Here is a 144,179-nt window from a genome sequence, read left to right as displayed (position 1 = left end):
TCACTTTCTCTTTCCCTCAGCCGCAGGAAGCAGGCAGTGGCAAACTACTTCTAAAAAACATTGCCCAGGAAATCGATAATTGAATGGAAGGGAAAGAAAATTTTATGCCTCAAAGGTATGGCAGGGCAGTATTGATTTAGGAGGGGCAGGGGACTGTTTTTATTCTGATACTGTGAAAAGACGGGAGGCACTTTGGGACCAAGATGAAACATGGGGATTGCCTAGGCATTGTTGCCATTTTATCTACAAGTGGGGAAATACTGTAGTGAAGGGGGAAAAAGGTAATGCTTTGGAAAATTCAGCTTAAATCTGAATTCTTGCTCAGTTGGTTCACGTTATTAGCATAAATTATCATATCTAGCTAATATTTTAATTTTTTTAAACATTTCAGGTTATTAGCATAGATTATCACATCTACCTAACATTTTAAAAATGTTTTCTTTGATATGAAGATAATCTTTAGTGTTGTGCTTCGTTATCGTACCTGTGCTATTTCCTAGCTGAACCATTGCTACTCCTGTTGTTTCCCACATTATTACTAAGAGTGAGGTAAGCACATAAAGTAAACAGCACAATGGGGTCTCTTCAGTGCTCTAAAAAGGTATGCACAATTTCCTGAATCTAAAATTTAAGGACACATTGAAAATAGGAAATCAGAGGTCATGTTCCCTAGGATTTGAATCTTAGAGAAAGTGGGCCAAGTCACTGATTGCAAGCATAGAATTTATGGCTTGGGAATCTTTCTCTCTTAATTACATTGTGGCACTTGGATTAAGCGGACATTTTGTGCTGATAAAATCATTACAGAAGCATGGCTATTATTTCTGCCATATTTGTTTGTTTTTTAGTCATTTATTCATTTATTCATGTGAAAAAAAGAACAAAACCCAGATGCATTGTAGATTCTTCTCAGCTGGCACCCACTCACTTTCCACTACACCTCTTCTAAATAAATTGTTCTGTGAATGTGTAACAAGAAAACATTTGTGAATATGAAGCTGTACAGCATATTGATGACTTCCAAACAAGACAGAAAGAGATGGCACAATAAGCTTAGTTTAACTTTAAAAAAAAGCTTGTTGAAATACACAGATTTTACAGACTTTGGCTTCTTTCCTTTTTTTTTTAAAGCTTCTGTTTCCCAGGGTGTTGTCAATTTTTCAGTGGAAAGTTTAATTTTCTGTAGTGTGTCCCTAAAAGCATCTAAACTAAATAGAGTGGTTGCCTATGTCCCCTCCATGAGCCAAATAATATGCACACGTCCCTCTGCTCAAAATTGCATTTGTGCCAGTAGCGAAATTCAATTTTTTTAACTAAAGGTTCTGTGGACGTGGCTTGGTTGGGCGTGGCAGGGGAAGGATACTGCAAAATCTCCATTCCCTCCCCACTCTGGGGCCAGCTAGAGGTGGTATTTGCCAGTTCTCTGAACTACCCAAAATTTCCGCTACCGGTTCTCCGTTATCTATCAGAACCTGCTGAATTTCACCCGATTTGTGCCATATGTTCTTGGAGAGAATGGAAACAAAGACATTATTCCCCAAGTCTTCAAAGTTTTCATTGTTCCAGCCATGACCATTCTTGCCTTGATTCTGAAAACTCTAATTTAGAGTTCTTCTAATCTGACCTCTGCCCAAAGCAGGAATCCTTACACCATCCTGAACAAATTGTCCACTCTTTTCTTGAAAACCTTCAATGATGAAGCAGCCCCAACTCCAGGCGAGCTGTTCCATTGATTAATCATTCTCACTACCCGGAAATTCCTGAATTTCCAGACTGAATGTCCCTCTAATGAGCTTCTACCCATTCCTTCTTAGTCTCCTGCCCTCAAGTGCTATGGAGAATAGTCAACACCCTCTTCCCTGTGACAGCTCTTCAAGGGTTGGAAGACTGCTATCATGTCTCTCGAGCCTACTCTTCATTAGGCTAAACATGTTTAGTTCACTTAGCTGTTCATCATAGTATTTTACCCCCAGTCCCCTTATCATCTTTGACACTATTCCAAGTATGGTCTCAGCAGTGCAGTATAAAGCAGCACTATCACTTCCCATGATCTTGATACTTTCCCTTGTTGATGCAACGTAGAACTGCTTTTTGGGGGGGGGGGGCAGCGGCAGCACACCACTGACTCATACTAAGGTCATGATCCATCAGGACACCTCTCATTTATTTCTGTTGAACCAGATACCTCCTATCCTATATCTATGCACTAAGGATCTTATTTTTCTCATCACTGAACTGCATCTTGTTGGATAAGGCCCAATGTGCAAATCTGTCAAGATCCTTCTGAATCTTTATCTTCCAATGTGTTGGCAATTTCCTCCCAGATTAGTGTGGTCAGCAAATTTGATGAATTCCCCTTCTATCCCCTCATCTAGATCATTTATGGAGATGTTGAAAAGCAGCAGGCCCAAATCAGAACCTTGAGGTACCCCACTGCATGCTTTCCTTCATGTAGCTCCTTTGAGGACTATATGCTGAGTGTGGTTGGTCAGCTAACTGCAAATCTATCTGATTTGCAGCTCTACTCTACATTGTTCTTATCTTACTGAGAAGTAGGCTGTGGTCTACCATGTCAAATGCCTTACTGAAAACCCAGTGTACTATATCCATAGCATTTCCCTGATCCACTAACTTAGTCACTTTATGAAAGAAAGCAATAAGATTTATCTGGCATTATCTGTTTTTAACAATCCCATGTAATCATTTCAGTAATAGTTCATTTCTACATACTCACAAATTCACTGCTTGATCATCCTTTTCTTGTTTTCCCTACTGTAGTGTTCCTGGCTATTTCTTGGCTTTTGCTTACTGATATTTATGTATTTATATTTTAAGATTTATAAGGCCACTCAGTTCAAACAATGTAGAAGAGAAGATGCCACAGCTTTTGATGGCAATGATATTTGTACACTGATTTTACAAGCAGTGTTTGTCCCACTGGCATGGACTCTTAATAGATCTCATGTGGAAATGAAATGAAACCTGATGGTGGCACATGGCATTGGCTATTTGGTGAACATGGAGAGTTGGATTTGGAGCAGGAAGTGCTGTTATCCCCAAGGGAGTGAAGGAATTCAACTGGATTAACAAACAGCTGTCAGGAAGAAAGCTGCCAAGCCAAGGATTTTAAAGTGATCAGACCTTGAACGTGCCTCAACAGCAGCCTTTGCTGGCTTCACCTAAGGCATGCCAACACTGCAGGCACCAAAAGCAGGGCACTGGCTGGAAATGCATCTCTTAGTTAAACCATAAATAGAGCAAGAACTCAGGGCTTGGAAGTCAGGCTGGTAGTAAAAGCAAATACTATGAGCAATAGCAGAATATTAGAATCCTTGTCACATCTCATTTCACGTCAATACAATTTCTATTTGAGTCTCAGTTTCTGAAGCAAATATAGTCTTGCTCAGGTCACGATCATGCAACTCAGAAGGGGATGATAAAGCTGGAGCTATTCTAACAAACACATTCTATTCTAACCCAGTTCCCTGAATTGAGATTTTGTTTTAATCCTTTCTACTTCTTCAAGGATTATGTTTTTGGTGCAGTTATCTGTCTTTTCATGCAGAGGGCAGGCAAGACAGAGTCACAAACTAGCTCCAGGATCCTCAAACATTTTTGTGATCTTTAAAGAAGAAAATTTAAGTTTCGTGCTCCTTGTATTTGTTCTCCTTGGAGAAGGGGGGGGGGGAATCCACCAGGTAGCCATTTTTTACTTCTCTTTTATCTCTGTCTCTTGAATTTCCTTTCAAGGCAAAGTCTGTATCTCCACAATTTATCTAATCCCTAAGAATTGAGTAACAATTTTCCTCTGAACCACAAAAATATTACAGATATCCATGGTTTTGCATTCATCAGTTGTGGGAATTCTTTAAGTAGAATGATGCAATTTTACACCTCCCTCTTTTCTTTGGTCCAACAAATATATGTATAACTCTCAACTCTGTTCAATAAGTCTAGTTCTGTGTTTGCCTCCAAAAAGTATACTTTATTTTCAATTATCCTTGACTAACATCTATAATTAACATAACCTCTTGATTTATAGTTTACACTGTTTTCCGTGACATTGTGGATATGATCTCTTATGAATCTCCAATTAGCCTGAAAATCATTATAAAAATCCAGTGAACGTGTATATTGTTCTGCCTATCTAGCTTTGATCATAATTTTACCTCAAGTAACTTCAAGAATACATTATATATTACCAAAATTAGACATTTTTAGTTAGATTTACATTCTAAATGAAAAGAGCATAGTTGATAACCATTGCTCAACTTTTCCTGTAACAATACTCCCAAGGGATAAATAGTACTGAGAGACAGAGATTGGCCACAGAATCAACCAGTAATGCATCATCATTGGATGAACTAGTAAATTTCCACAGCTGAATATATATTTTATTTGGGTCTTCCTAATCACAGTTCACCTAAGTCACTGAACCACACTGGTTCTTGTTTAAAAGACTGAACACTAGTCCTATTAAATTGATTAATTGCCTGGGCATACCTGATATGAGTTGCAAAAAGCTGGATGACTATCAGATTGCAACAAGGAAAAGGTTTTGTAACCTGGATCTAGTATTCTTGGGATTGAGTTGAACTCTATTCAATATTCAGAATCCATCTTCAGTGTAAAGGCCATATATCCCATAATCTAAAGGTTTATTTTTTAATACCTGCAAAATTTAAATTTAAATATCAATAGTTATAAATGGTTAAAAATGCTTAAAGTCATTCCAGCATCAATATCAAAAGAAAGAACTAAATCATGAAAAAAAAGTTATCAGCATGAGAAAATATGGTGGAAGAAACTGTGTATTGGTAGATTTGTATATGTATGGGTTTTTTTTTCCTCAGTTAAATAGTGAAAAAGAGATGAAGGTAGATTTGACCACACCAATTATACAGCAATCATGATAAATTATGAATTAACAGCAACCATGTGATTAATATAATCATAATATTGATCACAATTATATCAATGAAAGAAGTAACAAAAATTGTGAATGCAAATGCTGGAAAACATTTTAAGATAAATCAGAAAAACAGAACATGCAAAAGAAAAGTTGCCTTATATCAAATCAGTCTAGTGGGCCATTTAAGCTTAGTAGTAGCAGTTATAATCACCACTAATCATTATATTAGGGACAGGAATAGAACTTGGATCTTTTATATGCAGAGCAAGCACTATCTCTGAACTGCAGCCCTTCTACTTATTGCATTTTATATTGGATGTAATATCAAATATCTGTAAAGTACATGGGTGCAACAGCAATGGTGCAGCAGTGGCAACAGACCTGATGCCAATTGTTGACAAGATAGCAGCAATAACATCTGTTTTGCTTCCTTTGGGTGAGACACAATGTGGGGGCAGTGGTCATTCTTAGTTCATTCTACCTTTAATAGTGTTTATGCCTTTAGCTGCCCAACTGAAAGTGGGACTGAACTAGGGAAGTACTACTGGGGAAAATAAACAAGAAATGTGTCTTACCAGCTAGCTGGATTATGGTTTTGTTGAAGTGTTAGATGGACCCAGGGAGAAAGATGGCAGGGTGTCATTTCTCTACCTTTATTCTGATATTTTTCTACAAGCTGGGATCTCTAATCTGGGGATAACTTTGATAGCCAACATATTGTGGGATAACTTTGATAGCCAACATAAACCTGGTTTATTCCAAAATGTGCCATAATTATTCTCACTGACTATATTTACAATGAGATTTTTGCCAACACATAGTATGGTTACTTATTTCCAAAGATACCATTTTCCAGCACTACTTTATATCAGAAATATACAGCTTCCTAGTTTTATCATCTGTTTTGCATTAAAAGTATTGATGCAAGTATTGACAGCCAGTTTTCTCAAAAGTTCCCTTTTGCTTCTTTAGCTTTTGGCTTTCCCAACATCTTCTGCAGTGCTGCCTTCAGATTTCTGCCTTCATGTGACCTACCTGTCTTTTATGACATCACAGCAGCTCCATTGTTTGAAAGAGTTTCAAAGGCTGACTTTCTTTCAGAGTTGCTGTGAAATTTTCACTGTCAAATTAGTAAAACTGAATAATTTATTTCCTATCTCATTTATATTTTCTACAACCATCATCATAGGAAGAGCTCAGTACTATATTATAATATAATTTATTAACATTTTCCTACATGATTTCATTGTAAATATTAATCTTATCATTTGCCAACAATTGCATTACAATCTCTGATTCAGCATTAATTTCAGGCCCTCAAGGAAAAACTATCAGGCAAGAAGAAAGAAATCAAATCTCATTGAGAATATTAGTCATCATGTACATGAAAGATGGGAATTCAATGTGGAAGTTTGATTACTCAGCCTTCAATTTTGAAATCAAATGGATAAATTGACCCTTTCTTTTTCTTTGCATAAACTTACATCATTTCTTTCTTTTCTTTCTTTCTTTTTTTACAGTAAGAAGACCCTATGTATAACTTCATGAACATCAACAGTTAGGGAATATATATACCAAGTCACCAGTGTCAAAATATTTCCCAAAGAGATCTGTTGATCTTTGCCCATATATGACTTGTTTATATAAATACACAGAAGATTTCTGTAAGATATATTTAGCTCGTGTATTGTAACTTGCTCATTACTTCTTTGTTTCTTAATGATGCTTCTGCTAGTGAGCTTGACTAGACTTTTCTTATTATTTTACGTCTGAAATGAAGGGATTCTATTAAAAGATGATCTAAATGAAGTGAACCATTTAGGAAATTCCTCACAGACATCTGATTAGAGCTGTCATATATTGCTAAGTGTTTCCAGGATCAAATACTTTATATTTAGTTTATTTAGATGAGTATGTGCTCAATGCAAATATCATCTAAGACTTAAATAGCTTTCTCAGAGTTAATTTTGTAGCTCCCATTTCATTAATTGGATTATTTTTAAGTTGTGCCCAAATCTTTTCGATTTAGCATTTAGAAAGGAAGTGTGGTACCTGAGCAGTTTTCATGCAATTTCTTTTTTAAAACAGGATGGGAGGACTTCTCCAGAGGTGCTCAATGACTTGTTGAGAATGTGCATGATCTACATTAAGATAGTAAGTTTCTTTGTAGATTCCCAAGATTCAAAAATGGATTGGGATGTGGGATGGATGATGGATGGGTGGATGGATGAATGGATGAATGAATGAATGAATGAATGAATGAATGGTTGGATGAATGGATGGATGGAGGGATAAGTGTGGTTTTTTTTTAAAGGATATATCATTAGAGTGCTTCATTTAGTGGTTCTCTGAATTGTGGCCAAGAATTTGAAGGTCATCTAGTCTAACTCGTAAGATAAACAATTCTGATCTGGTCTTGTTTTAAATATTTTAAATAATGCTGCTCTCAAGTGGCATAGAAGATTAATGCCATCTTAAAAAAAGGAAACCATTCTAACTAGGCCTTGTTGCTTCAGAACAGATGACTGCTTCCCATTTGGAAGGGAGAGAGAAATATAACAGCTATTACACACACAGCATCACTCAGCCTGAAAAAAGCAAGGAATTTCTGAACCTATCATTGACCTTTCACTTCCAACCCTCCCAGCCGCCATATTAGTGCGCTCCCACCAAAATACCAGCTTGTGTTTACAGTCTGATTTCTCCTGATGGTGAATGGGCGCATACTCACGAGCACTCGCTCTATGTGCACTCAATGGGATCATGATCTGGAGAGCTGAAAATGTAAACACAAGCTGGTATTATGGTGTAACTAGCGGTTTATGGAGCTTTGTTTGAATATTTAAAAATGGGCACACTGGGCAGAACAAAAGGAGGCAAAAGCTGTGCTGCTACACAGAGGAAACTTGGAAAGCTCCTGATATTCCTTCACAATTCAAGTCTGGAATGTGGGGGATGGGAAGGGAGGGAGGCAGAGACAAAACTCAAATGTGCCCCCCTACTTTCTATTGTCAATTGAACTGATAACACCATTCCTTTTTAAAATGGGGTGGTGTTATTAACACTTCCTCTTCTTTTTCCACTTTCTCAAAGATTGTATATTATAGAAAGTTCACAGTTAGCAGACACTGAGCTAAGAGCAGCAAATTTGGTAGGACTCTTTTCGGAAGGGAGCAGAAAGAGGGCCGTGGGCCAATATGAGTGAAAGAACCCGTAAAATCAGGTAATGGTACATACTAAAAGCTAAATAGGTTTAATCTTATTTGCTATCATAGCTCAGAACATTGGCACAGTTACCTTAGCACTGGAAGAAGAGCTCCAACATTCCAAACTTCCTGAGAATGGGAGACATCATCTTCATGGACCACCTGAAGAGCAGCCAAGATGGAAATGTCCATGGGTGAAGAAAAGAAGAACATCAGGGAACATCCTTGGCTGCAGGGGAATGTTCTCGACAATGTTCTCAATTACTAATGAACCTTCTCCAGAAGCTCAGTTCAGGTCTAGAAATTTCAGGCCCCTATCACACACTACTATGAAGGGACATACTACTTGCCGGTATATATCAACAACTATAAATATATATAATGCCTTGTGCATCCAAACTGGTTAATTGTGTGATATAAAAAAGGGATTTTTTTTTGAAAAGTAGCTCCACAGACTAGTGAGGACTTTTAAAGTAATATGATCTAGTCTGACTTGCTTGTCCAATGTGGTCATTGGGATATAGCATTTAATTTATTTAGTAAATTAGGAAGACCTGGCTTGATATCCCAAATTACTTTAGAAATTTTCTGGGTATCTTTGGGCCAATCATCCAAGGTTTCACTCCCAAAATCTGCTCAAGCTGTTGTGAGGATAAAATGAGAGGGAACAAGAAATGATGTAGACCATCTTGAACTCTTTGGATGAAATACAAGTGTAAGACTTCAATTGAGACATACTCAATAGTAAAAATCTAACCATAAATGGTCAAGAGTAAAATTTCTTAAGAGGAAATATACCCTTGATTATATTATCAGATAGTCACTTAAACCAATTGAAATCTAGGGAATTACATTTTCATATTAATTTCTTGGACTTGGACTTAATCTTCGTAAACGTCAACGTCCACAAGGCAGTGACCGTTGCATTGTGAAGGCCAAAGGCAGAACGTCACGGATTACAGAGTTGTTTATCCGTGTGTTGTCCTGCCATTGGATTCTCAGCTTGTTTCACGGTTCCGTCGCCACGGGAACCAACACTCCCCATTTATCCGGGCTTGTGACCGGCTATGGTTTCCCATAGGCTGGGTTATATTAATTTCAATGGTACAATCATCTTCAGATGGATTTTACTCAGTTCTACTCCCTAATTCTTAATAACTATAGACTTCTTTTACTTCAAGTTTATTAGCCTAAAATGCTGTTAGAAATTGGTCAAGAATATTGTTACATATTTAACAGTTTTATCTTGGGTTTTAGAATACAATGAAGTTTTGAACTGACATCTGCCCGCAGTCTTTGCCTTCTGACTATTGCGCTCACATATTTCTTGTAAACTGAAGGAATTTCCATGCAGCGAGTTTTATATAAGTGTAAGCTCCAATTAATATAAACTGCATGAAAACTACTGTGGCACCTGCTGTTCAAATTCAGAAAAACTAGTTAAATTACTAGTTAAATTACTGTTTTAATCAACGTAGTGGTTAGGTTGGTATATCTTATTATGAAATGCCTATTGAACTTCTGCATGACATGATGGCTGGAGTTAAGACATAATGGTACTAAAAATGCTTCCAATCAGAAAGTGATTTAACTCTCATTTCTCCATGCAATTTTCTTGGTAGCGTTAGAATTGTTTTTTTTCCAGAATGATTTGCTAAATTCCCAGCCTAGCCAATAGCCCTGGAATTCCTCCATAGTCCCCCATCTACTCTAGTGAAAAGAGTGACAGAATCTGGGGGCAGGATCAAAAAAGGGATCATCCTAGAAGCTCTACGTAAGCACAAGCAAGCTAAGTCCAGCTTGAATTCCGTTGACACATATCTAACTCCTAGCAAGTGGTAACTGTTAGTTGAGAATATTCCTGTGGATAGGCATGAGTAGCAATAAATCAGTGCAATTTCATGCCTGACATCCAGCTGATTTCCAAGCCAAACCTTGCTTAGCTTTCAGCCAAGACCAACAAGGAATTCCCAATCAAATTTGACCTTTGAAAATATTGTTAAGACACTTTACATGAGTAATAAAATGCAAACTACAATGCAATAAAAAAAACAGAAAAGCCAAATAAAAATGAACGATATATGTTGAAACAGTAATCAAACATATATGTATCTGAAACAATTAGAAATACATTTTCACTTGGATTAATAGAAAGGTAATGTGAATGCCAAGGAATCTGTTCAGCTATAAACTGCAGACAATACCTATAATTCTTTTTTAGCAGGCAGGAAATGGAAAAAATGGACTTGATGATTAAACAACTGTAATTTATAATTTTAGTATGGCCAATGCAATGCTGTGGAATGAAAGGACTACAAGGATGAAAAGAAAGGGAGACTTTAAAAATGAGAAATAAAGAATGGAAAAAATGTCCTGATTCATATTTATCATTTAACTACATAATTAGACTTCAAATCCAGTATCAACTTTTATATTGGTGCTGTTGCAATACCTGGTTCAATCAAATCTAATTTTAAATCCATTTCCACTAAGGGAAAAATGTGAGTCCCTGTCCCTATAAAATGCTATTTTCAATAGGCTATTCCACAACTTCCAGGACTGTATTAATCATATTTGCCCACTGAGATGAAAGACTGAATGTCAGCTCCCAAATACTCATTCTAAATTGGCTTGCATAGCAGGAATAGGAAACACAATTTTAATTCAGTTCAGGGGGCTTTGTTTGTTTGCTTTATGCTTTCCCCAGCAGCAAAGAAGAGCAAATGTAATACCATTATATAAATCCATGCCACCTTCATGCTTACGATACAGGGTACAATATTACTCACTCCAATTTTTATTTCCTTAAGAAATTTAAATGATGCCTTTCAGGGAAACTTTGAATACTTATATTAAAAAAGAAAAGAAAAATGACAGGCTTTAAAAAAATAATGTAGTAAATCAGAAAAGACAAACTACAGAAGGAAAAAAATACCATAAATCTGTTCCCTCTAGATAAATTAATAATGGTTGTTGAGGGAGAAAAGTATTATAAGCTACTCTATATTAAGGAAGCCAGTAAAGCTATTTCCACTTTTTACCTCACTTTGAAATAGTTGTAGAGCAGAGTGTCAAACTCAAGACCTGGGGGCTAGATCCAGCCCGTGGGGTACTTAGATCTGACCCACAGGGCTATTCTGGAAACAGTGAAGGACTGACCCGTCGTGCTTCTGCCAGTGAAAACGAACTCCCGAGCTCCATTTTTGGCTGCCACAGCCTCCTGCAGCCCTCGGCCAGGGAAAATGGAGCTCACATGCAGCTCTCCCAAGTGCCATTTTCACTGGCAGAGGGTTGCAGGAGACTGTGGCAGCTGAAAACAGAGCTCAGGAGCCTATTTTCGCTGGCAGAGTGCTGGGGCAACCAAGCGCCCCGGACAGGAGTGACATTGAGCTGGCCACGCCCACCCTAGCCCCTCCACCCTGGCGCCCCAAGGTCAAATACAACCCTGAGTGGCCCTCAATGAAATCAAGTTTGACACACTGCTCTGTGGCCCTCATGACAGGAAGTAGGCCCCGTTCAATAAAGCCCAGTTAAAAGAAACTATCACTAGTTTTAGTACATGTGAATTACAAACATTATACCTGAGTTCACATGCTGTATTCAGCCATAATGCAGTTGGTTTGATTCTGACTTGGCCCACGGAGTAAATCCAACCATTGTGATTAATACATCATGGAGTATGCTTTAGCACATAATACAAGTCAAATAAATTCTATATTAATCATTAACCTACAATTCTATATTAATCAATGGTTTAGAGCAATGAGCAAATTGAACTACTTTCCCGTGTCTTACCTTGCATGTACTCTCTCTTCCTTCTACAGCAGGGATCTCCAAACTTGGCGACATTAAGACTTGTGGACTTCAACTCCCAGAATCCCTCAACCAGGCAGCTTCCAATTCTGCCAGTTGAAGTCTTAAAGTTGCCAGGTTTGGAGATCCCTGTTCTACAGTATTGGTTGTCTACTCCCCGTTCAGCTGAATAAAGGAGAAGGGAGTGAAGTGGGTGATGGGAGGCAAGAAGAAGGCAAGTTTGGTGGGATCTATTGGAAAGGTTCTCCCCTCCCTCTAAAATGGAAAAATCCAGAGATGAGGCAGAAAGAAGAGTTTTCAGCACTGCTGGCATTTGTGACCCACCTAAAAAGCTACATATGATAAAGGGACTGGTCCCTTATGTGGAGAACAAACACAAGACCTCTTTGGCAATTTGAATAGACTCATACCTATCCCAATGTGTTTGTATTTTCCTGGTTTTTGCTAGGCAATTGTGCTTAAAAAAACAAATGGGGTGTTTCTGAAATACGGTACATTTATTATGCAAGGTTTATATAACACAAAGGATGCTGATTAAAAAAAAAAAAACCTCTGCAGGGAGCTATTTATTCCTCACCCTCAACAGAGATTTGCACTGGATTTGTTACAAAGAAGTTTCAAGATTCTGGCCTCTCAGACTCGAAATTGTGTTTGGCTTTCCTGTTTTTGTTGTTTCTTTCCTCCGCTCTTCACAGCATAATTTTAAAACATTATTTATGACACGTTCAGTCGCTTGCACAGGCTGCCCAAGTGTAACTGCCATTATAAGGTAGAACATCTTGCCTCGTAATACATTATTCTATGTACAAACCTTTACAAAGACAGCTTGTGAGCATTTCACAAATTATAATAATGGAACCACCTACATGTATAGCCGTGTTGACAGATCTACATCATCTTATTTTCACCTGCAGTAAGTTCACACTCAGCTGCTACAGGAATATGCATGCCTCTCCTCTAAGTATGTTCTGAGAATATATGCATGCATGCTGTTTCATACAAACAGCCGTGGTTCAATAAAAGTCTATTAGTTGTGATGAATTTCAAAGAACATAGGAATGTAACTCTCGCCCCATCATCCCTGCATTCCCACAAAGCAGGAAAACTCTAAAAACAGCTGTGCCACTTAAGTATGCAGCCATTGCTTTTCCACCAGATGGACATTGCTTCATCCTTAGACAGCAGAAGACTTGCAATGCTTAAGCATTTTTGGAGAATCGCACAAGCTGGCATTTTCTATGGGTTTCTGAAACTGAAATGCAACCTTACTTGTGGGTTACCTATATTATGCAACAACTGATTGCAGGGCTGGTAAGGGATGGGGGCAAGCTGAGTTGTGGGGGAAGCCGAATCAACATATTAGACAAGACTTCCAACAATGATGGTGGCAATTTTTGGCTCAGCTTTCTATCTGCTGGGGAGCAGTACCCCATCTTCTGCGTAGTCCCCAGCACTTCTGGGTTGACATACCCAAGCGCTTTCAGATAGGCTCTGCCATTTTACTAAGGGTACTTGCCATGGTGTGCCAAAGGATAAGTGGAAAGTTGCCTATCTTTTAAGGGAAGCTTGAGACTAGACACAGCCAGTTCCTGCTCATGGTCTGTGAAATGTATCAGATTGCTCCCAGCCCATTTTCTGCTTAGAAAAAAACATAGCAACCATTTCTCAAGGTTCAAAAGGCTAGACAATTGATTTAACAGTAAGTGAAAACATTTTATCTTATGAAGCATCAAAAAGAGTGCATTTATCTATCCTACAACAGATGCCAATCTTGTAAAGATAGGTTGGTATAGGTAATAATTTCAGACTAAATATGATGGAATCTAATGATAGAGTCCATCATATTTATCAGTAGTCTGAAACTATTACCTATACCAACCTCTCAAGAAGATTGACATCTGTTGTAAAATAGCCACACACATCCTAACCATTATTTTTCATTGATGGATTGCAGGCTATACTTTAAAATCAGTGGTGGAATTCAGCCGGTTTGCACCTATTCTGGAGAACCATTTGTTAACTTTCTAAGCAGTTCAGAGAATCTCCTTCAAACAGCCTTTTGTTTTTTTTCCACTTTACAGGGCTAATCTTGTCAGGAAAGCAGGAAAGAAACATTCTGGTGTGTCTCTGTGTTGCTTGCAGACTAATACTGCTTATCTTTAAGAGGTTTCAGAAACTGCCTCTCTGGTTAAGCCTTGATACATTTTAATATCTAATGGTTCTTGGCAGTATGCCCAGACTTTCTGTAGCCTGAGTTGCTTCTCTGGAGAGACTTGACTTTCTTAAAGGGGAAGGGTTGTTTTAAGCTTTTTACACTGCTTTAGTGGTTCCTGGCACTGCCCTTTTGGGGTGTACTTCCAAGAGGCAGGATGCAAGCTTGGCACTGATTTTTTTACTGCCTTTCTGGGGCATTGCATCTTTCCTTAAATCTGGAAGATTTCCTTAGGATATCTTGTGAGATGAGTGAGACCAACTGGTATGTTTAAGTGGTGCAAATGAATCTAAGGATTGCTTCTCCTGGGTGGAAAAGGGTGCTTTGTCAGTTCACTGAGCACAGGAATTGCGTCTGTGGGGATTCGTCAGTCTTCTAGGTCATGGCGTCCCAAAGGTGCTTTTTTCAAGAGGCAACTGGACTTTCTTGATTTCCAGAGTCTCTTGCATTGCTTTGGAATGGCCAAGGCACATAATTGCTCACTGATAGTAAGATTTTTAAAAAAGGAGGTAGGGATATGGATCCTATAATTCATTTTAATTTTCTCTCATGATAATAAAACTTAGTAACATGGCATCAGGCTTGAAGTTTATTTAGATATCTGCGGCATGTACTAATTTTATTGTGATAAGTTTGGGAGGCTTGAACGTGGGTCCCTTATATACTTTGTTAATTTGTCTCTTTAGCTCGGCATTTTGTAGCCCAAGTGTACCCACCCACTTTCTGGAGAGCTTAAATGACCTCTCTGCTAAAGGGTTTCACTTTATGAGCAAGAGTTGGCTGCTGATAGTTGTCATTGCATTTTAACTATTTTCATTCTTCAAGGTGTTCTGGCACCCTGCTTGATTTGTAACTCCGGCTTGCAGGTATTGCTGATGAAAAGAAAGGTATTCAGACAGAATGGTTTAGGTTTCCATGATGACTGGGCTATCATTGATCTTCAGTGTGTATTCCCCCATTTCTAATCTAATCATTGGTATTTAGGGCAGCCTTTTGCAAGCAAAGAAGCTTTTTGTATTTTTGTACAGGTAATCCTTGACTTACAACAGTTCATTTAGTGACCATTCAAAGTTACAATGGCACTGAAAAAAGTGACTTATGACCATTTTTCACACTTCTGACCATTGTAGAATCCCAAAGTCACGAGAAGCCGGGTGAGGCGAAGTGCCCCTCAATGTAAGTAGCATTGAGTTGGCCATGCCCACCCAGTCACAAGCCCTCAAAGCCACACCTACCTAGCTGGTCATTAGGGCAGAGAACCGGTTGTTAAATTATTTGAATCCCAGCACTATTAAAAATGTATTTTTGACATTTTTCAATAGGAACTATTGGCTACTGAAAACTGCTTTGTATATAAAGGAAAGCAGTATGTGTGTGTGAGAGAAAGACCAGAACATAGTTATGTGTATTGGGAGCCATGAAGAGTCATTTGGAGTTGAGTGGCATGAAATCAAATCAATCTACCAATCAATAGAAATTGTTTTTTAAAGAAATTAGAAGCATTAGAAGCAAAAAAAAAAAAAGTTTTGTAAACACTGATGATATGCAAGTAGCACCACTGGGCAAAAGACTTCGAATGTGGTGCTATATAGGTCTTTAAAAAAAGAAAATGAAACAACAGCAGTGGTCCTGTCTAAACAGATGTCTTCTTCAGATCCCTGCTCATCAATTTAAACTTCCAAGAAAAAATGAAGGTATTGAATCAGGGCTGAAATTTTCTTAGCAGAACGCTCAATGGCTTTTAATAATTACAGAAAATACAAGGGGAAAATATATTCCCTTGTAAGTGTAGGTGCACAGAAGATGTAGGGAGAGCTTGTGATTGATGGAGAAGAGAAAGAAAGAAAAGTGCTCTGATAGGGAACTAAATGGAAGCAGGAGAGTTAAGTGCCCACAGGTGCCCCCCTGGACATCTTTTTACATGCTTTCGAACTGCTAGTTTGGCAGAAGCTGGGACATGTAACGGGAGTTCACTCCATTACACAGCACTAGGGATTTGAACCGCTGAACTGCCAACCTTCTTATCGACGAGCTCAACGTCTTAGCCACTGAGCCACCACGTCCCAATTACAATAGTCATTAATACATTGTAATTATGAATATTGTATGGAAAAAGAGAAAAGTGTTTACATATAGTGGGAAACAACATTTTATATTTATAAAAGTGCTTGTGATGAACCTTAAATGAAGAGTCCTTATCTTGCTGGCAATTTTCTCATGCCCACCAAGGTTGGGATACTTCAGCCCTGACACATTAGTCAAAGGCCTTGCCCTCCTACTTCAAAAGACAATTAAAATAAAACAAAGCAAGTGGAATATCACCATTTAAGGTCCAATTACTTTCCAAATAAAATCTCTATTCTTGTATTTGAGCATTATTAAGTATTGGCTTTATTGAATTAAATGGTGCCATCTGTTTGTTTGTTTTTAATACTTATTGTCATTTTCTTCTTAAAGAAAAAGGATAGAAAAGGTTTGAGAATACAAAGAAACCAATACAATTCCTGTACTCAGGTATCTTTTGATCCCTTGAAGTAAGATATCTGAATAGTGTAGTACAAATTAATGTTGTTATTTTAATACTGTATATGTTTTGCACGGCCTTAACAGAATTTTCCTTTGTTCTACAAAAATGATGTAATGGCAACAATGGTGATATAGCAAGAAAAACAGCATTGCTGGGCTGAGTAAGTGCATTTTGTTTCCAGGTACAGTATATGCCTCTAGAAATTCCTAAACGAGATAGCAAAATTGTTCCATTTATCCCCTGCACTCAGAAGTGTATTGCTTGCTTTCATGGACAATACTTAGCTACTATGTTATATATCCCCACCCCCTCTCCCAGAGGTCAGGGCAACAAGCAAAACTCCTACCCTCATCATTTTATTCTTGTAAGTTCTTCATAAGTGAAGGGCTTAGAGAAAAAGATCCGCCAGAACAGGAGGTTGTAACCAATTTGGACTTCCCAGTTGGTCTGCTTTTGTTCTTGTTTCTCCATGAATTTATTTGGAACAGGTAAACTCTTGTGAGGGCTGCATAACGTGTAGCTTACCAAACATGCTTGCTAATCCTATTTTAGCTGTTTGTTCCCCTGTGGGACACACAGCTTGGTGTAGTACTATAGATTTCAGGAGATGTTGCAGCAAACCAGAAGAAGGGGGCTAAGGAAAAGAGAGGAAAGAAACAAAATGGAAGACTCAGAGAGTGTTATATCTCAAAATGTTATGCAAGAAAGTTTTACGTTACAACTTATTCTACTGTCTGTGTTAAGAATGAAAGAACACAACAAATTGTGCTCAGAGCTATTTAAGAGTACACTACTACCCTATGAGGAAATACAGGTAGTCCATGTTTAGCAACCACAATTGGGACTAGCAACTCAATCATTTGGCAAAACAGGTAAATGAAACCCTCTTACTTCAGCTTTCCTTTCCTTTACAGACCTACTATGTCTGGGTAACAGCAGGATATCTGATGTGCCCCCCCCCCAAATGGAAATACTTGAAATAAGAATTCATAGGAAGGGAAAAGTCTATGAGTTCAGGCATCAAAGCAAAAAAAAAAGGATAGTAACAAAGAGGTAAGAGCTTTCAATGATATCGTTGACTAAATGTAGTTTCTGATACCTTTGCCTTTGAATAGAATGAAGAAACCTACATTTTGGAGTTGGATGAATTTGTGTTTTCTTCACTCTAAAGATGCAGTGCAAGCTGTATTTCAATAACATTGCACTCTGCGTATAATGAATGCTTTTAACCGAACATGTATCAACTGTCTAAAATAACAGAATTTCATCCAACATTCTGTGAGTGAATTTTTGCTTGTCCAGTGAGACTTACCCTGCTATCATCCCCCCAATCTGCTCCAAAACATTCCCCAGCAGATACGGGAGCCAGGATGAATTTGTTCCACTGGCAGATGTCTTTCTGTCAACTGATTGTCAATTGGATTCAACCCAGAAAGAATAATTCAGCCAGTTTTGTAATTCAGATACTCCGAATGGTCATATCACATGCCCCAGATACAATTCTAAACACAAAACCAGTAATTTTGGAAAGATTCTGTCTCTAATGTCATTATACTTTTGAGAAGAGATAATCATTCAAACATATGCTTGCTATTCTAAATATGGCCATTTGCTGTTTTGCCATCAAAACTTAGATAACTTCTGCACTTTTTTTTTGCTTAATCATGCTAAACGAACTTTTTTCTCTGAATACAGGAATGTACATTTAACTTAGTTATTGATTAGATTTGATCTGGCACTTTTGGCTGGGTGCCAGGGTTGCATAATAGACCCCAGGAAAGAGAGTACAGCTTTATTTTCCATAACTCCCCAAAGTAGGATATCAACCAATGGGTGGTAGCTTTACAAAAAACGATCCAAACTCAAAACGAAGAGTATAATTTCTTGTCCATGAAAGCTATTAAGCAAGGATACAACCTGCTTCTTGGAGTGGTAGGGGCTTCATTGCTGGAGATTCGGATAACCATTTCTCTAAGATGCTTTGCTCTGGGCAGTGATTTAACTGAACATCCGTTCTAGCCCTGCGATCCTATGACGTGGGCAAACAGAACACAGTTCTGAAGAAAAATACTTTAGCAATATAACTCCCAGGAGTCTCAGTGAAGAAGGCTGATAAGTAGAAAAGTCCAGAGGCCCAACATCATAGGCCCAACATATGGATGACAACAAGTTATGTATTTCAGCATTAAAGTTGGAGGTTACTTCCCCAGGAATGAAGCCAAAAGGTGACTAAACTAAGTAGGAGAAAATTTTGCTGGAGATGCAAAAACAATACTGGATGCAGGAGCAACTTCAGGCTACACATATGTATTTTCTCCTTACCTGGATCCAACTTTATTTCACCAGCCTCCAGCTATCCTATTATTGATACCATATCCTGCGGAGAACCTTTACTGTGCAACTTATTTGATTAGATAAAAAAGACTCTGACTAGGTGGCTCAGTGGCCAAGACATTGAACTTGTTTATCAGAAAGATTGACAGTTTGGTGGTTCGAATCCCTAGTACAGGTCTCCTACGTGAGCAAGGGGTTGGATTAGATGACCTCCAAGATCCCTTCCAACTGTTACAAAGAAATATAGGATTTCATGTGGATGGCATAATAGTGTGTCTAACGTGCTACTCACTTGGGCTGATGATACACACATAAAACATTCTGAATCTGTTGTAGACTTTGAGAAAAGCCTGGTTAACACTGCCTAGCAGAAAGAAGGTATGATTTAAAAATAATAATAAAAGAAGAAGTATAATTTAGAAGAAGGTATTCTTGAGCCTGATGCTTGAGTGAAAGAAAATAACATGTTGGCAGGAAAACCTTACATCTTATCTGAGAACCTATAGTGTATTCTCTTCTTTTATGGAAAGTGAGTGAATTGGGTGAGAACTTGAACGGCACAGATCAGATCATCAGAGGTGAAAGCTGAGCTGAGAGAGGAAGGAAATGATGGAAGCCTCATAAATGATAATCATCACAAATAATAAGGACAATGTCATCTAGAGACACATAAATTGAGTCCCTTAGACAATGAAAGGAGATGAACATGCATAGTCCCTTTGCTCATTACTAATTACTTCCATGTCTGTTGCTCCTAAAGGTACAGAAGATCAAGTCATGGAAACTTGAATTTCAACATGTCTATCGATACATATAAAGATTTTTCTAGGAATTTCCAGGACTAAGCATCTCTGGATTCGTTTCCTCTTGTATCTTTCACCACTAAATAACTGAATTAACAGGGAAGGGATCTTTGCTTGTTAACCGGGTACACTAGGACAACTGAGGTTATTTTGAATGATCTAGCGGTGATGTTTTATTCATTTGCTTACTTTGTAAGACAATTTTTATCTTAAAGCTTATTCCTGTGTTAAGCTCACGCAATTAGTGGTCTTTTATTAAAATGACACAGATGGTGTGCTTAACACACATTTGCATACTGTTACTTATTTTAATGCCACAACTACTGCAAAAATGTTCTATTGCTGACTGCTAGCAAAATCAGTGCATAGAACGGATGATAGCTTTTGACCTTATTTTTTTCCTATGGGGGGGGGTCAATCCTTTAGGAGTCAATGAATCCAGTGAAAGAGACAGCCAGGTTGGTCTTTTGCAGCAAAGCGAGAGAATTCTTCAGCAATGTAATCACATTTATTCTCCCAGAAATCTAATGTGTAAGCCATGATAAATGCCATGGGGTTTGTGGCTTATGTATTTGCTTGGCAATGTGTATGTGCATGTTTTTTTAAAAAAAATTGTGTCAGCCTAATATCCTTGCAAGATAGAAGCCAAGAAGAAACTAAGCCACATTTTGTCTAAAAAGGAAGTGATGGTTTTCTTTATAGACAAGGATTGAGATAAAGAATTTATAAAGAAAGAAAGTAAAAAAGCATTTTTAAAGTTTGGAGAAAATAGTTTGGGAATTTGTATTCATAATTCCTTGAGTTAGCAGCAACATGCTGAACAGATGTATATAGATCTGCTCATTTGGAGTCTCTGGCCTGTAGTAATAAGGGCATTTCTGATTGAAGTGTTGCAAAAAAAATAGTTTTTTTTTTAAAAAAAATAACACACTTGCAGTTTGATGTCATGATTATATTGTTCAATTTCTGTTCCTCAAACACAGAATTTTATTGTGCTAAGATTGTGTGTATCTGTCTGTGTGTGTGTGTGTGTGTGTGTGTGTGTGTGTAGTTGATTATGCTGAATCTGGTTGCAGGCTATATAATCCCTTATATATTAGAGCAAAAGTGTAATTTATTACAATGTTGGTAAAATTATCAATTTACTGATTTTAAATGGAAGATCTCAGCATTAAATGGACAAGGTTAGTATTTGTCAACTCTTTGAGGAAGTCCAGATAGGATACAAAAACCATGAATACCAATACTACCTATACAGTAACAAAAATTTGCAAATCTGAAAGCACTTCTACCCTTGGCTTTATTTTCTGACTATAACCTTGTTGCTTGTATCCTTATGATTTATATTGATATTGATTGTTTCCTGATTGATTACTTGTACCCTATGACTATCATTAAGTGTTGTACCTTATGATTCTTGACGAATGTATCTTGTCTTTTTATATCCACTGAGAGCATATGCACCAAATACAAATTCCTTGGGTGTCCAATCACACTTGGCCAATAAAGAATTCTGTTCTGTTCTGTTCTGTTCTGTTCTGTTCTGTTCTGTTCTGTTCTATAGTCTACGCTATTTTCCAGAGAACTTGGAAGATTCTTCAGGAACCCTTTCTCTGTCCCCATTCCTTCTGTGCATTGAAATATCTCTTGTCTGACTATTGTCTAAGCTGCCACACTTCTTCCTCTTGCCTCCCAAGGTTATTCTCATATCCCATTACAGTATTTGGATGGAAAATCTAGGAAAGTCCAGGGCTGTGGGCTAGATTAAGAAGCAGAAAAAGCAACTTGGAATAAAGCAATGACTAATCATTTCTATATTAGAAATGATTAGTCGGAGGCTAGCAACTCCAAATCCGACCCAACACTACTAAGAGCCTTTATTAGGACTTATTTAGTGGCGATACGGCGGCAAAATGTGCACATTTTCCCACTCTTATTGCGTCCGCAGAATCTCGCCCAGCCGCCCTGTTTAAGATAACCCGCTCCCTCCTAAAAGGGGAGGATGTGGGGGAACCCTTACAGGGACGGGCTGAGGAGTTTGTTTAGTTTCTGTCAGACAAAATCACTCAGATTCAGACAGACCTAGACTCCAGTTGGACTTGGACAGTACCAATGGAGGTACCAAGGGAAGGTCTTGCTCAGATTTCCTGGAACGAGTTCCAGCTTGTCACCCCTGAGGAAGTGGACAAGGCCATGGGAGCGATGAGTGCCTCTACCTGTTTGCTGGATCCGTGCCCCTCCTGGCTGGTTTCGACCAGCAGGGAGGTAACACGAGGCTGGCTCCAGAGGATTACTAACTCGTGTCTGCAGGAGGGATCTTTCCCGCAATCCTTGAAGGAAGCGGTGGTAAGACCCCTCCTTAAGAAGGCTTATCTGTACCCAGCTATTCTCAACAACTATCATCCGGTCTCCAACCTCCCTTTTTTAGGGAAGGTTGTTGAGAAGGTGGTGGCCCTACAACTCCGACGGACCTTGGATGAAGCAGATTATCTAGATCCCTTTCAGTCTGGATTCAGGCCTGGATACTCCACCGAAACCGCTTTAGTCGCGCTGATCGATGATCTCTGGCAGGCCAGGGATGGAGGACACTCCTCTATCCTTGTGCTCCTTGACCTCTCAGCGGTCTTCGATACCATCAACCATGGTATCCTTCTGCAACGGCTGGAAGAGGTGGGAGTGAGAGGCACCATTTTACGGTGGTTCTCCTCTTACCTCTCCGACAGGTCGCTGTCACTGTTGGTTGGGGGACAAAGGTCGACCCCTAGGCCCCTTAAATATGGGGTGCCACAGGGCTCAGTCTTGTCCCCCCTCCTATTTAACATCTATATGAAGCCACTGGGTGAGATCATTCGTCGGCACGGGATCAAATACCATCAATATGTGGATGATACCCAGTTGTGTCTCTCTGCCCTGTGCCAACTCAGTGTAGCGGTGGAAGTGATGTGCCAGTCCCTGGAAGCTGTCAGGGTCTGGATGGGGGTGAACAAACTCGCACTCAATCCTGACAAGACCGAGTGGTTATGGATGTTGCCTCCCAAGGACAGTTCGGTTAGTCTATCCTTATGCCTGGGGGCTGAAAATCTACTCCCCTCAGAGAGGGCCCGCAACTAGGGAGTCGTCCTGGACCCACAGCTGATGTTAGAACATCACCTGTCGGCTGTGACCAGGGGGGCCTTCGCCCAGGTTCGCCTGGTGCACCAGTTGCGGCCCTATCTGGATCGGGAGGCACTTCACACGGTCACTCATGCCCTTGTTACCTCAAGGCTTGACTACTGTAACGCGCTCTACATGGGGCTGCCCCTGAAAAGTGTTTGGAGACTACAACTAGTCCAGAATGCAGCCACGCGAGCGATATTGGGTGTACTAAGGTACACCCACATCACACCTATCCTCCACGAGCTGCACTGGCTTCCTATTGGTCTCCGGGCGCAATTCAAGGTGCTGGTCATTACCTTTAAAGCCCTACATGGCCTAGGACCTGGATTTCTGCGAGACCGTCTTCTGCCACATACTTCCCAACGACCGATAAGATCGCACAGGGTGGGCCTTCTCCGGGTGCCGTCAGCCACACAATGTTGGCTGGCAACCACCCAGGGGAGGGCCTTCTCTGTAGCCGCTCCTACCCTCTGGAATAAACTGCCCCCAGAGATCCGAACCCTACCCACTCTCATGGCCTTCCGAAAGGCTATTAAGACCTGGCTATTCCAGCAGGCTCTGGGCTGTTGAACTCATGATTGAGTTCCAGCCCCGATTAGACTGGGTGTATGTTATGGGGTTTTTTTAAATCTATGTTTCTGTGTTTTTAACTTTTTTATTTTTTAAATGCATTGTTGTAAGCCGCCCGGAGTCCTTCGGGATTGGACGCCCTATAAATTCATTAAACATCAAACATATTATTACCAAGAAAACTGCATGGGTTTCAACTCAAGGGTTTCTTTATTTTGATTAATTAATTGTAAGGGTCAGGAGTGTCTGCAGGATGTGATCAAAAAGTCAACATTATAGCCATAATGTTTAAAACTCTGCCTGCTTTTTTATGTATGTCACATGTGGTCCTATGTCTGCATAATGTCATGATTACCATTTGACTTTTTGATTATATTCTTTGGTTACCTCTAGAAAGCACTTATTGGAACATCATTAGTTTTCTTCTATTTTTGGAATATTGTCATAAGATCTAGGAAACTATTATATAGCAATTAACATATACACAAGCAGGAAAAGGATTTATAGCCCAATCATATTTGTAGATAAATAACAGTTGTATAATATTGAAGCAATACATTTTAGGATAATATAACAATAACATTCACTAACTTAATACGTGTGATTTTAATTGAAATGGTATATTGATATTTTTGTAAGTTTATACAGAGACCATAAAAAGGACATCACATAAATATATTTACTTAGCTAATTTCCAGTTCAGCTGAAAAACATTTCTAAATTCTTGTCTGCAAATGCTGATATATGAACTTAATGAAATATTAATATTTTCCCCAAATAATCAATATTGGTACTTAATATGCAGGTTAAAGACAGTGTCTGGTGTTTGACAGTTAATTATCCTGCAATAGTATCGGATTGCATTTTGCAGTTCACAACTCAAAAAGATTTTGTATTGGACATCAACCAAAATCAAAGCAATCAAATGATGGCAACAAATATGAAGCACTCCAAATTCGTATTTTGAGATAAAATGTCACATTTGTGATTGATATTTTCAATATCACTTTCAGTGACTGGTTGGATAAACATTATATCAAATATCAAATAAATAGGACATGTTCATATTCAGAATGTCCTTACCCCATCCACCAAAAGCTGTCCACCATCTTCTTAACTATGCTTATCAAAGATGTTGATTTTGTAGATTTTGTAGTAACTAGAATACAAAATAATGGTCAAACATCTTTTTTTTTATTTTGAATACCTTGTGTATAATATCTCTCATTGCCTTAAGAAATAAATAAAGCAATAAATAACACAGGAAAAACTCAAACAGATAAATAACAAATAAATTTGTCTTCAAATGGCATAGCTACTATCACCATCATCACCGACATACTGCATCTCCTGGGGGAATTATACTATTATTTCCATTTCTAGGGGTGAAAAGCAAGACATCTCCTTCCAACAGTATTGACTCTGCTGGCATAACAGACATATCACAGGAAAAGTACCAAAGTGACATGGCATTGTTTTCTAGGATGTTTTTACAGCATACCTTCAGAGCTATAGAATTTCCTGGTAACTTCTCATCCAAGTATTAACCAGTTCTGATCCTCCTGCTTAAGGTTTTTTAAATCATCTAATTGCTATCCAGTTGGACAATTTTCTTGAAAGAATTAGACAAAAAAGGCCTGTTTGCATTAGCGAGGCTCTTACTACCTATAGTGGTTTACCCCTATAAGGTAAAGGTAAAGATTCCCTTCGCACATATGTGCATACATATACACATGCATACATACACACACACACACACACACAGTATATGCAAATGCTAGCCGACAGAGGCTTTCATGAGCTAAAGCTCAGTTCAATAGATGGTTGCTAAAAATTGATGCCATAGCTTTCTGCAATTTTGAGATGGGATTATTTAAAAAACATAATGGCTAAAATAGCTGCAATGGTGTTGTTTTTAAAAAACAATTCTCTCCCCAAGAATCTATTTTTTTAAAAAATAATCCTATAAAATCCTGAGCAAACCACTTTGGATTATCACCCTGCCCATTGCACCTCCCCATCCCCACTACAAAAATTGCCTCTTGGGTTGCCAATCCCCGTCTGGATAGGAATGCCATCTTCACTGTTTTGATTTTCTATTGCGTATGGTTGAATTTCTAAATGAAGCTTTTCAAACATACTGAGGATTATGATGGCTATTCCTGGCTTTGGATTCCTGGCTGCCAATTCCCAGGCTGCAGAGGCTTTGGGTAGCCTCCAGGCTACTTCCAGATAAAGTATTTGCAAGCTAGTTGCTCATTGTTTCCATATTCTTTCCAATGCCATATGCGGGAATCATTTTGATTTGATCGTCACTTGTAATACAGCTACATCCATCTAATTAGTCCGTCTGCTTCTAGCAATTCAGTCTTATACTACTTAGATTTATTTGTGGCTGCAACAATTCATACATTCTGAAATACATGGCAATGACACTCTTGCATGGAACTTGTAACCTAAAATCATTTGAGGATCGCTTTCAAGCATTGGATTAGTAGCTAACATACAATAAATTAAATAATAGTTGCATGTACACAGAGCAAAGAATATTCAACTTACCAATTCCAATCCTATTTTTTCCCACTTCTCTGCTAATTTTGTCTTTAGACTGATGGACTCAGCAGCTTTTATTTATTTTTACTGAATCCAATTCACTACACATATCATATAAAATCTGCTATTCCTGAACTTTATCTTTTTTTTAAAAAATTTAATTTCTTTATGATAATAGAGAAAAATGGTAATAATGTTGATTCTATACAGCTTATATAACTATGACTGGTCATGGTAATATTTTGAGAGGAATGCTATAAGATGAATGGAAATGAATATATATACCCCTTTCTTGGGTTCTCTCTCAACAATTGTACAGGAAACGTACTTCAAAATTATATACCTTGGCACTTCATTCCAGTTAATAGGTGCTCTAAACATAAAATATAAACATAACCATTTCTTTGATCATATATTCCAGTAGTGGATTGCAGGCGGTACGCCCTGGTACGGGCATACCGGTGCCTGCTGGGAGCACCAGGTACTGTTTCGGTACGGTGCTCCGGAGGGCCCACCCGCCTGCCTGAGCTCACCTGTATTTGAGCTCTTCGCCATTTTCACGCTCACGCATGGAACATACGGTGCCTGTGCGATGCTCTGCCGAGCAGCTGGAGTATCGTGGAGGTAAGGAAGCATGCTGCATGCATGCATGTGGGGGACGCCGGGTCCTGTTGCACTGTACTGGTTGCAACAGGATCCAGAACCCACCACTGATATATTCTGATATAAAATTTACATTGGACAGAATGTTTATGTACACAGTATTTCAAAAACTTACCAAATCTATTAGATCACAGATGTCTGAGTTAAGGGGACTGAAATGTTCACACAAATTATTGCTAATATTGCTATTATTGACCTGTTTGATATTACCAACTTTTGCCTTGAGCGAAGAAACACTATTTTCACATCTCTTGATTTTCTCTTGTTTAGTAAGAATAATTTTGCAGCAGTTTTAAAACAGAACAATAATAAAGTATTTTAGACTTGACATTTTTTTTTAATTTTCCATTTTTAAGATGTAATCTAGTCCAGTATGTGAATTAAATATTTCACATACTGAAACAGACCATAGCAAAATAAGGCTGCAAAAAGATTGCCCTTCAGAATAGATGATAATTTGGAACTGTTTAACAGCATATGGTCTCTTTTGCTTGACATATATATATTCTTAATCATTTTGATGTATATTTTACATCAAAATATAAAATACCATCTGTCAAAAGTAACAACTTGGATATTGGCTTTACAATACGCAATTAATTCGCTGTATTTCCTAATGTAAATATTTCTCCTGTTTCCTCTCTTTTCTTGTTTTGAATATGTATTTATTTTACAGTATTCCAGTATATATATCAGTCATTAGAAGACAATACTATGACTTGATATATCATTAAAAATAACAGTGGGAATCTGTTTTCACTTTGTATGCTAAAAACCAAAGACATTACCAGTCATCTTTAAAAATCTGTATAATTCCATCAATATCTATGGCAATTGTGACATTTTCATGCTTCCTGATAGGTGTATCCTATAGAATCAATCAAGCTATGTATGGATAATCTTCTATCTACCTACCTACCTATCCTGCCTTTCAGACAGATTTTACCTGGAGCATCTACATGGATGAGATTTCTAGACAACATTTCCAGAAATACCTTGACATTACCTTCTTTTTAGAACCGGATTCCAGGTCACTCACCTGACTTTATTGTTTAAGGCAGGACTGGAACTAGTCTAGTACCTTAACTACTAGTCCAACCTGGCTCTCATTTTTTATTGAATTTGACTCAAAGGCAGGAGAGATAGGTAGGTAGATAGATACTCATATATAACTTAATAGAATAGTGCCCATACATAACTTGATTAATAGGTTATGGTTAGTACAATGTGTGAACTAAGTCTATGTAATCTTGAAATATTGATTAAATGATAGCCATAAGTAGACATGTATTCATTTAGTGGGCTGCCCTACTTAATTCTCTCTATAGCCTTTCTTTTAAAAAATCTATTTTTATGGCTATGGGATCATCTGGAATGGTATTTGATTTAGCATATGAATGCTATGTACACTTCAAATGATAAACATAAAGTTCCTAATTTGATTTTGCACTATTTTTTACTATTCAGTTACACAAATTCAAGATAATAAGCATTCCATTAGGGTCACACACAGCAGCACAGCCAGTTATGTTGCAATATCTATAAACTAGCAAGTTTGTGCCAAGATTTGTTAGTAATATTTCTGGAACATGGTTTTGCTGCAGTTTAATGTAAAAATGCCTTTTAAAAGCATCTATAATCATTGTCAAAAACTGAAACATACATGCTCTTAACAATGACAACATAAGGAGGGGGATCTTTGTTCCATAGGAGTGTCACTTCGATTTCTGAACATTTATATGTAGATTCCATGATTGCTAAAAACTTGAGAAATACTGATCTCATATGAAAAAACCAATGACCACATAGTTTAAACGACTATATCTGGATTGGAAAAGAAAATCCAAATAACTCAATGGTAGCACAGTGCTTTTAAAATCTCTTTCCTGGCATTTAGTGATCCTCCAGATGCTTGCAGCCCATATTTGGTAGCACCAAGAAGTTTTAGGAGAATAAATTATTGTGAATTTGCTAGAGTGTAGTGGAAAATCTATAAACCTCCATATATTGTTCAATTTCAACTCCCCGTAGCCTCGCCAATACAGCTAATAGAGAAAGCTGGAATACTGGAACATCTGGAGGCCCTTCATTTTTTCATCCCTGCACTTTACTCTTCTGTTAAAGTCTGAGTGCATAGTTAAATATATCTCAAAAAAGTACCCATTAGGAGATACAATGCAACCAGTTAGTATGTGTTAAAATTTCATGTAAGTTCTGTAAAACCCTGCAGGGTAAAGACAGTGCATTTTAATTATTATTTCTACAGGAATAAAGTACTCATTTGAGACTCAAGTGTACTTAGGTCATGCACAAACCTGCTGTTAGCTCTCTGTTTATTAGTGCAAATTGGCAGCAGAAATTCTGTCCACTGAAATAAAGACTAAAACACAAATCAGGATGTATGTTTATTCATGTAACATTTGCAGTATTATTTGTGCTGTTGTCTTGAATTCATGCAATAGGTTTTAAAGAGCTTAGCAAAGAGAACCGAAGAAGCCTTGACCTCCTCAAATCACCTGTCTAGTGAAGATACGCTTTTCTCCCCCTTCCTGCCACGATTTCTGTGCTTTCTGGGGCAAAGAATTAAGGGACAAAGATGTTTCCAATATCTTGGGTAACCAATTAGAACTTCCCCATCATACTGCATTTCACAGCATTCTTGATAACTTTGTAATAAGAACACCATATTAGAAATTATGAAGGGAATTATGGAGGAATTGGTCTAGTAAGACTGTCCCATTCGAATATACCAAATCTCTGTGATTCTTTCACTAAAAATACAGGGATTGTGATATAGATGTGAATCACATTTCCAAGTGGGGACATTGCAAGGATTCATAGAGTCAGAAAGGATTTGTCATATTTCTATAATATAAGTTGCAATTTATATAGAGTCAGAATATAGAACGAGCATTCATAACATGAATGGGCCAATATATTTATGCTTCCCATTAAAGTTCTGTGGGAACCTTTATTGTCGTAAGATTTTCTGTGCAGAGAAAAACCAGTTCTGCCTCATTTTTAATAAGTCCTGGGGATATAATATTTAAGTCTGCTTTTCACATGTAGTTGGAGAAAGAAAATTCATCCATCCATCATATTTTCTTCTACCTTCTAAATCCATTGAAATTCTCCACCAAAAGCTCATTCTATTTTAGCTTAGTCTAAATCAAATTTTTATGTAGGATACATTACTACACAATAATAAAAGCATCAAATACCAAATCAACAAAGTTGAATGATTAAAAAAAAGACATGGATAAAATTGATAAAGGCATTTAAGAACAAGAATGTCTAAATGGATAAAAGGAGCCACCACTTCCATTTTAATGAAATTATGAACACTATAACCTCTCAAAGACACAGTAATAGTTCAGAGAGTTGTCACAAAATATAATACTGCTAGTTTCTCTTCCTTCCACAAGGCAAATAATTAATATTTAGTGGTTGTCTGGATTTTCTAGCCCAATTTCTATGAAGCCCATCTTACTAATATAGTGACTCTAGGTGGCTTACAATCATCAAAAAGCTAAGTGCAAAAAAAAAATTAAAATTCAAATAAAAAGATTAAAAGCAAGATGAAGGGCCGCCTGGGTTGAGCACCTTCTATAGCTCATCAGCCACACTCAATGTAGCAGTTCTCTGTCAGGGCCCTAGGCCAAGCTGGAAGCCATCTTTTGATTCACGCCTTCAGGCCTGCCACATTTAGTCTGTGAGAAAATGGGGGGGGGATTATATGAAGTATGGGAGATATATAGTCTAAATAACATTCCTTTCTGAAAGTCAAGGACATTTTTTCCTGCACCTGGAGGGCAGTGACATGCGGTGAGGTTTACGGTTGGTGAGGCAAGAGTGCGGCGGCGGTGAGAAGCAGCATCCATGCAGCTGTCCCCGACAGAGGCATCTCACGTTTATGTCCGCCATAGATGCGAGACGCCTCTGTTGGACACAGCGGCGGGGACGGAGGAGGCGGGGGGCAAGGCGGCAGCCGGCGAAGAAAGGGGAGAGGAGGAGGAGGAAAGAGAGAGGGGAGTAGGATGGGGCTCCCAGTGGTGGGGAGAGGAGAAAGGGAAGGGGGGCACAGCAGGCAAAAGAAAGCGCCAGCCCGCCAGCAGAGACGGGTAAAAGACCCGCCTCTGCTGGCGGGTTGCCCCTCTCTTCTCAAACAAGGCTGCCCTCCCTGCCTCTCCCCTTTCCCTCTCTTCTCAAACAAACTCTCTCAAATTGAGTTTGTTTGAGTGAAGAAACAAACACACGCACACACACAGACACACACAAATTACTCAAATAAAAAATTACTTACAAATTACAATAATTTTGAATTCCTCCCACCTCCCTCCGTCCGACCCACGTACCTTTTCCAGCTGTGTCACAGAGGATTTCAACTCTCCTCTTGTCTGCCAATGTGAAAATGTAAAAAGAAAAAGGCAAGAGCCACTCTAGCCAGGCTGGGATAGTTGCTGCTAGAGTCACCATGTGGATGACTCTGCTTAACTGTTTAAAAAAAGCCTCTTAAAAAAGTGCCCTCTGCAGGAGGAGGCGAGAGAACCACGTGCCTCCTTTGCATAAGGAATTTTTCGCCTTTTAACCCTTGCTTAACTCTGCTCAAGTGATCATAAAGATAGTCTAAAGGAGGCATGTGATTCTCTCGCCTCCTCCTGCAGTTAAGCACTAAGCAGAGTCATCCACTGTGAATCTGGCAGCAACTACCTTAGCCATTTTTCCTTTTATTTATTTTTTTTCTTTTCAGGATGACAGTGGTGAGGCCCTGCCTCCCCTGACTGCACGTCCCTGCTGGAGGGGTATGACTAGGAGACATCTCCAGTTGAGACGGGGTCTCATTGGACCATGTGACGGATATGTGGGTGCTGGGCAGGGTCTTTAAATTGGGTGGGGAAAATCTGGAAGCTTTTGGATTCAGGTTTTCCCAGATTTGCCAATATGACATCCAATAAAATGGAACTTGGAGAAAACTCAAGGCTCAGAATCTTCATTCATTGGGTCTGTTCTGTTCTGGAAGGCCAGGAAGGTGGGCATGGACTTCACCTCTAACAGGAGAATAGTCCAGAGGGCACGGGGCCACAGCAGAAAAGGCCAACAGGATCCAAATAATCCTTAGCATGACTAAGACCTTGGCTATATCAACAAAAATGAGCTAATGGACCAGATTGACCTTTCTTCTCTGGAATATTTGTCAAGTAGTTATGAACTTCTTTTTTTCCTCAAGAATTTCTCAACCTTGTTAGTGTCCATGAGGAAAAAGTCTCATACTTGTCCTTTTGAAAATGGCAATTATTTTTTGAACTCTTCTTTCCATTGTGTTGGGAGGTTTATATTTAAACCATCATAATAAAGATTGATGTAACTTTCTACACATATTTGCATCTCTGAAGTAGTTTGAGTAATTTTCTTTAACATCCTTGCAGCATAGCTCTATGAATTCTTGGATTTTATTTAATAATTTTTCAAATACATCTCTAATAATTTGCTCCTCCATCTTCTTAACTTTAGTCAAAGAGTGGCTTTTTGTAAGTCACTGAAGAATTGCTGGCCAATCAGGAATCATACAAATCAGAAAGTTTTAGCCACCCACCCCACCCACAGCAAAGCAGACTAAACTACAAATGATTAAAAATAATAAACTAGAACCCCAACTTTCTACCCTTATGTTTCTCCATCAACTTAAAAAAGATACTCCACACTTCCTTATTTTAGTTGGCCTTAGCCTTCTTTTGTTGTTTAAAAAGGAATAACAGGTTGTGGCTCAAGAGAGCCTCTCTTAGTTTAATAAAGATTAATAGTCTTTAAAATGATTAAAAAATAAAGGCACAACTTACTGTATCCATTTGAAAAATAAATTCCAAAACGGTTTCTTCAACAATGAACTGATTGCAGCCTTGCCTCCCAGCTGCCTGGAAGCAGGCTTCTATGAAGCACATCTCCTGAAGCTACTTGTTGACCTATTGCTGTGGAGCAGAGCTGTCAAACTTGTGACCTGTGGGCCAGATGCATCATGTCCTGCCCTGCCCACACCCTGTTTAGCGGAAGGGGAGGGGGAAGTCCCAATGCACTATGATGACCTGAATTTAACACACCTGCTGTGGAGGATCTTGTGGGATGATTCTAGGACAGTGATGACTAACCTTTTTGTCCTCGTGTGCTGAAATCGCATGTGGGAGCACGCATACCCACACCCACAATGCAATGTGTCCCGCCGCCCTGTGCATGCACGCATGACCCCCCCACCCCCATGCATGAGCACACATTTCCCGCATTTGCAGTAGAGACCCAAAAATCACCTGGTTGGAGGGAAGCATGAGTGCATGCGCGGTGGAGCTGAGCTGGGCGGCGGCACATATAGAGGGCTCCACATGCCACAGGTTCACCATCACGCACTACGACTTTTCCTAACCGATATAAACTAAAGGAATGCCGATTCCTTCTGTTGGTAAATTGAAAAAGTGACAGCCAGGGGAAAACCCTTCAGGGATCTTTCCCTGGGCATGTCATTTAGTTGGCCATCTTCATCGGAAGTCAGCTGTGCAATCTTAAAAAACATGATTGAAAAATAAATGAAGAAATAGTAGTGTCTCTGATTTTTTTTCTCTACCTATAATCTAACACTGTTGTTTTTTAGGTTAAAAAGCATATAAAAAGGAAATATAACCATAATATTTTATCCTATATAATACTTCTCAAATTTTACTAAAATTAAAAGAGAAAACAATATACCAATTTTAAGCTATTCTATCAAATATCAACAGAAAACAGAGCAAGTACGGTAGTTATTACACTCAAAACTCACAAACATTTGTCATAATATTTAATAAGCAAGATCCAAATTACTATGAGAAGTATCCTGTCCTTGTTCTTTTGTTTTCATACAATGTATTAATTAAGCCATATTGATAAATTCTCAGATTTTTCTTATATAATCACTCATTGTAGGTATGACTGGTGATTTTGAATTTGAAATATAACATTATTTATGTTTCTGATGTACCATATATTGATTAACAAAGAAAATATTGGATGAAATGAAATTTCAAATCCTAAAAACTCTTATTATCTGAGGGTTTTCTTTTCATTTCCTTTTTTGCTAAATGACATTTCTATTTTGTATAAATAAAAAGTCAATTTTCAGCAAATGTATGGAACCCAAAGGGATGGGTGAATTCATGAGGTGACTCCATTATTATTGATATCCTTTTATCTATAGTTTTTCTTTTCTTGTTGATTCTGTTTTTATAACTTTTAATGCTTCCTCCCAGATATTAGTAATTATGTTTTTAGGTACTGTAACTATTGTTTTACATGTATTGTTTATTGGATTGTTGTGTACTACCCAGAGAATGAAATGGGTGGCCATATAAATTTTAATAAATTAAAAAAAAATAATTTATTACCACAGAAGTAATATGAGACTTTTCCATTGTTAATATGAAATTTATGAATATTGCATCACAAAGTTTGCCACTGCAGTCCTAAGTCACGGCACACATAACCAGACCCATGGGAGTCAGTGACGTGCGGTGAGGTTTATGGCTGGTGAGGCAGTCCTCTCCCCCGATACACCACTGACTAAAGCATTTTCTTTCGCCTGCCTGTGCTCGTGGCAGAGCTCAGGTGGGCAAAAGAAAGCGCTTTAGTCAGTGGGATGTCGGGGGAGAGGAGAGAATGCCTGAGCTCTGACAGGCGGGTGAAAGAAAGCGCTTTAGTCAGTGGGGTGTCGGGGGAGAGGAGAGAATGCCTGAGCATTCACTCCTCTCCCCTGACACCCCACTGACTAAAGCGCTTTCTTTTGCCCCCGCAAACACAGGCGGGCAAAAGAAAGTGACTTTAGACGGCCTGTGCTGGTGGGCTGCCACTTTCTGTCACCTGCCTGTGTCCGTGGCAACCCGCCAGCAAAGGTGGGTCTTTCGCCCGCCTCTGCTGGCGGGCTACTGTGGACACAGGTGGGCGAAAGTTATTTTCGCTGGCCTGTGGTGGCGGGCTGCCACTTTCTTTCACCTGCCTGTGTCCGCGGCAGCCCGCCAACAGAGGTGGGTCTTTTGCCCACCTCTGCTGGCGGGCTGCTGCGGACACAGGTGGGCAAAAGAAAGTCTCTTTCACCGACCTGTGCTGGTGGGCTGCCGCGGACACAGAGGCGGGCGAAAGAATGTGAGTTTTGCCTGCCTGAGCTGGCGGGCTGCCGTGGACACAGAGGCAGGCGAAAGAAAGTGACTTTCGCCCTCCTGAGCTGGCGGGCTGCCCTCCCTGCCTCTCCTACCCCATTCCCCCTCTTCACTCAAACAAACTCTCTCAAACACACACACACACACACACACACACACACACACACACACAAAGTTGCACCAGGAGGATTAAGTTTGAATTCCTCCCCCTGCCTCTGACCCACACGTACACGTTCCTTTTCCAGCTGGTTTCACAGAGGATTTCAACTCTGCTCTTGCCTGCCATCATGAAAAGAAAAAAAAATGTAAAAGGAAAAAGGCAAGAGCTGAGGTCAGGCTGGGCTAGTTGCTGCCAGAGTCGCCATGGATGACTCTGCTTAACTATGTCAGCATTCCAAATATCATGCAGAATTAAATCAGAGTCGAAGGCAAAACTATGCTTAAAGTTCCAATTTAATAAGGCAGGCATGTTGGCATCGGGCTATGGAATCCCAATTCTGGAAGTTACATCAGGATCCCACCCAGTTAAAAGTTCATGATCGTGTCCCCACACCCACAGTCCATCACATGGTCCAATCTTCTTCTTCCATGCTAGCACCTACGCCCAACTGCTTCCGATCAGGTGCAAACATTTGGGAGACAAAAGATGACCTTGAGCTTATAGAAAGGATTTTTTTATTTTGAAAACAACACATTCTACCCCTTGCTAATTTCCCCTGTTAATGAGAGTGTGGCAGGCCAAAGATTCTTAAAGGAACTGCTGCAGGCCTGACAGGCGGCCTCTCTTCAAAAGAGAAACAGTTTCTGGAAAATAAAATTAAAGAAAGGTTACTATATATACCTAACCACCCCTTCCTCCCCCAGGGGGACCCTTTGGCTTATCAGGGAACTTCTCATGGAATTGTTTCACTAATTTATCTGCTTTTAAATCCCAACTTTTCACTCATGTAGCTTCAGACAAAGGGTACCCCTTCCAATGCATATTGTAAGCGACCTCTATACATCCTGGAATCTAAGATTTTTTCACTTCATAATGTGTTTCCCCTTCTACCACTACAAGAGGAGGGGGAGCTTGGGTAGATGGCCTTATACTAGACCCCATTACAGGTTTTAACAAGCTACAATGGAATACTGGGTAAAATTTCCCTAGAATTCTGGGTAGGCTGAGTCTAACTGTAACTGGGTTAATTATCTTTTCTATTGGTTAAGGACCTAGGAATTTTGGACCCAATTTCTTGCTAGGCATCCTCAATCTTATGTATTTTGTAGATTAAAAAAACTTTGTTCCTCACCCTAAAGGGGGGTTGGAGGGAACGATGTTTATCAGCTTGCTTCTTGTAGGCTTCCGCTGCATTGGTTAGGGCCTTCTTCATATTTTCCCATCCCTTCTTTAGTGTGTCCATCCATTCATTCAGAGACATGGAGGAGGGAGGTTCTTTAGGCAGCTCAGGCATGGGAACGAACTCCATGCCACTGGTAATCTAGAACGGAGTAAACCGGTACTGCTGTGGACCGCATTGTTGTATGCCACTTCAGCGAAGGGTAGTAAGTCTGACCAGTTTTCTTGCTGATAGTCCACATAACACCGGAGGTATTGTTCCACCATCGCATTGGCCCTCTCTGCTGCGCCATTTGTGCTGGGATGAAATGCTGAGCTGAGTCCCTGTGTGGACCCAATTGATCTGAGGAACTCTCTCCAGAACTTGGCAGTGAACTGAACTCCGTGATCTGAAATGACCCTTTTTGGCACCCCGTGCAGGCGATAAATGTGTTTCACAAACATTTTCAATAATTTCTTTGCAGATGGCAACCTTGAGCAAGCGATGAAATGTGCTTGCTTGGAAAACAAATCAATAACTATCCAGATTACTCTATTACCGCCGCTGTCTGGAAGCTCGACGATGAAATCCATGGTGATCTCTTCCCATGGTTGGCTGGGGCTGGCCACTCGTTGTAATAGTCCAGGGGGCTTTCCTGGCTGGGTTTTCATTGTGGCACAAGCAGCACAGCTTTTGACATAATCTTCCACCTCCGATTTCACCTTTGGCCACCAAAATTGACGTCTAGTGAGGTAGAGCGTTTTTAGGAATCCGAAGTGGCCTCCTAGTTTCGCATCATGACTCCGCTGTAGCACTTGCAGCCTCATCCCTGCAGGAATGTACAGCTTGGGCCCCTTCCAGCTAAGCCATCGCTCACCGTTAGGATGTCCTTGGTGTTGCTGAACCACGGGTCCGTCCAGAGAGCTGCTTTCAGCTCGATCGTCATCTTATCTTGGGTTCGAGTGGTGACTTGAGTTGCTTTTTGGTGAGAGGGAGATATGATGGGGTGGACGACTTCTTCCTTCTTACTGTCATATTGCAGTTTTCTTGACAGAGCATCTGCTAACAAGTTGTTTCCTGCTAGGATGTGTTTAATTTCAAATTTGAATCTTTGGAAGTATTGTGCCCAGCGAACTTGCTTAGGGGATAACCTCCGATGTGCTAAAAGAGCTTTGAGGTTTTTATGATCAGTCCAGACCTCAAATGGTATGTCCCCTCCTTCTAGGAGATGTCTCCAGGTGAGCATGCTCCACCTGATTGCGAATGCCTCTTTCTCCCAAATGGGCCACCTTCTTTCAGTAGGGGTGAGTTTCTTGGAGATATAAGCGCAAGGCAATAGGTGGCCTTTACTTTTTTGCAGTAGTACTGCGGCTATTGCTACATCACTGGCATCCGTCTGGATTATAAATGGTCGTTCTGGGTCAGGATGCTGCAATATGGGCTCTTGGGCAAATTTCTTTCAATTTCTCAAAGGCTTTTTGACAGTCCATTATCCACTTTAGTGGTTGGTTTGCTTTTGGCTTTGTTGGGGAAGGACCCGTCTTTAGTAGCTCAGTCAATGGTAGGGCAATTTCAGTGAAAGTCGGGATGAACTGCCTATAAAAATTCGTGAATCCAAGAAAGCTTTGTAGTTGTTTGCAAGTACTTGGAGGTTTCCAATCCAACACTGCTTTTACTTTTCCTGGATCTATTTCTACTCCTTCGTTGGAGATACAATACCCCAGGTAATCGAACGAGGTCTTGTGGAACTCACACTTTGACAATTTTGCGTACAGCTTGGCAGCTAGAAGTTTTTTCAGAACTTGACGCACCAGTTTCCCATGTTCTTCTAGGGTCTCAGAGAAAATCAAGATGTCATCCAAATAAATGAGTACTCCGCGGTACAGGTGGTCATGTAGCACCTCATTTTGTACTGCATGAAGACTGCGGGTGCTCCTTGTAGTCCAAAAGGCATGACTTTGTACTGGAAGCTTCCCAGGGGAGTGTTAAATGCGGTTTTCCTCTCATCCCCTTTTCGGATTTGTATGCGGTAATATGCCTCTCTCAAGTCCAGCTTGGTGAAGATTTTGCCTTTAGCCAAGTGGTTCAACATATCCTTCATGAGGGGGAGGGGATAGGTGTTTTTTTCGCATACTGCATTCAAGGCTCGCAGATCTACACAGAGGTGAACTCCGCCATCTTTCTTTGAAGAACACTGGGGCCGCTACTTTCGACTTTGTTGGTTCAATAAAACCCCTTTTTAAATTGGTGTCTATGTACTTCCTCAATTCAGTCATCTCCTTGGGAGTCATAGAGTACATTTTTGGTTTTGGTAAGGCTACCCCTGGTTTGAAGTCTATCACATAATCTGTGGGGCGGTGAGGTGGAAGGTAGTTTCCATCTTCCTCACTGAACACCCCCGCCAAGTCCCAGTAGACCTTTGGTACTCGTTGGATCCCCGGAGGTTTGGTGTCTGCTGCGGGGGCTGCAGGTTCCGGATGGTTTGGGCTGTTGGTTCTAATTGTTCCTGGGTGACCTTTAGGCTCCACGGTTGGTAACGGCCCAAAATCAATGATCAATTTTCTAACACCATCCTCCCACTTTATAGTAGGTGCCCACTTGTCCAGCCGTGCAAGTCCCAAGATAATTGACTCCTGCATTTTAGGAGCTACAGTGAATCTGAGGAACTCATAGTGGCGGCCTATCTTCAACTTTACTAATTCAGTGATATTTGTGGCCGGAGCACCCCCAATTAGGGTTCCATCTACTTGCTCGAACCGAATAGGGTGGGTTAGGGGTCTTGTGCGTATACCTAGCTGCTCCACTATCGGCATGCTGATTCAGCATCTGGTGCAGCCGGTGTCTATGATCACCCCAACTTCCCCTTCTACCCCCGTTCTGGGCACTTGGAGTTGGGATTTTATTGTAAAGGAGGGAATAAGTGCACTCACCATTGGGTTGTCTTCGGCATTTTCATCCTCCTCCTCCTCCTCCAAGGCACCAAGGGCTTCTTCAACAGCAAGGCTCTCCGCCTCCATTGGCTGCTGTAGTAAACGGCTCTTTTCTGGTGGCTTTCTGGGTTTTTTCTTCATTGCACTGGCAGGTGGTTGCCGCTGTGGTGGAACAGGAGCTGGAGCCAGGCACTCTGTTGCTCTGTGCCCCATCTGACCGCATCGGTAACACTTTATAAAGGCCCCACGAGGGGTTGGTGGAGGCCTTTCAGCTCACTGCCTCTGCGTATGTTGGCCCAAAGGTTTTTTGGCAGAGGTTCCGGTACCAGGCTTTTGATAGGTGTTAATCTCATGGTCTTGCATGATTGCAGTGGTGTACCCATCTTGGAGACATTCTGAGATCCCCCTTACGGCACAAGCTTCTTTCAGTTTGGGATCTAAGGCCTTTTTGAATGTGTAGACCAAGAGTCTTTCTGGCCAGTAGTGTAGCCTCCCAGCTATTCTCTGGAACTCCCAAACTAATTCCTTCACGGGATGACCAGCCTGTCGCAATTCCTGGATCTGGTCTTCAGCATCCACATTATGGGCCACATCGCTAAACCTGGTGCGCATCAGTTGGATGAACCCATTTATATCATCTAGCTCAGGAACCGCTTCCTTGTGGAGCTCCGCTATCCACTGCGCAGCCTTCTTTTCATTCATCCCCTCTGCTATTTCTTGGATCAACTCTCGATCAGATGGGTATTGTGGCCCCACTTGATCAACGTACGCCCATACTCGATTCAGGAAATAAGCCAGCTTAATTGGGGTCCCATCGAATGTTGCATGAAACCGTGGGGGTGTGGGAGGAGAGGGTGCTGGTCAATGTTCCCTCTAATTTTTTTTCAGTGCGAGCGGAAAAATATAGTGTTTGAGCGGCATATTTTCATGCCTGAGCACCTGAATTTTTTTCACAGATGTCACCCAAGACAACAATGAAATCAGTGTTATTTGAAACTCAAAGTTATGTTTATTCAAGGGACCCGCTTAATTAAAAAGTGTTATATAATATCAGTATCATAATACTGCAAGTCTGCAATATTAAAATACTTGTATAGGGGATCCCCTGGATCCCCCGAAGAGTTCAAATCACAACCAGTATGCCACTTTCTTGGTATATTGCTTTTATTTCCATTGAGTTTTTAAAAATGAGCATTATTTCATCCTTTTTTCTTTATTTTTGATTGGTATCTGCAATTTGTGTTAATTCTGTTCATACATATAATATAAATGAAAAACCCAGCTCTCTTAAAAATCTTTTAAATTCTTTGTGGTCCTCTTTTTTTGAATTGGCCAACTAATATTTCTGTTCCCCCAACTAATGCCAGGCAGAGTTGACTGAAAAAGTAATTTTTCATAAAGGGACATTTTCCTAGTATTTATGAATAATAGTTCATATTTATATCTGCCAGCTTCAGCAGAGGATGACCAATTATTCTAAAGCTATTATTGTTGCTTGTACCTCTTAATTTCAATATTTGTCTTGACACTCAGTACATCTTACAACTATTTGCAGTTGGCAAATAAATGCGGTAAGTGATTATGCTTTTTAAAGACATTTAAGTAATTGATAGTAATTAGTATTTTGCATGTTGTGCACAAACACTGCATATTCCATACTGGGGGAGACATTCCCCAAAACACAGCAGGAACAAAAAAGATAACATTCCCTTAAAAATCTTTCAACTGGAAAGTTCACAATAATTACATGCACTAACCTCTTAAAGGAGCCGTTGCAAATACCCATTTTTTTACCGTTTTACTGAAATGTGAAAACTCATGATAAATGTTTTTAATTCATTGCTAAGGAGGGAGGGGGAAGGGGTGTTTATTGTTTATTAGTTTATTGAGGGCTCCAGACCGTCACCCTCCGTCTTGCAAAAAGCATGATCTCACACCCACTAAAATCCCCAACTCCCAGTCTCATTGCTTACTGGCATTATCCCTTTCCGCAGCCACTTTTCCTCCTCCCTCCCTAAGATTCACCCACCAACACCAAGAGGAACAGGCAAAGAGGCGCCTTCTCCGCCCAGTGCCCCATACCACTGTGCGCCTAAAGCCATCCAGAACCCCCCCAAAGCAGCCGGTTAATGAGCTTCCCCGGTTCAGTCAAGTGAAGCCTCTGCCAGGAGGAGGTAGGCGCAATCCAATCCGAATGGCAGCCAAAAGCCATTGCTTGTTCCCCGCTGGCTCTAGATTTTTCCTGGGAACCGGCAAGCACGAGCAAGAGAGGGCGGGAGACATCCGCTTTCTCTCCCCCGCCGCCTAAGTCCGGCTGTGCAACCAACCACAGAGCAAAACTTTCCCTGCCTCCGCCCCAAGAGTGGAGAGGTATAACTTCTGTGACAGAAATCACCCTGGGTGCTCCGCAGTTTGGAGCAGAATTGGCAGGGACTCCAGCCGTTATGTAAAGAAAGCCCAGAAGCACAAAAGTTAGCACCGGGAGCGGAAAGTGGCCTCTCATCTAACAGGAAGCATGACATTGAAAATCACTGTGCGACAGTTGGAAGCTGCTGCGCGGTGTTTTCATGTTATGTGCGCGGCCGCGCAGGTACGTACCTTAGAGGGAACAGTGGCGCTGGTGGTTGAATAGGGGCAGCTTGTTAGTCTGCTGCTGGGAGTGGTAAGCCCCTCTGCTGACCCACACCCATCGGTTGGGCAAAAGCCTGTGGAGGCATTGCTGGGAGGGCTGGGCCCGGTGGCGGTCCCATTCTCTGGGGTTGTCCAGGAGCAGTTATCTGGGAAGGCGCCATGTGATGGAAGAGAGCAGGCGTCCATTGACATTGAGCCCATCCATGACCCGGGATGAACGCTCACCCTTGGTTTGCTTGATTCATGGGTTCGGAGACACCTCTTTGCAGCTGTCAATCACATGGTCCAATCTTCTTCTTCCACGCTAGCACCTACGCCCAACTGCTTCCGATCAGGTGCAAAGGTTTGGGAGACAAAAGATGACCTTGAGCTTCTAGAAAGGAATTTTTTTTATTTTGAAAACAACACATTCTACCCCTTGCTAATTCCCCCCCTTAATGAGAGTGTGGCAGGCCAAAGATTCTTAAAGGAACCGCTGCAGGCCTGACAAACTGTTTAAAAAAAGCCTCTAAAAAATGCCCCCTACAGGAGGAGGCAGGAGAACGACGTGGAATTTTTCGGGTTTTAACCCTTGCTTAACTCTGCTCGAGCGATCATAAAGTCAGACTAGATGAGGCACGTGGTTCTCCTGCCTCCTCCTGTAGAGGGCGTTTTTAGAGGCTTTTTTAAACAGTTAAGCACTAAGCAGAGTCATCCACTGTGACTCTGGGAGCAACTAGCTCAGCCTTTTTCCTTGACATTTTTTTTCTTTTCATGATGACAGGACAGGCCCTGCCTCCCCTGACTGCACGTCCCTGATATATACATATACATATACGTATACATATACATATGCATATACATATACATAATGTACATACATACACATACATACATACACACATACATACATACACACATACACACACACACACACACCAACTACCTACCTTTTGGAAAGAAAAACAAAATATAAATAATATTTTCCTGCTCTTGGCTACAGAAAGGAATGATTATCTCAATGAGAAAGTGTCCAATGCACTAGGTATTTTATCTGAAGATTTGTAGTCACCTAAACATGCAAAAACATGCCCTTTTCCAGTATGGGACCAAAAAGATCAATGCTACAGTTTCTGAACTCAGTGGATTTTCCACAGCCACAGCTATACCTCTTATCAAAATTGTATCTATTTGAATGGAAAAGCACCTGAAGAGGACCCCTCCCCCCCAAAAATTGGACCAACGCCCCTCCCACCACAACTGTCTCTATAATCTTCTTCACAGCAAATCCTTCTCAACTTTCCCCGTTTTAAAAATAAATTATTTAAGGAAAAAAACTATTTTCCTTTCAGGGAAACAGAACCATAATGTCACAGTTGGAATCAATTATAGTACAGCTGAGCAAATAATAGCTACCAGACTCAGGTAGCTAGCTTATTTCCCTTTGTACTGAGAGTTCCCAAGAAGATGGAATATTTGATTTACATATCTTCTGGGTAGTCTGTCTAGGTTCTAGGACTACTAATTTATTTGTATTTACAGGAAATTGTCCAAGCTATTGTTAACTAAATTGGAGAGCTAAGTTTCATTGCTAGATAATGTATAGAGAGAGTGTGAAATGAACCAGCTTTTCTGGCTGTTTTCCAGGAGAGCTTTGCTGGCTATCACCCAAAATAATTTTGGCAGTAGCCATGTCAGCAGCCAGGATCATCACAGATGGCTAACACCATGATACTCTGCTTGTAATCTTCCCAGATGCATCTGGCAGATTGTTGCTAGATACAGATTTGGGGACTGTGGAAGGATCTTTCCATTTATCCAGGAGAACAATTCCAGATCCAGATCCCTACCCTATCAAGCCAATTTCAATTATGGAAAAGTATGCCTAATGTAGAATCCTCTTATCAATTATCAGCTGATTAATCAGCTGTCATTGGCCTGACAATCGGCTGTTCTTGATCTGATAATCAACAACAGGGAAGACATACTTGACAAAGTAGAAAGTAACAATTCTGGAGTTCTTGATTTGAAGGGAAACCAAATCTGATCATATCTTGGAACTTCAAGCAAATAGATTTTAATATTGTCAGAACAATAATAAATATTTCAAGTATAATATGGGCATCCACAGCATCCTGCTCCTTTTATCAGAATGAGCTACCTGCCAACATACCACTAGCTCCACCCCTATGGGACTGGCATGGGACATCACAAAGCACATACAAAAGGGGTGGGGCTTGCATCGCAATGGCACAACAGTATTTTTTATCATTCTGCCTCCTGCCCCTGCAACTTGATCTCTCTGTTGATGCCACTGTTATGAGAAGCAAATGGGGGAAAGGATCTCAAGATGGATCAGAATGCTAAAGGAGAGACATAATTTTAAAAATGCAAAGGACGAAAAATAGAGGCAGTAAAGAAAGCCAATGTGGGCACATAAGAAGCTTCATTAGCATCCGGAAAAAAAACACATACAAGAAATGGGAAATTGGCCAAGTCAAAAAGGAAGAGTACAGACTAGAAGCTCCAAACTGTATAGTTAGCGTCAGGAAAGCAAAAGAATCAGCATTCCAGCTGCTCAATTAAGAAAACAAATAATAACAAAGAAAAGCCTACTATTTTGGTTTAGACTTTTTTTGACAAAAATAGTATAGGTTCCATAAGATCAGGCAGTTGGGAAGACAGAGGGGGGGGACAAATTTGAGAGTCGCTCCAACTGTGAGATGGGCAGCATATATATTCAATAAATACATGAATTTGAAAATTGAGACTGACAGAAACAGGGTTTGGAAACACCTCTCTGAATTGCTGTAGGTTAAATCTCCAGGACCAGGTGAATTCTACCCTGGGGTAATAGCAGACAGTCTGGCCAAACTCTTGGGTATGATCTTTCAGAAATCCTGGATGATATGATTGGAAGATAGTAAATCTTTCCCTTCTCTTCACAGAAGGGAAAAGAAAAGTCAACAACCTAGTGACCAATCTATCTGGCTTTGATACTTGGGAAAATTCTAGAGTGGCTTATAAAGAAGTGTTCAGTCTATAAACACCTAAAACCAGAAATTCACAAACGTTTGTCAAGAATAAATCTTGCAGTATCACCTTATCTCCCTTTTGAATTAAATAACTTCCTTAACAGATTGTAAGAACACAGATATCATATAATTTGACTTGAGCAAACATCCCATGATATGATAATTAGTAAGCTTAATGAAGTATGACTGGTATGCCAATTAAGTAGATTCATAGCTAACTCAAACAGCCACCTCAATAAGATTTAATCAGTGCTCTCGCCTCAAATTGGAGAAAAGTATCAAATGGGCTGCCACAAGAATCAATACTGAGTCCTCTGCTCTGCAGTAATTAATGATTGGGGTGAAGAGGTAGAAGAAATGTTTGTCAGACTCACACAAAGAATACAAAGTTGAGTGGGACAGTTAAGACTCCAAAAAATATTAAAACCTTGATGATGATGTGGAAGAAATCACCAGAAAGTAATCAAATTAAATTTGAGAGATAAGTGCAAATCTCTGATAAGACTAGGGATCCCTTGATTAATAATGAAAAATGTGGAAAAATGTTATTGGAATAATAGTTGATTGCAAACCATGAATACAAGCAGCAATATACAGCTACAAAAAAGTAGAATTTTAGTCTGTGCTAACCCAAGTATAATTCCTAAATCACAGGAAGAAACAATCCATTCTATTCTGCTTTGGATAGACTCTTCCACTAGTAATGCAAACCACCTACCATCTATCATTGCAACGTTGACTATATAAATTTAATAAATAAAGTTTACCAATGGAACCAGTTGTCCATTGAGGTGTTAAGTTCCCTTCCATGCATGTGTTGAGCCAGAGGCTAGGCAGCCCTATTTGTCTAAGACAGGGCTGTCAAACTCATGGGCCACAGGCCGGATGCGTCATGCGCTGGCCACGCCCATGCCTGGTTTAGCAAAGGGGGGGAAGTTGTGATATGTCATGTGACGATGCCATGACGACACGAGTTTGACACCCCTGGTCTAAGATGCTTTAGCTGTGGTTCCTGCACTGATCAGGAAATTGGACGGAACAGACTAAAACAGACCTGTGCACCATATGGATCACAGACTACCAAGCAACCTTGCGCGCTTCACTGGCATTTTTCAAAACTTCAATAAACTCACCACTGCCGAATGTCGCATTGCTACCATAGAAGGATCTGTCTTCACTACTCCAAAATACATACTGCTGAGCACATAAAATGCATCACCAATATCCCACTCCAATGCTGCCTCTGCAGTTCTAGTCACCGAACAGCCGATCAACATCAGTATTCCATTGTGAGTCCCAATTCTTTTTACCATGGTGGCTCTTTTTCCCTCTACAAATTGTGCAGGCCTGAACTAAAGGTTCCCTTTCAACTCTATTATTTATGATTCCATAAATTTATTTAAGGTACTGATGTGATATTTATCTTTATATCTTTATATCTTTATATCTTTATATCTTTATATCTATATCTATATCATATCATCTATATCTATATCTATATCTATATCTATATCTATATCTATATCTATATCTATATCTATATCATCTGTCTATCTATCTATCTATCTATCTATCTATCTATCTATCTATCTATCTATATATATCTATATATATATATATATATAGTTGTATTTGTGCTGATAAATAAATAAATAAAATAAATAAACAAATACAACAAAATGTAACAAAAAGGCAACAGTAAAAATATTGGGTTTCTGCCTGGATGGTCTCTTGTGACGAGCCGAAGGACAGAGAATGGAAGTAGTGATCTTCCTCCTATATTTGGGCATACCGGGGATTGTAAATATATATGTGTGTGTGTGTGTGTGTGTGTGTGTGTGTGTGTGTGTGTGTATGTATATATGTATATAGGTTCGATTCCCAGCAAGGGTATGGCTAGCTGATGAGAGCTAAATAGCTTGAAATAGATCTATACTAGTCTCCCTTTATTTATTTATCAGCATAAATATAACAAATGTAACAAAAAGGCAACAGTAAAAAATATTGGGTTTCTGTCTGGATGGTCTCTTGTGACGAGCCGAAGGACAGAGAATGGAAGTGTGACCTTCCTCCCATATTTGGGCATACCAGGGGTTGTGACTTTAAATATATATATTTAATATATAGTTTGGACAACTATTACAGTAGACGGTAGGAGAGATACACACTAATGGAACTTCTAAATTTGCTGCTATCCAGTGGCCACTGGATATTTGCAAGCCAGAGATAATAAGTCTAATTAATTCAGAGTTAAAATTTTTGATACAATAATTAAGAGGTTTTTTTAAAAAAAACAATCAGATGAAATCAAATGAAGATGAAAATAACTGTTGGAATGTTTTAGATGTGAATCTTCTTATTTGAGAATGTGGGAAATAACTATCTCTACTTTGATATAATAGGCTTTTCAGCATAGATATTTGAATACAATATTTAGTATTATCCCATGGTATATAAGGGTTAGACTTTATGAATTTTACCATCATACAAGATTAAGTATATGACTAATGTTATAATTCTATGCAAGCAGACTTAATTGGGATTCATCAGAATGAACACACTGAAATGTACAGTCAAGTGAATACATAAAGAATTGCTATATATATAGAAGATGGAATATATTATTTTTGTAAATATTTCATATACCCTCCCTAATGCCAATAAACATGGTGGCAGAGAATGTGAATAATTATGTAAAAGCTGAGGAAAATGTGAGGCATAAATACCAGAGGTGGATTGCCAATTTTTTTCACTACTGATTCGGGCGTGCTCGCACACGCATGCAACGCTTCTGCACATTCAGGGCGCGTGGGCGGAGCCTCTTGCCGCCGCTTCTATCAGTTCGGCCAATCTGGGCTGAACCGGCAGCAACCCATCTCTGATAAATACTAAAAAACATGAACTCGGCTCCATAGCTTCTTGTATATCTCTAGATGTTTCTTTACCTCAAAGGCAGCAGCAGCAGCTTGGTACGCAAATCAGTTTCTGCCTTGGAATTGCTCCATCCATTGATAAGAATAAGAAGCCCCTTGCCTGGCAAGTGAACGTGGGGTGTAGATTCTTGCACCTGTAAGAGGCTGTGATATCAAGATGATCATCTGGGTAAAACACTGGAATCTCATAGTACCATTGCACTTAGTTACATACTGTCTTTTCAATAGAAAGAAATGCTGAATTGGCTCAGTTCCCAGTCAATCCAATCCATAGAGCATAAACATAGAACAGACCTTTTGTTATGAAAAGGTGAAAACTTCAGGCACCTTGCTGTAAGTGCCAGAGAGTGAAGCTATATTTCCAAGGTAATTTAATTCTTATCAGTGACATTCTTAGCAACACTCTCAGCACATAAATTATGGTCCACTTAAAAAATACAACTAGAAGCTGAAAGATAATTCAAAGATTTTCTTACATGATGTGTGTTGTATTGTGTTGTGGATCAGTTTTCTATCACCTGTTTGGATGTCCTCAACCGCATATGCCACAGGCCATGTTTGCCCGTTTGACAGTACTCTCAACTAATGGACCAATTTGAGGAAGGCTGAGGGGCACTCACATCAGAGGTGGGTTGCTCCCGGTTCGACCAGGATTGGGCAAACGGGTAGTAGCAGTGGCAGGAGGCTCCACCCACCCACCCGGACGCTTCTGTTCATGCATTGCGCGCAAACACATCCAAACCAGTAGTAAAAAAATTGGCAACCCACCACTGACTCACATGCCCTTTTTTGTTATGTATAATTCCTTGAGATCTTGCTTTCTGCCCTGTGTAGTGAAAATAAAACACTGTAGTGATCATAAAAGTATCCAGTCTGTGATGTTCCCTGAGAGCCATTTCATCTCCATCATTTTTCAACACAGGAAGTCCTTGTCTTACATCCACAATTGAGCCCAAAATTTCCGTTAAGTGGAACACTTAAGCGAGTGCCCCATTGCTCCATTTTATGAACTTTCTTGCCACAAGTGTTAAGTGAATCACTGCAACTGATAAGTTAGTAATCTGTTAAGTGAATCTGGCTTCCCCATTGAGTTTGCTTGTCAAAAGTTTGCGAATGGTGATCACATGACCTTGGTACACAGCAAGTCATAAGAACCACTTGCCAATTTTGTGAATTTTGATCACATGATCGCCAGGATGCTACAAAGTTAGTAACTGTGAAAAATGATCATAGGTCCTTTTTTCAGTGCCATTGTAACTTTGAATGGTTACTACATGAACTGTTGTAAGTCGAGGACTACCTGTACTGACAATATCAATTTTCAAGGGCAGCATTCTTGCAAAGGAAAGGGGGGAAAAGACACTGTATAAATCGCCATAACTGATATTTGCAAATTGCCGCTTATGCATCAAGGCTTGCAAAACTACTGAGTTTAGGATTCCAGCAATATTATCTTCTTTAACAACCAGTGCGGGAGGAAAAAACCCGCTGCGTATCTACAACCAAAGAAGGACAGACAGCATAATAAGTCCAAAGCTACCAGCCTCCTCAGGCTGCATCAGAAAGAAACTCCAACGAGCGCCTCGAGACAGTCAGAACCCAGTGGCGGGGCGGGACAACTCGTTGCTAGGATCCCCAGCTCGAGTTATACGATTGGCTGTCAACACAGCAACGGAAGACGGGGCCTGTAGTAGGAGCGGGTGTCGCTCTTTGGCCCCGGAAGTGTTTCTAGGGGTGGGAAGTGCTTGGGACGTTACACCGGGTTTGAATGAATCGGGCTGATTCATCGCGGCCCGGCTGAGCGGAAGGTGTCGGGCGGGGCGAGACGAAGTGGGACTCCAGCAACCACTCAACGGCGACAGACAGGTAGGCCGCGTGCGAGCTACGCAGGCGCTGAGAGGGGGTGAGAGCGCGCGCGACCTCTGGGCTCCGCTGGTAGGAGAAAAGGGAGCCGATCCGGCTGGTGGAGGAGCTCGCAGGGTGCTGTTTCCAGGAGGCTGGCCCTTTTATAGTCGGGTGGCCGTTGGTTATCTCCCTCCCTTCTCCCCCTTGTTCGGGAGTAAGGCTCGCTGAGGAGACGGCGCCTTTAAGCTCCCTCTCTCTCTCTCTCCTTTAATCCCGAGAACCCTCGGTGTAAAAAGGAAACTTCACGGAGGTAGTGAGGAGAAATAAAAGTTCAGGCGGACGGAGCTCTTGCCTCGAAAGACGCCTTATCTTGACCCGGTTTGGGGTGGGGGAACACTTCGGTCCTGAGTGGGAGCTCAAGTCTTCCTCCTGAGGTGTCTGAGAAAAGAGAGGCGCCCGGTTTAGGAAAGCAGCGCTTGTCTCCCCTAAATGTCTGTGGAGATTCTCAGTCATCCTAGGTCATGGTTGCCCCAAAGGTGCTTTTTTTCCCAACAGGCAATTGGACTTTTCTGTTTTTTCTTTCAAGAGGTTTCGCTTCTCATCCAAGAAGCTTCTTCAGCTCTGACTGGATGGTGGGGAATCCAGTGTCAGCTGAAGAAACTTCTTGGATGAGAAGCAAAACTTATTCAAAAGAAAAAACAAAAAAGTCCAGTTGCCTCTTGAAAAAAGCATCTTTGGGATAGCTGTCGTTAACTTTCTGAATTCTTATTCTTTCTGAGCTTATATTCCCTTTGAGCCCTCCCGGCCTCCATAGGAGTTTTTAGAGAGTCTTTATTTTGGTAAGGTTGGATCCCTTTGAAGTTGGAGTGATGGAACCCCTATTTTTTTTTTTTAAAGGCAGTCGCTTTGGCCTGGTAGCCAAAAAAAAGGGGGGGCTTACGTGGATTATGAGACTTCAGAATGACTCTTCCGATTCTGTGTGTTCCTCATAGGAACTTTGGGAAACCTGAAACAAAAACATTATGGGGGCCTTCCTGAAGGCATAGCTCCTGCTTGATGGCAGCTGTAGCCAGGAAGAGTTTTGTATTACTTCATCTGATGTGACATCTGCACCTGTTCCTGGATCTGGAGGTCCATCAGACTAACAGCTTAGTCACTTCGTAGCTTGACTACAGCAATGTACTGTATGTGGAGCTGCCTGCAGTGGCATGGGAATGCTTAGATAACTTTTATGGTCATTTTTGTTTCTGTGCGCACTCTGGCACACATTAAAAATGAAATTGCCTGCTCTCAAAAGTCTACGCATACATGACACACACATAAATGTGTGTGTGTGTGTGTGTGTACACACACACGCATATTACAAACTAGGAGTGTCAAACTGATGGCCTGTAGGCCAGAGGTGTCATGCACAGGCCATACCCACCTCAGCTCCGCAAAGGCAAAATTGTGATACATCATGATGTCACGTGACACGATGGAGTTTGACACCAGTTCTATATACATTTCTTCATTATACATTTACATGGGTATACATACATTTACATGGGTATACTTTGCAAGCTGCACTGGTTGCAAGTTTGTTTCCAGGTGAAATTCAAGATGCTAGTCATTACCTATAAACAACACCTTGCATAGGGCCTAGCCAATTTGATCCAACAGCATCAGCCCATTTTGGGTTCCTTCAATTAATGCCATCAGTTGGATTCCTGGAAGTCACTTTTTCTGCCTGGCAACCTGCTCTTTGAAATTAGGTTCCCCCACAAGGTTCAGATGGCCTCAACCAGCAGGAATTCTGAGTTGCCTTGCTTGGCTCTTAATCCAGGCTTGGGTGAGATGATTAAAGACCCTTTTAGGTTGTGTGGATTTTTTTTTCATTCCTGTCCAGTTTGTGCTCTTTTATTCCTTGTTTTATTCCTTGTTTTTTCTTTTATTATAATATTGGTGTATTCCTTGTTTACTTGTGGACCATCCAGAGTTGTTGTGAATTGCATGTTATATAAAATTTAAACATAATTTCTTTTGTAAATATTTTGAGGAAATTGAAGGCTGGCATAGAAGAAGCCAAAGTTAACTACTCACATTTTTTCTAGCTTCTACCGGTCCAGTATACAGGTAATCCTTGAGTTATGACAGGACTTGAATTTCTGTCTTTAAGTGATGCAGTCATAAAGCTCAGTGTCATGTGACTATTGCTTAGCAATGGCAATCTGGGCAATTCCCATTGCTGTTTTTAACTGAACCCCAACAACTGTTAACTGAAGGCCACAATGAAGTGCAAGGTGTTAAGGGACTGCAGAATGCATGGGGCCAAAATTGCAGAGATGGGGGAGAAGATGGGTAGGTGGGAGTTACACTACCTTTGCTGTTACAAGTTTGGGTGGACGGCCAAGTGCCTGAATTTTGATCACATGACCTTGGGGTGTTGCAGTAACCATAATTTCAGGAACTGGGCATAAGTATCATTTATTCAGTGCTGCCATAACTTTGAACAAATGGTCTTAACACAAGGACTACCTGTATTTCTTTAGCATATTTTAGTAGATAATATTTTCACTAGTTATTTCTCAGAAGTTATTCTTGCCAAGAAAGCTGTTGGATGCCTTTTGCTTTTGTTGCTGTGACAACAATATTTAACTCTATTATTATAAATTCTGTTCATTTTTTTGTACTTCTGTTATAAAAGTAGATTAAAAGAATGCAAATGCAGTTCTACAGATATACAGGTAGATTTGAAGGATTAAAAAATAAAGCATTTCCATTTAATATCTTTTTGCATATAGTATCTTGCCCTGTATGCATACAGGCTATCTTTGGTTAACTGTTACTTCCTCAGTGACCATTCTGAACAAGTCTTACTTATGACCAGTCCCCAAAATTTAGGCTGTTCTAGCACCGCTGCTATCACATGATTTTAATCCAGGTGCTCAGCATCCAGCTTGAAGTTGTGATGCTGGCAGTGTCCGGCAGTTATATGAATACTGATTTTGACCTTCTCTGCCAACTTCCCACAGTCAAAGTCAATAATTGCAGGTGGCTGCTGTAAGTTGCTTCCCTCCCACCACTTTTCTTCTAAGGCGTTCAAATATGGAGTACAAGATCCCAGGGATCTTATACCCCATAGTGTGTGCCTGCAGCAGCCACCCATCCTCACCCAGCATCAGCCATTACTTGTTGACTGTGCTTGTGCTATGATACTGCAGTCACACACCCACAAGCCTGCTTGCAAGCTGCCTAGGACTTGAGATTTCCTGCCAGCTTCCCCATTGACTGGGCTTGTTGGAAGCCAGCTGGAAATTGTGAGTGGTTCTCATTGATGATTTTTGGTTAAGGATGGCAATACAAATGCTGGGATTGCTGTTGCTAAGTGACGCAGTCATTTGACATTATGCTTTACAACCACATTGCTTAGCTTATGCTTACATGGAAACATAAGTTCCAATTGCTGTTATTAAGTAAAGTGAACCTGTACTTTAAAACTCAATTGACTTTGTTTTAATATACATTCAATTCTATATTGTATTTATATTTCAGCTATTGTTGGAGTACGTTGTGTGAAGTTTATCCCATCTCAGTGATTTAGGACAGGTAAAAAAGTAACTTTTCTATTACTCAGATTTACACAAAAATCTTTTGTGATTTCTATTTATATATCTGTATAAAGTTCTCTGAATTCAAAGTGGTAAATGAAGTGAATTACCTCTGTTTTTTATTTGCATTTTTGTAACAAGCATGTCTTTTACTTTGTTTCTGAACAAACAAGGAGCAAAATTAAGAAATTAAAGAGAAGTAGAGCAAACTTTGGGCACCAAAATTTATCATTAGCTATCTGTTTCAAATAATTAGCTCACTCAGAAGATTTTTAAAAATGCTTGGGGATAATTTGTACTACATTCTTATCTGTCTCTTAGGGTCTGACACAGGGATGCCTTCATAATAAGTGTTAGTTAATTGGGATATTTTAACTGGATGAAATATGAAAACTAGAAATGTATAATGTAAAAAGCTTAAGGTAATTAGGAAGGCCTGTTTGTGGACACTTTTTGGTGCTTATATTAGTTAATAATTAATTTTTGATGATTCAACAACATGTCATGTAAAAGTATTAAATGTCATTCAGCATTAAAAAATGTAGGCATTCCATAACAGATAGTTACAGAAATGTGATAATCATCCACTATTTAGAATACTGTAGATGCTGATCTACAGTTATCTTAGCTGTTGAGATGAATTGTAGAGTCATATATATCTATCTCAAATTTATCAAACATATTTATTATTAATGGTATTGTGATAACATGCTAAGTAAAAACCCAACTGTCTAAATACACATTCATATATTTTACGTCTCTCATGAAGCCCTGCTTTGCTTATAGCCTAGTTTCCTGAGTGAATACATCTGTCTGGCTTCAACCAGCACATTAAGCCTGAATCTTCCACATTACAATAGGCTAGGAAAGAATCCAGCAATTTAATTGTTCTTCCATGTTTGGGAACTCAGACCTCAATAATTCATAAAACAAATTTCTTAGTAGTTTTAATATGTTGATTTTAATTTATAAATTTGACTTCGATAAGAATGGTACTTTTCCAGTTCAGCTTATATTGTAGAGACAGCTTGATTGAGACTCTCCATAGAAACCCATATATACATTGCCTTTATTAACTTTGTCTAACACGTCTAACATATACAAAACAGAATTTTATGATAAAAAGAAATCAATGTAATTTATTTCAGATAATTTCTATTTGACTGCAAACTCCCCTCCAGGTTCACAAGTCCATTGATTTAAAAACCAAATTAAACTTTCAGTTGATTCAGGGATGGGTCCACAGCTGTCAGTTCTCCAATTCTATGGAGGGATTGTTCCATGGGATTTGGAGAATTGGCAGAAAAGGAGCCACTCCCCCCCCCCCCCCGGTCTTGTAGAGGAAAAGAAAGAAGGGAAGCTTTTTTCAGTGCCAGTTCTCCTTTCCCCTAGCAGAGTGGAAGACACCAAAGAGCCACTTACCTTCCAACAAGGGAAATGGAGTGAAAGAGGCACTTCTAAGTAAAGCTGTGCCCATAGGTGCCAGTGAAAGAGCAGCTCCATCATGGGGCTACCAGCTGCTCTTCTGCAGGCAGAGGCATGGTGGAGCTACTTGTGATTTCCATGTAGGGTTGCTGGCAATGCTGCCAGGAAGCTGTAGTTAGCTTCACTATGGCTTCCTCACAAGGCTACTAGTTCTGCCAACAGTGTTGCCAGGAATAGCTTTGTTTTATTTTATTTTATTATTTTATTTTATTGTATGTGTATGTCCACCAATCAACTGATAAAACTGCTGGAATTGTGATGCCTTGATGTATCTCAGTGGTTTACAGTTGATTGCTGGACGTACAGTTAAACAGTTACCTGAGGCTTAAATATTGCAGGGCCTAAGGTGGGAGTAGCTATACTGTGGGGAAAGCATCTCTGCGTGTGGCACTCTTGCAGTACAACTGAACTTCTGGGGGGAATTAGATCTTTTTATGCACAAGAGAAGTGGCACCAAAAGACCTGCTTCCCTTCTCCCAAGCAGGAAAAGCAGGAAGCATGGCTTCCAGTATTTTCTTCCAGTTCTTTAATTTCACAGAGATTGGTGAAGTAATAGCAGAAATCCCACTCCATTTTTCTTTTGAGAGGGGATGTTTTTTGTTTTTGGGAAAACGTGTGCAGGTTGTCCTCAACTTAAAACCACAATTGAACCCAAAATTTTTGTTGCTAAGCAAGGCAGTTGTTAAGTGAATTTTGCCGTATTTTACATTTTTACATTTTTTTGCCACGGTTAAATGAATCGTGATCGTTAAATGAATCTGGCTTCCCCCATTGACTTTGCTTGTCAGAAGTCAGCTGGGAAGGCTACACATGAATCTGGGACAGTGCAACTGTCATAAATAGTTGGGGTTTGGCTAAGATCCAAATTTAACATATAAATAGTGGAGTATCTTCTCTTTGCAGTGCGGAAAGGAAGAAGTGTAGACGAGCCCTAAGTGAGATTAAAGATAGATCCGGCTGGTATTTTGTGAAGTCGATAGAAAATTAAGAATAGATAGTCCTCAACTCATGACCACAATTGAGCCCAAAATTTATATTGTTAAGTGAGAAGTTAAGTGGGTTTTTGTCCCATTTTGCAAATTTTCTTACCACATTTATTAAGTGAATCACTGACGTTATTAAATTAATAACAAGATTGTTAAGTGAGTCTGGCTTCCCCCTTGTCTTTGCTTGTCAGAAGGTTGCAAAACGTGATCCTGGGTCACTGCAACTATCATAAATATGAACCAGTTGTCAAGCATCCAAATGTAAATCAAGTGACCATGGGGATGCTGCAACAGTCATAAATCTGAAAAATGATCATGTCATTTTTTTCAGTGCCATTGAAACTTCAAACAGTCACTAAGTGAACTGTTGTAAGTCGAGGACAACCTGTATAGGTTGGGTTGTCCTTTTTTAACAGAACATTCTTATACTATAAAAGTTTGCTTAGACTTGAAAAGTGTTTCAGAATATAAAATAAAGGGTTTTTTTGAAAGATATCTTGATTAATTGTTACTTGTGTTTAGTAGGAGCTTCACTTTGTATCTAAACTTGGAGACTCCACTAAGAACTGGAAAAACATTGTAGAAATAAGCTGAAAACCAGGTGAGTACAGTGTAAAATTAAGTACATGAACTGGTTCGTGGCAGTTCTATTTAAATTGCTCAAAAATGTCATTCTAGTATTAAGGATAATGCGATGGGCTGTGGAAATATTTATGTATTCCGTCTCAGTTCAGCTCATGCGTTATGAAGAAAAATTAACTTTTATTGATTGATCTTTACTAAAATATTCACATTGTATTAATTGGATCCTATATTCACATTGTATTAACTGGATCCTTGATGATGATCTGAGATAATTAACTTTAATTAAAAGTAATGAGAATTCTTTTGAATTGTGCCCTCTGGGCATGATTATAATTCTATTTTTTTTAAATCTTTAGGGAAACCTTTAGTATTTGTAACTTTTTGCTTTTGTCTGGCTACAGTTAAACAAGTTAAACAATGTGGTAAGACCAGAGACATAGAGAGCAGCATGTAGATAGAGATAGATATTAACCTAGAACTTCAGGCCATCTTGCTTACTGCATTAAAGTTCATGAAAAGTACTTCTTGATTCATAGCAGCAGCTACATCTTTTGTCTTGGAAGCTGCTGCCAGCTGATTCTGCTCAGATGTACACGCAGAGCAGCCTCTGTCCTGTTGTTTCAGAAGCATCTCCTAAAGATTTTGGACAGCCCTCTTGAATATTGTATTCAGTCTAGGTCACAGGTGGGAACCAGGATCTGCCAGATGTTGGTAAACTACAGCTCCAAGCAATTCTAGCCAGTATGGACAATGTTGGAGACTTGGTCTGTTCAAACAATTTGAGTGAAATGCTCCTTTAAATCATTTGCACAGTCTTAATGAGGAATGCTAGATGTTTTTATTCATCCAGAAGTCGGCACTTGGTGACATGCTAATAGTATTAAAAATGTTTCCAGTCATATTACCATGTTGCATGTTAAATATTTTACTATTAAAGCAATATAACAAACAGCAATGAGATTCATTTTCTTTCCACAGTATTTCATATTTAATGATATCTGCAACAACTATGTAGCCCTTAATATTTTAACTAAAGGCATTTAATGTTTACTTTATAGTGTTCTTTTGGTGTAATGAGTTCATTAAAAAAAGCGTTTGATGCTAATTCAGAAATCTAATCTGTTCAGTGTCTTTCACATGCAGTTTTGATGCTAACTGACAAGCTGTAAGTTAATTAGCACAGAACTTACTAATGAGGATGTTAAAAATCTTCACTTTTGAATTATTTTTATATTGATGTGTTCTGGATAAATTGAAGGAAATTAATCTGCTGGTGTTGAATTTTCTTTGGTTTGCTGTACAGATGCTTTTTGGGGGTAGGTGGGATCAGAGGAGGAAATAAATGAATTTTGCAATAAAAAAGAGAGTTAAACAAAAAAGCTTATCTTTTTTAAAACTGGGGATAACCCAAAATCAGTACGCTTAAAGTGCAGTTGTTAATTAGTATGGAAGACAGCTTCTTGAATTAATATGTGGTGTTAATTAACAGGAAGTCTGATGTTGTGTTGTAATTACGACCAATATTTTTGACATAATGAGTGACTGAAGGTGAATTTTATGGAGAACAGTTTGGTAAACACATCAGAACCTAGGTATGCTATCTGTTTGTTTCTTTAGGAAATATGGATCGACTTCTACGACTTGGAGGAGGAATGCCTGGTCTAGGACAGGTTAGTATTCAGATTACCAGTAACCTTTTTTGAATTTAGATTACAAACTTAAAGCTTGCCCCTCCCTGGAAAAATAACCATTTGAGGAATTACAGAATTACAATTCCAAAAATTGTATGTATAGTAAGTGCAGAAAAGTAAGCATATGTTTTTGATAGATTATCGTGTCTCATTGTAGAAGAGTACCTGCACATTTGCTGTAACAAAACATTGCAGTGTCCTCCTTCACCTTAAAGTTTGACACTGACTTTAATTTTCCAAACAGACCTCATATTTGCTCACTTTTATTAAGAAGCAAGATCTTTTTATTTGCTATATTATACATTCTGATCCATCAGGTAACTGGAAAATTTCACATGATTTTATAAACATAATCTTCCCCAATTAGTTAGCAGATGTTATTCTCAAACCTTTTGCATGTGCTCATTTATGCTGTTGCGACAGGACTGTCACTTCTGCTCTATCTCCTCAAAGTGAGATCCCAGATCTGCCCCAAAGTGTTATCCAGCTCTCTGGATCAGGTTTGCAAGAGATTTAAAATCTTCCCATAGGAAGAATATCAGCAATAAAACATAATCACACCATTGGATCCATCTATGGAATGCACCATCTTTTTCACTCTTGTAATCCAGATTAATCTTTCTCATCTCTATAGGAATGACAATTTCAATCATGTTCTTGACTTATCCATATAAACAATAGTTGAAAAGATTGGGCTGTTGGTCTGAGGCTTGGCAATTTGCTTGCCAATGTTTTTTTCATCATTTGAGGAGACATTGTCAGTGCGCTTTGAACTGTGCTTGTCTGTCAGAGCACTGGTCTTTAAATACCTTATGTCAGTGATGATGAAACTTTTCGGCACCGAGTGCCCAAACCACCTCACAAGAAGTCGAACCACCTAATCAGTAACAACAACCAGCCATTCAAAAAGACCGCAACCAGACCATGACTCAGCAGTATCCGAACAAACAACACTAATTTACATCATACAGACTGTACTTAAAACCAAAGACCATGACTCTGTAACAACAGCCAGCCAATCAAACAGTCCGAAGTCAGACCATGACTCAGAAATAGCCGAACAAACAACATCCATGCTAATTTGCATCATATAAAAAAGTATTTAAAGACCAGTGCTCTAACAGACAAGCACAATTCAAAGCACACTGACGACGTCTCCTTGAATGGTGACGAAACATTGGCAAGCAAATTGCCAAGCTCAGAGTTCAGACCAACAGCCCAAATACCAACCCGACCTACTTATATTCAAATACATTTCAGTTGAAAAGATGCCCATGAATGTTTATACAACTTCTACCCACTGGTTTCAAAATAGATAAATGAGAGCCATTTTATCAAATAGCAGTGTTGACTTTATTAGTGCTAGACAGATTACTTAGTGTCATTTTTAAATTGATCCATCATTTATAGTTTGTATATTATTTTAAAATACGATCTACAACAGTAATAAAATTGTAAGAAAGATCATAACTATTCAGCCAACAAGTACCCTAATGAATACTTTGGTATATTTTTTAATGTAAATGTAAAATGCTTCAGCAAAAAGGAGTGTTCAGACCTGACGCTGAAAGGAAAGCAAATTATATATCTCTGGTGAAGGCATTCCAAAGTAAAAGTGCCATCACAGAGAAGGCTTGCTGTTTTGCAAATGCATAATATATTTCTAATATTCAGAACTATTAATGCACTTCTGAAGAGCTCAATGCATGAGCTAACTTTACAGATGGAGGTAGTCTTTTGGCTAGCCAATGGTTAAAAGGAGCTAGATGTAAAACTCTTCCTTTTGATTTCATACTGTGAGCTGCATTTATATCTGTCCATATTTTCAATTATAGAGTTTCTGCTTTAATATAATGTAACTTAGGATACAGACATTATTTTTCTCCCTGAAATTGAATATTTCATTGAATTTTTAAGACTACACTATTAGTTTAGGTATTTATTTTAGGTGATTGTGCAACTAATCAAGAGTATAGTGTATTACTCAAAGCAGAGTTTTTCTTTTTAAATTTTAGCAAGTATTTACATTTTGCACTTTCTTCCAGGTGCTTCGCAGTGAACACTGTTTAAAAATACATTTTAACACTATGCAATTGGAACACTTCTCCTGAGCCTCATTCTTTAACATAATAAGAGATTCATAATTATTGAAGTTTTTCTTAGTCAGAAAATTAGGAAAAGAGAGACATGCTGAATTTAATATATTAACTGTTACTTTGTTCTTGCAATGCAGCATGGTGCAATGGTTAAGGTGCTACACTGGGAGTGAGGAAACCCAAGTCCTCACTTAGGCATGAAAGCCAGATGCTTATTCTTGGGCCAGTCACTTCCAGTTCAGTCCTAATCAGCACACCACTCTGCATAAGATCTTGTTGCATCATGTACTGATAGCTTTCTTGTAAGAACAAGGTGACACAAATAATAAGTAGACTCTGCAATCATACAAGACAAATACTAGGGGGAAAGCCTCAACTTTATTGTTTTTTGTCTCCTGCAAGGATCTATTTTGATAGTGCGGCTTTGTGATAGATAAGTCAACATATTTTTAAAATGAGCAAGAAAATTGATAGCTATCAGCCTCCTTTGGTTAAGTAATGACAACATAATTAAAGTAATCTGTCTCATTATGACTGACACCTTTTTATAAAATGTATTGTCCAAGGTGTGAAGCTAGTCTAATTTGTCCTGGAAGGCAGAAATCTAGAGGCAACTTGCATCTTAACATGGAAGACTGAATGCTGGTTGCCTGGAGCCTCTGATTGAATGGGAATTGTACTGCCATTCCACACTGCAAAGCATTAAATCTTTTCAAACAAAAGTAAAGAGTTTTGTTGAGTGCTTCCCTCCATGCTATGTCTCATGCTGGTCTGGAGGTTCTCAAACATTTGAGAACAGATTTGGGGATTTAAAAACAATAGGAGAAATGGTCTCTTCCAGCTTCAGTTAGTTGAGGTGTCCACTAAAATCAAGTCTTTCCATGAGCATGAACACCTTAGGGTGCAATCTGCAGTATTTTCTTACATATAGAATATTATTAATGTATGGAAGTTTCTGAAATGTGATTGAACAACTATAGAAACAAGTCTTCGATAACATGGGAGAAAAATCCTACTTACAGAGGTGTTGAAGGTATTTTTTAGACTAAAAGCTGAATAAAAGACCTTTGGAAACTTATGAAATTTTGATGCATTTCTGCTTGTTAATGCCTTATCAGCAAAATAAGACAACTTTCACTAACTGTTTCTGTATCCTGCTGTATCCTTCTAAAAGCTATTGTGGACAATCAGAGGATTCAACAGGGAAATGGTGGTGGCATGTAATTCGGAGAGCCCCAAAAGGAAGGAGAAATTGGGGGAAATGATACCATTTTTCTGTAAGTGGAGATAGATGCTAGAACAAATGCCACTTGTAAGAGTCCATATCATGAATATTGTAATACTAAATTACAATTTACATGTGAAAATAGATTTTGAGTCTCTTTTATCTACTTATATCCATGCTTGGATTTGGACTCCTCCATCACTTACAGGACTGTACAGGATTGTTGATTTGTAGTAAAACTAGATTTCTCTGAGGATTTTTGTATCTTAGTAAGTAAACGTGGAAGGTGAGCAGAGTTGATCTGGTTAGCATTTCTATAATGGACCAAAATCCCAGACTCTCAGTTCAACTGGGATTTTGAAAACAAAACAAAACAGAAGCCTAGGAAAACCATCTATGCAATCCCGCCAAGGATGGATGCAGTCATCAAGAATTGAGCTGAACTTTTTACATTTTGTCTCAAGACAAAATGTCTTAGATTTAGACATGTGATTGCTGTAATTTATAGGATTTCAGCAATTTGAAAGTTGCAGTCATTATTATGCATGCCAGCTATCCTTATATGATGGGGCCTCACAGAACTATCAATGATATGTAATCTTCCTATGCTTTAAAAAGATTTGGGTTAAAAAGATATGCCTGATTAGTTACATATGAATTGTTTTCTATTATAATAAATTCTCATTCAAATACTTTCTTTACTTTTGAAGGTAAAATGTGTTAATGACTTTATTTCCCAGAGCATTTTAACATGAGCATTGTATGTATTGTTCCCTGTTTTCCCATACGATTTAGAATACAGTAAATACTGATGATAAAATATTTATAATATTTGAAACTTTTCTTCATGAAAAGTAATGTACATTATGTGGGATAAATTTCTATATGTGTGATGCGTTAAGATTACTCTCCTTTAAATGGAATATAGGTTGGTTGTGCAACTTAAAGATGAGAATGCATGTCCAATTTAAAGATGAGAATGAGATTCGTATGCCCATGACTGACTTGAATTGAATTTTTTAAAATATATTTCTAAATTTAAAAGCAGCTTATCTAAAATATTGCATACTATGTATAATATCGCATAATTATGATAAAAGTCTAGATAACAATTCCAACATCTAACATACACTTTTAGAATTACACCCAAACTACTTTTGGAATTTCCTCGGTTTTTGAAAGCAGTTTACTTTCTTTAGCAAAGAATTCCTATTGTTGCAAGGAAACAAAGTAGTATACCTACAATTGTGTAAGCTAAAAGAAACTCCACTAGTAGAGAAGATTGACGAAAAGTCTGAACATGTTAATTAGTACCATTTTCTGCTCTACATGTCTGTTTCAATGAAGCATATAGAAGTCAAAATCTGACCTCTTGCTTGTTTTTGAGACCACCTGGATCTTTTTGTGACACCCTTTGGATTTAGATTAAATGTGGATATAGTTTCGCTGCTCCTGGCTATGACTCACTAAATATTTCTGATTATCAGTTGAAGAACTTTGCATACAAACTTCAGAAATGGGCACCCCCATATCTCTCTTTTCTGTGCTCAAAAAGAGAAGATTACCCGCCTATGATAAGCCAGGGTTTGTTGAATTCATAGTTTGCTTTCAGTTAAGTTCCCAGAACATTGATTTTGGATTCGACACTACATTTGAATGTGACTATTACCATATGGAGAAAAGGGTTAACAGTCTTTTAAACTAGTCGATTGTATTTTTTCTGACACCAAAGTGTATATTAAGGAAGGTAGGGTATGGGTGAATTTTTCAAGAACTAAAAATGTTTTCATGGATTGTGTTTTTTTAAGTTAAAATTGTAATACATACACAGTATTCTGCACTATTTTTTTTTGTAACAAACATGCAGAAGAGCAAATAATTCTCACTTCCCAAATAGCAGATGTAGGTATGCATGCTTGTTCATAACCTTTATAATGAGCAGTATTAGAACCATTCTCTTGTTCTTACATTTGCTGGTATCCATAATGTACACAAGGCATGTGAGAGATAGGACATAACTATACAATCGCAGTGTTCTCAGCAACGGTTCAGAATTTACCCATGTTATCTGGTAAATTTAAATTAAGTGTTCTTGGTGCATTTCCTCTTCTGAATTTTAAAATGTCATTTCGAGTGCACAATAGCACTGACAGCTGGTGACATGATGACGTGGGTGGGTAAATAACCCAGAGTAACACTGTATACAGCCCTCAAAAAGAGTAACTGAAATGCTAAAAAGTCTGTCCTTGGTTACAGAACACTCTATCTTGTCATATTTGCTTAGTGCAACTTCACTTCAGTGCTTTAAATGGTGCCTGGGGGAATAGCTAGAAAGGTAGATCTTTTATTTTAAAAATGAGCATGGAGGAGGGGTGACCTGTCTCTTAGCCGTGTTAGCACTTCTACTGGAAATAAAGAAGCAAGAATTGCAAATAGCTATTTTGTTTGAATAATCGGCTTGCCAATTAGCCATCAAGTGCTTCCATCTGTGAAATTGTTGATCAGATGGGTTGGTTGGGACACTTCCAGATTAGGGCATTGTACATGGCACTTGAAAACTGTCACTTTGAAAGGTTTCAAGTACTGCACTGCTTGATGCTGTAGAATTGATAAAACCTGTAGCACTTAAAAGACCTGCTACTGATCTAAAAATCTTGTTGAATCTACTACTGGTCTAATATACGTAGATCTTAACCCTGTAATCTAATTTCATTTGGATTATGTAATAGTGATGCGTTTTAAAAGGACTAAATGTAAGGACTGTTTCTTTTAATATTTCAGTATAGTAAGGTTACTTTCATATACTGCCTTAGGCCTTTCTTTTGAAAGCTTTATGAAGTTTGATATCTCAATAGTCTGATGTATTAGGAATTACTGTAATATCTTTTGCTTTGCCATTTATCTGCCTACAGATAAATTTTGTATTTTTATTTTACTGTAGTGACATTTCTAAAGCTATAACCTTTTATAAATATGATCAGTCAGATTTAAAAGATAGAATAAAAGCATATGTTAAAGAATATTGGTCCACATCTTTTCCTAAATAGTTCCTTGAAAAAAAATATAAATGCAAGATGAGGGGACTTTTTATATTAGTCTTATTATGCTCAGACTGCCCTTTCCTGTTCTGCTCTTTAAGTAAAATTTGAAAACGTCCAGTCTTGCTCCCAAAAAGGAAAAAAAGAAGGAAACTACCATACACATTTATTCCTATGTATTGGGGTAAGCATATTGGGCTATCGTACACACTACAAATCCTCATTTGAAGATAGGAAATAATGCCTTCTGCTTGACAAATGTGGACTGAATCTCTATCCTTAAGTGTTTTACTATTGTATTTAACTTCTTCAGTAATATAACTGAGTTTAAATGTCTTTAAAGTTTTCCCCTGAAATAAAAATAATAGAAATCTGTATTAATATTGAAATGATCCGACAATGAGGTATAGACTACTTGCACCCTTTTTTTCCTTTCCAAAAAATATAGATTTCAATGTGGCTTGCTCAGAGTCATCATATCAACCTGTTTGCATTTCCACTTCTTAAATATTGACTCTTCCCTCTTTGACTGCTGCTCTCTTTGTCATGCATTTTCTCTCAAATAATTCATATATATTATTTAGATTATTTTAAGTCATAAAATCCAAAACAGATATGTAATCAATATTCTACATCCTTTCCCTCTTTAAAGTATTGTAAATGTCTGTAGCTTTTTGGTTTTTAATGTTCATGGATGGAAAATAATTTCTACTATACCTAAGAAGGAAATCTTACAGTACCTTACTATAAAAAAAGATACTTTGTTCCTGTATTGTCTTCGCTTCTTTCATCCTTATTTCTTTCACAAGTACTTATTGACTGCTATAATGTTATTTAATTATCTACACAGTTTCTCACTACATTTCATAGATTCTTTTATGGTTTGTTACTTACTGGAGTGCAGATATCATCTAGTATAATCTGGGGACCAATTTAATGTTCAAGAATAGTCCAATGTATTCTGGATTGGTCTGGACATAGGTATTATGGATCATTACCAGGATCAGAAATGTAAATTAGAAAAATGATCTTTATTATTCTATACCCCAATATGGAAGGAACATACCTGTATTGCCTTTGCTTTTTAGCAGTCTAGAATGAAATTGGCAAGCAGGGTGATGGGAAGGTGGTATGTGCAAAATGTCATACAGGTTGATACAATGATTTTTAATCCATGCTAATTTTAAATATATGTAAATACATAGCTGTCTGATTGAGACAAACTGATGAAATTTGCAACAATAGTAGTCCTGCAATGAAAAACTGCTAACAAGTTTGTAATGGGCACAATTAAAAATGTTTTGTGCAAAAAGAACAGGTGTTTGCAACAAATTATGATATCTGTTATGGCTGCACTGGAGTTGACCTGCTGATTAAGATGGAAATATAAAGGGTTAACTCACTTTTATATTACCTTTCATAAAGTAGAGCAGCATTGAGTCTACAATTTTGGTCATAATTTATGATGGTCATTAAGCAGCCTATCACATACTGTGCCCAGTTTTATGACCTTTTTTAATGGTCATTAAGCAAATACAGAGGTCATTAAGCAAGCTTGCTGTTCGCTATGGAACATTTTTTTCCTCCGAAAACTGAAAGTAAACACTGGTTTCCAGCAAAATCATTGTAAATTGCAGTGATTGCAAGACACAGCAAATGGCCGTCATTGAACACTGGTTGCTGAATACCCAAAATGTAGCAGATGGGGGGCGGGGAGTGTTTGTCAGAAATTTGAGTCTGAAGCCTGTTGTAATGTTAAGAGGTTGCTAAGTGACCGGTTATTAGTCAAGGACTACCTGTATACTGATTAAAAATAGAGTCACTGCTCAACATGTGAATATGGAAGTGGAAATGGAGTGAATCATAAAACAAGGTCATTAAGTAAACACAACAGTCATTAAGGAAGTCTACAATTCATTATGGAGCATTTTTTTGCCAGAAAGCTAAAATAAATACTGGTTTCTGGCAAAAACATTGTAAATTGCAGCCATGTGATTGTAGGACACAGCAAATAGCCATAAATGAGGGCCAATTGCCGAGCAACCAAAATGTGGTCAGGTCAGGTAAGGAGGGACGATGTCAGAATTTTGAGTCCTGAGTAACTTTTTCGGAGGTCTGTCATAACTTTAAACAGTTGCTAAGTGACCCATCATGCGTCGAGGACTACCTGTATACTGATTAAAAATAGAGAGACCACTCAAAATGAGAATCTGGAAGTGGAAATGGAGTGAATTATAAAACAAAAATATTTCTCCTTTATCCAAAATCTTCCCACACCTCAAGAAATTGTAACAGTGGCCTAAAAGATCACTCTGATTTCAGGGTAGATCTGTCAGCCACTCAGTATTTGCCTTCCTTAATCTTCTGTGATGTTTAACCTAAAGTTCATGAGGTCTAAAAGTATGTAATAGATGAGTTTCGCTTACTGGCCATGCACATCATATCACCAGTATACAAAGGCTTCAGTTCCAGATCTTTACTTGTTGTTCTGAACAAGTCTGAATGGGAGTTCTATGCATGTTCCTTTAAGATGTGTAGAATCTATTGTGCACCCAGGGAACTTGTAAGTCGTGTCTCCAGTTGTGCAGAAATTCTACTTTCTTTCAAATTTACACCGTGAGACTTCTGATTCAACTGTCACCTGCTTATAGTAAGGCAACACCCAGAGAGTGAATCCAGGTACGCATGGAACTAAAGAAGGACCAGTGTACACCACCCATTTCTACAGATCAACAGTCATGGCAAAGGTTATATAACTGGTTGAACATGGCTTGATGTACCTTACAGTGGAGCAGAAGTTTAAGCTTTATTTGGCCTACAACTACTTCTATACATAAAAGCTGTCAAACTGATGGTATTTAGACGTTGTGTTCTATTCCATATATTCATGTTACTAAAATTCTTAGGTGTCCCAATTATTAGTTAAAAAACCTTACTTGTTTACTTCATTCTATTTCTGTGGGGTTCCATTCTTAAGACTTACTGTCAATTGTGCCTAATATCTTGAGAAAGATATTTGCAACTTCTGATACAATTAGGCACAATTGCAATAACATGTTACCATTTTCTTTGTTAAAGAAAATCATTTGTCCCAGACGTCTATTGTAAGTCTGCAGACTGTTGTGCATTTCAGAATACTTGTACCCTTGATTACTTGTAGTCATGTGTGCCTTAACCATTAGATCATTCACAGATTACTTCTGGTATATAGTGCATAATAAACCGTATACATAATACAATTATTTTAAAGAAGAAAATGCCTCTTTTTGTGCCATCTGAAGTAGCACACACTCTCAATTGTCTAGGTGTAACAGCTGAAAATCTGTACTCCAAGAGTTAAGTCAGCATGAAAGAATTCATTTCCACTTTAATGACCTAGCCTTGCTGGGTTAGGACGATGGGGAACATGCTTCTGACTTGCACTCCTATTGCCAATTAACACCTCCTATAACAGGTTGTCTCAGCTAGTCATTGAGGCAGAGGCAGTAGAAGTAGTTTACATGCATCTTGTTTTTCACACTAGTTGTTTAATACTCACAAAATTAAGTATTAAAAGGTTCCTATTTTTATTTTATTGGGTAAGAATAAACATGACAATGTTGGATAGTTGTACATTTGCTTATGTCTGTTTTGTTGTGTTTATATTTTAAAGGGGTTTTAACTAAAAAGAATGGATGGAAATAATGTTGGATCTAGCTATCTAATAATTTAGTTATAGAGGTATCCTTTTTGACATTTTTAAGAAGTGTACCACTTTTTCCACATTTAAAAACTTTTTAATGTAGCACGGTTAAATGGGGAAGATTATTCAGTAGTTTTAAGGGATTTTCTAGGTCTCTGTTCTTTTTGTTGCTGTGGCTTTATTTATTTTCCATCACTTACATTTAAAGAAATGTATGGTGATGTAAAGGGCAGTGCTCTAAAATGACACTTTGATTCATGATAAATCAGCAGGTATTCTAATAACATAATAAAACTGGCTAAATAATTGATACCAGTTCACACTAAGAGAAAGGTGGAGTAATATACCTAAAAGTGTTAACAAATTTGCTAAAAGGCCTGAGTAGATAACACTTTAAGGCGTTAGTTTTATGCTGTTAGAATGGCAAATGCCTTTTTTAACACTTAGTCAACAAGGGCTGCCCAAGGAAAAGTCACAGCTTTTATAGTTGGATTATATTCGAATTCTCTTGAAGAAAAGTAATGTCTCATTTTAATTTCACTGGATTGATTGTCTTGATCTTTCTTCTATTAGATTTTTAGAAAGATTGTATATGTATTTTAAAATACTAAAAGGTTTTTTTAATTGTGAAAAACTACCTTAAATTCTGCATTAGCTAATAAGGAATGGCTAAAAGAAATGATTGATGCAGCTTACAGCTGATGCGATTGCCCTGCAGGCAGGTCAGTTCACTGTCTAACACTTGGTAGACAGTTTAGTCAGAAAGAAGCATCTGTTTCTTTTCTTAAAAAGTATAATCAGGAATGATTTTCCTCACTTGTTTTTGTATGCACTGGATACAAAAGAACTTTTTAAAGCTATAAAGTTGTGTTATTTTATTTTTATGGCTTACTTTAGTTGTAAGTAAACGACCAAATTTAAAGGCTTTGGTTTTAGTCTTTGGTGATGATGTTAACACATTGATTCTCTGGGGATTCTCATGCATCTGGTATATCGGCGAAAAGTATATTTACTTTTCATCACCTTTGTAGATCACTGGTTGGGATGGAAAATGACAGGCAGATGTGGTTTGATGTATAATCTTAACAATTTAATATACAAGCACTGTGCACTCTCATTAATGTTATCCAGTGGTAAATGGGAAGGGAAGGTAGGGGAGAAAACACAAGAATCTTCTGCATTTTGTGGCATACAGATGTGCCATCTTGCATGTCAGTGAGATTATACATAGCTACAGAAGAGGGTAAAGTAATCCATTATTCTGGTGGAATTAAGGGTGCCCAATGCGTCTTGCTATCTACAGGCAGTTATTTTCTGGCCATCATTCTTGATTGTAATTTGGTGGATCAGTATCTGTGTGTTTCTTCTAGTGTCTTAAAAATAATTTGGTGTAAATTACTGTAGTAATTACTAAATAAAAATTATTTAGTTTTGTATTTAGGATGGTAACTAAACAATTTACATGACTGAAGATTTTAAATACAGTTTTGTTTAAATAGATATCCAGAATTTTGCTTCAAAACAGTATCATAATGAATTAAATTTGTGTTGTTGCTCTGAAAGTATTCATTCTGAAATACCATAATAATATTCAAAAAAAGTATATGATGGGGTAGTATATTTTCAAATGAATATGCAAATAGGCTCTATCGCTGAATTGGCACACGTAAGACTAGTTAAAGATAGCAAGCCTAGGATAAAAAAAATGATTCTCAATTGTATCTGAGAAACATATACCAGTGGAATGGCAACATGCAATGGAATTGATTCATTTGCCATTATTAATGTCCTGAACACCAGATCTAGTCTAACAATTGAGGAACCCTCAAGATTAAGCACTGTAGTAGAATGAGACGTTCAGTTGATCAAATGGCTGTTGGCTTATATCAAATGAAACTATCTCATTTTTCCTTGTTAATCATAACATTTGACATAATATTTTAAACCAACTATTTGAATACAGTATATGGTGTAGAGCACATTAGGGAAATTTGTTTAGGAAAATTTGGAAGATAGAAGAGGGAATAGCATATAGCTGTATATTAACTTTTGGTTAATTTAAGAAACTTTGTTGACATCAGTGATGGCAAAGCAATAATATTTAAAAACCGATAGGGAAAAAGATCTTCTCTAAGCAAATGCACAAAATAACATAATAGTTCAAAAACTGGTAGTAGGAGAATGAAATATTAAAAGTTTCATTCTGTACTTAGTATTATTTTAAATAGTAATATAAGGACCAATTGTGTGATAAATCCAAATTATTTAACAATAATACTGCTTTTTTTTTCAGAAATCAATTGAAAATGACAATTGTGTATAAAAAGAGGAAATAGAATTGAATATTCCAGAGTTCCAAGCGGTAATGTGGAGAGATAAAAATAGCTGAAACTTTGTTAGCAATCTTTCTGCCACTAAATTTTATATTTTCTAATATAGTCCTTCCTTATAAAACATTCTTAATAGTTACCCATGCTCCCTATTAATTATTTTCATAATACCTATCATGAAACTTCTGTTTCACTGTACAACTTTTGCCATGAACTGCTCTCATTTATAATATTTAGGTCATTTGCTGGATTTAAAAGCAGGATTTCTGAATTGTGGGCTGAATTCTTTGAATGTCCATCTTTGAAAATTCACATATTGATATTTTAAGGATAAGTAGATCTTCATTATATTTAAATAGCTTAAATAATTTTAAATATAATGAAGCAAATTATTAAAGTAGAAATGCTTATTGTTAAGTATTCTTAAGTGTTAAGAAATTGTTAAGTAGAAATGCTTATTGCATGCTTGATCATTAGTGTATATTGGTAGTGGTGGGTTCTGTGAAGTTATCCTTGGTCACAAACCACAATTAAAAAAATATTTTGTACTACATCATTATTCATAACAATAGCATAATTTTAATTTTGAAGTTCTGTAGATGGCATTCTGCACTTGAACAATAGATAATTTTGGCCTTGGTCGTCATTCACACCTGGGACAATTGTGCTAATTTTTTATTAGCTACTCATAAAGCAAAGAGCAGAGTATTTTGTTCACAGCTTTTCTGCCTAGGGATTGGAGGTCCATTTTTTCTCTCACTGCACCAATGGATCTGCAAAATGCTCCTGTAGCCTTTTTCCAAGTTCTCTTTAAGTAAAAACTGATGAAGCAAAGGGAAATTGTGTTTGTGTTGGTGCCAGTTAATCATGCTAGCCTAGCAGCATTTATATTCACACCACTGTAAGAAACATGTAGTTAATTGGAGATTGTGTATATGTGAGAGGGAGAGGGAGAAAGAACAGTATGTATAATTTATTTATTTTATTATTATTATTATACAATTGTATCACAGCGGCCAGTTGTTTCGCCGGATTTGGCATTGGTTACTAGTTGGGCCCCACCCAGGGGCCTAGGACGTTGTAACATTTTCGTAATATGCATGCAGATCCAAGCAGTGCGGCTTTTTGCATTTGACTGATGGTGATTTTGTCAATTTTTAACTGTTTCAAATGTAATTCCAGTGCTTTTGGAATAGCACCCAGTGTGCCAATTACCACTGGAATTACCACTGCTGGTTTGTGCCATAGTCGTTGAATTTCGATTTTTAAGTCCTGATATTTTGCGATTTTTTCATGTTCCTTCTTGGCGACCCTGCTATCACCTGGTATTGCGATGTCTATGATTGTGACCTTATTTTTCTCAACCAGTGTGATGTCTGGTGTATTATGCGCCAGTATTTTGTCCGTTTGTATACGGAAATCCCACAAGATCTTGACCATCTGATTTTCGGTGACTTTTTCAGGCTGATGTTCCCACCAGTTTGTTGCTGTTTTAATATTATAATTTTTGCACAAATTCCAATGGATCATTTGTGCTACTGAATTGTGCCGCAATTTATAATCAGTCTGCGTGATTTTTTTACAGCAGCTGAGTATGTGATCAACAGTTTCATCAGCTTCTTTGCAAAGTCTGCATTTGGCATCATCAGAGGATTTTTCAATTTTGGCCTTAATGGAATTTGTGCGGATAGCTTGTTCTTGCGCAGCCAGGATTAGTGACTCTGTTTCTTTCTTTAATGTACCTGTTGTTAACCATAACCAAGTTTGTTCACTGTCCACTTTATCTTTTATTTTTTCCAGAAATTGGCCATGCAGTGCTTTGTTATGCCAACTTTCCATTCTTGATTTTATCACACCTTTTCTGTATTCTTGTTTTGTCTGTTGGACCTTCAGTAGTTTTTTGTTCTTTACTTCAATTAATAGATGTTCTTGACTTTCTTTTAAATAATCAGCCAGTGCATGTTTTTCTTCTTCAACTGTTTGCTTCACTTGTAATAATCCTCTGCCACCTGATTTTCGGGGCAGGTATAGTCTATCAGTATCAGCACGTGGATGTAAACTGTAGTGCATTGTCATTAGTTTCCTGGTTTTTCGGTCCAAAATGTCCAAATCGGCTTGTGTCCAGTTAAGTATACCAGCTGTGTATCTTATAACTGGTATTGCCCAGGTATTTATGGCCTTGATTGTATTTCCACCATTCAATTTAGATTTCAAAATTTTCCTAACTCTGTTAGGACCTATTGTCGCCCGACAATAGTTTTTACTTGTCCATGCTTGATGTTATCCAACTGCAGAATGCCTAAGTATTTGTAGGCTTCATTTTCATTGCATTTAATTAGTTGGCTATTGGGCTTTTCAATTCCCTCACATGCAGTGATTTTGCCCCTTTTTATGGATACAGTGGCGCATTTTTCCATGCCAAACTGCATTGAAATATCGCTGCTGAATACTCGGACTGTGTTTGTCAGTGATTGGATTTCTATTTCTGACTTTCCATAGAGTTTCAAATCATCCATATATAGTAAATGCGAAATTTTTTCAGCTTCTTTGGCTGTTTGGTAGCCTAATTTCATTTTTTTTAAGATTACTGATAGTGGGATCATTGCGATGATGAAGAGAAGAGGTGAAAGTGAATCACCCTGGAAAATTCCTCGCTTGATATTAACCATTCCGTAGATCTCATTCCCTACTGCCAACTCAGTTCTTCATTGTTTCATCACCTTTTCAGTAAAGGATGCAATATTTTTGCTAATGCCAGTTGTTTCTAAACATTTTATGATCCAACTATGTGGCAGTGAGTCAAATGCCTTTTTGTAATCAATCCAGACCATATTCAAGTTCGTTTTTCTGTTTTTACAATTTTCTAATATCATTTTATCAATTAGGAGCTGATATTTTGTGCCCCTGCTCCTTCTTTTGTTGCCTTTTTGCTCTACTGGCAAGATGTTGTTTGTTTCCAAATAATCCATCATGTTATCTGCAATAATGCCTGTGAGTAATTTGAAGGTTGTTGGCAAGCATGTTATTGGTCTGTAGTTTTCAGGTGTTGTTCCTTTAGTTGCATCTTTCTGAATCAAGTATGTTTTTCCAGTTGTCAACCATTCATCAATTTGGCCCTTTTGTAAAATTTCATTCAGTTGCCTGGCCAATATTGCATGTAAACTGGTCAGATATTTGAGCCAGAAACCATGTAATTGGTCCTTTCCAGGTGATGTCCAATTCTTTACCTTTTTAACTCGATTTTTGACCATCTCAGTTGTTATTTCTAATACTTGCATTTGTTTGTTGCCAACGCTTTTCTCAAAGTCATGTATCCACTTTGCTTCCTTATTGTAGTCCTTTGCATTTTCCCACAATTCTTTCCAGAATTCAACTGTGGCCTGTTTTTCTGGTTTTTCACTTTTGGTGTCACCATTCACATTAAGACTTTGATAAAAACGCCGTTGGTCTGATCGAAATTGCTGATTTTGTTTATATTGGATGATTCGTGCCTCATATCTTTCAATTTTTCTAGCTGTTGTTGTTATCCGCTGTTTTACAATCTCTACAGCTTCATTGATGTTTCTTGTATCCAATCTATATGTTCTGATTAGCCGATCTATGATTTTGTTGTTTTTAAGCCATTGCTCATGAATGTTCTTTAAGTTACTAGCATCTGCCCTTAATTTTTTGACTTTTTGTTCTAATCGGATTTTCCACTTTGGCTTTGATGCTTTTTCTGTTGTGTGACTAGGTACTTTGATTTTAATGCCTAGTTCATTAGTGACTATTACAGCTGTGCTGTACATTAACTGGTTCATTTCCAAGATGGATCCCGATTCAATTGTTGAAAACACTGCATTAACCATTTTCATGATAGGGGCCAAAATTTTCTTAGGCACAGTTTTTAGTGATGGTAAACGTTGCCTTTCCTCATTAAGCAGAAAATGCTCCATGATCTTATCCTTCAATTCTTTTTGTTTTTGAGTTAGTTCATCAGTTGGTTCGGTGATAACTGGTTCTAGTGGTGGTGGTGTTATTTCCTCCCTGAGAGCTTCTTCTGGGAGTTCTACTATAATGTCTTTAGTTGTGTCTTGAATATCAGTTATTTCTGCTTGTGATATTGTTTTTTTGGTTTTGCAATTTGCCTGAATTTCAACTTCACTAAACACTTTATTCCGTATAATAAATCGCCTTTGATCTGCTAGTCGTTGTTCACTAACATTTGAATCTGGATATTATTCTTTCCATAATTCATATATTCGCTTTAAATAACCTCTTTTTTCTGGCTCTGAGTTGTAGTAACAGGCCATTATGGCACGGTTTTCATCTGCACTATATTTTTGTCGTTTTGTTGGCTGGTCCACTTGTAGCCCACTTGTCGACGGATGTCCAGGGACCCCAACATCCGCCGCGGCCCTTGTTAACCCGCGCGACGATCGATGCGGTATAAAATTTTTATTCGTTTCTTTCACCATATTGTATGGGTTGGCGGGGGTTTTTTATGGGGCCAGTTGCCAACCTGACCCCAACCCTCCTCCTTTTTCATCCAGGCTTGGGACCGGCAACGGCGGAGTTGTTGTTGTTGTTGTTGTTATTATTATTATTATTGCTAGATAAATGCTGTACAACCAAATAGATTTGACTGGAATTGAGAGATGTATAAATAATAATCAGCAGTGTATGAATGGGAGAAGGATCTGTGTAATCTTCATAGGTGCAGGGCCAATACTAACAGTCATAGGGTGTATTGTAATACAATGTGACATGTAAGGTTTTGGCTTAATATATAGAAATAACCATGATGCTTATTCATCAAACCATGACACTTGGGTATTGCAGTGTGTGAAGCCAGTTAGTGACTTGCTGAAAAACAGGAGTTTATGACAGATACAGAGTTTAAAATAGGTCTTCTAATTCATAGTTCAGTGTCTTACTAAGCTTGTTTTCATATGTGCAGGGAAGACTATTGAGTGTTTCACATAGATGGAAACAACCACAGTAGCTTTGTATTCTTCATATGAGTCTTTTTAAATGGTCTGGGAAGAAAAAGTTGAAACCCTTCTATAGTAAGAGTAGGGGTTTGGGATTGCTGTTATCATTTTTGTTTCAAAATTCTGCATTTAATAAAACCGAATGTATTCCTCCAGGATTTTTTTAGATGAAGCTCATTTTATTTATAAAATAGAGTTGTGTATATTATAGAATGTTGTGTCTTTGTCTAGGGACCTCCAACGGATGCACCTGCAGTTGACACAGCTGAGCAAGTTTACATTTCTTCACTTGCACTTCTAAAGGTAAATATCTGTGTGTGTTTTTAAGTATTGTGCAAAGCACTGAATATATTACAAGTGAGATGTTTCTGCTGCATTTTGTATCAAAAGTTACATTTTCTGGGGTATTTAAAAATCAGATTTGAGAAATGGGAAATCCGATGCTCTCCAGGTGTTGCAAAAGTATACCTCACAACTCCCAGCAATGGCAAAGGATGCTAAAAGTGATGTGGTCAAGCAACATCTAGATAACGCTACCTTTTAGATACAATCATTTGTCATATTTTTACTTCCGTTCAGTTTTTCCTCCTGGCCAGTAAAAATTGCTCAACACTTAGCATTTAATGATTATGTTTGGTTCTCATTGAACTCTTTAAGGGTTCTTTGTCCTTCATTTTTTTCTCCACTGTATATTCTAAGTGGTTGATGATATACTGGCAAGTAGCTTTAATTTTACTATTATGGGCAGCTATCTGTTTCATGCCTATAGATGCTATACACATAACCTCTAAATGTGACTATTCAAATTATTCATGGTTTTTATATATGGTACAATATAGGATACAAAGTAAAATGGTGCTATCTTTATAAACCCCACTACATGGCATATATTGCATGATCCTAAATGAGAAGCTAGCAAGGCATTGATTATGATAGTCTGTTGTCCTCAAACCTGGGCAATAACTGGCACACTGATCAAAGAAGAGAAAAGCTATTTTATGGCCAGAGATGACACTTGTAGAGAGATTTTTTCCCCACCAGTGTCTCACTGTTCTATGTCGTTGTGCTCTTCATAGGTCTTCTTTTTCCAATGAAGATATTTTGAGCATAGATTTTGTAGATTATTTTATACAAACAGAACTAATAGGCATTGGAAGGAATCATATATTTTATGAAATACTCTTTTATCTTTTTAAATGCATCGTCTTCTGAGATATGATCCACTCTTTTGCCAGTCCATTGTCTTTTGCTATCAGAAACTTGATTTCTCCAATAACAGCTTACTATGAATCTGTGTGTAAGACAGATCCTATAGTATTTTCAGAGAAAGCTGCTTTTGGCCTTAGAGCTCTTAAAGATGTGAATATATAATAGAAAAAGAAATTTAAAAACCACCAGAGAATCAAGCATCTGTTCCTTAAATATTATTCAGTAGAATTCTGATCTTTCCAGATGTTGAAGCATGGTCGAGCTGGTGTTCCCATGGAAGTTATGGGACTCATGCTTGGAGAATTTGTTGATGACTACACTGTCAGAGTGATTGATGTGTTTGCTATGCCACAGTCAGGAACGGTGAGTTCTTTCCGTTAGCACATGTGCTATAACACTGTTATAATTGTACCTCAAAAATGTTCTTCCCCAACATACTTAATTTTTTGAAGAAAATATTCATATATGCAGTGCATATATCCAAGCTTATATATAATGTGATGCTCTTATGTTCTATATAACTTTTCGAGTCATAAATAGCTATGTTGTTTTGTAATTAGATGTCAATTGCATGAAGCATTAGATTGAAATATTCAATCTGTCAGGCGCAAACAACCAGGCCCATACTTGATGATTTTAATTAATTGTTTTATTGCTCAAGCCTATACACAGGACCTTCTCAGACTGATGGTTTGTACCTGGTTGAGACTAGATAAGTTTGAACGGCATTCAAAGGTGGTGGTATCAGACTTTGCCCTCTTGTGCTCACATAAAGATTCTAGCCTAAGTCCACTTTTGACTCCTCAAGCTCGTTCTTTCCTTCTAAAATGTATCTCTAATTTTTTTAAAATATTACATTTATAAACTTGGGATATTAATTAAAAAGCTGGATTTTGATGTGAAAGCTACTGGCTAAGTGCCATAAATAGTGGTGATTTACTTTTTGAATTGCTCTCAAAGCATGATTAGACTGGATACATGGTAGAGGATGAAGTAAAGAATCTTAGACAAAGCAGTCACAGCTCACTTCATAGAATCTTCTACGCTTAAATTACTATGCACTCCTAAAAGAGAGCAGTGAATACAAATGAATTAAATGTGTTTGTTAAAAGAAATATTTTTGTGATTTTTGACATTTGTTAGTAGATCATATTATTACTATTCTGAATTGGTCATGAAAGTTACTTGTACCTAAAATTGCCTTTGTTAATCTGCTTCTAAATGCAGGGAGTCAGTGTGGAGGCAGTTGATCCTGTGTTTCAAGCCAAAATGTTGGATATGTTAAAACAGACTGGAAGGTTAGGATTTTCTTTATTGACTATAAAATATGTTATAATAACAACCAAGTCCTCTTGATTTCCTATTCTATCATTTACTACTGTTTAAATATAACCTTGTTCCTTCTGGGTGATTTATATGATAGATTGCTTACATTTAATAATGGATTTAATATATTGTCAAAAGCCAGCTAAGTGTTTTCAGATTCCCATCACTGTTTTTCTCCAGGTATGGAGCAATTACAATATTCAATAAGAAGTTAAATTTCTGTATTAACACAATGGAAAAGGGACAATTAACCAACCTTTTCCAACTTTTCAACCACTGTTCTGTATACCCAACAAAAATAATTTGGGGAAAAAATCAATTTTTTTAAAAATGAGGACTTCATTTGGAATGTCTCAACAGGTGCCATCTTTGTGCTGAAATTTTTATACTGATATAAAAACTTATACAAGCTTACTGTGTTTCCTCGGAAATAAGACAGGGTCTTAATTTATTTTGTCCCACAAAATATGGCCTTGGGCTTATTATAGGGGGAGGGCTTATTGTTTTGGGGTTGCCGGGCAGCTGCTCCCTTGCGAATTGGCTCCCGAAGAGCTGGGCACAGCCTCAGGGGCGAAGCAGCCATGAGGTGACCATGTTCACGAGCAACCACCCGGCAAACCCCCTCTCCAGCTGGGCAGAGCACCATTCACTGACCTAGGGAGTATCCCTAAGGCACCAAGGCACGTGGCGCTCTGCCCACTTCCCAGTTACCGTGGCTTGGCACATTCGGGATATCCCCTAAGTCAGTGCATGGAGCTCTGCCCAGCTGGAGAGGGGGGTTGCGGGAGCGCCTGTTCTGCCCCTGCCGCGCTCCGAGCATAACTTCTTCTCCAGCTTCCAAACTCCAAAACTCGGCTGCCAAGTCTTCCAGCAGCGGCCACTCTAGGAGTGCGCTCTATGGCTGCGGGCCAGCTGCGGGACAGAGAGTCTGGGTTGGGGAGCAGGCAGAGCCTTGGTGCCTTAGGGATACCTAGGTCAGTGAATGGCGCTCTGCCCGGCTGGAGAGCGGGTTTGCCGGGTGGCTGCTCGTGAGCATGGTCACCTCATGGCTGCTTCGCCCCTGAGGCTGTGCCTGGCTCTTCAGGAGCCAGTTCGCAAAGGAGCAGCCGCCCAGCAACTCCCCCCTCCGGCCAGGCACAGCACCGCTCACTGACCTAGCAGTATCTCGAAGGCGCCAAGAAACATGAGAACCTTTCCCCCCTCTGGCTCCCGCGGCTTGGCACCTTCGGGATACCGCTAGGTCAGTGAGCGGTGCTCTGCCTGGCTGGAGGGGGGGGGGTTGTCCAGGGAGCTTATTTTCGGGGGTGGGCTTATATTTTTGCCCACGCAAAAAAATGTGACAAGGCATTAGTTTCAGGACAGGTTGTATTTTCGGGGAAACACAGTATAAGGATTAATGTGAACAAAAGTCTTGACCACCAAAGAGAACAGTACAAATTGCTTTTTGAGCAAATCTCTACTTCTGCTTTAATTGATAGTTAATCTTTTGATGTCATTTGATCCTATCATCCATGCTTGATAGATATTCTGCGGTGAAAAGCCAACTTGGCTCTAGTGTGTTCAGAGGAGATATTTCCCAAAAATGTGGAAAGGATAAAAATTGGATAGGAGGTGTGGCAACAGGATGAAAAACTGAGAGCCTGACCTAGACTTGTTACTACACCTCCCTTAATGCTAGCACTTCTTCACCACATTTTCATGTTTTTATTATAATGTGGTGAGCATAAATATAAATGTTTCGCCTGGTGCTTTCTTTTTCCTTAGTAATTTCTTATGCTTCTGTAGATTACACTGTTGCTTTTCATATGTCCTGCTGCAAATAATTGAACTTCCCAATGCTTCCTTTTTTCCAGGCCCGAGATGGTTGTTGGCTGGTATCACAGCCATCCTGGTTTTGGCTGTTGGTTGTCTGGTGTGGATATCAATACTCAACAGAGCTTTGAGGCCCTTTCAGAAAGAGCTGTGGCAGTAGTAGTGGATCCCATTCAGAGTGTAAAAGGAAAGGTATGTGCTAGCTTATATTAATTAAATTATTCTTTTAATTTTTTTATCACATCTTGTATTATGGATTCTTTTACATGGAAAATTTTGGAAAATACGGTATGTTATTTCAACCATCTCTTCAGATAAAAATATGAGAATTGTCTTTCCCCTTTTTTTGCTTAAATCAAATATACCTAGCTTGAGGTATATAATTTTTTTCACTTCCTTTAATTATTTTCTGTACTTTTTTTCTTGAAAAACTATTTGGTCTTTAGGGTAAATTAAAAAGAAACTTTAAAAAACTTTCCTATTACATTTCTATTAAATCCAATACAATTTGTATCTTAGGGTCAAGACTATAAATACCATTTAGGTTGGTAAAACCTTCAATCTTTTCAAAATGAAATAGCAGGTCAAGATAGATTAAATCCTTCTCTAGAGATACATAATGCTCATTCTTGAGATGGAATCGGGTACTTTTTACATATTCTCCAAAATAAAAATTTCTCTAAAAACCATTTGCAACCATTCACATTTTAGGGCAAGTTTGCAGATGAATGATTATGCAGAATCCTTATGAAAAGAGATTAACTTGCAAAGCATATTGGGTTATAGTTTGTCCTTTGTTGAAATCTCTTTTGTTCTTGTTTGATTCTTTTTTTATTTCTTTCTAGCCCCATATGCCATTTTCCTATTTCCTGCCTCATGACAGCAGGGAGCAGCTCTATTATCACCTTCACAGAGCTGTCTGCAAATGTGAGAGGCAATTCGATTTTGCTCAGCCACAGGGAGAGTGGATTAGAAAAACTACAGAACATAGAGAAATTGGCTAGGTGGTTACTGCTTTAAAATACTGCTGAGGTGTTTTGTTTCAGCATGCTTTCCTATTGTATTACAGAATAGTCATTCAATTAATATGTATGACATTTGTGCAATGTTATAAATATTTTAAGTATTTAAGTTTTTGTGTTAATGGATCTGTGATCGTAAGCTGGTTAACCAACTATAAATGTTGCCACTTTCTTGATAGGATGAAATGATCACTTGTATGAGTATAATAATAGCAACATATGGCCAAGTTAACTGTTAATTTTCATTTTAAATGTCAGTATATTTCTATATGTCTGTCCAGTTAACAATCCCTCTCCCCAACAAAAAACCTCAAATGAGGTGACTTAAATATGTAATTGTAAAATACAAAATTATGCTTAGCATTTCAGATTGCAATGATATTAGGAAAGGAGAAAAAAATCTAAGGCAAAGAAATTACTTGTCAGCTTCAAAATTTCCCTTATGTTGCAAAACAATGCTTCTGTATTATTACAACTACCCATTGATTCATATAAAGCTTGACAACTACGGTGAGGATTTGGGCATTGTGGATGTTTCTATATTTTGTATTCCCAGGCATTTTTTGTAATTCACTATTTTCTTGATAAATCTATCTAATATAATCCCATTTCATTAGACAATTAATTGATTGGATACGTTTATAGTTGATTGGGTAAGCTTTTGTATTTCTCTGGAATTATGTTAATATCTATTGTTTCTAAAATTAAACTTACTATATTTTTCAGAGTATAAGACACACCTTTTCCCCTCAAAATGAAAAATGGGCCTGTTTTCACGAAAAACGGGCTTTTTTGCTCGTTTTTGGCTCCCCCATGCCCCCAGGAGCACTCTGCAAGCCCCCTAAAGGCTATTCATGCCTTTGGGGGGGGGATGGACCCGTTTTTGCGAAAAATGGGCTGTTTTGGGGAAATTTGCAGAGTGCAAAAACTTTTTTTAAAATTTGCCTCTTCAAAACCTTGGTGCATCTTATACTCTGGTGCGTCTTATACTCCGAAAAATATGGTAATGAGAGAGATGGGCTTATAGCTTGGAGAATGAATTCTACAAGTTTTCATAGAATATCCCCTTTCTTGATGAATCAGATTAATACTTTAGAATATTCTCCAGCTCATTTGTGCACCTGAATATTAGGTAGCAGCTGAAAGATAGGAGTATTTTTGCCTAATCTACCTTGTTGTGCCAACTCTGTTTCTGACAAGGCCTCAGACCTGATGGTATTGCATTTGGTCTACATTATTGCTGTGAAGTTTTATATTTACTAGAAACTTGAGAACTTGGGCCAGAATGTTGCAGTGAAAATGCTGATGTGTGCTTCTGTCTATCCTGGAAGGAGTGTTTTAGATACCTATTTACTTTCAATGTTACTAAATAGCCTTTCTGAACATGATGCCTTAATTCCACACCTAATCCTTTATTTATAAGCAAATCCATAAAATATCAACTTTTCAATCCTGATGTCAGCAAAAAGTTCACAAAGATTTGGCAGAGCATGTCTTATTTAACTTTCATCAAATAAACCAACTTTATATTCCTTTCTTTTACCTCTAACAGTCTTAATATTTAATTCAAATATTGATGTAGGATTTGATTTCTCTTCAATTCTTATTTATCCCCATGGCACAAATTTCTTCAAGACTTTAAAAACCATTTTTATAACAATAGAAAACATTTTCCTGGCCATTCTCTTCGTTAATCATTTTTCTTTTAATTTTTAAAACTTTAGCCAATTTCTTTTGTATATCCAGTACAGTGTCCTTTTCCAAATCATTATCCCAGCATGTCATTTGTAATTCTACTTCCGGTATTTGTTCCACACCTGTCATTCTTTATAACATATTTTAGACATTGTATATCCATAGAAACAGACATCATTATTGACAGTGTTGACATTATAGTTACTATTTTCTGACTCCATTCTTCAAAGATCTCCTTTAAGGTTTCCGATGTTTTGTGTCATGTTCTAAGTACCAGTATTAACTGGTATTAAGAACATGTTTGTATTTGATGACTTTTTATATTTGTCATTCTGAAGGTCTTCAATAGCTTTAAAATGGTTAATAGACAATTTCTGAAAGTGAGTAGAAAGGTTTGCAAATGAAGTGTCCTTTAAAAGGCTCTGCTAGATTGTGAGCAAGAGGGATGATCTCGTTATTTCTTGGTGCTCAAGTCCGTGGAAAACTGATATCCTGTGGTCTCCTTGCAAGCAGCAACCATCTGGAGCATGCATCCTCACCTTATTCAGAGATGTTCCGCGGAGCCAGTCTTCTCACTGGTTTCTTGGTCTTTCTTCAGCTGTCAGCTCCATTTTCATGGAGATGTCTTCAGTTTGCCTACCCTGAAATCCAAATTGAGGAAACTGGAATCCAATTCTTATTCCTTTCTTTTTCCAGAAAAATAGAAACAGCTTTTTCATTTTTATAACCCAATATCTGCTACTACCATCATAAGAAAAGAAAGTCAAACCACATACTTTGATGGCCCAAACACAGAAAGAATTGTAAAGATCTGGAAAGATAATTTTATTGGAAAGAAAAGAAAGTACTGATAAAGGTTAAAAGAGTAACTTCAAATTAGTTATTGCCCCAAATACTTTGAGATTGACAAAAAGAAAGCAGCTAGTTGAAAGTGTAACAATTCCAAATATATGCCCACTTCTATAACTTCGGAAATATATCAAATTCCCTTCCAAAACCAAACTCAATTTCAATGTACCACCTTAATTTATACTTCTATTTCATCAGCCTGAATTTATACAATATTCTTGGCAGAGTTAATTACTTGAGTGTGGTTTGTAGAAATATCTTGTTGATTCATAACTGCAAACACCAAGAACTGTTGTGTGCCATCTGCTCTGAGCACTAGCACGGCACACTTTGGTATGTCTTTGCTTCTCCCCAAGCCACATTGGATCATCTGGTCTCTTGGTGTTTCTGTAGCTTCAGTTTTTCTTAATTTTTTGTGCTTCTGATGGTTTGCCTTCATTGGCTTCTCCACTTTTGTATGGTCTCCCATTCAAAACTAGCTCTTTGCTAATTCATTTTATACAGCTAGCACTTAACTGGTTCTAGGTCTGAAGAGTTCTTTGGCCTGTAAGCCTATTAAGAGTGTAATATCTTCCCAGTGTCAGAACATGACAAGTTTTTGGATTTCAATATTGAGGTGAGAGGTTTACATATAACAATGGATGCAAACCCCTCACCTACACTATCCCTATATATATAACATACTCTGTTGATTAAATTTCAGCCAAATGTACCTTATTTCTGCTAAACCAATGTGTCTCTAAAATATAGATGAAGAATCCTTAAAATACTTACAATAGAAACATTCACTAGAAAGGAAGAGCTGAAGTGTCTCCATCTTAATAAAATATCTATCTTTGTACCAATTGCTGGTTATACCAATTACTGGTTACATGAGCAATCCTATTATGTATTATGAGTAACTTTCAAAAATGGTTCAGCTTGAGTTCTATGCATAGAATCCAAGTTCTATTTAGAGATTATATTCTCTATAGTTCTGTTTAGAGCCATGATGGGCAGCAGTATCTGAAGAATCCTTCATCAATGTTTCTTACTCTCAAATCAGTTAACTAATATTAGTCTATTCTCTCCTATCCCTTTTGTCATTCATACACCCTCTGGCAGTTCTCTCCAGCCATCCAACCTTTACCTTCATTGATTCTCAATGTTAGTATACTGTCTACCATCCACACTTTGTTCTACTTTTCGCATTACTGTCAGTCCCACAAATAGACCACACTACGAGAAACCATATAGGCATAAAGCTACGTTTATTTTAAAAAAGCTGTGGTAACGGAATCTTGCAACTCTGAATGTGCTTCCTCTCCCTTCTTTATTTTCATATAAAAAAGAGAGGCTGTCTAAGGCATTTTTGAAAACCTGTCTGTTAGTATGAGCTAAAGCTTCATTTATGTAATTGCTACACAACATGTAACCTGTTCAAAGATATTTCCTAAAACTAAACCGAGAAACAGAATGACCATGGTTGGGCAAAAAGGCAGTGGGAGTAGGAGTGACTTCTGACATCCTGCCAGCTTCCCCCTAGATTTTCCTTGTAGGAAGCTATCAGGGAGCATTGAAATGATGATCATGTGACTTGCTGCTGACCATTGCAGCACTGAAGCAGCCACAACTTTGCCAAATTTCAATCTTACAGGTGTCATGGATCCCATGTTTTGGATGCATTCTGTAAGTTAACCCATTTGTAGTATATTTTTCTTTTTCTTTTGCCCTGATGTACTATTTCACCCAGCTGAAGGTTACAAATAATCAAACCAATAGGAGAGTTTCAGATGTATATAGAGTGCCAGGACAGGAGACTTTTAATGTATATAGATTACCTTTATAACAGATCTTCCCTCTGTCCTTCAAGGCATTTTTAATACTTCCTACAATGGCTTTCTCTATTTTTTCTAATCTGGACTTCCCCTTCTTGCTGCTTCATGTTTGGAGAATCCTGTTGAACAATGTTCAAGAATTCATAAATTATGGTTTTTTTTAATGTTAAGCATGATTGTAGACTGTGACAAGTTTTCTCCTGATGTAATTTCTATTGAATTAGTAGCTCTAGATTCAGCCATAGTACTTTTAAATGTAAATTGCTTCACAGTTTAATGTTTATATATTTTTTTATTCTGCACTGAACGCTTCCCATTTTAAAATATTTTAATCTTAGTTATTTTGATGAAATAATTGCCTTATTTGGATAAATACTCAGAATTTAACAGACCTGAAAAGACCACTTTTTTAAAAAAAAAACCTACAATGCTGATTCTCTGAACTTTGGGCATTGCAATGAACAAGTACAGTGGTACCTTGATACTTATTAATTGGTTCTGGGAGGCACAACAAGTACCAAAAATGCCTAGTACAAAACAAATTTGTTTCAGCTGGAAAGAGTAACAAATCATGAAGCTGCTGACACAAACAAACACTAGCTTGCATCTCGAGTGCCAAACAAATGAGTACTAGGACAAAATTTTTGCATCAAAATATGTTGAGTACCAAATCTAAAAAGCAGTCCAGTACCAAGGTACCACTGTAATAGATTCTTTCAGCTCTGTAATGAAAGAAAGAACAACCCCAAATATGTGACTGTTTGAATGGCTTGGAACTAATTTACATAGCTTTACGTAAGTTATCTCCACTTCTATTTCCAGTAGCATTTATAGGTGCCTAGTTGTGAACTGGAGAGAGATTGCAAAACTTAGTCTTTCTTTGGGTTTTTTTTAAAGCATTTATATGGCTTCACAACTGACTCTGGGCAGCATACGAAAGAAAAAGAAAGAAAATACAACAATGTAGAAGAAACAATATTAAAATCAAATAGTAAATGGCTAACATGGCTAAATCTATGGTCACTAAGAATAAGGATTCTACTGATTCTGATCCAAAAAGACCTTTACTAGATCAGAATTCTAGGCTACCCATTTTAAACTGTACTAATTAGGGTGTACTAAAAGCTAACTTGTATTAAAGCTAGTTTCAATATCACAGTTTGGCTCTGAACAATTTCTCTTAATACATGGGATCTTTAGGCACACAAGTAGATGAAAATAATAATACAATTGGCTGTCTAAATAAAATTTCAAAAAATCAGCAGCTAACATCCATAGACCTAGAATTAGCCAAACATGCAAATTTTGCTATATCAGATACACTGGTGACAAGAGGATGCAAATTTGAATATGCTGATGATTTGGTCACAGCAATACAAAAAAAAACAAAAAACCCACATAGAAGTCACAGTCTCCTGCCCAAAAATCTTAAGACTTGGAAAAATTCTTCACTGATTGGAAGCTTACTCCTAGCACTAGCGAAACAGTAACCATGTGCTTCCACCTTAACAACAAACTAGTATATGAAGCCCCTAAGTTACTACAACAACTTACTACCCTATAACACCCATCCAAAGTACCTTGGAGTAACATTGGACCAGGCTCTCACCTATAAGATATAATTAAAGAATAAGTGGCAAAAATCAATACTAGAAACAACAGACTTCAAAAATTATGTAAAACTAAATGGGGGACTTCAGCTGCCACCCTCAGGTCATCAGCACTAGGGCTGATCTACTTGGCAACAGAATAATGTGCCCCTATAAGGCTTTACAGCTGCCATGCTAGTAATCTAGCTGCCAAACTCAATGACACCATGAGAATTACAAGTGGATATATTAAAACTACTCTGATAATCTGACTTCCTGTTCTGACCCATATAGCATTGCCAGCTTTATGATGCAGTAGTGGGAGAATACAGAAAATTATAAACAACTCCTACCTACCATGCTGACCTTCCTCATTTATTAGCTAGAAGACTTAAATCCAGGAAGCCCACAACATATGCCCAACAACTTTAATATTGATTCCCAATGAGTTGTTGAATGCCCAGACATAAGAAGACATATAAATTACTCCACAAAAAAGGGTTAGAATAGAATAGAATAGAGCTGGAAGGAACCTTGGAGGTCTTCTAGTCCAGCCTCCTGCTCAAACACGGAAATCTATACAATCTCAGACAAGTGACAGTCCAGTCTCTTCTTAAAAATCTCCAGTGATGGAATGCCCATAATTTCTGAAAGCAAGATGTTCCACTAGTTAATTGTCCTTACTGTTAGGCAGTTTCTCCCTAATTCCAAGTTGCTTCTCTTTGATCAGTTTCCAACCATTATTTCTTGTCCTGGCCTCTGGTGCTTTGGATAATAATTTGACCCCCTCTTCCTGAATAGGATTTGTACTTTACACGGCATCTGCCAGGACTCACTGTATGAATGTGGCATAGTATTCTCCCCTCAGTGTGGCTGCAAGATCCCAGGTCAAACTGTAGGTCGCATCATGACTGGTTGTAAGCTGAGGGAATATACCAGTTCAGTATCTGATTTAAAAAATAATAATAAATGATGATGTGCTTCATTGGTTAGATGGCCTAGACATTGGTATTTGAACATAGATCCTGTTAACATTTTTATTCTCCTATGATCTTGGAGACAGCAGCCAGACTGGTTTGCTCTGTCCAGTAATCAGTTGGACTGAGTCTATACTTGTGATGTCATCGAGCCCTGGTGACTCCTCCCAGTTTAGACTCAGTCCAACCTGGACTAGCTGTGAGAATTGTTCTCTCCTCATTGGAATTACTAAATTACCTTTTTTCCCCCTTTCTCTATTACTGGCATTTTTCAAAATTAATAGTTTTGATTGGATTATATTTCCCCCCTTTTTTTCTCCCACTCTAATTTGAGTGGGAGATTCAAAACTGCCTTCGGGCTTCATCTGACTTGCCTGCTTGCCTCGCAACCACAAGTTTGCTCTGGGACGCGCTACAGCCTTAGTCAGCACGGCGCTGACTCTTTAGCTCACAAGCTATGGCTCAGAGGCTTTCTGATCGGTGCGCTCTGCTTCTCCTGGCTGTTTAAAGAGACCGCTGCCTCAGGAGGCTCGTGGACTTCAGATTGGAGCTCTGGCCAGCGTCTGAGGAGACAACCGCCATTTTGGGACCCTGCTGGAGGTCAGAAAGCACACGAAAACAACGGTCGCCATCTTGCAACCCAGGGAAAGTGCGCGAAGCAGCAACAGCCACCATCTTGGGCATTCGGCATTCTGAGGTCGTCTGGAGAGTTGGAGGACCGGACCGCTCCAGACTGCAGCGGCATGCTCCTGGACTATAGCGGTGAGATCACTCAATTTCTTTACTGGGGGCTAAAGTTGGCAGGCATGGCTGATCTCCCAATAGTGGGGGCTGTTCCGGACAAGGACCAGAAGGAGCAGAACCATCGGGAGTAAGGAGCAGCTGCAAGAGGGCAGCTAAAGAGGCTCCTGTTATTGGAAAAAATCCCCAAACTTCCAAGTCCTCCTCTAAACAGGCAGCCCTAGAGAAGGAACCTCAGCGGATCCAGAAACAAGTGAGCCAGAATATCCAGGCCTCTTCCCCACCCTCCCATGGGGGATCAAGCTGCCTCTCCGGGGCCCCCCGAGTTGCCACCCATGGGTCCTTGCCCGTCCTTGGATGTGTCAGATGGAGAGCTGCCCTCTTCTTCTTCTTCTTCCTCCATAGAACCAGATACAAGGGCCAATTTCTTTGATGTCCCTCTCAATAGGGATCGTACATTTGAACAAACCAATCTCCTTCCAGCTCAGGTTGCAGGGGTACCTCAGGCCTCTCTTTCATCCCCTGCAGAAATGGCAGCCATAATCTCAGAAGCCATAAAACAAGACATTGCTGCTGGGCTCCAGCAGCGCCCTCCACCTGGCTCTTCTCACAGAAACAGGCATAGATCACCTGGGGATACCCAGCAACACTTCATTCTACTTCTGCCACTCAGGCTTCCATCTTTGGGGACCAGGACACCCTCAAGGACACTGACCTATCTGATGATGAGGGAATAACACCAGATGCCCCTGCCTTTGCCGGATTATTCAAAACCAATCGCTTTAAATCCCTTCTGTTCAAAGCAATAAAAGCAGCTAACTTACCTTCTGCTTCTTCTTCAACTTCTTCTACCCAGACTCAGACTGCTGTGTCGGCTTCCTCTGATCGTCCTAACACTCTTTTCTCTGAACCTATATTGGAAAAAGAAGTTATTCCGTCTCCAAAGATCTTCATGAATGTTGTCCAACGACAGTGGGGTTCCCTTGGTACAGGTCCGCAACCAACCAACCTAGACAAGTGTCTCTACAATGTCGCTCCTGAACTTACCAAATTCCTTGAGACTCCTCCAGTGGACGCTCTGGTTGTGGCCTTGTCTTCACCCACAGTGGTCTCTGGAGCCCCCGAAGAAGTCCTCAAGTTTGAGGAGAAAAGGTCAGATCAAACATTAGTTAAAGGTTATCAGGCTGCTGCCTGGGCAATTCGGGCCTCCACAGCCACTTCCTTTCTCTCTAGGGCTGCGCTAATCTGGAGTGAGCAACTCCAGGAGCGCATTGCATCCATTGATACCAGGTCACACAGGGATCTGAACAAGATTAGGGCAGCCATTGAATATTCAGCAGATGCTTCCTTAAACGCTGCCAGGTTTGCTTCTAAAGTCATGGCTGCTTCGGTCACAGCCAGGCACCTGCTATGGCTCAAACCATGGCAGGCGGATGTCCGTACTAAGTGGCGCCTCGCAGCTTCCCTTTCAGTGGCACTCAGCTCTTTGGAACCCTCTTGGACCCTTACCTCACGGAATCTAAGCATAAACGCAAGGTCCTGTCTTCTATATACAAAAAACAGGACAGTCGCCTTTCCGCTTTCTATAGAAGGTCGCCCTTTCGGCCAACGGACTGGGAATCCTCTTTCTCCCATCCACAGCATCAGTCCTTCATCCCCAGACAGGGATCCAATCAGGACAGGTCCAATTGAAACACCCAACGTTTCCCCCCTAAGAAGTCCTACCAGGGAGTGGGTAACCGTCATTTCTCAAAGCGAAAGTGACTATCTGGACTCTCTCCCAATAGGGGGTTGACTGGCGTTTTTCGCTCACTGCTGGGAAGAGACCACAGTCAAATTTGGCCTTCATCTGGAATTCCTCTCCACTCCCCAGGAACACTTTGCCCCTTGCCCGATATCCCAGTGCCCTCGCAAGAGGCTGCTGATGGATCAGGCCATCCAATATCTGCTAGAGATTCATGCCATCCAACTGGCCCCTTCCCATCAAAGGGGCCAGAGCTTTTATTCCTGTCTATTTGTGGTACTAAAGGCTTCCGGGGGCTGGAGGGCGATCCTGAACCTAAAGTCATTGAACCGCCACATCATTTATCCGCGGTTCAAAATGCACTCCCTCCACACCATCCTACAGGGGTCAGAAAGGGGGATTTTCTCATCTCGGTCGACTTGACCAAGTCTTATCACATTCTCACCTTCGCAGACCACCAAAGATATCTCCGTTTCTCCTATGGGGGGAGGCACTTCCAGTACCAAGCCCTCCTGTTTGGTCTCTCCTCCACCCCCAGGGTTTTCATGAAGGTGCTGGCAGCTCTAGCTGCCCACATCAGGGCATCGCCCATCAGAATTTTTTGCTACCTGGACGACATTCTCTTGTTTTCCAGGTCGCCCCATCCGGCGAAGAGGGATCTAGCCCTAACAATCCAGATCTTGAGGGATCACGGGTTCGGAGTGAATCTCAAGAAGAGCCACCTTGTCCCCGGGACTTGCATTTTGCACCTCGGAGTGGTCATAGACACCGTGGCAGAGAGGATATTCCTGTCCCAAGACTGCATCTTCAGCCTCAGGGAGTTAGTCAGGAGGGACATGCGTCTACGCAAAGTGTTCCTTCTTCTATTCCAGTTGTTAGAGGAAATGGTGTCCTCCTTGGGATAGTCCCATGGGCCAGGTTCCACAGCAGGTACTTGCAGTGGTTCATGCTCCCGCATCAGAAAAGCAACAGGAGCTGCTCCCCCCACAGGGTCCTCCTCCCTAGACAGGTCACCCAGTCTCTGGAGTGGTGGCAGTCCCTGGCGGTTTTGCGGGGGACGTTATTCAGCGAGCTGGCATATCTCACTCTTACGACAGATGCCAGCCCGACAGGCTGGGGAGCACACATGCAGAACCTGGTAGCTCAGGGTCAGTGGTCACTAGAAGAAAGCCAAAATGGCATCAGTTGGATAGAGCTAAGAGCGGTAGGCCTTGCCCTGATTCACTTCTGTCAGACAGTTCAGGACAATCACGTCCTCCTCCTAACCGACAACACCACTACCAAGGCACACATCAACAGGCAGGGGGGGACCCTGTTAAGTATATCTCCTTTTAGAGACTAGAGTTGAGTAGCTTAAGGTAGCAAGGAATGTGCCGCTGAATAGTCACACTATCAATCACAGCCGCCGAAGTTAAAACAAGGATAACTTTACTTGCGTTGACAAAAATAAAGTAGGATAAACATTCTCCAAAACAAGCGATAAGTAGTCTTGAATTATATACACAGTCTATGATACAATACATTGGTTTACAGATGCTCAACTCACAATTCACCATGTAGACAGGTAACTAACATACAGAGTAGCCACCATCCAATATACAGTATTCAACTCCAATAACAAGCACGGAGAACATTCAGGAACAACCAGGAACAAACAGTAGTAATTCCTACTCCCTCTTATGGCTGATTAAAGCAACAGCATCCAATCACATCACACTTGAGGATTTAAAGTGACAGATACATTATTTCAATCTTGGCTTATATATATATTGCCAACCCAAAACTAGGATTACATCCCTAATAGACCCAATCCTGGCTGCTGATGCAGGAAGCCAACCTGTTATGCCGTTGGGCAGAATCTCATCTACCATCCCTCAGGGTGGAGCACATCTTGGGAGGCCTCCAACGTCCAGGCAGACTGGCTGAGTCAAGCCAGGATAGACCAGGCGGAGTGGAGTGTTCACCCGGACCTCTTCCACCGACTCGTGCTCCGTTTTGGCCTACCAGTATTAGACCTGTTTGCGGCAGCGGACAACAACCAAGTCCCCAGGTACTTCTTGAGGTTTGTGGATCCCAGTGCGGAAGTGGTGGACGCTCTCAGGTGCCAGTGGCCCAGGGGTCTATTGTATGCGTTCACTCCCTCTCATCCAGAGGATAATACAAAAGATGTTGGAACAGGAGGCAGAACTCTTACTCCTGGCACCCTACTGGCCACGCTGGCCTTGATTTGCCAACCTCGTGTTACTGTCGATCTCCCCCCCCCCCCGTGGTGCATTCCATGGTCACGAGTTTCTCTACATCAGGGGTCCATCCTACATCCCAACTCCCCAGTGGCTGCAATTAACTACATGCCGATTGAGCAGCAAGCCTTAACAGCTGATAACATCTTCCTCAATGTCATTGCTACTATACAGGCTTCTCGTAGGAGTTCCATGAACCGTATTTATGATGCCACGTGGCAAGCGTTTGCTCTCTGGTGCTCTAACCTCTCTATTGATCCTCTAAGGGCTTCTATTCCTCAAGTACTGGACTTCTTGTGGAAAGGACTTGATCAAGGTCTCACTCCAAACACGTTGCGGTGGCAAGTGGCCACTTTGTCTTCCGTTCTGGATGGCTATCCCTCAGAACATCTTTCCACACACCCTTTGGTCTAGAGATTCCTCCGTGGAGCCTCGAACCTCCGACCCCCTGTCATCCATAGATGCCCGACTTGGGATTTGCCACAGGTCCTGGAGGCTCTCACAGCCTCTCCATTTGAACCATTGAGATCCACATCATTGAAATTGCTGTCACTCAAAACTTTGTTTCTAGTGCCAATAACATCGGCCCAACATATTTCTGACTTAGCTGCACTATCTGTGAGACACGATCTCTGCATCTTCCATCCAGACTGTGTCATTTTTATGACTTGATTCAACCTTCTTACCAAAAGTCAATACCCATTTTTGCAGGGGCCAAGATTTGACTTTACCTGATTTCTGTCCGACTCCTCGTCATGAGAGGGAGCACAAATGGCACACCCTTGATGTACACTGAACCCTTAAGGTCTGCATCGACCGAATGGCCTCGCTCCGCCATTTGGAATCTCTCTTTGTCTCTTTTCCCCAGGCATCCTTGGGAAACAAGGCTTCACCGTCAAGTCTGGGGCGGTAGCTCAGGGCCTGTATTAAGATGTCTTATGAACCTCAGTCCTTGCAGGTTCCACAGAACATTACAACCCATTCTACCCGGAGTGTGGCAACTACGGCAGCATGGTCTACACAGGCATCCTTGGAAGAAGTTTGCCGGGCAGCCACATGGACGTCTCCCATAGTTTTCATACGCCACTACAAACTAGGCAAGTATGCGTCGACTGATGCATCTTTTGACCGCAGAGTGCTGCAGCAAGTACATGTACCTTAATGTTCCTTCTTTTATTGTTCCCACCCTGTGGACAGCCCATTCATTGGTATGTCCCAGTCTGGCTGCTGTCTCCACGATCATAGGAGAATGGGCGTTGGTCCTTACCTTATACCATGCTCTGTGACGTGGAGACAGCAACCAGCCCCACCCTAATGTGCATTATTTCAGCTCATTTTTTGTTCGGAGGAGAGAGAGTATGCATTGCGCAATTATTTTTTTTGTTTCACAATTCTCACTTGAGTCTACAGTCTACTTCATCTAAACTGGGAAGAGTCACCATGGATCGTTGACATCACAAGTGTAGACTCAGTCCAATTGGTTACTGGACAGAGCGACCCAATCTGGCTGCTGTCTCCACGTTACAGAGAATGAGTGTATCAGGTAAGGACCTACACCCATTTTATTGTGTTTTACTAATCATGATATGCCATACATTAAATAATAATAATAGCCAAAGAGTCCATGAAAGCAGTCCACAGCACACTCGACCTAATAATAAGCAAATAGATCAAGACAGAAATATCAAGAATCATGAATCTTATCAACCTCTGCCTAACCACTTACCTTCAATTTGATGGACAAATATATCAACAAAACAAAGGGACACCCATGGGATCACTGCTTTCAAGATTTATAGCAGATACCATAATGCAATGCCTAGAATTTATAGCATTCCCATGCATACAACTCAAAATATGGATCCAATATGTAGATGACACCTTTGTCGCAATTTAAAAAAAGGGCCAACTAGAGAACACACTGCAACCATTAACATCGTTTTCGAAGGTATAAAATTCCATGGGAAGAAGAAAACAACACACTATCCTTCCTCAATATCCTTATCAGCAGAGATAGCAATGGCAACACAGGTTTATTGAAAACCACGCACACCCACCAAGTGCTCCACTACCTCCCTACCTCCCACAAGAGAAGCTGTGTAAGAACACTATTTAGACTAGCATAAACAGACTGCAACAATTCTGAACATCAGAAAAAAGAAATACAGTAGATCATCTGTGTAACATCTTCCAACAAAATGGATATCCACACACCTTTATCAAAATGTTTCCTGACCATTCAACGTACTATCGCACAACCAGCACAACTATGAAAAGGATAACACTGCCATACATTAAAAACATGTCAACATCCATCAACAAACTATTATAAGCACAGCATAGCATACAAACCAACTAAATTTGTCCAAAAAAATCCTAAGGAAATCAAAAGATCCAACAGTCCCAGAAAAAAAACCAAGAAACTTCTGCAACATACAGTGCAAGCAATAGCCACTACATAGGACAAACAGGCAGAAGACTTAGCAGAGTGCATCCATGAACATCAACTAGCAATCAGAAGATATGAAAATTTCTTAATTTCACAACACTTGGACAGATTTGACCATAGTTTCAACTGGGAAACTATAGCCATCTCAGACCAAGCCAAGTCAAAAACGTGAGAGATTTCCTGGAAGTCAGGCACTCTGACATATCGGCCATCAGTGTCATGTAGACATAAACAACCTCTAGACACCATTCAGAAGAGACAATCAACAAACCAAAGACCAGAACACCCCCTCACCAGCTATCAACATGCAGATGAGCAGAGATTAACACCAAGGTTAACATTAGAGCAACAATAGCAAGGCAAATAATATCCCAATCAAGCAACTGTTGAACAAGCTAACAGTAAATATCCCAACCAAAGAACCACCAAGACCAAGACTATTCCCACCAACACTGACAGGGCCAGCCACTAGAACAGAGAGGTCAAGCTTGCATCGTAATGGGGGTGTCACATGACATATCACCACTCCCCCCTCACTAGACGGTGTGGGCGTGGGCAGTGTGTTACGCATCTGGGCCAGGAGTTTAACAGTTCTGCACTAGAATATAAAATGAGAGCAAACCCTACTCCCTAGATTATGTTACCTAGTTTGAATAATGAATCGTCTACAAGAAAACAAATCAAGCACAGCAAACACCAAGGAGCCCTCATTTCAATCCTACAAATATTCTCCTTTTATTTAAAATCAGTGGGTTTCCCATTTTTTTAAAAACTGACAATGTGATGCTAGTTCACCTCCTCATTATATAGTAACACACTGGACAAATTTAGAATTGTAAGCAAGGAGTGCAGGTAACTTATACAGATACTCCTCAACTTATGATTACAATTGAGTGCAAAAATTCTGTTGCTAAGTGAGACATTGGTTAAGTGATTTTTGCCTCAATTTTGCCTTGCCACAGTTGTTAAGTGAATCTGGACTTTGACTTTGCTTGTCAGAAGGTTGCAAAAGAATCACATGACCCTGAGACTCTGCAACAGTAATAAATGTGAGTCAATTGTCAAGCAGCCAAATGTAAACCACATGACCCGAATGCTGAAATGGTCATATGTGTGAAAAATGGTCATAATTTTTTCAGTGCCGTTGTAACTTTAAATGGTCTCTAAGCGAACTGTTGTAAGTCGAGGACTTACAGCAATAGCAGTTAGACTTATATACCGCTTCAAAGGGCTTTCAGCCCTCTCTAAGCGGTTTACAGAGTCAGCATATTACCCCCAACAACAATCCGGGTCCTCATTTTACCCATCTTGGAAGGATGGAAGGCTGAATCAACCCTGAGTCGGTGAGATTTGAACAGCCGAACTGCAGAACTGCAGTCAGCTGAAGTAGCCTGCAGTGCTGCATTTAACCACTGCGCCACCTTGGCTCTATAATTCAATTTCTAAACCACCAATGGCTAAGTTACTGGTGGAATTTTGGAGAAAAAAACTCACTTTACAGAAGAGAAATTCATAAATAGAAGATTGAATCTGTTTATTGATGTCTAACTGGGAGGTATCAATTTCACAGATATTCTTTACTAAGAACTTCAGTTGAATGATAGTAAGTACTAGCTAGCATTTGTAACTATGCACAACTATGTAACCATGTTTTACCTCTCATGATTAGTTCATATTCTGGGGGGGAAAAAAACAGAAGATATGGATCCACACCAGTGATGGGTTTCAGGCAGTACGGCCCAGTACGGACATACCGGTGGTAGCTGGGAACAGCGGCTACTGTACTGGAACAGTAAGCCGTTTGGCTCATCCGCCCACCCACGTTCCTTACCACATTTTGAGGCAAACTGGCCAATTGTGCACACGTGCATAGCATGCGGTGCCTGCGAGACCTCCGCCAAGCAGCTGAGTGTCGCTGGGTGGTGGTAGGTGCATGTGTGCGCAGGGCGTGTGCCCACCGAGGACGCCCAGCCCCGTTGCAGTGTACCGGTTGCGACAGAATCCGGAACCCACTACTGATCCACACAGCTAGAATCTTATTCCCTCTGTACCTTCACATTTTCAGCTTAAACTATGGCTTGCCATGTTTGACTGAATCAGTGGACATTCTGAAACATATCCAGAAATTATACTTGGCTGGTTTTTGATTCTCCATCTGGAATGTAGGCTCTAATAAACTTGACATTGGGAGAACTTTGGTTAGTACTAAACAAGCAATAGAAAAACATGTGTACTGTGTTAGCATGTGGAGGGGGAAGGAGGATAAAGAAATGTATGAGTTTGCAGCTCATTTGCAGTTGGAAGTTCATTTGAATTAAGCCCATGTTTATTTCTAGCTTCATTTCTCTTCCATTTTTATCTCGTGTTTTTTTTCTGCCCAGTAATGATTTCATAGATAAAATATAATATATATGGCATGCAAATAATAATTATGTGCTTAGGTTTTTTTATTGCCTTCTCAGCTGTGTGTAGTTATATTAGATAGTTGAATAAAAGTTCCAAATAGAACGCTTCATTAAACATAGAGAAACTTCGTGCTGAAGGTGTTTTTTTAATGCAATAACACTCAATGTGGTATACTTCAGAGCAGGCAGTTATTTTTGCTTGTTAAACTGCAAGGGTTATTTTAGCTTATTTCCCTTTTCTAAATGAAAAAGTTTTTGAGTACACTTTTCATTTAATAGTATTAATTTTTAAATGCTTTTTACCATGGGAGATGTAGAATAGTCCATCTCTCTTTGGTAAGACATAAAGCTTGGAAACTTGTGTTTTTTTTGCTTTTGGGGTTACAAATGCATGCCTTTGCTTGTCAGACTAAATGTATTATTCTGTAGCTGTCTCTCCATTCTGGATATTCAGGTTGCATAGTAAACCTGACCAAAGCAAGCAAATCCTCCAAGGATAAAGAAGGAAAATGTATGCACTCCTAGGAATCTTTTTTTCAGAGCTAAAATTGACATTTTTATAAATAATTACCATGTGTAAGACCTCAAAACTCACAATCACAGCAATTCAGTGGTATGCATTTGGCATGAGTCAATTTCTGTTCTTAGTGCTTTTCATTGGAAATGGCATAAAAGTAAGATTTCTCTGAATTTTTTATGCTGTGGGCTTAGAGGGGACCCAAGATGTTCCTTGGTCACGGTTGTTTAAGTGTGCACACCAGCATAAATATCAAAGTGGTCATAAACTTCAGCTGCACTTCGAGGGTCATAGTTCCATTTAATTTTTCAAAGAATCTAGAAACCAACTAAGCAGTCGATAACAGTTCAGTTGCAGGTGATAAAGGAGATTTTAGATGGGACATTACTTCTCCTTCCACACCTGGCAATAGTTACATTATAGCCCTTACACATGATTTCTTATACAATGCTGTTTTTTTTATAAATGTGCATGAACAATGGCTGGATGCTTGAATTGCAAAGCACCTTAATGCATTTTTTAAATATAGCTTCTATTTGCCATGGGGCTTCGGGGACATTTTCTGCAAATACAGTGATGTCAGAAAGGGCTTCAGTTCTAACTAACAGTGCTAAGTTAACTGATTGCAGTCCATCACGTAAGATATTACAGCCATATTAGGAGTTTGTTGTCCGCCCTCTCTCCCCCACAAAAATACTGTAGTGATATGTTGAGATATTTAAGAAGTAGATATCTGGAAGTATATGGGCACTTGTCAGTTGCAATGCCTCTGGAAAAAGCTTAATTGTAACAAATAATGCATTGCTGAAAGATTTGTAAGTAATAAAAATATTCAGCATATTATTCTAGAAACTGTCAAGAGATGGAATTTGTATATAATAGTAGGATGACTTGGTGGAAAAGTTACTAGAAGAGCTGTTTGAAAAGCCATCTTTTGATAAAGGCAAGTGATGGTGTAGATTATTGATTTGAATAACAACTGAAAGTAAGATGGAAAGTATTTTTCAGATAGTGATGATTTGTAAGAAACAGTTTAATGTAGTTTCCAAATATTGGGTATCCTACTTGAGTCATTGCAATTACTAAAGAATCTATGCTTTTTAATTCCATGCATCCTACAAACTAATTATATTTACAAGGTCAGAATCAATGCATGTTTTCCGAAAAAAATATAGGGTTATATAAATGTGTCTTCTCTTTGGCTGTTATATCACAGTTTGTTGATCTGGAGTATAATGTGTACAATTCACAAATTTGTCTGATAACAGAAAGTGGTGTGTGATTGTGTTTATTTTACTAACCAGTATATTCACAGCAATCACTTCCAAATATCTCTCCAGTAAAGATGTGTTAATTACAAAACAGACAAGGTCTTCTATTATATTAAAGCTACTAACAAGAAGACAGCAGGAATCACACATGTAAATAGCATCATCAACCCCTATTTTAGTCCTCTGTTTTGATCTGTGAGTTGCGCATAGACCAAAGGTGCTATTAAAGACTCACTGTATGAAATAGGCAGCATTATATGAACAAAATTTATTCAACAAGAAAACAGACCTTTAACATGAATTTAACAAGCCTGAGAAATTATAAACTATCATATGCTGCAGATTCATGCAGTGATAATAAACAAAAAAAGAAAAGTAAGAGGTTTCCTTAAGCTAGCCAAACCGCTAATGGTTTTGTTATAAGCTGTCTACTGTTGAAGTGACCTCTGCAAAGTCTCAAGGCACTTGCACCAGGCAGAATTAAATCGTCCAGTTGGTGAGAAGAATTGCAGGAGCAGATATCATTTAATAATAAAAAGCTACCTTAATCTATACCCTTTTCCCCACCATGGCATTAGAGGAAGCTCTTTATTTCTTCATCTTTGGAAGAAATAATTTTGCATTAAGCCTTTAGGCTGCATTTTAATGCACTTACAAATCATTGTGGTCAAAAGAAACTTAAGATTTTAAAACAGTCAAATGCTAACAAAATTAAAGCAGTACTAATTTATTTTCCCTCAATTGACCCTGTGATCCAAATGCCTGTAAAAATTTCTTTTGCAAAATGTAAGGTTACTACATTGCTATCATGCTTTGCAGAGAATTTCAAAGTACACAAACCTAGTGAAGGCTTAATCTACAACGTATATCCAAGAGCACACCAGGGTTTTATCCTTGAATCTTACTGTAGCATAATTAACACCTCCTTCATCCATTGCTCATTAGCGTACTGGACATTAATGAGCCTATTTATTCTCATATGACTCTAAAGAAGGAACTTATTTGTTCTTACTGTGCAAAAAAAGCAATTATAAGATAGCTTAGAAATCAAAATGTAGGGTGTGTTGCTGCATTTATGCTTTTTATTGCGTCCCAGATCTAATTTTAGGCTGCAGGTTGTTCAGCATGTTAGTTTTCCCTAAGACAGTTGCTATAGTGATTGCAGTGAATTCTTTTAATCTTGGTGTAGTTAACATGTTCCTTCTTATGGGTTGAATTGATGCTGTTAAGTAGAAGCAAAATGTCACTCAAGTCATACTTTTGTCCAGTAGTTTATTAAAAAAATAATAAGAATATAGTAAGGAATTAAGCACAGTAACATTTTGCAGTGCAGGCCCATAAGCACAATATCTTCCACCCAAACATATACAACTACTGATCAAAAATACAATGAAATAAACATATGCAGTAACATTGGTATTTAGAATTGTTAGGCCATATTCCACACAATAAAATTTTTAAAACTCGGATGTATCTAGTCTGTTCCAAAACCGTTTTCTCCTTGAAATTCCACTGTACAACACTAGATGGCTGAAGGCATTTTCTCAGAAAGATTATTAAAAATGACCTTGTAAAAATGGGCCACTATAATCCCAGCATACTTGCAAAACTGATGCATGGCCACTTATTTAGCATCCATTCAAATAGCTCATCGTGAAAAGTGCATATGGAGCTCAAATCTGAGTAGAAACAATTCTCTTACAAAACACTGCTGTCTTGGATAGGTTCCATGTTTTCTAGTGGAGCAGTCATTTCTAATCCATTCTAGGAATGTAAGTGTTAGTAGTACTCTAAAATACAAAGCACCTTGTGATTCTGATACAGTGCCAAGTAATTGTATCTTCCCCTCTGAGTAAATTCTTTATTTGTGTCATTTCTTATCGAGTAAATCTCTAGAGGACTACAGTGTAGGATATTTAGTTCTGTTTTTGCTTACTTTTAATTTATACTCCTTTGTGGTTGGGCATTTGCAGGTGTTCAAAAATTAGAACATATGGCTGAAATGCTGCTTCAGGAGTTTGGGAGATTTATAAGACTCAATCCATATACTACTAAAACTCTCCTGTTTGTTTCGGAATCTTCAATTAGCCAAACAGTGCATCAAATCGCAAAAAGTTTTAAATCAAGGTACCTCAAATGTACCAACTAAAAAAAATCATATAAAATCTGGAACCCATTACTGTCATGGCATTGAAATATTAATAATCTTCAGGCCAGTTGTATTTGCAAACTTGTGGTCATTACAGCATTGCTGATAGTGATCAGGACTTCTGACCCACTCTGCCAGCTTCCAATAAGCAAAATCAGTAAGGAAGCCGACAGGAAATGAGAAAGAATACAATGTCAGCATTTTTGTACTATAAATCTAATACCTTCATTATTTGGTCAATAGTTTTGTTCATGACAATCACCATAAACATATTTCTAGAAATGGCACATGGAGTGCAACTGGTATGCAAATGTGATCATGAGGCAGCAATATGCAGAGCATTGGGTTACTGCATAAAGACAATTTCAACCTTTAGGAACTACTGTTAAAGAGAATTAAATTCTATCCATTCACACATTTCAGAATCAGTCTAAGCAAATTTCTTGGGGGGATGGGGCAGGATCCTTAAAATTAAGATTAGGTGATCTCTAAAAAAACACATACATTATCCTCACTCCCCTCCCCCTCCTAGGCTCTCTCTGCACAAGTTAATGCTACTGTATAATGTTATTAAAGGCCAAAGTTGCTTGAAAACAGAAACACTCTGTTTAATATAGACCTAGGAGTAAGGAATAAGGGTGACACTGTAGGATTTGTGAGCAAGAAGAGTAGGATGAATTTATTATAAAACCTATATTATTCCTGAGGTTTGCTTAATTCTAGAACAAGTTAGAAAAAAAATAGGATAATTTGATCAAATTAGTGTGAGAACATAAGCTTCTTATGTCTTCAGAGTTTTATGTAAATGCATTCCTAGTCCCATAATGGAAATGTCAGTGCTTCATCTTGGGGCTTTAGCATCTCTATACCACTAAAACCTAGTATCTGTAACCTTTAATTGAGCAAACAGTAAATCATAGTGGAATAATTTTCGAACCAAGGTACCTCAAATGGACTAATTGACATAACATGTTTAAAATTTGGAACCTGTGGCTCTAGAGGGGTGAAAGACTTTGTTTTAATCATTGCTTGTTGAATTGTAGCTTGCAAACAATCATCAGATTCACATAACATGCTAACTTAAAATAAATTAGCTACAGCATGGCTTAGTGCAATGTACAACTCAGATGTTATCTATTGTTTTCATCATTGGCAACCATATTAAAATGTACAGATGGAACATTATGTGAACTAAAATATGAAGACCAGGAGCTCTTAATTTAAAAGCAAGATCATTATGACAACGAACTGAAATTTCAGTTTATTTCATTTATTCAGTGCTTAAAACAACTTCAGTACAGGATTCCCATTCAACACTCTTGTTTATTGAGCAGTAAAATGTGTAGATGATGCATATTTCATATTTTTGGAGCATTAATATATTGGTTGTAGCTGCCTTGCCCTTGTGAAAAAGCATAATGACTATAAATTATCTTACATCATTTTTAAGTAACATTTATGCATTTACCTGGTACTTCTGCTGCAAGACAGCTTAAGTTCTTATCTGCTGCATGCCCATCAGAATAAACTGAAATAAGAGCCAAACAATTGTGTAGTTTCATAATTATTTGTGATGGTCACAAATTTGTTTTTTTTAATCATTATTTATTTTAGTCTTAGAGATTTTATTGGATGCTATTGAGCCTTCTAATTCTTCCTTATGCTTCCCTTCGGGTAATGATACGATCGTCCTCTCTCATCGTGCCACTGTTTTGTATAGAAGCAGCATTTGGAGTCAAATGCTTCTATACAAAATATCCTACACTTAGGGAAACGATTGCTGTTCTTGGACAATTCATCAGATGCAAATGCATGCATATTTACGGAAAACCACTGTTATGTTTCTCCAGTTGAAATTTATAGCCATGTACATTCATTTCGTTATACTGTATATCATTGTGTAGAACTGGTGTACAGCGGAGAGAACACCTTTCCATAAGGCACCTATGAGAAGCAGGTTGCAGGCTGTTAAATGTACAGCTCATCCTAAACAACACAAACTTGTATATGTTCTTAGAATGTTGAGCTTGGGTAAACTGAGAAATGGCTCAACTTTGTATGAGTAACACTGTAGTTCAGAGATTTATTTATTTATTTATTTTTATTTTTATTTATTTGTCTTGTATGCCGCCCACTCCCGGAGGACTCTGGGTGGCTCACAAAAGACAAGGGAAAGGGGGAAAGTAGACAAAGACAACATATTAAAAACAAAGCCAACATTCACAATTTTTCACAGGTTTTCAAATCTTTTCAGGCTACAGAACTGTTAGCTTAAGAAAAAAAATCTTGCTACTTCCAATCAAAGGGAAAGTTTTAGTAACATAAAATTGACTCATTTGAGTGAACATTCCCCCCCTCAATCCTTAGTTTCTCACAGAACCCATTAAGATTTAGAGTACCACAGAGCATAGTTTGAAAATCTCCTTTCCAGTCTTTAATCTGTACTGCGCCACATTCTATCTTTCTTAGAATCAGGGAACCATTTATGGCATTTTATAGAATTAAAAAGAAATCATAAAGTTTTGAAAGTTACCAGCTATATTGTTATTATTGTGACTTTATTTTTGTTCGCCTTGTTTTTTTGCTCTCTTTTACTCTTGGCCATGACACTGACAAGGTCATCATAATCCATTCGACAGTCTGTAGGCTCTTTCTTACTTGCAGGAAATAAAAAGCATCTGACTAGGAGGGAATACATGGGGCAAGTTCCTTGCTGGCTATAATTTTGTTGTCATTTCAAGTGCTCCGTTGGTATAATTGATGTGACACGACTGGGCTTTACACAGAGTCCCTTAGCTTGTGCTCAGTTTCAGAGTTAGTCTCCCTATTATTCAATTTGAGTAGAGAAGATGTTTTTAAAGTTACATTGTGTGTGTGTGTGTATATATATATGTGTGTGTATGTATGTAAACATAACCATCAAAAGAGAGCATGAAACTTAATTTATTTTCTCTCATCACCTTGAAAAATGTAGTAATTGGTGTCCTCTTGCAATACTAAACTGAGTTGGTGTGCTGATGGCAGAGCCAGCAGGCGGTTATTTTTTTTATTAATATTATAATTAAATAATTTTCTGGAAAAAGACCAAAAACAGATGCGACTTGATTGTTATGTCTCTGCTGTTCCTTGGTGCAATCACTTGCATTTTTTTCAGAGAATTGACTTTTCTGTCTTGTTTTTACAGGTTGTTATCGATGCCTTTAGATTAATCAATGCTAATATGATGGTCTTAGGACATGAACCAAGACAAACAACTTCAAATCTGGGTCACTTAAACAAGCCATCTATCCAGGTATTTAATATTAATGTACTTATTTTGAAGATAGCTTAAAATGTATGTATCTATCAATATACAGACACACACAAAATTTAATTTGATAAAGATTTAGATCTTTAGATTTAATTGCAGATGGCATGAAGATGTTAGTAATATGTACTACTCTTTTACAGTTGCTGTGTCCTGATAAAATGTGCTGTTGTTTTAGAAATTGTCTGCAGACTTTTTTCCCCTAAGTTGTTCATTTTAGATACATGTTTGTGACTATTACATGATGGGGAAGGTGGTATTGATGTTTATGGGTTCTGTTACTCTTCACTTTAATTTTCCTTTTGGATACAGAGGTCACCAGGGCATTTCTTGGAAAACAGATACTGACTACAGTACATATATGCCACAAATATGTTTTCATTTCAGAAGATGTTGCTTGTTTTTCCTCAAGAGGCTTTTTTATAGTGTCCCTGAAAACAGGCAGGGGACTTGTGTACCTTCATGAGCCTATAGACCATGGATGATATTCATCAGTAACTTTTAATGTATGGCAATAAATCCAAAAGCCCACTCATAGTATTGGGCAGAATCCAGAACATAATTTCAGAATGAAATCCTTTATAGTTTATGTCTTTAAATGGAGTTACTTCCATGAAATATGCATTGGATTGCAAATTACTGTTCTTAAATTTATTTCCTAATAAAAATAATAATAACCCCAGGTCCTCTGGAAGGATTTGATAGGTGAATAAAAATACCATATAAAGGACTTGATAGGTGATCTAAACATCTGCCGAACTGCACAACCAAGTATAATAATGACTTTGTAATAAATAAGTAATTATTTACTATTTCCTAAATAAATAAGTTGGAACCTCAAGACTGCAGGTTAGAAAGGATGAAATCACTCAGAAATAAAACTTCATATTGTTGTTAATTGACTCCATCTTTCCTTTATAAAGATGTTGATTTTTAAATTTCATTTTAGAAATATTAAGCAGTCATCAAGCATGTTCCTATTCCATCATCACCTGCAGATGAATTTATATTTTTGTTTACTGTTAAGAATTACAGTAGTTCTTCTCTTAATTGCAAGCAATGCTGCTCATATTCCCCACTGGTCCAGGTTTTAATATGACTTAGATAATGTTAGAGAACACAGCTTTGTCTTAGCTGCAGTGAAGTTTGGTATGGATGCACTTACATCTTATAGAGTTGAGAGTAAGGGAATTTGTTCTGGGAACTTGCTCGAAGGAAAGAGGGTGTAGTTATGCAGCTTGCTGTTTGTTTTGTAAGTTCAGACCAAGATACTAAATTAATCTTATAAATACTACTGAATGTGAGATCTACTTATCCATAGTAAGTGATGGGTGTAAACAGACTTCCATAAAGTATTTTGTTTCTTAAACAAGTATTCCCCCATGAATGATTATTGCTTTGTCATTATCATTTTCCTATGCTAAAGGTAATATTGCCAAAAATATTATTTTTCTTTTAAAATGAATTTTAAAAATCCCAGTTAGTTGCCACCAGAAGTCTAATTATTTCTCTGAAGATTAATTACAGGACTTCTAATACTAACACATGCTGCAAACACGGTACTTGTAGTTGAAAACAGCAAATACTACTGTTGATTTGCAATTTTTGTTCTTATCTTGGCAATCTTGTATCTGTCAATAGTTTATGCTCATATTTCATAAACTATATGGGCTTCATGAATAATTATCTACAGATTTCCCTAATAAAATAGAACAACTTTTTCAATACCAAAGAATTTATATTTATCAAGAATGAATAAAATTACTCCCGATTAGAATTGGTACAAACTACAAAGCCTAATGAGTATAGAAGAACCCTCTAATGTTTTTGATTGGGTGCAGGCAAGCCTGTGCTTGTATGTTTCTAGAGAATATATTACTGGGCCTTTCAAGGCAGTATGTAATGACCTCTTATGCAAACCCCACGGTATTGTACTGCTTCCTAATTTTTTTATTTTTTATTGTTTGCTTTTGGAAAGTTAAGAAGTACCAGTATCTTACTTTTAGTTCGGCTGTTACATACAAGTATAAGTAGCCTGTATAAGATTGCTTTTTGCTTGTTTGGGCTGCAACCCTGGTTTGCTGTACAATATATTTAAACATTTCCTCTAAAATTATTCAACTTAACATATCCCGTTTGTTAGGAAAAGAACTACCAAAAAGGGATCTGCATAATGTTTGGTAATATCTCCTCATGTAAGATGTAATACAGCTGCTTCCACTACTGAAGAGGTAGGCTGCTCTTCAGTGGAAACACTGGCAACAGAAGAAAAGCTTAGCAGCAATATTCAGTTAAGGATTTAATTCTGCTTTATACATCTGTGGCTTTTTTGGATCTTAATCAGAACTAGTTCTGGGCATTTATTTAACTTATTGAATTTTAACAGAAACACAGATTCCTGCTGGTTTGCCTATAATCATTTTAAAAACTTTTGCATTATAAATGCTCCACAGTTATAATCTGTGGTATATTTATGTGTTCCACACCATTTATATGCCACCCCTACTATAGATTCACACTACAAAACAACTGAAATCTGTTTAAGTTAAACCCATTAATTAGGACAATGATTAATTATACTGTATGCCAAGCTATTATTTTAAAAGTATCTCTGCCCTATTGTCTATTTATTTCCTTGCCATTGAGTTTGCAACACCAGAACATCTAGATGTATTTAAGTAGCTGCATATTTTGAGGAAAAAAAGTTGAAATAGCTCAAAGCCTGAATGCAATATTTTAAGATAACTATTTTGTTTTGTTTGGCAGAAATGGTTAAATGCATTTTAGTAATGCTTTTTAAACATTCTCTTTCTAGGCTTTAATCCATGGGTTGAACAGACATTACTATTCCATTACTATCAACTACAGGAAGAATGAATTAGAACAGAAGGCAAGCTCTGTTTCCCTATAATATTTTCAATTACTAACAATAAAAAATATCTTTGTCACTTCGATTCTTTATCACAGAGGGGATTTTTTCTGACCAAGAGCTACAGCGGATGGGGCAGTGTTACCAACATATTGGGGTATGGGTGAGGAGGTCAATTACCTCAAGATATTTTTCTTTGGGTTTTTTCCCCAAATTATATTGAGCCTATTTTAAGGATTAAGACTACCATTTTTGAGTGTTCCTCTCCAGCTAGTAAGAAAATGCTGTTGAAATTTATTAACTACAATAATTTGGTGTCTCCACTTCTGCCTAATGTCATATAGCTGATCCATTGTCATCCCAAATAAAGTCTCAATGTGAACTCTGTGCTGTTCACATTTCTTCCAGAAGGCATCTGCATGCATAAGTAGTCAATGTGCTAGTAAATATGTGGTTAGCAAAAATCAGTCTGACTTAGACAATTTATGAACATCTTTGTTTAAATTATGATAAAAATATGGCTATTCTATTTTTAAAGCTACATGTTTCTGAAAGTTATTTTCTGTTTTTGTAGTGCTATTACAATGAATCTGTTAATTTTCTTGCCTTTATTTATTTTTAAAAGCATATACACTCTTTTCTTACATAGCTCAAACCTGCTTACACAAACCAGCTTATCCATATAATCCATCCAAAAATAATTAAGCTATTCTTGAATATTTACAACCAACAAAACATATAAACAGCAGCAATTGATTGAAGATTTATTTTGCAAAGCATATTAAGTAAGTTTACCAGCCTTTTCGAACATTTGCATGACTGAGCACTGGCAGCTTTGCTCAGGGAGCTTCTTGTTTAATATCAGGACTACCACTATTCTTTTTTTTATTACAATTTTTATTTCATTTTCTGAGGTAAATTTTGTGAAGGGTTGTTCAGCCACAGGTATGATTCTCCCCCCCCCCCACCCACACAAATATTCCACAAAAAAGCATATACAGTTATACTTTTGTATCTATAATTCCAGTTGTCTAACTAAAAACATAACTCTCATTATTTTCAAAGTTTGCTAATTCTTTCCAAATGCAGACATTTTAGTTTTTATGCCCACAATAGATTCCATCTGTTCATGATTAAAGTTGATTTTAGAGGCACTGTAACTGTTCAGATACCTTTCCACACTAATTATCTGTTTGGGAGAATGTAGACATTAACTAAGGTCATTGTTCAATCATAAGTGTTCAGTAGTGTTCTTGAAGGTGACAGATTCAAACCGAAAAGCAGTCTTCTCACCAGGAGCTCAGTTGGGCTTGCAAAAATCAAGTGCTAAGGTCTTTGCTGCTTCAAATTCTCACTGCTTTAGTAAACACAGGAGAGCAATTTTGTTGAAGTAGGGAACGGCTTTGTGAGTTTAGATGCTCTATGTGATATACCTGTACTTTCAAGACATGGAAAAAGTAATATTTGAGCTGAGTTTTTTGCATCTTGGTTTGTACGGTGCGTCTTTTTCCCCCTCTGTATTCTGGAGGTTGAGCTTTAACATTAAGCTTTGGAAACATTACTTTGGTTCATTTCACTGCATGCACTTTTATAAAGGTGATAACAGTAATTGTCAAGTGTGATTTTAAAAGGGTTTAAGAAATGAAGATTATTTTCATCAACGTATGCAGCCTTTGCCCAGTGTCCTGGCATCCATGTTTCCCATATCTTTCTTGTCTGTATTCATGATTTCATACTCATGGCTGAAAATAGGACTTCTGCCGTTTTAACACCAATTATTTATTGGAAGCTGATAGTCTGGCAAAAGGCCTAAAACCACATGAACCCAAACATGTTTTAGCACTCAATCATGTCTTCATAAATCCCCCTATGAGTGTGGGTTCAAATTTCACAGTGACCTTACAGAGCAAACAATTTTTATCTTCTCAGATGGACTCAGAGGGAATGGATAGTTAAGTCTATGGTGAGCTAATCTATGAGACAGAAAAAGTTATCTGAGGTAGCCTAGGTAATTCAGGCTTGACACCAGTTTTCTACATTTAAACTCTCCTATGTTAGAAACTTTTGTATCTCTTTGCATTTATTATGATAAAACATAACTGAGCTAGTTTGAGCTCCAAATTCTGCCTCCTATAGACAAAATGCTGGGAGTTAGAAAGGAAAAGAACATTATTAAATATTCCCACCCAGTCGTCTGACTCTTTTTTTTCTTTTTCTGGATTAGAACTCATCTTAAGAAATGCCTCTATTATTTATTTTATTTATATTTATTTATACTTATTTATACTTATTTATACTTATTTATACTTACTTATTTATACTTATTTATACTTATTTATTAAATTTATATGTTACCTGTCTCACTATAATGGTGACTCTCGGTGGTTTATAGCATAATAATGAGATAATATAAAATGATTAAAATTAATAAACATTAAATCTTGAACCAGAGTTTCTCTGGACACCAAAACAGCAGCATATAAATTTAATAATAAATAAATTAACAAAGAAATTAGATTGCAGTAGATATTTGTAATTTCTCATCTGTTCTCCTAATACCACTTTCATGTTTAAAATGTATAAATTATTTTCCTGTATAAGCCACAAATACAGTTATTTTACTATTTGCTCTCTATTGTTTTTCTTCTTTTTTTTCTTTTGGGTAGATGTTACTGAATTTACATAAGAAAAGTTGGATGGAAGGTTTAACTCTTCTGGACTACAGCGAACACTGTAAACTCAATGAAACGGTGGTAAAAGAAATGCTGGAACTAGCAAAGAACTATAACAAGGTATCATATTGGGCCTCTGCCAGACAATTACTTGACCATATGATTTGTCAGATTAGCTTCTGGAAGCATCGATTCAAAAATTGATTCCAATGTAATATGGAGAAAAAAGAAATACCCAACCTTAAAAAAATAAAATGGCATGAATCATTTCAAGAAATTAGCACAACTTATTTTAACATCTTGGAAATGGGCAGACCTTGTCTTTTAATTTTTTAAAATCCCAAATTGCTGCAGTCAACAAAAATGAAATGCTGAATTTTGTGAAAAGATGTGCAGGTCAAGAATAGTGAAGACTGCTTGTTTGTGTTGTTAGAGGAACTTGTGTTAGAGTCAGTGACATTTGTGTAATCCATGTTATTTCTGGTTTTGTTCTCTCTTCATTGTATTGAGAAGGTATGACCAAATTGATATTAACCACACCCTACTGAGCACTTCTAAAAACCATTCAAGTAATTTTGAGAAAGGCATTGACTTCTATCCTGATATATAGTTAGTTCCTTTGTTGAACCACCACAGTGAGGGTTTTTTATATGTGTGTGTGTCCTTAAAATAACATTAAAGCTTCAGCTTCAATGGAAAAAGACAAAGTTTATATTTTGAAAAGCTTTTGAAATAATAAGATACTAAATACCAACCTTTTCTACATTTGTTTTACAGGCTGTGGAAGAAGAGGATAAAATGACACCTGAACAGCTGGCAATAAAAAATGTTGGCAAGCAGGTGAGGAATTACACTGGCATGAAAAAAAATTACTTGTGTGTTTATTTAATCATACATGGGTGATTTTTTTTGTTCTTAATTTCTATAACAGCCATTTATTTCCACTATAATTACTTAAAGTCAGTGATATACAAGTATATCAACAATGGACATAAAATTAACATTTGACATCTGCCACTGATATAGCCAGTCAGTCCTTATTTAGCAACCACAATTGGGACCAGAAATCTGGTTGTTAAGTGAAGCAGACACTAATTAATTCCAAGACTGGGCGTATGATCTTAATTTAGCTTTCCTTTGCTGTGAAAGTCATAAATATGAGGATTTTCATCACATTGTAACTACAAATGGTTGCTGAATATGGCAGTCACTAAATAAGTACCTCTAATTTTTCTTCCTTAATAAACCATGTTTTATTCCTAGCCTTACGTATAGTGTGTTTCTCCTAGTATTCTGGATGCCTGAGTATAATGTAATCAATTTGTTTATTAAATCTCTATAACACCCATCTCACAAGTGGCTCATTATAAGGAAGTCCCAATTTCTGTTACATGGATATTTTGCATTATTGCCTGTAGTGTGCCAAAAAGAAAGTCTCCAAATTGCAAATTTATAATTCTGCTTTGAAATAAAAGTGTTATAGTGGATGGCTAGAGGCTGGGTTATATATCAGATATATGCAGTTTAAATAATACTTGGTTAGGTGGTCTTAAGAGTTGTAGTTGTGTCGACCCTTTTCCTTAGTTTTAGAAATAATACTAAGCTAATGGTATGTTGACTTCCATAACTTCTTCAAGCACATTTACTTGGAAATTAGTTTTATGTTGTATGTGTATTCCAGCATGCCTGGGTTTAGAAAGTCACTTGTCTAAAAAGTGATCTAAATATTCTTGAACTTATTTTGATCAGTTTAGGAGGGAAGCTATGTTGAACCGCAGTTTTATCTCCATACTATAAGAGAAATTATCTCAAGAGATACTTAATCTCTGGTTTTGGAAAAGGTTGTCAAGACTTTTGCTTTTGAATGTATAATTATTTAGCAATTGTTTTTATTGTGTCTTTATTGTTCAGTATCCTGTTTTGTCTGTTAACTGCCTTGAATACTATCTGATGGAAAAATGGTGTACATATTTAAATAACAATAAACATCCAGCAGTCTAACCCTCATAGCTAACTATTGGGAAATATACCTCAGCAGTCTCTATATTTCTACAGGAGAACAATATTGTTGGAAGAGAAAACTGGATCACAGAACATGCAGAGTTTTGAAATAGTTCTTAAATTTAATAATACAATTAAATAAAATTTGAATTATTGCAGATATTAAAATCAAAAATTGTCGCTATTAGCTTTACTTATCTAAATGATGAAAAAAACAATGTTTTCTTGCTTAATTGCTTTTATCTTTTATGATCCCTTTGAAATGAATTGGGCTTTTCCTAAAAGCTTAATCTTAGATAATAGTAGCTAAGTGACATGCTTGATGGAAGGCATTCAGGAAAGCATGAGGAGAGATTTGGATCTGGTGAGGAATTCTTATTCCAAGCTAATCTACTTCTTAATGAAACCACATTAACCAATCCAGAAATGGACATATTTTTTTGCACTCCAGTTGCAAGCTATGCATAAATTAAACATTAAACATTTCTAAAAATAACACAGTAGTGGTAATTCAGGTTTTCTATGTTAACATAGTCCCCCCCCCCCCTTAAGTGTATTTTATGGTTTGTTTTCATGTATTTAATTGGAAAGTGCTTTTGTTTTGAGTGAGTATATTTTAAAATAACATGGGATGAAATCCCAGTTACATTGGAAGCAAATGGCAAAACTCCCATTGATTTCATTAATGAACTTGATAAATAAAGAATGTTATGATGGAGTTATTATTTAAATTGACTAGTAATTTACAAATGTGATACATATACAAGTAGTTAAATATAGTATACAGTGTGCGAGATGTATATACATCATTTTTCTCTATCGCCATATAAAAGTAAATAATTTACTGTACATCATATTTGGCCTAGGTTTATAAGATTGCTTGGTTTTTAAGAAAAATTGTTTGTAAAATGACCTGAGTGTTTTGAAAATCTATTTTAGACAAGCTCATGGCTCCAGTAAACTGTCAGCACAATAGTGATTAAGATGTGATAAAAATTTTCATTATGAAACCAAACTCTGGAATGTAAATCATCAAGAGTTATTTAAGCTTGGCAATATTAAAGTTGTTAAAGCTGGACATTAACATTTGAACTACTATAAGTCCATGTATTTGCCATACGTTAAATAAATAAATAGTACTAAAGTATTTGCACAGTATAAAATAATTAGGTTGCTGACTAATACCTTTTAAAACTTTGCACATAGCACCACCATTTCTTAAATTGGGTAATAAAACATCTGAAATAAATAACCAAATTTAGAGAGCATCAATGACTCCACAGTATTTATATCTGATAATGTTACATGAAAATACTATAGTTGGTGATATAACAAATTTAATAAATAACTAATACATAGAAAGAAATGTAAATCCAAGTGTTCAAAATTCCAATTTTACATTAATATTGGGACAGTACTTAGGCAGATATAAATAATATGTCCCCTAACAGTTCAGTAATATTTTTGTTAGATATTGCCTTATATTGCTTGCATAATAGAACTCTGAACTTTAATTGAATCTTAACTGTATCAGTATTGCATTAAATGGAAACTACCATTTGTAAATGTGTTATTTCAATAAATTATAAACATTTTTTAACATTATATTTTAGGATCCTAAACGTCATTTAGAAGAACACGTGGATGTGCTGATGACTTGCAACATTGTCCAGTGTTTAGCAGCAATGTTGGATACTGTTGTATTTAAATAATGACTTACTTATAAATGTTATTTGCTAACTATAATCATCCATTGTTTAAAGCACTGAGGCTAAGATATATTTGGATGTCAGAGACATCTGGCATCATTTGCAGTCTAAGAGCATCACTCTAACACCTTTTCATCTATGTTGTGCAATTACTTTGGCTATTTTTTTAATGCAAGATCTCTGCAGATTCTAAAACAATTCAAGAACCGGGTTAAAAGGTATATTTTCATTTTCATTTTTGAAGATAATTGGCAACACATATACGCATTCATTATTGTTATGTAGCTTTTTAAAAAGTGTGTTAAACTCCTTAGTGTTTTGCTGACATTGTAACTGAGAAAGAATCAATTATTGACAATACTGTACAAAATTCAACAAAGAGACAAATGCCTTTCAGTCAACTGATGATTTGTAAAGACCTGTGCCATGGACATGATTTTTTGCAAAAAACTTACTCAGATTACAGATCCCTTTATATGAATCACGGTTAAGTCCCACAGTATTTTTATCAGCTTGGACTCGACCTTGCAATACAAGAAAGAAAATGGAAAAGCTCGTAGACAAAGGCAAAGCACTTCCCATGACTAACTCTTTGTTTCTAAAAGCCCCTGGATTAAAGCTATTAAGTCAGAGGGATGTGATTTCAGGTAGGCCTAAACCTGTTTCTGCTGCCTTTAAATATGGATCAGGAGTCAGGACCATTCACCACGAGAACCAGAAGAGTTGCATATGGTTTTTAAATATAATTTGAGACTGTCTGGCCCTGATCTAACAAAATAGTAATTGCTGATTGTGGCAATAGTTAACATTAATTTGACACATTTGAACAATACCTGTAGACAGGAAGCAATGGGTTTTTTATCCAGATGAGAAACGTGCTATTAATCTTGCCAAAATGCCAATGAAAACCTGATCATAAATTTTGTTGAACCTTCGGTGTAATGACATTTCTGTAACTTTCACATCTGCTTTGTCAAGTACAGAACTCAGTAGACTTCCCAAAAAGTATAATTTTCTGTTCCCATCCCCAACTTTCCTTTCCTTCATATAATTATAAATGGCTCTATGGTATATGAACAAAGCACAGAAGATGATAAAAGCCTGGAACCAACATCTGAAAAGCTACAAGAAGTCTGTTACAGACAAGGTCATCAAAATATGGATATTCTTTGTCAACCTACTCTGTAAATAGCATTGAAGTGCATGCTGAAACATTAAATTACAATTTATTTTAGGATTTTTTTTTCTTTTAAACTGAAAAATAGACTTTTTTTTTAAAGAAAGCTCGGGGTGGGGTGGGGGCTTTCCAAAATGTACACAAAAAATAAGGAAAAAATATTGACTGCTTTATGAGATACTGTTATGGAAACCAATTTTTAATTTGTAAATGAAATACAAGTTTATAAATGAATAAAGGAATACCAATTGTTAAGAAATAGTCTGGGTCTAATTATTTTTTTTTATTTATATAATTGATAAATTTAAACCTCACAGAACTTTTTTATTTTTTATTCTGCCTTTATTATTTTTATGAATACACATTAAAAACCCTAATATATAATTGCTTTATTCACTATGCTTCCTGTATAAGTCAACAGAAATCAATTATTTGTTAATTTTAATCCCACCTTTATTATTTTTTATAAATACAACATTTAAAAAACCCTGATATATAATTGCTTCATTTACTGTGCTCCCTATACATGCGGGTATAAATCAGCAGAGATCTTATACAAGAGCTTAATATTATTTCCAAGATAAGGTTTTTCTCTTTGGCATACTTTAAATTGGAAATATTTTATTTTATAAAAGAAGTATCAATTTAGGTAAGCAGTGGGCAGAATTTCCAATAGTCATGGAATGAAACATCAATACTCTGCAATGCTTTCTAGCTAATTAACACTTCCTTGAGGATAGGAAATGTTACCCCCTGCCTGAAGGAGGCAGTTATTAGACTTAATTTTTATTATTTTCTTTTTTAGAAATCTTCCCTTGATCCAGCAGATCTGTGCAATTATAGGGTAGTTTCAAGACATTTCATTACTGGAAATGGTAATCATAAATATGATGATCTCACAGCTCCAGATGCACCTACGATTATGCTGAGAATCTGGACCATTTTTAATTAGGCTTTTGACTGGTATATGGTATTGACAATGGTTTGGTCATCTAAGCGATCATCCATACTAAAATGGACAGGGAGAGTGCAGCCTACTAAATATTTTCGGAACAGATTTTATATTTCTGTTCCTTCCTTTGTTTAGGATGCGGACCTACAGTGTCCCACAGAGATCTCCCATTACATGAAAAGGCTGGGGAAGATCTACCTGTCACTGGATTCATAGCTGACATAGTTAATTAGCAAAATTATGGCCAACTGCAGCAACAATCTTTCCAGAATTGGACGGGGAAGCAATTTCCCATGGAGTAGTTATATCCCACCTTGAATATTAATAAATATTCTGTGTGTGTCTCTCTCTGATAAGACCTTGAAACTTCAATTGGTGGAAATGCAGAAGCTAACTGGGACAAAATGCAATAATTGGGTGACACCTGCATTTAAAAATCACCACTTACAGCTAGTTGATTACTGGGTACAATATAAGACATCGACTGATCAAACAAACAGAAGAGAAGTTGACAGTAATAACTCAGCCTTGTTTTGTGCTTAATGTCTGCAGGAATAGACTTGAAGAAAATATTCCCTCAGCTTCTGATCTGTGATGGAGAGCTACTCCTGTGCCATTTCAGGCCATGAATGCACTTCATCAGAGGACAGAAGTAACTGTCAGCTTCTGCCTTGCTGTTGCTTCAGCTGCCATGAAACGGGAAGGGGGGGGCTGGTATTTGGGAGGGGTTAATTGATGTGCTGGAGGAATGTTCTAGGATGTGCCAGTCGTTGGGATTGCGCATGCGTCTGTGTTTCCCGCCTGCATCAACGGGTTCGACATTCCATCTCTCGGCCTGTCTTTTTGAAGTTATCTCACACCTGACACTTGAAGGACTTATGATTGGACTGGGGCTTTGATCCTAAAGGGGGGGGCACGGGCTATTCTATATATCAAATGCTTTCGCGCCAAATTAAGCAGACTTTGCTTTGCTACTGCTCGCTTACCATTTATAATTAGTAAAAGTACTTTTGATTTCCAACAATGGAGTCTCTTAGTCTTCTTTCCTAATTATGGAATGGAGTGGTGCCTGACTAGAAGCAAAGTCTCAAAAAGAAACCCTTTCCAGGAGATTTACGTCTACCGAGAAGGGAGATAATGTCTTCTCCGACCAGAGAGGAGGAGGCGGCCGTGGGAGGTGCGGATTCCAGTGGAGTAGGACCTCCCGACCTTTCTCTACACGAGCCCAGCCCGCCTGATTTATCCTTACACGAAGATTTATTTCAACTGCAAATTTCCAGCCAGCCTGAACCTGCCCCCCCACCCCGATGGTCAACCTCGGTGGGACAAAGAGAGACAGAGACAAGCTGGAATGCTGGACTCTCCCAAAGACCACCCAGACAACCTTCGCTGGAGCTGGGTGCCGTGAGAAAACCCCAGTCGACTGAATTCCCTGACTATTGGAGCCAAAGGTATTTTGGGGAAAGAAGGGGAGGCGATGATGGAGAATGCCGAAGCTACCAGCTCCAGGGGGCCATGAGAAAACCCCAGCGGAGTGAATTACCCGATTATTGGGGTCAAACATATTTGGGGGAAAGAAGGGGGGAGGAGGAAAGAGACTGGAGAAATTGGCAACGCTACCCACGCCCGCCATCTCCCCCTCCCCCTCGGCCTGCTTCACCCCCTGCGGCTAGAGGTTTTGCTGACCAGGGAGGGCCTCCCCCCCGAAGACATCGGATGGCTAAAATCCCTCCCTTGCCTGTGCGTTACAATGGTGATTCTGCTACCCTGGCCTCTTTTCTTATGCAAGTGTTTAATTACATAGAGATTTATGGCCGAGACTTTGAAAATGACATCATGAGAGTTAGAATGATTCTTTTGTCATTGGATGGTGAGGCTGCTAAATGGTCAACTGCTTTGCATATGTCTGGCTCTCCCCTCTTGGGGAATTTCCACCGCTTTATGGAGGCTTTCCGCCAGCGTTTTGATGACCCGTTAACTGAGAAGCGGAGCAAATTGCAGTTTCTAACCCTTGAACAAGACGATCGGCCTGTCGCCCACTACATCCAGGAATTTCAGTGTCTGTCACAATACATGAGAGGCTGGGGGGAGGACGCCCTACTGGACAAATTTGCTGAAGGACTGAATGAAGACATTTATCAGCAATGTATCAATCGTAACCTACCTAGACGTTTGGTCACGTGGTTTGAGCATGCAGCGGACGCTGAACTCGATTTAACCCGTCTCCGTTATGCTAAAGAGGAAAGAAGGAAGCGGAAAGAGAGGGCTGCCAACTCCCTCCCCCCCCAACCACTCAATCGCTCTTCAAACGACGAGTTGAAGCGAGGGGGCCCCCTTCTGGCTTCTCCAGGCCTCTGACATGCTTTCGTTGTGGAAAATTAGGGCACACCGCTCCCGAATGCCATGCTAAATCACCCCTCTCTGCTCAACTCCTTCCCAAACGTGAGGAAAAGTCTGGCAGACGCCCTGAAAAGAAGAAGAAGGAAACAGCTTTCGCTGGGGATTCCAACCCCCCTCCTTTTGCCCAGCCAGTGGAGAGAGACGCGGACGCTAACTCCTCTTCTTCGGAGGACTCCGATGACGACACATCGCCTCACAGGGTGAGTTCAAACAAGGGGCCCCTGCTAATCCCTATTGAGTTAAAAGTTCCTCCTGAGGGGAAACCTGCCACCCTCCTGGCATTGCTTGACTCCGGCTGTTCCCGATCCATGATCAACCCAGCCATGGTGGAGAAATTAGGCCTCAAATTGCGCACTTTGAAAACCCCAATTGTGTTTTGCCAAATAGACGGATCCATTGCGGGGGGGGGGGCGCCCATTTTTTTACGGAGCCTTTGGAAATGACGATGGGTACCCATACTGAATTAATCTCTTTTGTGGTCGCACCTGGCATGGACAGACCACTCATCTTGGGCATCCCATGGCTCCGGAAGTGGAACCCTCACATAAATTGGCGTACAGGCCGCTTACGCATTCGCTCAAAGGTGCCTCCAGTGGGGGAGGGCTCTCCGGACCACCCTATCACTGACGTTCCTGAAGTGGCCGCTGGAGGGCAGGAGAGGATTGCAGGAGAGGAGAAAATTCCGAAAGAATATCTGGATCTTAAGGAGGTCTTCAGCGAACGATCTTCAGACATTCTACCCCCCCACAGGCCTACTGATTGCTCCATAGACATTTTACCCGGGGTTAAACTCCCTAAACCCCGGATTTACTCCATGTCGCCCAGGGAAATGGAGGAGATGCGTTCTTTCATTGACAAAAATTTGGAACGTGGGTTCATTGAACCGGCTCGACCCAAAGTGGCTGCTCCTGTACTGTTTCGTGAAAAAAAAGATGGTTCTCTTCGTTTATGCTGTGATTTTAGAAATCTTAACGGGGTATCAACTCGAAACCTCTACCCACTCCCATTGATGAAAGACTTGTTGGCGCAGCTAGGGAAGGGCCGCATTTTCACTAAATTGGACCTGCGAGAAGCTTACTATAGGGTACGCATTAAGGAGGGTGACGAATGGAAGACTGCTTTCAACTGCCCTCTTGGTTGCTTCCAGTTCCGGGTTATGCCTTTTGGCCTACAAGGGGCTCCTGCTGTGTTCATGCAACTTATTAATGAGGTCTTGCACGATCATCTGTACAAGGGAGTTATCGTATATCTGGACGATATCCTCATTTATACTCGCAGTTACGACCACCACGTCACGCTGGTACGCACTGTTCTGAAGAAACTCCGTGCAGCTGACCTTTATGCCAAATTGTCTAAGTGTGAGTTTCACCAAACTAAAATTGACTATCTGGGCTATCGCATCTCCCCTGATGGCATTGAAATGGACCCTGAAAAGGTGAAGGCGGTCACTGAATGGGACGCGCCCAAAACACGTAAGCAATTGCAAAAAATTTTGGGTTTCGCTAATTTCTACCGTCAATTCATTCCCTCTTTTGCTAAGATTGCTCTCCCTATTACTAATTTGCTCAAGACGAAGGGCGACCCGAAGCCTAAACCTAATAAGCCTTTAGACTGGAACATGGAGTGCCAGGCGGCATTCGAGAAACTTAAACGCCTTTTTGCCGCTGAACCAGTTCTTAAGCATCCTGATCTCGACCGGCCTTTCGTCGTCCAGGCTGATGCCAGTGATGTCGCCGTAGGGGCCATTCTGCTGCAAGCCAACGACCAAGGTAACTTGCAGCCTTGCGCATACACCTCCCGTAAACTCACTGACACGGAGAGGCGTTGGGCGGTTTGGGAGAAGGAGGCTTTCGCGGTCCGTTGGGCCCTCGCTACTTGGCGCCATTTCCTAGAAGGCGCTAAACACCCATTTGAAGTTTGGACTGACCACAAGAACTTGGAAGCGTTGCGAACGCCTCGTCGTCTCTCCCCCAAACAGTTGCGATGGGCCCAATATTTCAACCGTTTCAATTTCACTCTAAAGTATATTCCGGGCGGGAAGAACTTCATGGCGGATGCTTTGTCCAGATTACCTCAATATAATTGCTCTAAACTAAGTATCGTCCAACCACTCCTGGCAGCTCCGGTACGCACGCGTCAACAAACCCAAGCTCAGAAGGAAATGCCGCAAGATCTACTTGCTGACCTTAAAACAGCCCTTCCTCAAGATGACTGGTTTCTGAACCATCGGGACGAGTGCACCATGAGAGAGGATCTACCGTGGATTGGTGCTAAATTGTACATCCCCGCATCCCTAAGACTTGTCGTCCTTCGTCGCGCTCATGACTCCAAATTGGCGGGTCATTTTGGGTTCGTAAAAACTTTGCACCTCGTGAAGAGACAATTCTGGTGGCCCTCTTTAAAAAAGGACGTTGAACTTTATGTGGCCAGTTGCCCAGTTTGCGCTACCGCCAAAAAACCGCCGGGGAAACCGCAGGGACTGCTCCAGTCCGTCGCTCGCCCGGTTGCCCCTTGGAAGGAGATTTCTATGGACTTTATTGTTGAGCTTCCTGAAAGCCAGGGGCATACCGTTATCTGGGTGGTCACTGATTTGTTTTCCAAGCAAGTTCATTTCGTGCCTTGTCACAAAATTCCTTCCGCCAAGGCATTGGCTAAACTGTTCCTGTCGCACATCTACCGTTTGCATGGGGTTCCCGACCGTATTATCTCCGATCGTGGGGTCCAATTCACATCTACTTTTTGGAAGGAATTTCTCAAACGCATTGGGTCCGCCCAGGGCCTTAGCTCCGCCTACCATCCTCAGACTAATGGCGGCTGTGAACGTACTAATTCCGTCCTTGAGCAATATTTACGTTGTTTCATCAATTATCAACAAGACGATTGGGTCGACTTGTTACCACATGCCGAGGTGGCCTACAACAACTCGGTTCACTCCAGCACGGGGTTCACCCCTTTTCGAGTCGTTTATGGCCAAGATTTTGTTCCTATTCCCGAATTACCTACTGCCCAACCACAGGTTCCTTCCGTGGCGGACTGGAGTGAGCGTCTCAGTTGCATTTGGCCTCTGACTCTCTCCACTTTGGACGCTGCCCATAAGGCCCATAAGAAGCAAGCCGATAAGAAACGCTCTCAGCCCTATGAATACCGCATTGGGGATTTGGTGTATTTGTCCACGAAATTCTTGCACACCACACAGAAATCAAGGAAATTGGGACCCAAGTATGTTGGCCCTTTCCCTGTTGTGAAAGTCATCAATCCTGTTTCTGTTCGTTTACAATTGCCCAAACACCTCAACCGCATCCACCCGGTGTTCCACATCAACCTTATCAAGCCTGTTCGGGTTTCCCACTTACGCCCCCCAGATGAACCTCCGCCTGCTCCGTTGCTGATTGATGGGGAACATCATTTTGAGATTCGTGAAATTCTTGATTCCCGCAGGCACCGTAATCGCATCCAATACCTGGTGGCTTGGAAGCACTTCCCCCCCTCCCACACGGAATGGGTTGATAAATCCCACGTTCGTGCTCCCCGCCTGCTGCAGAAGTTTTATGCTGCTTATCCCGACAAGCCTTGACTTCTCTCCCCTCCCTCTTCTTTTTGTCTTTTTGTCGTTTGTCTGTTTTGTTTTTTTTTTTTCCAGGCCTGACAGCCTTTTTTCTGGGGGACGGCCGGATGTCAGCTTCTGCCTTGCTGTTGCTTCAGCTGCCATGAAACGGGAAGGGGGGGGCTGGTATTTGGGAGGGGTTAATTGATGTGCTGGAGGAATGTTCTAGGATGTGCCAGTCGTTGGGATTGCGCATGCGTCTGTGTTTCCCGCCTGCATCAACGGGTTCGACATTCCATCTCTCGGCCTGTCTTTTTGAAGTTATCTCACACCTGACACTTGAAGGACTTATGATTGGACTGGGGCTTTGATCCTAAGGGGGGGGGGGGCACGGGCTATTCTATATATCAAATGCTTTCGTGCCAAATTAAGCAGACTTTGCTTTGCTACTGCTCGCTTACCATTTATAATTAGTAAAAGTACTTTTGATTTCCAACAATGGAGTCTCTTAGTCTTCTTTCCTAATTATGGAATGGAGTGGTGCCTGACAGTTTCCTTCCAAGTTACATCCTGTTTAAAAAAAATTAAATTGGCTTTAGTATTAAAGCAGTTTGCATGTTAATTTAAACATCATTAAGTCACTGAGCAGAAAGGTGAGTTATAGATAATGAATGTGTACATGCACACAAACTATTTACATATTAAATCATATATGTTCTATACAATGTTACATTTATTTTAACCTTTGTTATTGTTCCTAATGCATGGTGACAGTACAGTGCACTCCAGATGTTTCTGACCGACCTTGTTGTATAAAACTGATTAGAGATGTAGCTCAAGACATCTAGAAAGGTCTGAGAGAGTGATTGTACGCATATCTGCCTTAAAATTAAAACTGATGACATATAAAATTGCTTAAATAAAGTGAGGTCAATTTATCCATTCTTGGAAATGCTTGGAAATACTTTAGTGTTCTCTGTAAATGAGATATGCCTTTTTCCATTGTCAACTCTTTATAACTATCAAAAAGAAAACCACACCCCCATCAGACTTGGAGTCCAGAGACACCAAGTATTTTTCTCTGACAATTTTAAACAAACAAGAAATTACTATAGTTGGCAGTATAGCAAGTTTAATAACATAACTCTAACATAGAAGAAAATGTAATCTGAAAGCAAGCTGAGAGGGCACCAAAGAAATTACTCTAATCTCTCACCACTGAAATTATCCAGCCTTTAGGTTAGGGTTGTCAAACTGGCAACCTGTGGGCCAGATGCATCACACCCAAGCCACACCCACCCCACCTCGGCAAATGGGGAAAACGTCACGTGTTTTGACACCCATGGTTTAGGTTGACCAGAATTCCTTAATTATCAATTGAAACCTATTCAGTAAATGAGTGGAAATGTAATAGTGAACTTTGGAGGTCTGGGCGCAGTCTCTTAAAAAAACCCAGAAATTGCAATAGTTCTTGCACCAATTAACTTCAACTCTAAGAGATACAGGACTCTGTTAATATTTTAATTTATTTTCCACCCTTCTTTTGGTCAGATGAGGCATTTTTTAATGTCAGAATTTGCATTATGTTGGGCCTTGTTAACCAGTTTAAGAATAAGTTTGCATATGGCAATCCTTTCTCCAGTAGTGTTAATTGCCCCAGAATTAACACACAAGAGTATTGTCTATTGGTGATGAAAATTGATCTGAAATTTAAACATGAAATTTTGAAGCTTTTTTAAAATACGGATTTTTATTAGCTCTTTCAAGAAGTATGGCACACAAGCACATTTATGCATACATATATGTTTTTCAGAAAACAATGGAACTATATATTAATAACTAAGAATATGGAGCTTAAACATTCCAACTGAATAAACCTGAAATAAACAAGCAGCACTGGAAAATAAAATGTGAATTTAGTGTTGATCATTCAGCCATAGAATCAAAGTATTTATATCATGCAAAACAATGGCTTCCTATGTTAAAAATCACAAGTTCTCACCATTTTTAATTGATGGGTATATTATTTTTAGAATGTATTCAATCTACAGATCTTGATTTCCTTACTGTAACTCATTTTCCATCCTCTACATAAAACCTACCATAAACCAGTTGTGACCATTAGTAGGACATCAAAGGAAAGGTAAGTAGAAGTTTAAACTATCTAAATTATGTCAGGTTTCTTCAAGGCTCACAAGGTATTTGGAATTTTGGAAGCCCTGATTTTTCCATTATTCCCCCTCCCAATGTATTTGTTTAATCTACTGCTATATTCAAGCAACAACACACTTTGTTATAGCCCAAGTAAATTGTTTCTCACTCAAAACAGTGGAAGTGTGACAAAAGTACTTCCTGCAACAAGATAGTTCTTATGCCTGACATTAGTACCATAAGATTGCATTGCTCACAACTTGCACCACCTTAAAACACTAATGACTATATTGTGGCATAAGCTTTTGCTGAAACAGACCAACAAGAACTGTTCCTCGGGGAATGTATTAATTAACTCCAACTTAGCAGCTTTGTTTGAGAGTTTCCCTTTGAAACTTCTTGTTGTTGTTGCAATATGGCAACTTTATGGGCTACAACAGAATGTCTTGGGAAACAGGAGACTGAAGTGTGTTACCACTTTGGGGCTAGAATTCTGTACTGATTTATATGGGAGTAAGCCATACACACTGCCAGATTTCTGTCCACTGATTGCATGTGGTAAACTCTGGGGTTTATGCCTGTAACAGTATGGTTAAAAGAAAAAAAAGAAAACCTCACAAAATCTCATTCATTATGGGAGTAAGACAAGAGACTAAACTTTGCTTAATTGACTGGATATTTTTTGTTGAACTGAGTGAAACATTTTTCAATAACCCATTAGGGAAGCATATTTTGTCATTTTCCTAAAAACTCTCATTCCACTGTTTAAAATGTTATTCCTATCAGTATTGTGACATTAGAAGAGATTAATTCTGGAAATGTGGAATTAGCTCTCATATAGAATAAGTTCAGCTAAGAAATATGAATCTGAATTTCAGCTTTTTAAAAGCAGAGCTTGAATTCCGGGGGTTTATATAATAAACCAACCCACTTATTTTAATGACTCTCCTCACAATGTTCAATGTGCATCAAACATTATGTGGCAGTATGGCAAAAAGTGGGGGGGGGGATTGTGAAACCTCGAGCAAATTTTGAAATTCAAGTAGGCAGTACAATAAATAACCTGTGATTCAACTAAAATTTGCAGCGCCAAATGCTAGGTTTCCAATCTTCCTCCAGCTCTTTGTTGGAAAAACAGCCACCGTCATATGGGAAGAGATGGGTGGAATTAATTCGGGGGGGGGCGGGGGGGGAAGCCTGGTATTTTCAACTTTAGCTGTAATCTAAAACAGTTTTTTTTAATGGCAAAGAAAAACTGACCACTTATAATACGGTCCCTATCTTGCCCCAAATTGCCAACCTGTGATTAGTGGAACGGACAGCCAATCAGGGACCATCCTAGTCTCCACAGCGAAAAGTAAAAGAGGAGGAGGAGGAGGAGGGAGGAAGCGCATCGGCCAAGGGCTCCTACGGTACTCGGAGAGTCCGATTCGCTCCCCCTCGCCGCTCTCATTTTCTCTTGGTTGCGGTTATGATTATCGCTACTGCTGCTCCTGTTACGCCTGCTATTATATATCTTTTTATTTTTATTATTATGTGGTTTAAAAACCCCGGAGACAATCAGGGCACGTTTCGAGCGATTTTTAAAGAGGGAAATTCCTCTCAAGGCAAACCTAACTCGAGAAATAGATTCTTGAGGAAGAATGGCTGAACACGCAGCCTTGTGGCCTCTGGATTTCCAGACCGAGGGTTGGTGGTTTTTTTTTAAATTAAACCGAACCCAATGGGCCACCGCCGTGTTTTATCTTAAGCTCGGCTTTTCTCAAACCTTTATTATTGTTTTAAAGGTGCGTTTGAACCCCCAAACCCCCCTCCTCCTTCTACCCCCCCCCCACAAATCAATCCCGAAGCATTTCCCCCCTTCTCATTCTAGCAAGACGTTAATTTATTCCTACAAAAAAAATTCCAGGTAATTACTTGTGACAAGCTTATTATCACAGAAGAGAGCTGGGCGTGAGGGAAAAAGTATTCAAAACACCGAAGGAACACAAGCCTAAAGGAAAGAAGGGAGAGGGCCACGGGGGGAAAAGAGATGGGGGGGGGGGAATTCGAGCTCTGACTGGATGCTGGTCTGTTATCCTGTTTTTCTCGGAGCGTCTCTCCCCCCCCCCCTGCTCACTTCCTTTACCCCGCATGTCTGCGCGCAAATAAAATATTTATTTACCGAGGAAGCCAAGCGTCAACCTCAAGGCAAGTCAGTCACTCAAGGCGCTTCAGATGACGCTCCTTTCCAAAGCAAGAGAGAATCAGACTTGGGGTGTTTTGCGGATGGCGGTGGGGGAAGAGACGCAGTGGCGCAGTTTCTCGCTATCTGCGGCTGGCTGGCGATTCCTTCCGGCAGGGGCGAGCGGGGCATTGGGGAAGAGCTTGCGCTCCTGCTTGGGCCAGGAGCGGGCAGCTCTTGGCCAGAATGCGCGGGAAACGTGCCGGCCAATCTGCCGGCCGTTACCTCAGGGGAAACTCTGGGACAAGCCGGCCCGTCCAAGCGCTTCGCCTTAAGGAAGAGGTGGGGCCTCCTCTCCTCTACCGCCTCTGAGCGCCGCGGGAGCTTTTGGAGCTGCCTGCGAGGCGAAGGAAAACGCGACGCTAGGAAGCCCAGAGAGGGGTGGCGGCTCGGCTTCGGGGCTCCTGAAAGCCCCGAGTCGCGTAGCCAGAAAGGCCGGCGCGAAAGGAGAGGGGCGGGACGCCAGTGCCCCAAATTCTCTCCCTCAAGACTTTCTACACTGTGGCCACAGAGGATAGTAGAGGGCTGCGTAGGGTCTCTCTTTATTTCTTTCTCTCACACAAAATAAATAACTGTAAACAAAGTATTTTATATCGATTTTGCTGTATATGTGTGCGTGCGTGTGCGTGTATGTATGTATATATATATATATATATATATATACACACATACAGTAAAAAGTATTATACACACACACACATATATATATATTCATTTGCCTCGAACGTCGCGCGACCGGGAGCCAGGTGATTATCCTAATTAACGTCTATCTAATTAAATTACTGTCAGCGGTTAACCAATGGCAGGAGCCGTTTCATGCGTTCGGCAACCAGGGAGATCAAAAGTGCGGCTTGGCTGATTGCTGCACGGTGTCAATTGGCCAATCTCTTCTCCCAGGGAGCGGTGCTTTTGGTGGCGGCGGAGGGGGTGGGGGAGGGAATTGTGGCTTCAGTTCGGGACCAGCCTTGGGTGGTGGGAGAAGCTGCTTTGGGTCCCTCGCCGCCGAGGGTCCCGGGATGATGAGCTGGGGGCCTTAAGCGATTCCCGCCCCCCGCCCCCCCCCCCAAGCGACCCCGTGCTACCGTTACGCTACCCCGGGCAGGCTTTGGCCAAAAAACGGGCCGGGTCTGGAGCCATGCAGCTGGAGCATTGTCTGTCGCCTCCGTCGATGATGCTCTCCAAGAAATTTCTCCATGTGAGCGCTGGCGGCGGCGGCGGCGGCGCTTACCCGCCTGCCGCGGGCGGATCCGAGCTTGTCTTGCACGAGCACCTCCACCCGCACCCCCATCACCATCCGGCTGCCGCCGCCGCCGCCCTCCTTTCGGCGAGCGCTGACAACCTGGAGAGAAGTTCACCTCTGAAAAAACTCGCCAGGGGGGGGATGACGAATCAGGCCGAGGCAGACAATTTCCCTGACTCCAAAGACCCGCCAGGGGACGCCCAGCCGCCGCCGCCGCCGCCGCCGCCGCCTCAGCAGCAGCAGCAGCAGCAACAGCAGCAACAGCAGCGCGCCAAACTCTCGCCTGTCGTCTTGGACGGCGGCGGCGGCCAGGAGCAGCTCCGTCCAACCTTCGATGGAGCGGCGGCGGCTGCGGCAGCGGCAGCAGCAGCAGCAGCGGCGGCGGCCGCAGCCGCGGCGGATCGATACCTGCTCTCCACGCCAGCTTCCTCCGGCCAGCCTCCGGCTACTGCCTCGGCTCCTCCGGCCGCCGCCGCCGCTACCATGTTCCCCTACCCGGGTCAGCACAACCACGCGGCCGCCTTCTCGCTCGCCAGCCCCAGCCGCTACATGGCGCACCACCCGGTCATCGCCAACGGAGCATACAACAGCCTGCTTTCCAACTCCGCGGCGCCTCAAGGCTACCCGGCTGCCGGCTACCCTTACCCGCAGCAGTACGGCCATTCCTACCAAGGCTCGCCGTTCTATCAGTTCCCCTCTGCCCAGGCTGGCCTCGTCCCCGGCAAGGCGCAGGTCTACCTATGCAACAGGCCGCTCTGGCTGAAGTTCCACCGACACCAAACCGAGATGATCATTACCAAGCAAGGCAGGTAAGCTGCGGCTGCGGTCGAAGGATGCCAGCCAGGCGCAACGCCACCGAAAAGAAAGCGGAGGAGGACGAGGGAGGCTGAGGGACCGGGAAAGGGCGAGCAAGAGCACCCTCCGAACCCGAGCCCGGGTGCCTGGCCGGGGGAAAAGCCGGCTCTCCTGCCGAGACTCCGGGCTCTGTGCAAAGTATTATTATTATTTGCCATCCCCCCCCCCCATTTTCTTGTCCCGCACCTCTTGTATTATCATCTTCATCTGCATCTTCATCAACTCTTATTATTGCTATTGTCGTCATTATCCTTTCTCCTTCTCCTTTGGCTGTAGACCTCTCGTGTTCTTTTCCTTTCCTTTTTCCTTTCCCCATTTCCTTTCCTTTTTTGCTTCAGGTTTTTAAGATTAAAAACAATGGCAATATTGTCTTTGGGGCTGGAATAATCCAGTTCTTAGTTTTAAATATATATATATTAAATACATATTTGGGCCTATGAGCTTCTCTCCCCCCCCCCAATTTTTTAAGGATATTTTCCTTCCTCGCTCTGACTTGTTTAAGAGTCATAAACAAGATGAAGAATGATAGCTTTGGCTATTCCTTTTGGGATCGGGCCTCGGGGTCTTCGGTGCACCTTGGGCCATTTCTGCCGCACTTTCTGGCGATCAAGAGCTTCGCCTCGCTTCCTTAGCTGACCCCCGAATGGTGGTTAAAGTCCATCACTTCTCGGTTGTTGTTTTTTTGCGCGTTGAAATTTGACAATCCATCAGTTGAAGGCAAAAGGCAATAAAATCGCTGGGACTTACTTCCGAGCAAATTTACAGTAGAAACCCGCGAGGATCTTTTTTGGGTTACAAGCCGATGTGCCAATCCTCCAGCCCGGTTTCCTCGGAAATAACCCTCGATTTCAGCCGGATTCACTTGGAGATGAGTACGCAGAGCACCGTTTTCTCCTAGTCTCGATCCGCTAGGCAAAAGGCACGGAGCGAGATGCCTAAAATCGGGGTACCCTTTGGGTACTTTTCTCTTCAACATTCGCTCAAGAAAAGGTTTTTGAGAATTTTAGGGGGCAGTTTATGTATTTATAAAATTATGATCTCCCTCCTTTTCAATCCCGTCACTTTTCCTCACCTTCCTCTCCCTCCTTCTTTCTTAAAACAGGCGAATGTTCCCTTTCTTAAGTTTTAATATTTCGGGTCTGGATCCCACGGCTCACTACAATATTTTTGTGGATGTCATCCTGGCCGACCCAAACCACTGGCGGTTCCAAGGCGGCAAGTGGGTGCCTTGTGGCAAAGCGGACACCAACGTGCAAGGCAAGTCCTTCTCTCGGTTCCCCTTTTCCCTCGTACGCGGGCGCGCGCAAAGACTTGCATCCCGGGCTCGGGTGGCTTAGGTGAGAAGACATCATTAGTGGACCTTCTTGGGCCGGTAAGACTAAACAAAACTTAGCTGGGGGGGAGGCTAAAACTGAAGGTCTTCCCCTGGCTTTACCCCCATTCCCGCTTTGTTTCTTCGGTTTCCCGAGTTTAAATACCACATAACACAGTATATATAGTAAATAAAACGAAGGAGCAAATTTGTCTTTTTGAAGCTGGGAGGTCTGGGGAAATTGTAGGAATCATCTAAGGAAGGTTGGAGTGGGGTGAAAGAGAAGGAAGGGAAGAGTCACTGTGTGAATGTCTTTCTCTCCAACATTTGTTTGTTCTTTGACAAACCCGGGGTGGGGGGTTCTCGTCTTCAGGAAACCGTGTCTACATGCACCCGGACTCGCCCAACACAGGAGCCCATTGGATGCGCCAGGAAATCTCCTTCGGGAAACTGAAATTGACCAACAATAAAGGGGCGTCCAACAACAATGGGCAGGTCAGTTTTGGGGCTCGAGAGAGGCGGCCTTGCGCCCTGCAGGACCAAGAGATTGCACGCACGGGCATCCCATCCTGCGCTCCACATTCATTTCATTTGCGTCTGTTCTTGCAAATCCATCCCCTATTGTACAAACCTGGTGGGGGGAGAGGCTAATTCAATAGACAGGTTCCGCGAAGGAGCTGCGCTAGCACCAGCATGTGAGCAGGAGGCCGTCTTCTCCCAGGCGATCCCGGGCGAAGGCTTCGGAATCGAGGCGGTTGAAAGCTCCTAAAGCGACCTCGGCGGCTTCCCCCCCCCCACCTTTCAATTAAAGGGGGGTGGGAGAGCGCGGGGGAGAAAGGAGTCCGGATCGGAGGAATAGTCGGGCGTGCCCGGGCGCTTTTCTTTTCCCTCCCGTTCTTACTTTCAGCTTTCTAGTAACTTGGGGGATGGGGGTGGTGGAAGCGAGGTGCAGTTTTTGGAACAGATGGCGAAGTCCGGCGGCGACCCTCCTTTGAACCTCGAAACTGGGGAGGGATCAAGAAGAGCCTATTTGTAGAAAGCAAGATTGGTGTGGCGGTCCGGTTTCTCGGGAGACCTGGGAGCGGGTCTGGAATATAAAGTTCATCCCCATCTGCCATACAAAGTAAAAATAAATAATTAAAGGGCTCCGACTTTCTCCTCGCTCCCCGTTACCACTTTTTCTCCGTCTCCAGATGGTGGTCCTGCAGTCCCTCCACAAATATCAGCCTCGCCTGCACGTGGTGGAGGTGAACGAAGACGGCACCGAAGACACCAGTCAGCCCGGTCGGGTTCAGACCTTCACTTTCCCGGAGACGCAGTTCATCGCCGTCACTGCCTACCAGAACACCGATGTAAAGTGTTTTTCTCGCTCGCTCCGTCCTGAGCCTTTTCGGGATTTTTTCTTTTGGGGGGGGGGGGGAAAGCACAAGTGCAGCTACGGAGGCCGGGAGGGTGGAGGTGAGACTCCCCGAACTGTGTGAGGAAAGGAAATGGTTATTTCAGACCACAAAGTGATGGGATTGGATTAATGGTCTAAACTGTTTGCGAAATTATTCAAACCTGTTTTCGAGTCTCGATTTTCCCCAGCCTCAATTGTAAGAAAAAAAAATGGGGGGGGGGGGCGAGAAGCCTCTCAGATTCTCCAAGAGCAATAAATATTTCAGATCGCTTTAACCTTTGAAAGCGTGAACCTCTCTATAGACTGGTTTTGGCCCCTTCGTCCTTCCTGAGCAAAGTTACTTCTCTTTTTCCCTGTCAGGTTGGCTTGGAACTGTTTACTTTTGCGGCCTAAGGTAAAGCCGCCCCTAGGGTGAGGCCACGGTCTCAAGAGCAGCTTTGGCGCGCCTTTGAAGGGCAGCAGATTGGTCGTTGTTTAATGCATGACTACAGCTTTTGACTATCGCAGAAGGCGAGAGGGGTGCCAAAATAACTTGGCTGGATCCAGGATATTTGAGCCTTGGTTTGTGCAGGCCACCTTTTGCCTCTCTACTGTAGGCCCTGAGAATGCCTTATGCATCCGCAAAAGAAATTAAAATATATATATCAGGGGCTCGGGGCTCAGTTAAATTAATTTTCAGGAAACAGGTATAGCAGCCCACACTAACAAATTCTATCTAAACTTTGATTACCATTGTGTTAGACTCTAAATCGCCAACGAGCCAACTACAAGTTTGTGGGGCTCTATTATGTGTCTTTACTGGACATAGGAAAGATTAGTCTTAGTTCACCAAGACTTTGTTTCATTTGAACCATATAATTAGCCAAGGGATGGGAGAAATCTTTGTGTTTATTCGACCTACTGAATAGCAAACTAGTCAACCATATTTCATCCTAGTATTATAGGGGGGACCAATCTTCTGTAGTTCATTTGTAGTTTAGCCTGTATTGAAAATATGAAAAAGAGCGTTAAATTAAATTAACCATATTGCTGCCATTGTAAAAAAAAAAAAAACCCTGAGATTCAGAGAACCTTCCTTTTCATTGCAAATCATCCACAGCTGTCGGTCCAGATTCTACAATGTTACCTGGGTTAAACGTTTTATCCGACTGTCTAGTAAGAGTGTTGTGATACATTCCGAACATGTGTCTAAAATGCTAATCCCTCTCATAGCTATCCTCGGCGGAATTATTCCGAAATTAGCCTTTTTAGTCTTATCTAATTAGGAGGAATTTAATTCGAAATAAGAGGCGTAAAGGTACCTAAACCTGACCTCGACTTTGTGGTCCTTTCAAGGCGGTTCCGACAACCGCCTTGAGGCAGAACAAAAAGCCAACTGGAAGGCGAAGTTTCTCTGCTCTGGATCACAGATTCCCCCCCCCCCCACCCGTTGATCCTTGCGTGGCGCACGTGCTGGGGAAAGAGGCCACTTAGCCTTCATCTATTTCCAGACCTTTTCTCTTCATGAGTGAAATTCTCACCAGGAAATGACCGGCGTCGTTTTATTAAAAAGAATTAATCCACTTTGGAGAAGAAGAAAAGCTAGGTATCTGTTTATCTTACACAGAGAATCAGCAGACCGCTGACTATTCCCCCCACCCTCTCCCCTGTAGATCACACAGCTGAAGATCGATCACAACCCCTTCGCAAAAGGCTTCCGAGACAACTACGACACGTAAGTTCCTTGTCTTGAGCCTTTTATTGGCCCTGGCATGTCCAGCCCTATTAAATCGATGACGGGTGGGTGGTTTGTTTTTTTTTTACTTCTCCAAAGAAAACCCTGGGATGTTCGAGAGCGGGTTATACGTGCTATTGGGTAAATCATTAGTATAAATTTACTGGGGGAGCGCAGAGGCTTAGCATGTGAACTAGAGGAACAGTGGCTACAATGGCGGGCGTGTAGGAAACTCTTGGAGGCTTTGCAACGGGAGAGAGTTCCGTGGCTCTCAGCTTTGCATTCTGTCTTTCTCCATAAAAACAGCCCATATTTCAGGGTAAAACTTGTAGTTGTTTAACGCGCAACTAAGGCAGTAAATCCCAAAGGATGAGGGTTTATTGCAGCAGGGCACGAAGATAGTTGCTCCCTTGCTTGCTCCACGGACCCCAATCATTCTCAGTTAGCATTGGACTTGCATCCCACCCCCCAAGCGCCTGCCGCTGTCCTGCTTAAGCTTTTTTGGTTCCCGAGAGAGCTTTCGAACTGTCCCTGGAATTCGAAGCGGACAGAATAGTCCCCCAGTTGAAAGTGAAGGGAATATTTTGAATGTAATAAGCAGCAGGAACTTCCCACTGGCTCGCCAGAAGCAGCTCGTTATCTAGTGGGGTAATATTCAGTCCCGACTATAAACTCTATGTAAGCTTCCTCCGAAAATCAGGCCCTTGGAAACAAGCAATTAGGATTCAGGCGCGAGATGCTTAGAGTTCTTCCTCAGCCCCGAACAACTCTATTACCTCCAGCGGGTCTCTGTCTAATCAGTACCCCGTCGTTTGGCTGGATTTCTCCCGGATTATCTCCAATTACAAACACTGCGGAGGTGTTGCCGATGTCCTGAAGCCTGTATTCAATTTTAAGCTAAGCTTTAGATGAAACTCGTCGTTTATTCCTCTCAATTCCTCCTCTCCCCCCTCCCCCCTAGCATGAGGATAAAATCGGAGTCGTTGTGGCAAAAGGAATAGTCCTGTTGGTATTGCTTTGTAGTCCACCTTTCCGCTGAAAAAGGCACTCAAGGAAGCTTTTGTCATTCACCAACACCAAGAGACTGTCTAGTCTTTTCTCTCTACTGCAAATAGGCAAATTACCCTCTACTGTAAATCATCTCAGAGGTTAGCAGGGGGGTAAAGCTCCAAACTGAGCTGCAAGGAAGGAAAGGAAAAACTTATTTCTAGGTGACCTGGATGCTGATGTCCAGCATGTCTCCTAAAGTTTGTCACAATCTTCTCAGATTATTCCGAAATAACTGAAGTCAGGGTTAGCATTCCCAACTAAGAGTGAGCAATGGGGGCTGGCAAGCACCTTGGCTTTGTCTGAAGAAAAAGGTAGATAAGAGTATACGCAGCGCTAGCTGGCCTCAGGAAAATAGGCCTTTGGGAAGAGGGAGGCAAGGCAGTTCTTTTGAAGTTTTGCCTTGAAGGAAAGAAAACTAGGGCAGCTGAAAGGCATTCTGATGCCCCTACAAGTGAGTTGGATTAGAACTCCCAAAATTCCCAGTCAGCTGTTCATGGAAGTAAAAGTTGCATACATTTAGACAAAAGTGTGGTTGATTGGGGAGCACATTAGGGGACAAAAAAGATGTCCCAAGATATATTAAGTTACAATGGAGGTTGAGAACGCTCCCAAAAGGTGTCACATTGTACATCTATCTTGCTTTCCTGTCCCGAAATTCTCCAATCTCCAGGAATGATTCACCAACCAGATACCTCACCAGGGCATAAGGTCATGATGGCCAGAACCAATGTGGGAGTGGGCACCAAACCCAGAAACTGAAAAGCATCAATGAAATGCTAGTGAAACTAAACCATGCCAAACTACAGCAGGATTCATTAACCAGCTTGCTCTAAGCAAGTTATAAAGTTTCTCCTGCTACTGCCAGGACTGAGTGCTTTTTCTTCAGCCATTTATGTGTTCGTTAATTAAACACATTTATATAGCCGCCCAACTCACACACAGTGACTCTTAAGTTGCGTAGAACATTAAAAACCCACAATTTAATTCTAATTCACTCTATCCCCATTCATGGCAATGACAACAAAATCAGACAAGCCGCAATCCTGAGGAGGAAGCCAAAGTCGAGGTAGCTTATCTGGATTGATTAATCCAGAAGAAAAGGGTGCAACCATTTGTCCCCACCCCCACTCCTTTGATAGACAGCTGATGGTGGCATGGATTTTGAGTGAGAGTGTCTTGCTAGCTCTCTTCCCCTGCTACTGGCACTCTGGAAGCTGCCAGGGAGAGCTAGAGAGCCAGTTTGGTGTTGTGGTTAAGGCACCAAGTGGAAACCAGGAGACTGAGTTCTAGTCCCACTTTAAGCATGAGTGGTCAGCTGGGTGACTTTGGGCCAGTTATTCTCTCTTAGCCCAACAGCTGTTTGTGGGGGGAAATAGGAGAAAGGAGTCTCAGCTATATTTGTTACCTTGAGTTTTCAAAATAAGAGAGAAATAACCAAAATAAATAAAAATAAATCCCTTAGGATAAATGTGCCCAGACTATCCCAACTGCGGTTCCTACCAAATGGCTCTGGAGCAGGAGTTATCTGGGCCCGTGGTACTTGTCCCACTAAAGGTCAAATTCTGGGAGAACAGGCAGGGAGCTCGTTTCAAATCCAATAGCAGTTTTGCGGCAATGGAATTGATTGTAGTAGTACTCAGCTAACAAGGGAGAATTTCAGACTGATTTCCCTCTCCCTTTAAAAGGGTTTTTTAAAACACGTTTTAAAGCAACATACTCCTACGTGTGTAATAACCAACCCAACACAATCCGTTGTTTCATATCTTGGTTCATTATCAAGCAGATCAGGCCTCTGTTGGATCATGGGTGCAAATAAGCGATGTAGTGAGTTTCTTCTTTTCTGGATCTCCAAGGATGGAGACCTTGTTGGAAACTCAGAGCTTCATGTTATGTGTGGCCTCTGTTTCATTAAATGGGTTAGGAAAAGTAGCCTTGTGTGGGAAGTTCTGGAAATCCCTAGTTTTATGAGGTCATCCTATTTAATAGATCCAGGGCAGAAATGCAGCTTACTCCTAGTAAAGTAAAACTATTTGACTGCCAAGTGTGTTATACAGGGAAAAGCTATTCTAATGCAGTGTTACCTGAAACAAGTTCTACAATTTTGAAGCTTTGCAGTACAGTAAATTCACAATGTCAAGGCTATAATCCTTTGGAATAAGAGAATTTATGTAAAGATCTGCATCCAGGAGGGTTTCCAGATATACTCTAGTGACCACATAAATTAATCAGTTGCTTCTGATTTTTAATTCTGGAGATCCACCATTTCCATGGTTCTTCCATTCTCTCCCAGAGTGGCCCTCCACTACTTAAACATATTTTTCCCCTCCCCAAAGAAAGTTAGTTTCATTGGGTTTCTATTTTCTTCACTCATTTTAAGGACTCCAGCCTCATTAATTTCCCATTAATTTTGGAATCTCTGGAGTAAACTCCCCTTGTTGCATTTGGGTTACTATTTCTATTATTCTCGGCCCAACTCATCTAAAAAAAAAGGTGTGGGGGAAACAGCCAGACTGGTTTATATGCCTCAGAGTAGAAATCAAATGTGTAGAGTCTAGGATTTTAGTATTTTGTGCTTCTGTCCTCGGCTTGGTCTCTGGTCTTAATTTCTACAAGCATGTTGATTTCTAGGGCAACCCAGAATCTCAAGCTTTTGGGATTCCAAGCATGCCCTTAGCTAACCCACTCTCCCTTATTGGCCATCCTCATTGACCTCTGGAGGGCTTTTTATCCTGGGTCTGCAGTCTGTTGTATTCCCTTCCGCTAGGCCTACACCTGGAGAAGTTTGTGCAGAGATTGGAGAAACCTCTGTCCATCAAAATCTTACCCTGATTTTGGCAGTTTGGAGAGACCTGGGCACCCACTCTGTGCCTCACTTAGTTCTTACACGGCAGAGGGGTGGCGTGGCTTGAGTTGCGATGCCTGCAGTGAGAAAGACAAAATAACATCCCTGGTCCAAGAAGGCAGGAATTGTAAGAGGGGAGCAATAACTTTTAAATTTAGCTTTCCTAAAAGACTTCTTCGGTCACTGGGATGCAGACCTCGGTGTAATTCCAGTCTAGAGACTAGCAGCTCCACCCAACAGTCACCGAGGCAATACATTGCGATAGAGATGCACTATTTATCATCACTGCAAGATGCAATGGGATTGGGCTATCTTGCCCTTTAGTTTAAGGGCGAGATGGTGCTCTAACAGTGGAGGTTCGGCTACTTTGCACTGGGTTCAGAGGCACCCTCAGAATAAATTAAGTGGATTAGTGAAAGAAGGCCTCAAGCTTTCCCCAATGTAGCGCCACCTCTGCCACTTTTGGGCAAGGGGGGGGGGGGACTGTAGTCCAACTTTTTAATGTATGCATGTATGTATGTATGTATGTATGTATGTATGTATGTATTTAGTTTGTCACTCATGTACAAGATAACAGGAATAAGAATAAACATGAATAAGAACACAGGAAATAGGTATAAATAAATGGGGACATTAGGACAGGGACCTTAGGCAGGCTGGTGCACTTATGCAGGCCTCTACTGATTTCTTAGAAATGGGGTGAGGTCCACGGTAGACAGTTTAAGGTTTCACTCGCAGGCTGAATTACCAGGTCAGACAGATGTTAAGACCCACGATCCTTCACTGGTTTGGACGCAAGCGCTGTTTTGGGCTGGAGGAAAATTGGGGGGGCTCTTGCACCCCCACCTCTCCAATCCCCCCCAGTCACCCCCTTTCCTTTCTGCTTTGTTTCCCTGCTGCCCACTCAGGATCTACACGGGCTGCGACATGGACCGCTTGACTCCGTCACCCAATGACTCTCCCCGCTCTCAGATCGTGCCGGGGGCTCGTTACGCGATGGCGGCGGCCGCGGCGGGCTCCTTTCTGCAGGACCAGTTCGTCAGCAACTACGCCAAATCCCGTGGCTTCCACCACCACCACCACCCGGGAGCGGGCGCCGGAGGCGGCGTGGGACCCGGCGGGCCCGTCCCGGATCGAGGCGTCCCTCACCCTAACGGGCTGCTGTCTCCCCAGCAAGCCGAAGAGCCCGCCGCGCCTTCGCCTCAGCGCTGGTTCGTCACGCCCGCCAACAATAGGCTGGACTTCGCGGCCGCCTCGGCCTACGACCCCGCCGGAGATTTGGCGGGAAACGCCGCCACACTGTTATCCTACGCCGCTGCCGGCGTCAAGGCGCTTCCGCTGCAGGCAGCCGGCTGTACCGCTCGCCCGCTCGGCTACTACCCGGACCCCTCGGGCTGGGGGGCGCGCAGCCCGCCCCAGTATTGCGCCAAATCCTTGTCGTGCTGGCCCAACAGCAGCGGGGCCCGCGCTGGAGGAAACCCTTATTTGCCCGCCGGGGCTGGCGGCGGGGAGGAACCCGACAGCCTGGCGCCCCCCGAGCGCTCCCCTTTGGTGGCGCCCCCGCCGCCGCCCGCCGCCGGGCCGCCCGCCGAGGACTCCAAGCCCCCGAAGGACTTGTCCGACTCCAGCTGGATCGAGACCCCCTCGTCCATCAAGTCCATCGATTCCACCGACTCTGGGATTTACGAGCAGGCCAAGCGCCGGCGGCTTTCTCCGGTGGGCACCCCGGTCTCCGAGAGCTCTTCGCCCCTCAAGAGCGAGCCCGCCTTGGCCCCCAGGGACTGCGACAAGACCTGCGCCAAGGACATCGGCTACTACGGCTTCTACTCGCACAGCTAGAGAGGAGAGGCCTCTGGCCACGCCCCCTCCCGCCCTTCTCGCCAGTCCCGTCCGAAGCAGCCGGCGCTTTGCGCTGCGCCCCGGGCCGCGCGCTGGTTCTCACGGTCACTTGAAAGCGGCTCTGGCTGGCCACGCACCTGCAACCGCGCACGCGCAGTCTCTCTCTCTCTCCCCCCCGCCCCCTCTCGTCGCACACGCAGAAAGCCCTCAAACCGTGAGGCCGTCCCAATGTCTCTTCAGTAGGAGGTGGATGGCAACGAAATGGTGAAAATCATGACACTTCATTATCCACCTTGTATGTCTCTTTCCTTAGCGGACATCCCCCCCCCCCCCCAATCCTCTCAAAGAACAAATCGTGTTGTGGTTTTTCCCTTGGCCCAAGCAGTCTTTTTATTCTTTTTAAAACCAGATCTCAGTCTCGTGTGTTTCTAATAGGTAGATTATTCCCAAATCCTAAGAAAACCCTTTAATTATCCCTATGCCCATCCCACGTTCGATGTGGTAAAGGGTGTGTGTGTGTGTGTTCCTCTTAAACATTTGCTAGCGGGTGACCCGCGCATTCAGATCTTTTTAAAGCTACCCTAAACTTCATCCGATAACACACGGGAGTGAATTACGTTCCATCCAGCGAGTTGCAGCTCAGTCACATGCACGCATTCATTTGAAATTAACCCCGCGGCGTTTAATAGCTTTTACCGTCCGGTTACGGCGAAGAGCTTGCAGCTCTCCTTAGGATCCCGCACATTCTTTGATCAGGAAGGTGGATAGCAGGTGCTTTTTATTCTGCCGCACTAAAAAGGTGGGCAAGATTGTGCGTGCCTTTAAAGGGTTTCTTAGAAAATTTGGGATTCTCCTAGATCCCTCTCCTCCACATCTCCAGTTCTCTGTTCATTTAGATTAGAACACAACCGTTCCCCTGCTTGGACTTAATGGGTCGTAATTCCGAGTAAACTTGGTTTAAGGTTCAACAGGCAAACTAACCGTTTTTCCGTCCTTGCATCCTATGCTTGAAACTCGAAGGGATATTCTTCCTTTCCCTTTCCCCTTCTGTATTCCGGGATAATTACAGTGGAAATGTATATGTACAGTTCGCAAATAACGAGCAAGGAGTCTTATAGTAGGATTGGCTGCCCTAATCAAAGCCTAAAATATCTAAAACTCCCTTTTTTCTCTCATTAATCTTCATCCACACACTTGCATATTAATATTAGGACAAAGTCGGGTGTGTGGTTAGGAAGTGTGTCAGTATTTTTATATCATTGTCCAAAGTGACTTAAACTTGATTAAACAAAAAAATAAAATAAACTTATAACCATTTCAACAAAGCTAAGCCTGATAAACAAAATTGTCCGAATGGATTCAAATATCTAACAGTTAACATCTAAATAATTACACCGCTGTAGGGCTTAATTTTACTTACATGCATGCCGGACCTTACTGTGCTGCTCACCGAAATAATTTCTGATTTAATCAACACTAATTTCAATCGTGGATTCCGTAGGATAGGATTTATGTTGATTTTAGAAGGCAATATTTGGCTTTCTGGTATTGGAATAGAAATTTAACAAGCTTCGTGTTAGTTGCCTTGCATTTTTAATAAAGTTTCCTTTCAAGTAATAAGCTCCTTTTTGCTTAGGTGTCTTGATTGGGAATATGTGCGAAACTTGACCTGATCGAAAGCATTTTGAGGAAGAAATGCAGTAGTTTTTGTTCACACATTGCACTAAAGCTACAATAGTAAATGCTTAGCGTAATGGTGTATGCTTCTACTAGACATCCAGCCAATTGTGGTTTATCTGACAAACCATGATTAAAACAAACTGGCTTCGTTTCACACGTAGAGCAAGTGCTTCAGTTGGGACGTGACCCAATCAAGTTTAAAACGCAGCCTTAAACATGTTTACTCGGATTAGGATCAAGAGGAATCCATAGGAGCGTGCCGAATTCCCACGATGGGCTTTAAATTGCACATACTTCTATAGGCACTTATTCAGCAGCATATCCCATTCAATTGATTCCAAGTAATATTGTCTCGAAAACAGCTGGAAAGGAGGTATTACGCCGTTTTCTTACTGTTGTTCGACAGTGTCACCAGTGCACCATCGCTCTGGCGATGCGAAGCCAATCTTCCTACCCTCCAGATAAATGACAACCGCGATGGTGCGATGACACTAGAAATCGCCAGTCAGGAAACGGCGCGAGTTGCTTCTTCGCAGCTGGTTCCACTCGCGTTTCCTTGGAAGGAAGGAAGTCGTCTCCGAGTTTGTGCGATCGTAGAATCGTTGCCCTTCGCAAAGCGCTATGTAATGGCGGAAATTACTCCTACTTCTCTCAGTAGGATTTCGCTTCCCACGAGGAGAATAACGCTTCAATTCCCTTTTCTGGATACAACTTCTCCTGCCTGATCAGACCTTATTCTCAATTAAAGTAAACCTTTCGTTTAATAGTTCGGCGTCTATAAATAGATGAGCCCCCCGCTGGGTTCAGCAGGACTCTGGTGGTCTTTCCCCTTAATTTACTCATACTAACAAGTGTAGTCGTAGGAGTACTAGGAATAAGCAGGTGGTCTCTCCAGGTACCTGTGCTTGGGATCAAACTTTACTGAAGTGGATGCAGCAACTTAACAAAGAGATGGAAGATATGAATTCTAAATAAAGCACTTTTAAAAGTTCAAAAACAAAATTTAAGTCTGCTGTTAGGGTGAAACCTGGGCTGCCTTGGTTCGCATAACAGGCTGCATTAGGCTGTCATTTGGTTTTAGTGACAATTTACCTATGAAGCATTGCATAGTTCATTCAATACACCCAGCTACAAGTAAGTCTGTGACTTGCTGGCTTGGCATGTTGTGTGAACCTACCAGCACAGCCCTAGCAGGCTATGTTAGATTGGCACCATTCTAAGGAACTATTTCAATTCTGATCAAAAAGGCCCTTCCTTCCAAGTAAACCTACCTGTGTTTGCACTGCTAGTTGACTTAAACTAAAACTGATATACAGTAGTTTAATTTACAGGGCTAGAGAGTTATGACTCAAGTTCCAGTAGGATTACTCCAGATGGGATGGGCTCTCTTGGCTGTCTTGCAGAGTAACTCAGGTGAATCTTACTCTGGGTCACGGAGGCGCTATTTCAATTAGAGTGTAGGTTGTGTTCAATCAGGTGTGCAAGTGGGTGTATGGGAAGGGGATTTGCCCACAGGGCCATTGACTCTTTTATCAACTAAGCATCACAGTTTAACACTCTATTAGAGACAGGTGGCCAGAGAGAGTGGAGCAGCTCCTACAACAAGCATTTCACATTGCCCATCTTTTCTCCTTATGTCCTTTTCTGTCCCCTCACTGATTCCTAAGCCCATCCCTGGTTGGCGGCGTGCAGGTGCTCTTCTCTTGTTCCAATATTTTTCTCTCCTCCCCCTCCCCACTTCAGTTTCAATGACGACTGTAAATCTTTGTAATGAACAAACTACAACCAATGCTAAGCTATTGATCTGTTGGTGCCCGTAGTGTAGTCCAGTGAAAATGACTTTTGTGAGTTGTATATTTTAAAAAAAGAAAAAAAATGCATTTAGTTTGAATTTTTGTTTTGTTTCGTTTTGTTCTATGCATAAGGAAGTATCTCTGAAAGAGCTTTTTTGGGGAATAGGCAGCACCAGTATGAAGAAAAATAATTTTCCTCCTCCCTCTGACCTTTTCTTTTTCTTTTTAATTTTCTTTTTCAGTCAAGAGTTTTACACTCAATTTAGTCTTTCCCCTTGTTGATGTAGAGTAGTGAGTCTTCAAAATTTTGTGTAGGAAATATATAATTGATCAACCCATATTTAAATATTGTGGGTGGGTGGGGGCGAGAAATGAACTGTGAAATAGACAGCAGGCAAAATGATTAAGGCTAACTTGCAATCGGCAAAGGAACTTTCCCTAATAGAAATTCAGGACTTTCATCCTGTATATATATAAATATATATATTTATGTCCTTCTGTAACTGATGGACATTTTTCCTTTTCCTTTTTTTTAAAAAAAGAAACCTCCCTTACACATTTGTTTTGTTTGTGTAGGTAAATAATTGTTTCTTCAAATTACAAGTAACCAGGAAAAATGTTTTGTTTTTTCACCCATTTATATTGTCTGTGTACAAAAAGCATAATAAAACTTGGAAAAAATAGACAGTCTTTATGTGTAGCTCCTTTTAAAAGATCTGAATAAACTAGGAATAGTATAAAGGCTGGGCGTACATGGGGATTTATTTTTACAAACGGAGTAGGAACTATTTATTTCCTCTAATATCAGCTGCTTGATCTTCAACACAAAAAAATAATGTATTTCTGTTTTTCTCACCTTTACGCTGCAGCTTGGACAAGTACAATCACATCCTGTCCCGCTATGCAAAGAGCTATGGATATAAGTTACTTTGGGGCAAATTTATGGTTGCAATGCAGCTAAAAAAAATGGCAGTGGGGAAAAATGAAAACATTTGCAGTTTATAATCACTAAAACTGAGGTAAAATAGAATGTGCTTGTTAAGGATTCTATAAAAAAAGGAAGTAGTTAATAGTAGATGTATAAAATAATTATTTCCCTTTCTATTTTATTGCATGTGAATTATTGAAGAAATCTCCGGATTAGGACATCTGAGATTCCCTGTAGTATCTGACTTCTTTTAAAAAACTAAAAGAATTGAGGAATTAAATTTGAGGCTAGGATCTGTTCGTTTGTGTGGGTATGTGTGTTTGCGTACACTTGCCCACACTATTGAGTGATTCTGCAACCTACCACTAGAGGTCTCTTGATGGATTGTTATTCTCCTTGTCATGAACTGCATTATTCTTTGCCTTCTGCCACGAAGGGAAATTTAACTTTAAACTGTGAAACTAAAGTTTTTTCCCTTTTTTAAAATGTGTGATAATATTTGTCAATAGCCAATTATTCTTAAAAAAAGTTAAATTATTTCAGAAAAGCCTTTTACATAACTCTATAAAAGGACAGCCTGTTAGAAAACAGGGGTTTAACAGAGAACACACGAGCTTTTAGATATAACATTAATCAATCATTATACGGTAGTAATAGTTTTTATTTCCTACTTCTGCCTAATTTTGAAAACTGTTTCTTGTTCAGCCATCTCACGAGGTACTAGATATTTACGATCCCTAATTCTCATGTACAAACCTGATCTTAAAACTATCAGATTTAATGAGAATGTATTGCCAAATTGCATAACATCCATCTCATCTAATGAAGCTTTTAAATGGAGTATATTCTGGAAAAGAAAGTTCCTTTTAAGTGAATTCCTGTGCTATTCCATCTGGAGACAAACACTGGTCTCCAGATTCAGACCTACTCACTGGTTTTCTTCAACTGTGCAGATCGTAAGCCAGAAGCAATAGAAACCAATTGTATGCAATATTTGATTACTGACACTAACCTTAGTGGATGTATAAAATTTTGTCATCCACTTATCACTATAGTGATAAAAAGCTTGCCTTCATCCAAATATGTCTCTACAACAATAACTAAATTATGCTGTGAAATTCTGGAACTCTTTGACTTGGAAATGGTTTATGGATAGGCTTCAATAACATGGTAAACCATATTGTGATTGATTTTTCTTCAGCTTTAGCATCATGGAAGAACCTAGGCTATAAATAATATTTGGAACTTGAAATAGAAAACTTTTCAGGTTTTTTTTATTAATAAAGATAAATTAACAACTGCAACTATTAGTACCGATAGGACTCAATTCCCACTTGAGTTAGATGTGCTTTGTTACAAGAGGTTGACTTATTTTAGCAAATGTTTTCAGGAACTATATGGACTTAACAACAAAAAGCATAGTCAAAAGAAAG

The 144,179-nt window shown here is 39.8% G+C and overlaps 2 protein-coding genes across 6 annotated transcripts; both read left to right on the top strand.

Annotated features, from left to right (window-relative positions):
• The first annotated feature begins 49,474 nt into the window (after nt 1-49,474).
• PSMD14 (proteasome 26S subunit, non-ATPase 14) lies at nt 49,475-114,749 on the top strand. 5 transcript variants are annotated; one of them, XM_032227843.1, is made up of 13 exons: nt 49,475-49,616; nt 53,130-53,183; nt 56,182-56,257; nt 57,859-57,911; nt 75,508-75,579; nt 76,729-76,848; nt 77,713-77,783; nt 79,665-79,815; nt 104,273-104,380; nt 107,211-107,285; nt 109,931-110,056; nt 110,714-110,776; nt 113,551-114,749. In XM_032227843.1, the coding sequence occupies exons 4-13, from the start codon at nt 57,864-57,866 to the stop codon at nt 113,647-113,649; spliced, it is 933 nt and encodes a 310-aa protein (XP_032083734.1). In that variant the 5' UTR covers nt 49,475-49,616; nt 53,130-53,183; nt 56,182-56,257; nt 57,859-57,863; the 3' UTR covers nt 113,650-114,749. The 5 variants fall into 5 exon arrangements, with proteins under 5 accessions (XP_032083734.1, XP_032083743.1, XP_032083770.1 ...); XM_032227852.1 differs by having other exon boundaries at nt 56,179-56,257; XM_032227879.1 differs by lacking the exon at nt 49,475-49,616 and adding an exon at nt 49,636-49,653 and having other exon boundaries at nt 56,179-56,257.
• Nucleotides 114,750-127,229: 12,480 nt separating this feature from the next.
• TBR1 (T-box brain transcription factor 1) lies at nt 127,230-138,345 on the top strand. Its single transcript, XM_032230299.1, has 6 exons — nt 127,230-128,143; nt 129,292-129,446; nt 129,875-129,996; nt 130,695-130,853; nt 132,553-132,614; nt 137,415-138,345. The coding sequence occupies exons 1-6, from the start codon at nt 127,230-127,232 to the stop codon at nt 138,343-138,345; spliced, it is 2,343 nt and encodes a 780-aa protein (XP_032086190.1).
• The last annotated feature ends 5,834 nt before the right edge of the window (nt 138,346-144,179 follow it).

The sequence above is a fragment of the Thamnophis elegans genome, chromosome 1 (assembly GCF_009769535.1).
Source record: "Thamnophis elegans isolate rThaEle1 chromosome 1, rThaEle1.pri, whole genome shotgun sequence".
Taxonomy (NCBI): domain Eukaryota; kingdom Metazoa; phylum Chordata; class Lepidosauria; order Squamata; family Colubridae; genus Thamnophis; species Thamnophis elegans.
This window is presented reverse-complemented; position numbering and strand designations above follow the sequence as displayed.

Excerpts from the sequence above, each read along its gene's own strand:
- PSMD14 (XM_032227843.1), top strand. The coding sequence starts at position 57,864 with ATGGATCGACTTCTACGACTTGGAGGAGGAATGCCTGGTCTAGGACAG. Across the intron at positions 79,816-104,272 it reads TTCAGAGTGTAAAAGGAAAG|GTTGTTATCGATGCCTTTAG; the intron begins GTATGTGCTAGC and ends TTGTTTTTACAG. Across the intron at positions 110,777-113,550 it reads TAAAAAATGTTGGCAAGCAG|GATCCTAAACGTCATTTAGA; the intron begins GTGAGGAATTAC and ends ATTATATTTTAG.
- TBR1 (XM_032230299.1), top strand. The coding sequence starts at position 127,230 with ATGCAGCTGGAGCATTGTCTGTCGCCTCCGTCGATGATGCTCTCCAAG. Across the intron at positions 128,144-129,291 it reads ATCATTACCAAGCAAGGCAG|GCGAATGTTCCCTTTCTTAA; the intron begins GTAAGCTGCGGC and ends TTCTTAAAACAG. Across the intron at positions 132,615-137,414 it reads TTCCGAGACAACTACGACAC|GATCTACACGGGCTGCGACA; the intron begins GTAAGTTCCTTG and ends CTGCCCACTCAG.